Source organism: Balaenoptera musculus, chromosome 12 (assembly GCF_009873245.2).
Source record: "Balaenoptera musculus isolate JJ_BM4_2016_0621 chromosome 12, mBalMus1.pri.v3, whole genome shotgun sequence".
NCBI lineage: Eukaryota > Metazoa > Chordata > Mammalia > Artiodactyla > Balaenopteridae > Balaenoptera > Balaenoptera musculus.
The window spans coordinates 76,991,963-77,136,141 of record NC_045796.1 but is presented as its reverse complement, the minus strand read 5'-3'; the positions used below and the strand labels follow the sequence as shown (position 1 = coordinate 77,136,141).

The 144,179-nt window shown below is 37.3% G+C and overlaps 1 protein-coding gene across 2 annotated transcripts; it reads right to left on the bottom strand.

Annotated features, from left to right (window-relative positions):
• Positions 1-34,630: 34,630 nt before the first annotated feature.
• Positions 34,631-97,306, bottom strand: LCA5 (lebercilin LCA5). 2 transcript variants are annotated; one of them, XR_005022241.1, is made up of 9 exons: positions 97,149-97,306; positions 86,205-86,594; positions 81,105-81,634; positions 43,939-44,076; positions 42,904-43,000; positions 42,051-42,193; positions 39,317-39,449; positions 36,238-37,395; positions 34,631-35,534 (listed from the first exon to the last, which is right to left on the bottom strand). XR_005022241.1 is itself a non-coding variant. In XM_036872228.1 (8 exons), exons 2-8 carry the CDS (start codon positions 86,401-86,403, stop codon positions 36,533-36,535), a joined length of 2,103 nt encoding a protein of 700 aa, XP_036728123.1. In that variant the 5' UTR covers positions 86,404-86,594; positions 97,149-97,306; the 3' UTR covers positions 34,631-36,532. The 2 variants fall into 2 exon arrangements, 1 of the variants encoding a protein (XP_036728123.1); XM_036872228.1 differs by having other exon boundaries at positions 34,631-37,395.
• Positions 97,307-144,179: the final 46,873 nt, after the last annotated feature.

Genomic DNA, 144,179 nt, shown 5'->3' with positions numbered 1-144,179 from the left:
TGTAGGGGCAGGGCTTGGGTTCTGTGCCACAGGAGGGAGGCTTGGAGGGCAGAGGATTAGGCCTGGGAGCTCAACAGGCTCCTTGGTGCCTAAGTGGACAGGGAAAGCACTGGCTGCATTCCCTTCCGTTCCTCTGTGCCTCTCCCCTATCTCCCCCACGGTCTCCCGCGTCACTGCTGGATCCCTAACCATGGGTAGGTCCCACTGGGTGTAGGAACTCCTCCCCTCCCCCAGCCTCCCCTCAGGGGCGCCAGTCCTGTCCCACCTCCACTTCTCCTCCTCCTTCACTCCCCCCCACACCCCACGTCCTACCCGTTTGCTGGGGGTTCCTCCCATCCCCTTAGTTGTCCATGGTCCCCCTCCGGGGCCTGGTGGGTGGTTGTGAGGAGACACGAATTCCACACCCTCCTAGTATGCCATCTTGACTCCACCCCTCTAGGTCTTCTGCTCAATTTTTGATTGGGTTGTTTGTTTTTTTTATATGAGCTGCGTGAGCTGTTTGTAAATTTTGGAGATTAATCCCTTGTTGTTCACATTGTTTGCAAATATTTTCTTCCATTCTGTGGGTTGTCTTTTTGTTTCATTTAAGGTTTCCTTCGCTGTGCAAAAGCTTTTGAGCTTAATTAGGTCCCATTTGTTTATTTTTGTCTTTTTCTAGGAGACGGATTGAAAGCAATATTATGCGATTTATGTCGAAGAGTGTTCTGCCTATATTTTCCTCTAAGAGTTTTATAGTATCTGGTCTTACATTTAGGTCTTTAATCCATTTTGAGTTTATTTTTTTGTATGGTATTAGAGAATGTTCTAACTTCATTCTTTTACATGTAGCTGTCCAGTTTTCCCAGCCCTATTTATTGAAGAGACTGTCTTTTCTCCATTGTATATTCTTGCCTCCTTTGTCATAGATTAATTGACTGTAGGTGCATGGGTTTATATCTGGGCTTTCTATCCTTTTCCATTTATCTGTATTTCTGTTTTTGTGTCAGTACCATAACGTTTTGATTACTGTAGCTTTGTAATATAGTCTGAAGTCAGTTAGGCTGATTCCTCCAGCTCTGTTTTTCTTTCTCAAGATCGCTTTTGCTATTCAGGGTCTTTTGTGTCTCCATACAAATTTAAAATTTTTTTGTTCTAGTTCTGTGAAAAATGTCATTGGTAATTTGAATCTGTAGCCTGCCTTGGGTAGTATAGTCATTTTGACAATATTGATTCTTCCAGTCTGAGAACATCGTATATCTTTCCATCTGTTTGTGTTGTCTTCTATTTCTTTCATCAGCATCTTATAGTTTTTTAGAGTACAGGTTTTTTGCCTCCTTAGGTAGGTTTATACCTAGGTATTTTATTCTTTTTAGTGTGATGGTAAATGGGATCATTTTTTAAATTTCTCCTTCTGATCTTTCATTGTTAGTGTACAGAAATGAAAGGTATTTCTGTGTATTAATTTTGTTTCCTGCAACTTTACCAAATTCATTAATGAGCTCTAGTACTTTTCTGGTCTCTTGTGATTTGATGGCTAACTTTACTGTTGTGTTTGGATTCCTTATTCTTGAGTGTGTGTGTATCTATTGTAGATATTAAGTTTGCAGTTACCATGAGGTTTTGATATAGCAGTCTATATATAAACAAGATTGTTTTAAGTTGCTGGTCTTTTAATTTCAAATGCATTTCCAATATCCTGCATTTGTACTCTCCTCTTCTCATGATTGCTGGTTTTGATATCATATTTTTGTGGATGATTTTCTACCTTTACTGTATGTTTCCCTTTACTGGTGAACTTTTCCATTCATAATTTTCTTGTTTCTAGTTGTGGCCTTTTTTTGCCGCCTAGAGAAGTTCCATTAGCATTTGTTGCAAAGCTGGTCTGGTGGTGCTGAATTCTCATAGTTTTTGCTTGTCTTCTCCTTCTCCTTATTCTTCCAGATACTACCTCTTGCAAATGCTTTTATTGAAGGAATTCTTGCCAGGAGGCTCGGTGTGAACAGTAGGTTAAACACAGAGCTGCTTTGGTAGAGGTGAAGCAGAGATCCCCGCTTACCCTTCCCCCTTCCCACACCCGAGGGATTCTGCACAGACCAGCTTTCAAGGGCCGTGTGGGCAGTGTGTGTGTGTGGGCCTGCGGGCCTGTCTAGAGGTGGGTTGGAGAGGAAAGAGATTCTATTGTTCATAAAAATGTAACATGCTCAACCATACCCACCCCCCTTTTTCTCTTTTCTAAATTACTTGCTTTTGTATTCTGGGCTCCCTAGAACTTGGATTGACTTGTAACTGAGCAAATACTTGTTTAGTTCTTGCTGAACTGCTATCATGATGTGAGGCTTTAGAGAAATATATGAAGCAGTCCTGCCCCCAGAAAGTATATAATCTGATTGGGAAGCCAAGACAGTCACCGTCCTGAGAGTGGTTCCAAATTTACAGGTTTTCATTTCTGATCTCTTGCCTGAATTTTAGCTCTAATACTTTACCTGTCTGTCTGCCTCCTGGACAGTCTCTGCTTGGCTGTCCCACTCTCACCCGAACTCAAAATTTCTAAACCTGGAGCTATGCTCTTTCTCAGAAAACCCAGAAAGTTCACAACACCAACATCAGAGTTGTCTGCTAAAAGAACAAAAGCACTGAGGAGCATCAGGAGGCAGCAGGGAACATCAAAGTGACAAAAGCAACACATATAATTGGGGAGAGTTACCATGAAATATGTGAAGCCCATCATGCATGACAGGGAAGAGGTGTGTCCTGCAGGGAATGTATACCAACATCATCTCGACTAGACTCAGATGTCTTGTAAGACTCTCTCTATATTAATGTGATGGTAGTATTAAAAAACAGGAGTTTTATGTATAAATGACCTTTAATTGCTTGTCAACAACTACCACCACCGTTCAGCCAAAGAAATAGAAATCTGTTCCAAAAATGGAGGGAAGATCTGGCCCTGACGGATTTTCTCAAAGATGGTACTATGTACACAAAACCATATTTACTATAATTTCTGGGTGATGACTGGGATTTTCAAGGGTAATATTGACCTCGTCTGCTTACTTTATTTTTTTAAATTTTTATTGGAGTATAGTTGATTTACAATGTTGTGTTAGTTTCAGGTGTACAGCAAAGTGGATCAGTTATACATATGCATACATCCACTCTTCTTTAGATTATTTTCTGTATAAGCCATTACAGAGTATTGAGTAGAGTTCCCTGTGCTATACAGTAGGTCCTTATTAGTTATCTATTTCATATATAGTATCGTCTGCTTCCTTTAAAATGAAAATCCTCCGTGAATTGTAACTTCATTGTATTTGATTTTGCTATAGAGGACAAACCGAGGCTGCAGGTAGCAGACCACTGCTCGGTGTAAGGGAGAACTCCTAACAAGACAGCTGCCCAAAGGCACACTGGGTGGCTGTGAGAGCAGTGTGCTTTCCTCCCAATTCAGACACAGGCCAGGATGAATTCCTGCATTTGGAGGGAGGCTGAATTGAAAAGCCTCCCAAGTTCCTTACAACTAAACATTTTATGAGTGTGTGAACATGAGTTCCTTTGGAGGTCAGAGAGGTGAGAAACTAAAATTAGAAGGCGTTTTCGCAGAGGGGCCTTCCTGATGGAGGAGGTTCTTGGGGCTTGCTTTGAAGGACTGCAAGGCAGGGAAAAGCGTTATTCTGGGGGCCAGAGGTGTGGAAGAGGCTAGGCAGGGGCAGGGGAATGAAGAGGGTAGCTGATGCTGGCGGAGGAAGAAAGAAATACGTTAGAAAGAGCCCCCTTGAGAGAGAGGACGAGTTGAACTGTGTTTGAGGCAGCGGTGAGCTTAGCAAAAACCTGACAGCTGTTCATACATTATCTGAGAAACCTGACAGTTGCCTAAGGACACGTGAAGTTTGGAGCAGCTCTGAAATGAAAAGAGGTGGGAAAACTGTACGCTGTGTTAAAGCTTCCTCCGTAGAGCTGAAGAACTGGGGTTTTCCTAGACACAAGGGCAGGGCTACCCATCAGAACTCCCAGTAGGTCCAAGGCCAAGTAACTTGCTCTTTTTAGGTGTCTCATCCCTCTGTCTATATTGAGGTGAAAGGGCAGCAAGAAAAATCTGTGAACATCCCACTAAAGTCAGGACATGACATTTTAAGAACTTTATTTAGCCACCGAGGTGAAAAGGAATTTTTAAGAATATGATAAAGATGCTTTGTTCGTGAACAAACAAGTACAGAAATGGTACAAGATCATTTATTACATAACTGAAAGCAATCCTGACATGGAATTGTTTCAAAAGGACCTTTGAATGATTATCCATTCAGTAACTCTACTCTTGTATTTATAATGTAAATCATACAGTAAAACCATTATTGGATAGTTTGCAGTAGCGTGCAGCTTTGAGCGAGGGTGTATCCTCTGGACTATAAATGACCAATCTCTGTTGTCACCCCGTCCCACCTGAGCCCCTAGAGATACGGCTGTGCATGTTATGTAGGTGATCAAAGAAATATCATGATGGTCTTGTCAGAAACTCAAAAGCTGTGATGGTTCTAAGTAGTTTGTATGTCTTTACGTTTTTGGTGTTATTGGGTTACAACTGTGTAACTCTGTATTTTTATTTTATTCCTTTTATCTACACAAAGAAAAGAAACGAATACATTCAGAAAATTGGGAGCGACACAAATAATGTTTCAATCAAATCCACAAAGAGACCTCAAATCTAGAAATATCATTAACCTGGAGCAGGTGAAGTCCCAAACGTTCTACTATGACCATCCAGTTTGTCCAGGTGTGAGGAAAACACTGGTGTGAGCACAGAAGACTAATCACAACACTCATCATTGGGATAATGAGGATCCTTGGTAGAATAAAACATCAGCAAATTATGCTCTCTCTGAGAAATAGACATGAGACTTTTGTAGCTTGGATTCTGGCAATACCCAGTGTTGTTTATATTCCATTACCTTCTGCTATAGAATATTATCTCTCCTTGGATCCTACCAGTTTATGATTAACCTTGATTTCCAATGAGTTTTCCAAGACATTGTAGTTTTTCCTCCTCTCTTTTTAAATGTTCATACAAGTAGGATTTGGATGAGATGAGGGGAAAGGGCCACTCAGGGCAAGGGAAGCAGCCTGAGTAAAGACAGTATATTCAGGTAGGAGGGAAACCAGAGAGGGAGCTGACAGGCTGGGACAGATGATTCCTCCTGGAGGGGGAATAGTTGAAGGTTAAGGAGAAATATTTTGGTGGGCGATCTTATATAGCAATGGACATGCTGGGTTATAGAGCAGTGAGGTGGGGGGCCAAAGAGGGGATGTGGCGGAGGAGAATATGACAACTCATAGGTGGGTCATGATGAGGAACAACGGGGGCAACTGGGTGTCTGCTGAGTGCAGAGCTAGGGAACAGTCCACAAGACCACCCTCATGCAGACAGCGACTTCAAGTTTGGGGGGCCCCAAGGCCAACTTCAGTTTCAATATTTTGCTAGCAAGACTCACAAGACTTACTGAAAGTTGTTATACATGTTAAACCATGGTTACGACGCATTACAGTAAAACAATACAGATGAAAGTGAGCCAAGGGAAGAGATGCATGGGGAAGAGTCCAGGAGAGTTCTAAACTCAAGAACTTGCAACTGGAGTGTGGAAAGCGTTAACATTTCCAGGAACAACGTGAGACAATGAGCACAGAGTATTGCCAACCAGCAAAGCTCACCTAAGCCTTGGTGTCCAGAGTTTTGATGGAAGCTCAGTTACATAGACCTGAATGGCCACCCACATTGCTGACCTCAGTCTCCAGCCCCTCTGGAGGTCTAGCTGGTGCCACGTGACCCAAAGCCTCCACCCTTAATCACATTGTTGGAGTACTGGTGTGGCCCATGGCCCTCAGACACTCTGATCAGACATGACATTCCAAGGGTTCAGAGGTCACCTCCCAGGGACCAAGGGGAAAAGCCAGACCTCCCTTTCGGGTGTGGTTAATTCTTTACTGCACACTGAGGTAACACACTTTTGCTCCTTTTTTTCTTCTCCCTCACATTTCTGTCCCTTCCTTCTTCCTTTCCCTAAATCTTTTTTTTTTCTGAGATATACATTTTAAAGTAATAACTAGAATTATGACTTATAACATTATCCCAGAACATATAAGATTTTTAGAAATTTCACGTAATGTCTGAAACATTTATATTAACATATTTCCATACAAATAACCCTCCCTAAATCTTTTAACGTTCAAAACAATCAGTGTCCCGAACGACGTCTTCTCAGCTGCTGTCAAGTCAGGCTACAGTCATAGTGCCTGGGCTGCAGGAAATGAGAGCAGAGTCAGTGGCGTGTCTTCATCCTCAGCTTGACAAACTCCACGGAGGGCACTGGGCAGATCTCGTGGTGCCAGGTCCCTGGAGAATGTTATCTGCAAGGGTGACTTCTACTAACTTGGGAAATTACAACAAATAGAAATTACCTCCGAGGCCAAGGACTAAAAGTCTGATTTCCATGGTAACATAGAGATCGCCCCTCTCTGCTAGGGATGGAGAATATATGGCCCCAGAAGACTTATTCTGGGGCCATATATTCTCAAACAAAGAGATTTCTTTAAAAAAAATAATTACCCCAAAGAAAGTGACTATGTGATCCAGATCAGGCTGCCTCAAAGCCTTAGGACAGTTCCCTTTAGAGTTCTCCCAGGTGGCTTTTTGTTTTACTTACGATTTCTTTCTTGGTCAACTTGTTTCCTTCATAGAATGCTTAGCCCAGAGAAAGCCTTCTCAGATAATGGGGAGCTTTTTCTTCCTGGAGATGTTGCCATCTTGAATCATAGCTCATCTTCAGGCTTGCTTAATCATCTGTAGAGATTTCTATGAGGGTTGCCTGCCTTAAACATTTTTTAAAAATTATTTGGAAAAAGCAGGTTTGTCTCAGCTTTGGGCTTAGGGCTGCATTATAAGTGCTAAAGGGCTTTATTTGCAAATAAAATGTTTTCCACAAGCACTTGTCTAACCAAATCACAGAGCACAAAAATAAGAGGACTTGAATCGACAAAAACGATCATTATTTGCCAAGGGAAACTCTTTCAAATGTGCTCATACCTACCCACATCTGCTTTTTGATCTTGGGGCCAAAAACCCTCTTGATTTAAGTGTTTTGCTTAGGGTGCACTTACTTCAGAATTGTGATATGAAATAAATAGGGAAAGCAAACAGCATTATTTAAAATAATGCAATTTGTATCTAATGCGGTCATGTGTGGTACTCTAACTTATTATGTGGAACTGTAATTTGAAATACTTCATATCCTATATTTTAAAACTAACCTAGGGTTTTCTCTGACATTTTCAAAAGTCACTATTATATTTTCATATTGTCATTAACATTGATTATGCTACCATTCTAGTGTTCTGCTTTATATATCTTAATTAAATGTTTTATATTGTGTACTTGAACCCTGAGGCAATTCTAACATGAAGGGGACAATTTTATAAATGGAAAAAAGTAAAACCTTACAAAATGATTGGTGTGTTCCCTGCTGCACAGAACATTTAAGAGCCAGAATTCCTGCCTCAAAATGTTTCCAGGCTAAGTAAAATTATAAGGAAAATTAGATGCTTTCAAAATGTCAAGAGTTAGCTCTTTTATTTGGTTTGATTTTTGGTTTGTTTGATATAGTCATGAAACCTTTTCTCCTTAAAGATGAGTCCCTTTTTGCTGAAGAGAAGGTAGTGTAAAGGTTTATTACATGATTATTTGTAATCATTTAAAAATTGGATACAGTGTAAGTGTCCCAAAATAGGGGGCTGGTTGCATGGTTAGGTAACATCCACACCATGTAATAACACATGTTTACTATATGTTAAGAGAGAAAATCAGATCATAATCAGTATACACAGAAGAGTCCTCATTTTATTAAGAAAAAATATGCAGAATATGAATAAATAATATGTGTAAATATGCATGGAAAACCCTGAAAGTCTATTTACACCAGGTTAGTAGTGGTCTCTCTGCATGAACTTGACATGATTTGAAAGATCATAAATCCCTAAATCTTAGACTTGGAGATCATTTAATTCAGTTACTCATTAATTCACCAGATAACTCATTCCATTTACAGACTGATCCAAATATTCGGGAGTTCTCTCTTAAATGGAATTCCTACCTGCCTCCCTGTAGGTTCCACTAGCTGGTGCCCTCTCTGCCCTCGGGAGACGTGTGGGATAAATCCAATTCCTTCTACATCACTGCTCTTCAGCTTGAAAGACTACTCCTCCTTCTTCCTAAATCTTCTTTTCTTCAGTGTAACATCCCTAATTTATTCAATCATTCTTTGTGATTTCCCGACTCCTCCTATGGCCCTGATTCATTTTTCTGGAGGTCATGGAATTGTTGGCATCCCTCTTAAGATGGGTCATCCAGAACAGACCCCCATGTTCAAGTGCGCTCAAGCCAGCCCAAATCCAGTGGACCTTGTTTGCTCCTTTGATCTCTAACCAGTAAAGGCCACAGTTTGTATCAACTTGAAGTCAACGAAAACTTTTCCAGAGATTTTCTATATGAGCGACTGTTAAGGGCCATGTTCCCCAATTTGAATTCATTCTATTAATTCTTTGACTCCAAAGCAGGATCTATATACAACTATAACAAGCTGCAATTCAGCTTCCAGCCTTTCTATTAATCCTTACTAAGCCGTATCTTATTTGTTTTATTCTATATCCAAGTCTATCAAACTCATTTCGAATCTTGATTCTGTCCAGCAATGTGGTACCTCTTTTTCAGTTTTTTGTACTTCCTATATTGATAAGTAAACCATCTCTATCTTTAGTCATCTCTGAAAATCATTTTTAAGGGCAAAGACTAGAAGTCTCTGAAATCCCAAATCTGCTTTTCACACAGGACTTGATGGTACAGTATTTCATTGGACGTCCCCCTCTATTCACGTCCTACAACTCTGGGGTGAGTCAGCAAGCACCCCCGACGAGATGGCATAGGCGGCAGCTGGGGAGGAACGCAGCCCTGAATTTCCTACCACCGGGCACAGTAAAAACGTCTTGTGCTTTTCCCACCACCAGGCACAGGAAAAAGAATATGAAAGCAAAAAGTGGAGACAAAACTAAAGAGAGGGTATTTTCCCGAAAGAAAGGAAACGTAGTAAAAGAACGGAGTCCCTGGTATCAATCAGCGCCTCCATGCCACTGACAAGCTAAGACCCTATAAACAGAGTAACGGGTTGGACCCCTGCCTAGTTTCCCCTGTAAATGCCACCCATGTCTGGCCCATTTATTTGAAATGTGGTCTCCAGAAAAATCTTGGATGGGGGAACCAAGTTCCTGGGAGAATTAGTTAGCTGTGAGTTTCACAGACTTTTGTCTTTACCCTGATTCTGCAGTGTCCCCATGGAGCTCTGGTTCCACACGTCCAAAGTGAGGGAGTTGAATGTGACCTGGTGACATTCACGTCTTCTCCGTTCAATACTTTTGATATGAAGATAAGTTTGATGCACAGTCAAGGGGCAATTTCCAGTTTTTCCTCATTATGCTGTTCAAGGTTATCATTGGAACACAGATTTGATATTTCCAGAGCTTCTCTCTTTTTTAAAAAAATATTATTTTATTGAAGTAGAGTTGATTTACAATGTTGTGTTAATTTCTGCTGTACAGCAAAGTGATTCAGTTATACACACATATCCAGAGCCTCTCTCTTGCTCAGCAGTTCTTTCACGTATCTCAAATAGGCTCCCTGCTTTTTCCACGCCCCTCAGGCACCGCTTCCCACCCCTTCATGCTCCCTCCTTCCTGAGAAAATCGCAGAGGCCTAGCCTGATGGCTAAGGGCAGCTGCGGCAGCCTCTCCGGCCTGGACCTCTCAGGCCTGGACTGCACGCCCCTCAGCTGTGAATTCTGCTCCTTTCTGCCGAGGGACCCAGCCCACCACTGAATTTCTTACAGCCTCAGTTTACTTATATAAAATGGAGATGATAATTCTCCCAGGACCATGGTGAGGCTATGTCAAAGAAAGAGTGTAAACTGTTAAATATATTGTCTGGCACATAGAAAACACACACATAGATGTTAGCAAAAAAAAACAAAAAAAACTTCACATTTCTCTGCATCTTCACCCTATCTGGTCTGAGAGCAAGTAGGACACATATTCTTTTTCTGAGGTTATCACAGTTCCATTTGTATTGATTACTGGCTTAAAACAATAAAGAGGAATTACAGGTTTATGTAAGTGGAGGTCCAGAGAGAGGACAGAATACTGACAGCAACTTCAGGTTAAGCTGAGGGCCCCTCGGGGTGATGAGATGGCTGCAGAAGTTCCAGCACCTCATCGTTTTTCACATTCAGCAGAGAAAGAGAGTTGCTTCCAGAACTTCACTCAGAAGAGCAAAGCAGATTCCTTTTCAAAAGTCTAAAGAAAACTCCTCTTATATCTCACTGGTCTGAATGAGATGAAATGCCTTCCCTAAATCAGTGATAAGTTCATGCTATTTTAGGCTTGAACCCCATACTCTTTCTAGAAGCAGGGTGGAGTCAAATTTCCCCATTGCATATAGGGTTTGGGGTACCCAGGCAGCATTGTCCAATTATACAGTTTCAGGAGGCCTGATCCCTGTGGATTTCTCTTCTGGAACTGTGTTCTCTGCTATCCACATAAAATGCAATGGGAATAGTGCTCTGTGGAGTTACTCAGCTGGAAGCATTGGACTTGGAAAGAGGTACAGTAAGTCCCCTACATACAAACCTTCAAATTGTGAACTTCCAAAGATGTGAACGTGCATTCACATGTCCAATCACGTAAGTTAGTTCACATGTCTGGTGTATATTGTCATGTGCGTGCATCCTCTACAAGTGGTTATGCTTTTGTATCGATCTGCAAGAGGATGACTTCATTGAACTCCTTGCTGTGCAACACGAGGAGCTTACTAATGAAGACCTGATGGAATTGGAGGCACAGAGAAAGGACGAAAAGAGACAGGAGGAAGAAGAAGTAACTGAAGAACTGAAGAGATTCACGATGCAGGAAATGGCAAAGAGATTTTCTGTATTTGAGGAGGCACTGTTAGTTTTTGAGGCACAGGACCCGAACGTAGAACGGTACATGAAGAATGCAGCAGCCGTTCAGAATGCAATCCAGTGCTACCGTGTCATCTGTGAAGAGGAAAAAAAGAGCTACTACCCAGACATCCCTGGATCATTTTTTCAAGAGAGTAGATAGAATTGAATCCAGCAAGGAACCAGAACCTGTGCCATCAACGTCAGGCGTGAGTGAAATTGCAGCCTGCCCTCCGTCTCCTATTGCTGATAATCCTTCAGCTCTACCATCTCCCACCTCCTCTCCCTCCTCCGGTCAGTAACTCTTCTTGCCTGTTCACTCGATGCCAGCCCCTGGATGCCAGCTGCTGTACTGTACTACTGTACTTTTCAAGGTACTGCACTGTAAGATTAAAAATGTTTTCTTTATTTTTGTGTTTGTTTTTTATGTATTATTTGTGTGAAAAGTATTATACACCTATTACAGTATAGTACTATATATCGATTGTGTTAGTTGGGTACCTAGGCTAACTTTGTTGGACTTAAGAATAAATTGGACTTACAAACGCACTCTTGGAATGGAACTCGTTCGTATGTAGGGGACTTCCTGTACTTGAAGTTCAAGGAAGTTACCGCAGAGGTACTAGATATTGGATAGCTCATCACAAAGGTCACTCCACCATGTGCCTTTGAGTCCATCTCTTCCTCCTTTTCCTACAGAACGTTCCCCTGTTAATTTATCCTTTTTCTTGAATTGACATCAGCTCCCTTTTTATTGGGTCACTCGCTTATGCTGATTCTTCTTCATCCAAAACCAAACAAAAATTAAAATTAAATTAAGTTAAAATTAAAAAATCAAAGCTTCCCCAAACCTGCTACTCCACCAAGCTACCTTAGCTTTCCTATCACAGTTGCTGAAAGCACGGTCTGTATTCATTGCCCCGGGTCAATAATCTTGCTTCTGCCTCAACCTCTCCACTGAATCTGCTCTCTCAGAATCATTTCTCTGTAAACTAATCCAAACGTCAGGCCAGTTCCAACTTCTCTGATCACCACATCCTCCTCCTTGAAACTCTCTCCTCCTTTCTATCCATTTCTTTGATCAATATTTATTGTTCACCTGCCACGTGCCAGACACTGGGGTAGATGCTGAGAATGCAAACATTAAAAGAATCCGGTCCTTGTCCTCAAAGAGGCTATAAAGGCAGTTGAAGGACAGCCAATGAAACAACAGGTGAGAGCCAGAGTGGAGGAAACATCTAAATCTACTAGGAATAGGAGAAGCTTCTAAAAAGGCAATTCTTGGACTGTTTTTAAAAAGCTAGGGGTCTGTTGATTGGAAAATGTCAAAGGCACAGGGAGAAACATGGTGCAATCAGGAAACTACAGGTGGCTTGGTATGGTGTGGAGGATGGCAGAGACTGTGGGGCGGGAGGGAGATAAAGTTTGTTCAGGAAGGTAGAAGCCAGGTCGGTCAAGGGTTTGGACAATGTGACATAGATAGTGGGCAGCTGCTGAAGAATTCTGAGCCATTTAATGGCATGGTCCAATTCATATTTTACAAAGATCATTCCAGTGGAGGACAAAATAGGCAGGCCCAGAAGCTGGAGGACCAGTAAGGAGGATGCTAAAGAATTTGGATAAAGATGATGATGTTTCTGAACTACAACTATGGTGGGGGGGGGCGGTGTTAAGGAGGTAGAACAAATTCAAAAGATATTGAGGAAATAAAAATATACAGCATATAATATGGGATAGGAAGGTAGGACCAGTAAGAAATGGTGAAACCAAATGGGAAGAGAAATTCAATAATGTCAAATATAGTAGAGAGGTTAGTCAAGAAAAGAACATAGAATATTCTTGGTTTCCTCGTTACTTCTGTGACCAGTTCTCACTCGTGCTTGGGTTCTTAGCCCTGCCCCTGAGCAGGGGTGCTTCCCAGTGAAAAAGCCAGAGCAGATCTCCTGCATTCTTCCCTTCACAACACCATCTAATCTTATGGCTTTGACAATCACATCTATGTCCTAAGCTCCAGTTCTACTCATCTGAGTCTGAATTGTTTCTCAAATTCCAATGTCAGTTTTCAGTGCTTCCTCAGTGTCTTTTGCTTGGATGTCCATCTCTGCATTCTAACTCAACTGAAATCATCGCCTTTTCTCCAAACATATTCCTTCTCCCCTGTTTCTTAATCTGTTAATGCTGCTGCTCTCCTTTTAGCTAGACAATTTACTGTCACCTTTGCATCCTTTTTAGTTCATTCATTCACTCATCAAATATTATTGAGCGCCTGAGATATCTCTGGAACTCTTCTAAGTGCTGTAGATATAGTGATGACCTAAACAAAGTTCTTGCCCATATAGAGCTTCATTCTAGTAAGGGAATACATATCGTATTAGATAAGTGCAAGAGGGTAAGAGTGACAGAGTGCTTGCTTGCGACATTCAGTAAGTTGGTAAGACCTTTCACCTTAATGTCTTTTGCACTTATCCTCATCCTCTATTCCAACACTGGACCAAAGTTCTGCCTTCAGCATCCCTCAGACAAATGGTAATAGTGTCTCAGTTTAATCCAACTCATTTGAAACAATACGTAGTGAGCCCTTACTACATGCTGGACGCTTGGCTTATTACAGATCCTGAAATGAACTCTAAAAAATTTGCAATTTAGAAAAAGTGATGAAATGACCACCTAAACCACTTAAATACAAAAAATTGATAACATTCCACATGGAAATTCTACCTGACTAGCCAGGGAAATTCACAGGATGGGTAGATCACTTCTGAAGGGGGCTCAGTTGAATTAGGGGTATTCAAAATGCCACTCAAAGAATGGATTGGACTTTTATTGGGTCTGGGGTGCCAGCTGGGGAGGAAAATGCATTCCAAGGGGAAGACACTGGATGAGTAAAGGAAGGAATATGGGAATGCATGAATGTCCAGGTGATAGTGGGTAGTTCCATTTTCTGGGAGCTTCGGTTACTGTTAGAGGAAGCTGAGGCTAGGAAAACAGACTAGTACCATCCTGTAAAGAAGCATAAAGGCTGGTCTGATGAATTTATATTTAAATTATGAAAATCCATCGTTTCTTCTCTTATTTTTATTAGTACATGACCTTTTCATTTGTTAATTTGTTTATTTATAGAACACTTGCAGAATTACTACCCACTACTATCCCAGAATATTGGTAATTTAGTAAAAAATTGCTATACAAGACCCATGTGTTGAAAAAGTATCTTATGATATGAAAGTTAAATGAACTCTGGTAGACGGTGGCATGAATGTATTTGTATCTGAAAAATTATGTTTCTGAGCTTTGAAATATTTTGGGTTTCCCATTATTTCGAAATTAGATAAAGACTAATTTGAAAGCTAGCAGTGAGCTAGCTTCCAAACTTCTATTTTTGCTAACTTCGTAAAATGAAAAAAAAGAAAATTTCTCTCCTGTGGGCTTTATCAAAATTCTATGTATTGGCAAAGGCTATGAAACATGAGAAATTTGAAGAACAAATCTGAGTAGAATATCTCCAGACTTTAATAAATGTCTGAATGAAAATACCATAAATATGGTTTCTTCCAAAAATATGTTAATAATTATCCATTTCTAGAATGAGACATTAGTTTCTAAAGAGGTGCTAATTTGTCTGTCTAAATAAAAGATTGAATTGTTTTAAGTTTTACATCACCTTATAAAAGGAAATTCCCATTTGGAGGATTTTCAAAAACAAATAAACCAGTTGAAGTTTCCAAATATAGAACTATATGTGTTATATTGATGACATCTCCTAACAACCAGCTTTCTGCTTTAGCTTCTGAATTATTCTGTACATGGACAATCTCTTGAAAGTATATATTTGGTAATGAGTATTTATACTAATATTCTCCTATGTGAGTAGATTTGAAACCCAATATGACTTCAAAATTGGCCAAATTTACCAAGGAAACATGAAGGTTTCTATGGTTCCAGAGAATCAATAGTGCCCTCTAAAGGAAATCCATGTGAGGTACGTCCCATATCCAGGTTTAATTCAGCAGTTAATCTGCCAAAATGTTACTCAATTGTAAATCCAAAAATGGATTCAAAATTATAAAAAGAATGCAGGCCAGCCCTCATCATAAGTACCCTAGGTAGCTGCCCACCCCACTTCGGAGCTGTTGGAACAGAAAGACCATTCTGCAGCCCTAGTTGCTTCTTCGTGCTGAGAACTGTTGTCACCACCCTGGTGGAAAGTTCCTGGAAAGGGAAAAGGTGATGGTTTCTAAAGGGAATCCAGGTACCTGTCTTGGGAAAGTGTGTCACGTGTAAGGAAAAATGTGTAGGATAGAGTTTCAAGGAAACCTTGTCAGCTTTTTGCCCTGGGCCAACTCAGAAAACCCGAATATCGGGAAGACAGCCAAATCAGCTGAATTCCAAGAGGACAGACAGTGTGGTCTGGCTGAAACACATGGAAATTAAAAGAAGTGATATGAAACATTTATGGATATGTATCTGTCCATCTAATTTTGTGGTTTAATCTTACATTTTTTCTTCTATCCATCTTGCATGATACACAGAGAAATAGTCACAAATGACTTGATAATGTTACAAGAAATATTCGGCAAAATTTTATATTGTTACTGCTGATTAGGAGCGGGAGAAGCCTTGGAGATTAATATCTGCCTTAGAGGCATAAAAAGTCAATAAGTACAGAGGATGTTAATCCCAAATATAAATTGCTGAAGCAGGTTATTATTGTCATGATGAGATGGCTGAGAATGAAGTTTAAAATATTTCCTTTCTTCTGTTGCCAAAACTACACGTGTAGAGAATTGTTTATATTTTTAAAATTTTCCTTCAGCATTCAGGTCCAGTTTTGTCAGACAATAAATATCATGGTAAGGTTGGCACTCAGCACATACACCTGTAACAGGTGAGACAGCTTACCTGGCACCTCCAAATATAAGACTTCACCTGAGCTTCACATTGACCTTGTAAGGTCAGCAGGTCAACTATTTATTTTTAATTAGTTAATTATTTATTTTTGGCTGTATTGTGTCTTCATTGCTGCGCACGGGCTTTCTCTAGTTGAGGCGAGCGGGGGCTACTCTTTGTTGCGGTGCGTGGGCTTCTCATTGTGGTTGCTTCTCTTGTTGCGGAGCACGGGCTTTAGGCACACGGGCTTCAGTAGTTGTGGCACACGGGCTTAGTTGCTCCACGGCATGTGGGATCTTCCCGGACCAGGGCTCGAACCTGTGTCCCCTGCATTGGCAGGCGGATTCTTAACCACTGCGCCACCAGGGAAGTCCCAGGTCAACTATTATAATAGCAGAGATGGAAAGAAATCTCATGAGCATTTAATTTCCCAAGATCCTTTTTTCTACTTATTGATTAGAATATTAAAACACCTGAAGATAGATTAGGTTAAAGATGAAGGGAAGTTAAAAATCTGCTAAGATGATCCATCAGCCACAGCAAAGCTTTCCGCCACCTTTTGGGACAGTCCAGGTGAAGGGACACATTTCCACAGAGATGGCTGTGGTTAGTAGAGTGAGTACCATCTTAATTAGACGTGACCCCTTCGTCTAAAGGAATCTGAGAATTATGGCAATTAGAGTCATTCTTAGCAGGTTCCTCAAACTACGAGCCAAGCTAAAAGGTGCATCGTCAGAGCAGCAGGTGTGCGAGAGCTGACAGGACATGCTGGCTCACTTATAGCACTACATCTACTCACAAGCCTCCTAGGATGCATTTGAACTTCACAGGCTAGAAGTTAAAAGGGGCTTTAAGTGTTCATTTAGGTTTCCCTTCCAAATGGCTCTTGGAAAAGACAAATCTTGGAAACTATAGATTTCTTTAAATCTCCAGGGCAGGAGGTTACACAAAATCCCTCCTCCTATGACTTATCCTATGACTTTTTAGCTAAGAGGCTATTTTAAAGTAGGTGCCAAAGATGTACTTCTAAGGGTTTATCACCACCACAGCCCGGCACAGTGGCCGGTGGGGCCAGGATCACAGAGCTCCCTGGGTCTGACTGCCCGTCTCAGTGTGGAGTGGGAAGTGGGCAGCCTTCTCCCAGCATGTTTGGAATTCTTTTCTGGAACCAAGGCCCCACTTTGGGAAAAATGGCTCTTGATGGAGTTTCTGCTCACGGGGGTCTCTGGCGATGTGAGCGAGAAAGCTTCTAGCCTGGGAAACACAGAAACAGCCTAGGTACAACCGAGGGTCAGAAGCTGTCTGCCTTCAGTGCCTTGGCCACTGAACAGAAACACTACTTTCTATTTTATGCACTAAACTCTGTATGAGGTCAGAGCCCATGGCTCTGAGAAGGGTGCTGTTAGGTTCGTACTGACTCCGTAACTACTGGGTCTTCTCACTGTCACAGACCAGTTCCTCCTTGTCCTGTGAATTATTATTATCATGCTGCTCTGTGTGGCTGTCATACTTGGACATGGCATGGATAGCAAGTCCAGAAGTTAGGAGGGCAAGGATTATTATCCCCAGCTCGCTGCTAGGAAACCAAGGGTGAAATGAAATGATTGGGCCTGAGGACACGCTGCTGGCTGAGGACACCTGGCCCCACCCTGTAAGCAGTGCTCTTTGCTTTGTATCATTTACCCACCCTCCTTCCCTCCTGTGCCACGTGTCCGTGAGGCAATGTGATAAAAGAACTAACACCGATAGGATGAGATCAAAAGTGAGTCCCCCTTGGTCTCTCTTCTGTAAGATCTTTCTGGAGACAGTATCTTTAAGTGTTCACTGTCTTGGTAAGCATTTGAGGCTGGAAGGGACAGCATTTTCTTGTGGCTTTTAGAGATGATGGAAAGCAATGAGTAAAGGTGCACCTTTAATTTTCTTGTATAGGATGTTCAGGAACACACCACAGGTCTTTCGGCTGTTCAGGAAAACTGGCCCAGATACTAGGATTCTGCCCTGTGTTGGGCCAGGGGGACTAGGTGACAGGGCATGGGCGCTACATCGGTTAGACAGAGGATTGTGACCTGTATGTATGGAAACCTTCTGCCGGAACACTGTAGTTGTACAATCATAGAGTCATTCAGGATGTTTCTTGTGGATAATGGGGCGATTATCGCACATTTTATTTCTATTTTACTGGATTCGAGCATTGCTTTGGCAACTGGAAGAGCAGGAATAGTTTGGGGGACGGTTGTGAAGTGCAGTGAGATAGGATGTGAGGTAAGAAGAGCAGGCAGGAGTCAATGGGCCCTTTACCTAAATGAGCCGTGGTTCAGAATACGCATGGCCAACAGAATTGCTTTCTGAGTCTGCTGATAAAGAGAAAGGAAATAAATCCTGAGGACTATTTCTGAAGGCTTACCCACGACAGGGTCAATCCCTGGAGGCACTGGCCTCCATTAGACTGGCTCATCCCAGGAGTCTAAGATTCTACCAATCAGGAAACCATCATTTTCCTGACCTCCAAAAACTGGAAAGCGAAAAATCACATTTGCCAGACTTGTACGTACCTAGGGTTCTGGATGCAATGAGGTGAAGGCTATCTTCTTTCAGTTTGGGGCACTTTTTTTTTCTGCTGGCAGCCAAGACTGTGGAGACCCTTAAATACACCCTCTAGATTCTGTAGGGCCAACAGGAACTAGACTCCAGGCTCCACTGTCCAGCAATTGTGGTGATGTTGCTTTCCAATAACGGCATTAATTCCCTGAATTGCAGCAGGGATAATGCGTTCTTGAAGTCGGGGGGCCCTGCCTGTGGCGAGGAAGGGGTGCCCTGGGGGATGAGTCAGGCAGGGTTCTGGAAGTCAGTTGTAGGAGCCCAGTCTAGAGCCCAATCCTCCAGTTCTTCTGTTTTCATAAGCACTTCATTCCCAGTGTTAAATCCTTTCTGTTCAAGATCTCTCGAGTGGTTTCTGTCTTATGCTAAACTTGTTCTGATACACAGAGTACCAGGAAAAATAGGAGAGGCCTTCAGTAAACATGGCCCGTTGACATTTTTATTTCAGTAATAAGGAAGGAAAATCTAGGCAAACAAAGAAGTTACTAAGGGGAGGAGATTTGAATTAGAGTAATAGTTCTCTATAATACTAAATAGCAAGAGAATTGGAGTGGTATCAAATTTAGGAAATGATGCACGCTCCACTTAAAGATTCATAATATATAATTGCCTGGTACAGACTCGGAGAAGCTTGCAATAAAGAAGCATGCTTAATTTTGTTTACCCTTGTATTCCCAAAGTCATTCAGAATGACAGTCATTATTTGGGAAATGCTAGTTTACTTCAATTTGAGGTAAAAAACATAGTCTTAATAACTATTCTTAAAGTAGCTTAGTACTTTGTAGTAACTTACTAAGGAAATACTTGAGACACACACACAAAAAAAATCATGATTTGAAAAGTAAAGACAGGATATAGAAGAAAAGTCAGCAAGCAGTAAAACCAATAAAATAGTGAATGTTGAACTAATTGTTAATGTGGCTACTAAACTTAAAATGCATATTAAGCAAAAGTCTTGTAAGGAAAGATAAAGTAAAATGCTAATAATAACTATAAAGTTAAAATCCTCTAATATTTGAACAAAAAACTATGAAGTAGGAAAGGAGGAATGAAGAAAGTATGTTAATTTTTATATTCTACACTGAGAGGGGGGTCAACAGATTTGGATTTGTTCTTGATGCTGATAGGAAAATTTAGGAAATACATACATACATACATATTTAATGCTTAAGTAACAGAAAAGTATTTGGATTAATAGCTTTTAAATAAAGAGAGAGAAAGAAAGAAAACCTAATAGAGAAAAAATATCAAGAAATTCTAGCATTAGATAACAAACATAAAATAAAACCTAGTAGTGACACCTGTAAGTGTAAAAAGCAAAAACACTTACATTGGTTTTTAAAGAAATCCAACTATATGTTCTTTATAAGCAATCTATCAAAACCAAAATCATACAGAAAGCATAAAATAAATCAAGGGATAGACAAAGATATCACGAGAAACGCAAACCAAAAAGAAGTACGGGGTCTTGGTATCAACACCCAAATAAAACTCAAGGTAAAAAAAATTAACTGGAGAAAAAAAGGAGATTTTAATGTTGCTAAAAGTTACACAGTGATGACAAAGGGGAAAGATGCCATTGTCTCCCTCTCTGAAATAGGAGCTCCCCACCTCTCAGAAGTGTTAAGGCCCAAGCCTTCAGAAGTGCTTTCCCCTTTGCTCTCTTATGTCCCTTCCAAGGGATGGCTTATCTGATCAATGAAATCAGAAAAGGATCATGTGTACTCATGGACTCCACTCTTGGCACACCTTCTTAGAGCCATCTACCTAAAAGCACAATGAGTTCCACATGGAAATCTCCCTGGAACATAGAATGAGTCCATTGGCGAGTGGCCTTGGAGAAATCCAGCCCCTCCTCACCGAAGCCACTAGAATGAAGAGTGAAACAGTGTGCTTGCCCTGCAGACACGGCTTCAGGATCTGCTCCCTGCCATGCTCTGCCAACCTCACTATATAGAACCACCCCAACTACATAGAAATTCTGGGGCTACTGCCTTTTCTGTCCTGGCTACCCCGTTAATGACTAAATGAATTCAGTGAGTAGAGGAAAGTCTATTTTGGCTAGAAATCCAAACTAAATCCTCCAATTCAGTTTAGTATGCAATGAAGCTAATATTTTATCCCAATCTGATTTCTGAGTATCTTTACCAATTAGTTTATAAACTAGAAAGGAGAGAGCTGTGGGTAATTACACCCTCCAAACCTCCAAAATGGGGGCCATTAACTTTAATGAAAATATATTAAAGCAATATATAAGAAGAAATTGACAAAACCACATTCTAGAAGGGATACTTAAAACACTCTGTTTCAATCCTTAACTGAACAAAAGGACAAAGACTACGACAGGAGATAGAGAATTTGAACAAATAATAAGAATATGAATACATCAAAATTTGTGCTCTACGAACAGAGAGGATATGCATTCTTCTCATATATTTATGGAAAAATTTACAAAATTTGATCATATACTAGCCCCAGATAGAAACTCAATAAAATTCAAAAAGTGACAGTTCTTCCTGCTATATTCTCTGACTGTAAAAATAAAACTGAAGGCTAACAATACAAGCAACAGTAAAATAAAATTTTAAATGAATTAAAAATATTGAGTAATCCTAACCGTCTGGTCAAAGAGACAATTCAAATCACAGTTTCAGAAAGTTGAAATAAATTACATCAGATGCCGCCTGTGTACCTTACATCCTTCTTGGTTTCACCTCTGATTCCATCTGTATCTGAGACAAATATTTCCACACAGGTTTCAGCCTGTTTTGTGCGGATAACCGTGCCCCTCAAGGGTGGGTCATACTCAGTACTCATGGATTTTCAACCAGGACGTGTGGGGAAGTTAAGGCCTCAACCAATGGGGATGGGAGTCAGTGGAGAAATAGTTCGTCCTTTTGTCCTTTGGGGAGACAATTCTACGACACTTTCAGTACAGTCCTCAGAATGTCCCTATGGGATCAAGGACCACTTTCACGTAATGATCATCAACTCAAATAACACATACACACATTAAATGTCCCTCTTTTCCCTGTTTCACTCTCCCTGGTCTCTCACTTCTGCTCCTGGTATCACTTCCCAAATAAGCTACTTGTACACAAGCTCTTGTCTCAGGCTCGCTTTTCCCTTTCCCAAGAACACAAGGTAGGTCAAGCATGGTCCTAGAAAGCTCATCCTTGGGATGGTATCTGGAACCCAATTCACCAGGCAGATGGCAATAAGAACCCCACTGTGGTAAAATGAACTTCAGGTAACTGCAAGAGGACTGAGAATATCACCACGAAAGGATTGCTGCCTATGAGCACTGAGTATATTTATCTATAGAATTAAGACTAAAGCAAATGCGGAATAGGGTATCAGAACAGAGTGTAAATGTTTTATGTCCTGATAGTACGGAAAGTATTAAACTTGGGAAAGGAAAGGAGAAAGAAATAGGAGCTATTGTAAGAACACTAATTTCTTCATCTGTAGTAGTTTAGAGTTAAAAGATATCATTTAAAGCTGATGACCCAAGAATCAGAAATATAATAATATTTAACAATACAAAAAGAAGATATTATCAGCTAAAATTTGTTGTTAGAGAAAAGGGGACACTGCAGGGTAGGAAATTAATAGATATTGTCCAAAGTAGTAGAAGACTAAGTAAGGGTATTAGGTAGTAGGGAAAAAAACTCACAAACCTTTCTTAATATCAGAAAAAGAAAACACACACACACAGAGGCATATGCATGTACAAAGAAAACAAGCCACATAATGAAAAACATTTTAAAAACTGCTAAAATAGAGTACATAAAATAATACAGTGGAACAAAGATCATCTGAATATCAATAAATGTAAATTTAATTTATATATTGAAAGAAAGATTTTCAAATTAGATCACAAAATAATCCCCAACTCTATGCTTTATATAAGAGGCATATCTAAAACAAAACAATCTAGAAAGGTTCAAAATAAATACTAAGCAAACACTTCCCAAAATAAAAATAGGGTCAGGATCTTAATATCAAAAAAGGTGGAATTCATACCAAAAAGCAGTAAACAATACACACAAAAAAGGACTTTTTTAAACCTAATGGGCACAATCCACAGTGAGTGTATACTTAAGAATCTTTCATGCACCAAATAATGCTGCTGCAAATTTTATAAAGCAAAAATTGCAGAACCTACAAGGAGATTTAGAAACACAGTCTACTAATATCGTTCACCACATTATTAGACCAATCATATAATCCTATCTATTGTTGCCAAAAAAGCATTTGGAAAACAACTGAACAATCATTCTTGATTACAAATACTCAAGTAAAATGGGAAAATATGATTATTTGCTTAACATGATAAATCTATTTCAGTCCGAAAGTCAGCATCATGCTTAAAGGGAAAACAATAGAAGCATTCCTACCAAAAATTATGTGCAAAACGAGTATGACCACTGTCCTATTATATAAAACTGTGCTCGAGGAAGGAGGCAATGCAATCAACCAAGGAAAAGAAATTAGACACATGTGGAATAAAAACAGATAAAACTACTGTTATCAAAGTGATCACAAACCTGGAAAACTCAAAGAGTAGCTTTGACATATACAAATAGTAATCAGATAAAATATATGATATGAAAGTAAAGTTGCTATTTACAATAGCAGCAAAAAGATTAAAAACTTAGGAATGAACTTAACAAGAAATGTGTGAGACATTTACAAAAACAATAACAACAAAACTTTAAAACATACTGAAAGATACAAAAAAATTAAACAAATGGAAACACATACTATATTCTTAGATAAGTCAGCCAACTATTAAAAGCATCAATTTAACACAGTTTTAATAAAAATACCAAAAAGTTAAAAACAACTAGACAAAAATGATTCTAAAGTTTTTAAGGCAAAAAGCAATATATATCAAGCAAAACTCTGAAAAACATGAGGTGAGTAATGGGGTGGAGGGTCTAGTACCACTAGATATTAAAATACATTTTATAGTTTCAAAAGTTAAAACAATGTAATATTGGCAAATGAATAGACAGACAACCAAAGGAACAGAATAGAAATACCAGAAATACATTCAAATACATAAAATAATTTAGTATATGATAAAGGTAGAATTTCAAATCAAAGTTCAAAGACGAACTTTTAACAAATAGTGTCAAAACAATTGGATAGCCATTTTGAAAAAAAATTACGTTGAAACCCTGTCTCACAGTATATACAAGTATTGATATAAATTCTATCGAAAATGAGACTAAAAAATTGTTAGTTGAAAATAGAGGATTCTGTTATAACTCCGTGATTCAAAACAAATGACTGATAAATTTTACATAAAAATGAATCATGCATGGTGAAAAGAAAAAAACACATAAGCAAATCAAAAGACAAGGGATAACTTGGGGGGAAAAGTTTCCAAGTCATATCACGGGTAAAGAGCTAATCTCCCTAATACGTAAATAAATCCTAGAAATAAAGAGTAATAACCTAATAGAAAAATGGAAAGATTATGAACAGTCAGTTCAGAAATGTAAATGGCTCTTAAACACAATCCCATACTTACTAAGGGAAATGCAAATGAAAACCATATTGAGAGATCTTCAGAAAGGCAAAACAGGCACTTACATTGCTGAGTGTGTAAATTGGTTAAAACCATGGAGGGTAATACTGTAGTATCTGTCAAAATAACAAATTATGTATCTTCTGGCCCATCAATTCCACTTCTGGGACTTTGTCCAAATGAAGATATACTTAGATATACATAAAACTGATGTACAAAGTCATTCAATGAAGCAATGTTTGTAATAGCAAAGAGTGGAACAATACAAATGCCCATCAATAGAGGACCAGTAAATTAACTCCGGTTATTCATCTCAATGGAGTACCGTGAAGCTATTTTTTAAAAGTCAGGATGCTTTCTATGTAATAATGTAAAAAGATCATTGTATCAGTTTCTCAGGGTTGCTGTAACAAATCACCACAAACCGGGTCGTTTTAAAACAACAGAAATTTATCCTCTTACTGTTCTGGACATAAGAAGTCTGAAATCAAGGTATTGGCAGGGCCACATTCCCTCTGAAGACCCTAGGAAGGATCTGCTCCATGTCTTTCTCCTAGCTTCTACTGGTTGCAGGCAATCCTTGGTGTTCCTTGACTTGTAGCCATCACTTTAGTATCTGCCTCCATCCTCTTGTGGTGTTGTCCTCTAGATTAGTGTTTGATTGAACAACTGGGGAACTACAGCTAGCCAAGCTGACACATAAAATTAACCATCACAATCACCAAGAAATATATTAAGCGAAAAATAATGCAAGATACACGGTAGTATGTAAAATATGCTACGTTTTATTTACAAAAGGGTAAGAATAAGAATTCATATTGCTTGTATTTGCATAAGTTCTGGAAGGATTCTCGTGGTTATCTGTGTGCATGTGTAACTGGTTAGATTAGGGACAAGGAAAGGAACAAGAATTTACTATAAACCTTTTCATGTGATTTTAATTTTTGAACCATGGAATGCATTACCTAGGCAAAATGTTTAACTTAAAAAAAGAAGATGCAACAGTGAGATCTGTGGTACTGATGTAAGAAAAGGCAGATCATTAGAACAAGATACAAAGTCCAAAAATAGACACACACACACACCCCGTTTAAGTTTTTTTCCTATCCGTATTTTTTATTTCCTCAGTGAAGCTGTTTCTTCTATGGTGCTAGAAAAACAATTAAATGTCCTTAATCCCTCTTGGAAAGTTTAGCAGAGACAAAGGATGATGGATCAAAGCCTTCTGAGAATCAGAGAATTCATCTTCACAGAAATGTTTAAAAACTGATAGCCTCTCCTATTTTTTTTTAAAACATACATTTCTTACCTTGAAGGATTTGAAGGGCGAAAGAAAGGAGAAAGGTCCAGCAACTTCATTATCTGTACAGTTCATGTATTTATGAAACTCAGAATTAAAAGTGAGAACTGATCTTTAGGGAAACTGACACGATCATCTCTGCTATTACCGATGTTTGCATTTGCATCTTTTACATATTTCGTAACCTTGTGCAGACCCATGGCTACAAATTCCAGAGGTGTGTGATTGAGTCCCAGATCAGTATTTCTGGTGTGGCTCTTCCTTCAGTTTGCCGGACATTGTCCATAGGGACAACAAACTCAACATACTTACACTGCAGTCACCCACCCCACCTCCTACCTCACACACCTGGTCTTTTCAGCCCCCATTTCAGTCTGTGTCACTCTCACCTCCTCAGTGACTTGGGGCCTCTTCTCTCTCCCCCCCCTCCTGTATCTAATGGATTACCAAGTGCTGTCAATTCTCTCTTAAAAATAACTCTACAATTCATCCATAGTGTAGTCCTATTGACTCTGTCTCTTGTTATTTCTATTTTTCCAGTTTTATTGAGATATAATTGAAATACAATACTGTATAAGTTTAAGGTGTACAGCAATGATGGATTGACTTACATGCATTGCGACATGATGACCACAATAGGTTTAGTTAATACCCATCATCTGATATAGTTCAATAAGAAGAAAAAACAAAAAAAGGAAATTTTTTTTTCCTTGTGATGAGAACGGTTAGGATTTAATCTTCTAAGAACTGTCGTGTATAACGTACAGCAGTGATAGCTACAGTCATCACGTTGTACGTTATATCCCTCCTACTTACGTTTCTTATAACTGGAAGTTTGTGTTTTTGACCACCTTCCTCCAATCCCCCCCGCTCCACCCTGCCTTCTTCGGTAACCTCATACATCATCTTTTTCTATGAGTTTGTTTGTTCGTTATTAGATTCTATATATAAATGAGATCATATAGTATTTGTCTTTCACTGACTTATTTCACTTAATTTCACCTAGCACAATGCCCTTGAGGTCCATCCATGTTGTTGCAAATGGCAGGATTTCCTTGTTTTTTATGGCTGTTTTATTATATCTGTATATCTACAGATACAGCTATAGATATATCTATATAAATATAGAAATATCTATAGTTATATCTCACAACTTCTTTATCCATTCATCCATCAATGGACACTTAGGTTGTTTCCATGTCTTGGCTATTGTAAATAATGCTGCTATTACATGGGGGTACAGATATCTTTTTGAGTCTGTTCTCATTTCCTTGGGATCTAGTCCCAGAAGTGGAATTACCAGGTCATATGGTAGTCCTATTTTCAATTTTTTGAGGACCTTCCATACTGTTTTCTATAGTGGCTGTACCAGTTTGCAATCCCACCAGCAGTTCACAAGGGTTCCCTTTTCTCCACACCTTCGCCAGCATTTGTCGTCTCTTGTCTTTTTGATGGTGGCCATTCTAACAGGTGTGAGGTGATCTCTTACTGTAGTACTGTTGATTTGTATTTCCCTAATGACTAATGATGTTGAGCATCTTCATGTACCTGTTGGCCTTATGTATATCTTCTCTGGAAAAATGTCTATTCAAGTCTTTTGCCTATTTTTAAATTGCTTTATTTGAATTTTGCTATTGAGTTGTATGAGTTCTTTATATATTTTAGATATTAACCTCTTATCAGATATATGGTTTGCAAATATTTTTTCCCTTTCCATAGGTTGTCTTTTCACTCTGTTGATCTGTTAAGAAATCTGCTCATTGTCTTACGGGGTTTCCCTTGTATGTAACTTCTCACTTCTGCTGCTTTTAAAATTCTTTGTCTTTGACTTTTGACAATTTAGCCATAATGTGTCTCGGTATAGCCTATTAGTGTTCAACCTATTTGGATCCTTTGGAGCTCTTGGATGCAGAGGTCTGTTTCTCACCACAAGCTTGGGAAGTTTTCAGCCATTATTACTTTAGATATACTTTCTGTCCCTTTCTCATTCTCTTCTCCTGCTAGAATTAGCTTCCCTACCCAGGCTCATCAGCTAAGTATCTCTACTAAGGCCACTAATGCTCTTTGTGGTCTTGACTCAAGTCAGCCTGCACCCCAGTTTCACTGGCTGAACAGGTGCTACTGACTTTGCTCTGGGGGCCACCGGTTCTGCCCACTCACCTGCCTGTCAGCTCAAGAGTTGCTGGGCTGTGCAGCTTCCGGATGTTCTTGTCAGCCCTTCCCGTAAGATAGGAGTAGATAAAGACCACACTCTACGGTGGGCGGGGCTGTGACTCAGACTTCTGCCTGGGTGGCACTGGGAGAGCCCACTTCAGGCAACTCCCCAGTTTTTTCTGAACAGGATTTCTGGTAGGGAGGCTGGGGGAGGAGCTAAGACTCAGCTCTTCTGCGGGGCAGGGGCAGACCAGGCTCCAGGGCTGGCAGATCTCCTCATTGGAAGACCCGAATTAGGCAGACTTGCGCCCCACCAAGTTCCCTCGTCACACTGTGCCACCAAATTGGGCTGCAGAAGAGCAAAGCTGCTGGTTGGGTTTACTCTTTGGGCTCTGCAGGCAGGAACTCAGTCTGCCAAGATCGGAGCGCTGCTTGTTGGAAGCCCCGCCTCCCTTTCTCCATCACAATCAGATTCCCAGTGGTTGAGCCCACAGATGCTCCTGTGATCCCCCTGGGGTGAAACCAGAGTAGGGGTTCCCATGAAGTGAACCCCGGTGCCGGCGGTGCTGGGTGTCACCGCTGTGTTCTCTTTTGCCACTGGAGGAGCTGTAGGCACGGTGCTGTGCTGGCCCGGGGAAAGGGCCATGCGGTCAGCGTGTAGCTGTTCCTCTCCCCCTTGAATTCAGTCTGTCTTGGTCTGTGTGGTGCAGGAGGTGCTTCAGCCTCACTCCCGTGTTCTGAGATTCTCTGAGTGATGTCTTATTCTTGCATAGTTGTTAGCTGTTCTTCTTGTGAAAGGGAGTCAAATCAGGAATGACCTATGTCACCATCTTGGTGATGTCATTCTCTCATTATTTCTGATCTGCAATTCCTAAACAGTTTAATCCATTTTCCACATTAGTATAGAAGTTATTGCTCCACAACGAAATTCTTATGTCATCAATAATCCTCTTTTGACTTCTATTAAGTTCCATTTTGTATAATAGAATCTCCATAAACTCTTGTTAAATGAACGAAAAAGTGGACAACCGGATGATAGGCAGTGAGTAGATTTAGGCACAGTTATTTTCAGACTTATTAGCCATAAAACAGTTGTTAGAAGAAATGCCAGCCAGTTAAACCCATTTGCTAGAACTTAACCTCTGAAACAACTGTCCATATCACATCAAACTATTACAGATGAAGTTATTTTTCTTTGTGAGTTTCTTGATTTTATTTCATTAAATCAACCAGAGACAATGATGGCAACTTTATGAAATTTTGGAATTGAAAAGACCAGTAAATAATAATCATAATAATCACAATAGGATTTCTGCAGTACTATAGACACAATGGAGATGTATTTCCTAGTGGTGATTTAAAATTCAGAATTCTTTCAGCTCCAAATCCATATATGTTGTGCAACACAAAGGAACACTCTCCCTCAAAAAAAGTGACTAATTCTCATCCACTAAATTGTTTAAAAACACATTCTTTATAAGTGTACCTGCACACATTTCTGTAAAGCTAAAAGCATCCAGAGATATATAGCGCTCATCTTGCTATAAATTTAAATGTAATCCTGACCTGTATTTTTATGAATTAATAAAAATTTTACTTGGGCAATCTGGGTTTTGCAGTTAATCAAGAGAATTGTACCTTTAAGAGAGTATCCTAGCAACCTCTCAGCAGCTAAGGAAAGACGCAGCTGACAATATACACAGATTTAATTACTCTGCTGGTCTCCATCAAACTTCGCAGTTAATCAAAAAGATACTTAAAAACAGAAACAGAAATTAAGCCACAGCTGAAAATGAGAACTATTGGTAAAAGGGCATAAGGGAAGAATTTTCTTGATTATAAAGAGAACTTTTTACTCTGGAACATGTTTATCAAGAAGCAGAGTAGCAATGAAATTGGTAAAGTTATGATTGCAGTAGGGGTGTCAGAACCAATATATTATTACTCTAAGAGATTGCTAGTTCCAGGGTCAAAATTACATTGGAATAATCATAGCTTTATAGATATTCTCAAACTTGAAACCCCACTACATTTCAAGGCACTCTCTAAATGTACAGTTTCTAGTGGTGATGCATTTTAAGGGAACTAAGCCCTGGAGAAACATGTTTCTCTTGAGCACACATTTGGAAACAGAGCTAATTTCATCACTGCTACGTCCCTTCAACCACCAGTCCAAACTCCCCATAATCACCACCGTTATTTTACATGGCCTGATATTCGGCCCCATCTTTATCTCTTTATATCTATATATGTTTATAACAGATTACACAGAAACAGGTCTGTCTGAGATGAGGTAGGGTTTTTTTTGGGTAATAGATGCATAAATCAAGGAAGCCAGAGAAAGACAGATGGAGACTTTGTACAGCAAACAAAATCCCAACTTGTGAAAACATGGCCTACTTTGTCTAGAAATAAAAACTTCCCCTGGATGTATATAGGCATTCTTGTTTATATACATGTCTTCAGCAGTGCTAAGGAGTGGACATGAGAAATCTGAATACTTAGTTCAAATTTTTCTTTTATTTAACATATTCCCTGTATATAGGCTAATTTCTTTTAGATAATTTTAATATTTCTTAAACCTCAGGCACAGAAAGCTACTTGCCTGGATCATTAAGTACACACACATACAAACATACACACACACACACACACACACACATATCTCAAACTTTGAGAAAGCTGAACTTTTAGATGTAATGTCAAATTTAAACCACATTGATTAGTTTTCCTTCAGGGAGTGCTGGAGGATGTTTGGAAAGTTTTTCTGGAAGCTTGGGGGTGATAGGCTGTGATGGAGGAATGACATATGAACTACCCAATCTTTTTGGTGCTGGTTGTTACAAAGGCGTTTCTCTTTCCTGACTAGTTCAGATCTTCTGATATGTTAGCCACAGAGAGCTAACAGTTAGACCATACCTGGTTATAGCCATAAAGAAGTGGCTTATTTCTAGTCTAGGTGGCACGCAGTGTGAGGGGCAAAGGTGAGTCCAGATGCAGCACCTGCACACTGGAACCCCAAGCCCTCAGTGCTAAGATTCGAATTTGCAAAAAAAGTTGCAGGCAGCCACTTCTGTCTGTGTAGGAGCGTTTCCCCTCACCACCACCTCCTATGGTTAGCTTAGAGCAGTAGTTCTCAAACTTCAGCTGCAGTGCGATCCCCTGGAGGGCCTCTTCAAATACAGGCTGACCCACCCCTGGACTTTCTAATTCCAGAGGTCTGGAGTGGAGCCCGAGAACTAGCATTTCTAACAAGTTCCTCAGGGGACACTGCTGCAGCTCTGGGTGGGTGTGGGGACACACTTTGAGAACTACTGCCTCAAGTGTAAAGCAAATGTGTCTATTTAAATGATGCTATATCTGTTCTTCAAGAGAAAAACTGTGGTTATTGTTCAGAGAAATGCCATTATTTCCTGCTTGGAACCAAGGAGTGCGCATTTATGATAAAGCTCAACTTCGGAGTGATGCGTGCCATTGATTCTGGACCCCGGTGATAATGTTTGAGGTGATAACATGACAGATTTTCCTGGCCTCTGTTCTTTGGTTCTACTGATTCTAGTTTTTACTGAAAATATTTTAAGTAAAGAACAGATATGTGCTGATTAAGTCAAGGAGCTCCTCTGTAAGGGCTTAGGAGAGTAAATAGTTACAGATATCATTGAAATTAGAAGCCAATATTGAAGCGAAATTTAAGATTTGGGGGGAAGTTCTTATAGGAGAACAAAAGGACTTCAATAAACCTTTGTTCCCAGGTGTACCCAGAAATTTTCGGTATCCACGATTGCCTAGGTAGGGTAACTCTTGGGTTCTTTTTATCAGGATAAAAAAAAAAGATCTGAAATCTATGATGTCCTGTTATATATATAGATTGTATGAAAAGTATGCCTAGCCAGGATCAATATCCACTGGGACAGGAATTCTGAAATTTGATATTTAGGTCAGTTACAGAGAGAGAGGCAAGGCAGCTGCTTTCGGCCATGCTATTCAGGGCGATTCTCGCTCCATGGCAGGGAGGTTTCACCCTGAATTTCAATGCCCTGTCTTCAGAACACAGTGTGGGCTCCGGATTTCCATCTATTCCTCCTCCATGGAAACGGCTAGTGAAGCAAAACTATGTGTGTAAAACTGCTTCTCCCACAGGCTGCTTGTTCCCAGAAGCAGCAAAGTGCCTTCTGTGGAAGACTGTAACCTCCGCATGGCTCTGTAAAGACAAGAGCCACTTCAAAGATGGCAGATTACAGGGTAAAATAGCACGTTTAGTTTTTTCAATTCCATATTAACAAGCATCTGTCGTTCAACAAAAGTTTGGGGCGGTTGATACGGAAGTAAAACACTGACGAGGTGATGCTCTCCCTCTGCTGACATGCCACACTGTTTTACTTATTCTCTTCTCTCAAGAATACATCCTTTTATTAACCCTCACGATAACCCCTGTAAGATATGATCTGCCCTACTCCCCATCCGAGGAACCTGAAATTATTTGACCAAGGTTGTAATTAGCAAGTGACAAACTCCCAACCCCAAAGCCTGTGTTCTTTCTACCTTACCCTGGCTACCTATTTCTAATTTTTGTTTTGTGCTGGATTGAGACAGAGTGTCTTCATTTATATACAGATATAGATTTCACAAATGTAGCATTTAGTATGGGAAAATACGTATCTGGATCTCTAAGCCTTTTCTGTGAACTCTGAAGCATAGTTTAAATGTCTTGCCGACTCACCTACCGCTGAAATTGCTCACCTTTAACAACAAAATGAACTTCATAACACAAGCCCATGGTGAAATCCTATCTCATCACAGACATGGCCTGTTCCTAGGAATAAGGCATATGGAGTAAATAGCTAATGCTTATTCCATTAAGAGCCTTGCAATGTTTTTTTCCGTAAGAGCCATTAATTTTTTTAATTAATTGGGAAATACAGTAAATATGATTTTCTTTTTTATGCCCAAAGTGTCTTCATCAGGGAAAAACGCCTCCCCCATTCCACAGAAATACCAATCATTCCATGAAGAGGGCTAAGAGGAGGGAGTCCACGCCTCCCACACACATGCCACCAGCCCTACAGGCGAGCACGCAACGTAAACTAGCCAAGCGGACCTTTACCAGAACTACAGGAAAGATTTTCTCTTTTCGAGGTGGGTGCCAGCTGAAGGGATGCTAGGGCTTGGGGCTGCCCATTGCAATACTGTCAGCCAATGTAGAAGTTATCTGGAAATGATACCCAGCAAATGATACGGTAAGAGGTGGACAGAGTAATAAGCACTGTTTTAACCTCCAGAGCAAACCACATTTTCTTGAGCTTTCCAGATTCAAGCTGAGATTAATTTCCTTGTACTGCGTAAGCTAGTCTCATTTGGGTTTATGTCACTTACCACTTAAAGAGTACTGCTGCAAAACTCTTCCTAAAATATTTTATTTCTTTGGACTTCTTAAATTGAGACTGTTGAATGCAGCCTGTTACCTGTGTAATCTATCATATATTACAACCCGTTAGTCTCAACTGTAAAATGGGAGCAATAGTAAGCGCCTTCTTTAGAAGAAGCTTTGTGAGGATTAAGTGAAAAAAAGCACATACATAAAAACACCAACCGCCACGTATAGAATTCAACAATACTACCTCATTCCCCCTTTTCTCCATTACTTTTCCAAAACATCAACAATTTGAGCATCAAATGGTTCTAAGTTTTTTCATGTATGAACTCATTTACTGTATGCAACTACCACGAGGTAGGTACTATCATTAGCCCCACCTCCTAGAGGGGAGGGGTGGTACAGAGAGGCTTTGAACATATCCAAGGACACACACAGACATGGAGGGGGAGCTGGGCTACGGATTGTCACATGATGCAATCAAAGTCCGGTGTTTTCTGGATTTCATTGTCTTTTTGCTATGAGGCTCTCTACCTCTCCTTATGTCACTAAAACTGTCTTCAGAAAAGCTTTCCAAGACTTAGCTGTTCTACTTACTCTTCTGTAGATTAGGAAACCAGCTCATGAATCATACACAGTGCCGAATAAAGGGACATTCTAAGTGCAGACCTAAGAGGCACAATATATTGAGGAGTACAGTATTTTATGTTAACTTGGAGGTTTAGAAGCTCTTTTTGCTTGTATCTTACTCAAAGTATTATGTCAATGTATTTTGTATACATAGCTATGCTCTATTTTTTCCAAGTAGTCCCTAAAGGAGACTCGTAACAACTGTGATAACAACAGGTGATGTTTACTGAGTGCTTATAATGTATCGCACTCTGCCAAACATTAACCTAAGTATTTAATTTACTCCTCATAGCCACCCTAGGAAGCGTTATAGAAGACCAGAAATTGCTAAGTAGCCCAAGGACACCCAGGGAGTGGATGGAAGGGCAGGGACGCAGCCGAGCTTGCTGTGCTCTGGGTCCACACTGAGGGACAGGCAGGGTCTTACTCTCCTGGCACCTCACACTGTGCCACGCGCCCCCCCAGGGAGCACTCAACAACAGTCAATGAATGAATGTATGACATGCTCTTCTTTGCTCAAAAAACAAAACAAAAAAACACTTCCAAGCGATACGAAAGGGGACTTTAATGTGAAAGGGGCATTTATTGTGTAGAGAGGAAAAAGCTTTAAAAGCGGATCCTTTCTTGACAATTTATGGTAACTTCTTTAATCCTAAAAAATCCACACTGTCACTGTAATACCAATTTCCCATCCCCTTTTCACCAGGCCGACTTGCAGGCTCTACCCAAGTTAACACCCAGCCAGGGACAGAAGTTTAGTATGTCTGAAAGTGAGGTGGGGATGAGGGTCAGAAAACCAGTGAGTCAGCCCTCAAGTGTTTATTTTATGATTCAATCTAGTCTTCCTTACCCCCACCTTTTAATATTATAAGCAATATATGCCATTATGGCAGCTATTAAGGGTGAAAGAATTCATTAAGACTATAATTATCTGATAAGACTAAGCATACTGTCTAAGCCGACTTAGGGCAGATTCATCTACTTCAACTAAAAATACTGAATAGGAAAATAAAAAAGGTGAATAATGAAATAAAAACCCTGCAGGTCCTATTTCCACTATATATTTCCCAAGTGACCTAAGGAAGGTATCATTCAAACAAAGAGTCATAGTGTGTTTTAAATTTTTATTAATAAGAGTTCTGAGTGCAAATAAATTTAACTTGACATTTAGAAAAAAAAAAGTTAGTTATTCACTAAGGTTTGTTCATGAAGAAAAACTTGTTCTCTACAATCTCCCATTTTAATGCTTAACACCATAATGCTTCTAAGTCTATAACTTAATTTTAGGTTTAATTTAATAATTCTGCCTTATTGCTTCTGGTTAAAAAGACTAGAAAACATCAGGTAGAAAAAAGCAAGAGACTAATTAAAATGACCTGAATATAAAACTTTACTAAAGGACTTTTTACAAAAGCCTTTAGAACAAAAAAAACCCTAAAAATTAGAATACTTTTGGCTGAAAAATTAGCAGCTATGAACAAAATTAACATTACATAATATTTTATCAAGAACTGCATTACAATAATATTGTGGTTTACATATATTAGAATGATTTACAATATACTAAATGCTTATTGATATCAGTCATAGAAAACTCTTTATTAAAAAATTTTTAATATAGTTTAGCGCTTTTGAGAGATTCAGTTCCCAGTAAATAACAGGAACACAATTTAGAAGATGCTACGTGGTAACATCTTTTAATTAGAGACCTAACCAGGTCAGTCTTGTCAAATAATTATGAAATTATATTCAATAATAAGCATTTATAAGAACTCAAGATAAAACAGTAGCTCTAGTCCCCTCATCAGTATGTATGCTTGGCATGAGAAATCATACTATGAACAAATATGTAGTAAATGCTTGAAAACAACAGTTCACTTTAGAAAAAGTGCCAATCAACATTTATTTATTCTTCCCCTGATGCACTATTTCCACCACCCTTCATCTGAACTGTGTTTTCTCCTTGGTTGGTGGTGTATTACTGCTGCTTAAAGACCAATCATGCCCAGCATAATCCAAGGTCATCAACTCCTTTGCAGCTGAAGTGAGCTACAAACAGCAAAAGACCAAACAAACACTTTTCAACAGAAAATCAACCACCCTACTCAGCAAGGCAGGAGTCCCATCTCTAAAGCAATTTTAACCAAGGCTGCTTTAAAATTAGCCCTGTAAGTCCAATAGTATCACACTATCGTTGTCTCTTTGGTTTGACAGTAAGTTCAAATCTTAAGAGTACCTATTAAAATTTCCTAGTTACGTTACTCTGGAAACATAATTGAGTTGAAAATCTTGCTATTTTGGGATGAAATTTCTTCTATTCCGTGTATTTGGTATGAACTCTCACATCTAGTCACTGAGATATAAAAAGCGTAGGAGATCGAGAAAACGAATTACTGATTACACTGCACCCAAGCCTCTGGGAGACATGAGAGGGAACTGTCCACGCAAACAGACAAACATCTTCTCAGTTCAACCTAATGTCTTAGCACAGTCGTAGGGAAGTGATTTAACAAGACTCTGTAATTGGGAAATGAGTAGCATTTAACTGTGGTTACGTCCAGAGGAATGGCAAGTCCCCATGTTGTCACGGTTCCACTTAAGAGCACCTCAGCCTTGCCACACTTCCCAACAGAGCCCCTCACTCTTCATTTCCATTCGACAATCAGCGGGAAGACTGTACTTAGCTCAGAGAGGAGAGGGCCAAAAATAAATAAATAAATAAATAGGGATAAAAGAGAAAATGCATACGTACACCAATGGAGTAAAACTCCCCACTGAGCTGATTCGGAGGCAAAACCTATTTGTAAAAAGAAAGTAAGAAAGATGCATCTCTATTTTTGGTTTCAGTCAAAAGAGCATGCTTCATTCTTGGCAAACTAGCTATGCGGTGTGATATGATCTACTTTTTATTTCCGCTGTATTCATACTTTAAAAACTACTGCTTAATAAGGACTTCTTAATATTTATTAAAAAGTCTATGTTTATAATAAATACTGTATTAAAACATTTTAATATTTACAATTGGAAAACATATATACTCTAGTCAGTCATCTCAGTGCTACTTCTTCAATTTCATCTTCTACAGAATCAACTGCTTTTACTGCCGGTTTATTGTTTGCATGTTTTAATTGGTGTCTATTTGGATTAAAACTTCTTCCTTCGCTGAAGAAAAAGTCGTCATCGTCATCGTATTCCCTAGCCCTGCTGCTTTTATCCCCAGGGAGAAAATCTAGAGGGTCAAAGTCTCCATTGGTGGCAGCCAGAGAATTTGGGTCACTGCTTTTAGAGGAAACGCTGCTGCCGCCACTGGCACCAAATAGCTGTTCCATCAGATTAGCTTTCTTCTCTTTTCTTGTGACTAAATCTACACTGTCTTTACTAAATTTCTCTATATTGTTTCTTTGGAAATCCAAAAGGCTACTTTTTTGGCTAACTGGATTTGACTTCCCTAATGTTTTCGCAAATGAAGGCACATAGCTACCAAATGCAAGCTCATCTGGAGAGGCTGGTTTTCTAATATTGCCCGGATTCTGACCATCTCCTTTTGTATTGAAAAGACTGGTATCTTGCAAATGATGCCCATTAAATAATCTCTCTGAGGATTCAAAGAATGTGTGTGTTTTGGGGTTTCTCTCTGGGGAGCGCAGTTTTGATTCCAAATCAGGAAGCAATGGCAGAGAAGGATATTTTGGATTCCGAGAACCTTGGAGTTCTCTGCTGATTTCATTCAGTTTAGCAAGTAGCGTTTCTCTCTTTAGCCTTTCTTCTTCCTCTTCTTCCAATTTATCAGTATTTTGAATTTGGTACGTTTCCATCTGGTATCTTCCAGTTTCCAACACTGGCTTTTCTTCTCTCTCCAACAAAGATGTCTTTTCCTTTTGCTTTTTAGCAAGTTCTTCTCTTTCCCGCTCTGTAGAAAATCAAAGTTTAAAAATGGGATTTTATAGTAGTCAGTATTTTCAAATAAGAAAACTCAACTCTCATATTTTACAAAACAATAGCTTTATCTAATTTCTGTATGATCAGTACAGTGAGGGTGGACACCATAAATTTCATTTTTATAACTTGATATTCAGGGTTTCAAAAAATAATATATACTTAATATATATTTAAGATTCACAATTAATTATAGAAAAGATTTTGTTCTTCAAGTTAGGGGTGAGGAAGAAGGTTCTCTGCCTATTTTTTATACCTAATAGTGTGCTGTACACTGAATGGAGGATGGTGGGATGGGTGGAGCAAAGAATTTTATTTTAAATTTAAAAATAAATTGAACCTTTGGATGTCATACCCTGAGAAGGACACAACATCACTTATGTAGTGTTCTGACAGAAGATGCAATAACCTGAATTTAATTAACAGAAAACTTCAGATAAACCCTAAACAAGAAACATTTTACTAAAAAAATGGGTCGGTGTTCATGAAAAATGTTAATCTCACAAAATATTTTTAAAAGGCTGAGAAGCTGTTTTAGATGAAAGGAGACTGAAGAGATATGAGAACTAAGTGCAATTCATGATCACATCCTAAAGGGAAGAAAATGCTATAAAGGACAATACTGTGTCAACTGATAAAACTGTACTGTGGATGGCAGATTGGAGAAATGTGTTGTATCAAAGTTAGATTTCCTGAAGTTAAACTATACTGGAATGATAAAAGAGAATGTCCTCATTTTGGAGAAATACATATGAAAGTATTTTAGGATATGGGATATGGGCATGAAGTATACAACTTACTCTTAAGTGGTTCTCTGGCTATTATTGCCACTTTGCTATAATTTTGAAAGGATTTCTAAATGAAAAAACTAAAAATATTAAAACATGTAAGAACACTACGCATTTGGTAACCTTAGTAAATGGCACATATTCTCACTGATAATCAGATAATTCCACACAGACTCCAGGAAAAAAAAAAATCAGTCAAAAATGACAAAGAGAAGTGATAGTCTTCTGTTACTTTATTCCTTTTCCTGGTTCCTAGACAGAACTGACCATAATACCTATCTTCTACTCTATAGTTTAACATGTGCAAGCGTCTTCCTTTGTGGTTTAGCCAACAGTGATATAAATGTGGCTTCTATTTCAACTGTTAGATTGTTTTAAATACACACAAAAAAATATACATACTCTAAGCAACAATTAGGTCATGATTTTTTGTTAACTTTAAGGGAAAAACAGTATTTCTCTGTAAGCAACTAATACATAATTAATAAAATACATGCAAAGGATTAGAGTCTGGGATCCTTCTCGCTTATACCTTTAAGACATTTTATCCAAATGGAAATGAATTTATTCCTGAACTTCATTTCCAGTATCTGAAACTATGTGAATTGGTTCACTAAACTTCCACATTAATGGCTGAATATGTTAAAGATTTATTTTATATTTTAAAACCAAAGAAAAATTATAGGAATATATTCAAGGCCTCACAATTCATTGATTTTAATGTTTGGGCTGGTCTACAGACTAGATAGTCTCAAGGTCAAGCCAATGAACAGGGTTGTCTTTCAGTTATCTCTTCATCAAGCTTTAGTTAATACACAAAGAATCTTTTTCCCCTTTCAACTGAATTCTACTTCATCTGAATTTTCTGAAGGTAACTTGTTTCTATCCCCTAATCCCAAATAGCAACTGACTTAGTCTTCATTCTTTTTCTTTCCTTAGTAACTTCATTCAAATGTTTGTGACACTTGATAGACTCCCCCCACCACTGTATCAACCTTTTCTTGTTCTGTATAACCAATTCACTGTTCAGCTGGAAGATATTAGGGGATATTAACCCTTTCTTTTCCAAGGGATGCTGACTTATCACTTGCTTAAACTCTCTCTTACCATCCTCCAGCTTCTCAGCCTCCTGTTTCACAGCATGGAGTCCTTGATCTTTAACAAATTTGTCTTCTCTTTCCACAATTGGGTTTAGAATCCCTGCTTCTTCATGATCATCTCTCTCTTGAGATTCCAGATCCTATTATACATTTTTTTTTAAAATGCAAGTTCACATGCAGGAAAAGGGGGAAAAAGCAATTTATATATCATAGATTTATCACCCATTAAGCACAATCCCAACTGTTAGAAATTAAAGCAAATTTTCCATTTCTAAAGCAGCAAGCTACAAGTTACCACCTTTGAAAGATTTTCAAAAGCACACAAGATTATTTCTTACTTTAGTTAAAAGTTTTAAAGAGGCATTTGGAAAACATATCAGAACCAATATAATGGAAGCAAAGCCAATACCCTACATAAAATTCTGAAGAGACAAGTATCAGAAGTATCCTTACTGGGCTTCCTTGGTGGCACAGTGGTTAAGAATCCACCTGCCAATGCAGGGGACACGGGTTCGAGACCTGGTCTGGGAGGATCTCACATGCCGCGGAGCAACTAGGCCCGTGCGCCACAACTACTGAGCCTGTGCTCTAGAGCCCACGAGCCACAACTACTGAAGCCCACGCACCTAGAGCCCGTGCTCCGCAACAAAAGACACCACAATGAGAAGCCTGCAACCGCAACAAAGAGTAGCCCCCGCTAGCCACAACTAGAGAAAGCCCACACGCAGCAACGAAGACCCAACACAGCCAAAAATAAATAAAATAAATGTTTATTAAAAAAAAAAAGAGGTATCCTTACTTTGCACATTTCACAACAAAATCTGATGAATTCAGTTAACCAATAAAGGCTATTCATCAACTATTAAAGGCCAAGTGATATGGTGTTGAGCTGTAACACCGGCAGTGACAATGGCATAGAATCTTTCAAGTTTATACTATGCCCAAGGTCTCCAATTAATAAATCTTATAATATTTAAATCAAATAAAAATGTAAACTTAAAATTTATTGTTTCTTATGGTCCCTTTCACGCGTGTGTGTAATTTTTCTTAATAAAAGTAAAATTTATTACTAGTGGATTTGTAGAGAATTGTCCCCTAGTATCCATTTTCGATCTGTAGAGAACTGTCCCCTAATATCCATTTTCCCCTTCTTCCTTTTCGGTACAGAATCCCTTAAGTTTCAGCAGAGCACAGGGCTGCCTGACTGGAGACCACATTTGCTAGCCTCCCCTGCAGCTAGACAGGACCAGTGGCATGTGAGTGGAAGTATGTATACAACTTCTGATCACATTTATAAAAACAAAAGCTGCTTGCCCTCCACTTCCTCATTCCTCCTTCTCCCAGGTATGATAAGACAATTGTAACCACACAGATGCGGTTACACACTTTATGACGGAAAAACAATATGACAGAGAATGGCTACCATGGAACAAACGTGTCTACCTATCCCGGTCTACCCACTGACCTTCAGTTTATTACAAGAGAAAGAATCTTATCTCTTGCTTGAGCCACTGTATTCTGGGTCTCTTTCCAATAGCAACAGCCTGTACTTTTACTAACAGAGCTCCCATTTGCTGGGACCCCTTAAAGTGACAGGATTAGTCTTAAGAGCTTTAGAAGCTTCGTGATTAGTTATTACCACAACCCTGAAGGGTAACCCACCCTTGTTTTATAGATTAGGAAACTGAGGCTCCAACAAGTCACACAAGTCACTAAAATGTTAGAACTGTCATTTAATTAAAACGCAGTGCTAACTCCAGGGCTATATCCTCTTCCACTATATCAGGTTGCTGCTGCTGCTTCTGCTGAATCTTATAAAGGGCAAATTTTTTTACCCTTCTAAAATTAAGAATTACTTTGCTATTCCACACTTTACCTTTTCAAAAAGAAAAAAAAAAATTAACATGATCTAGTCTCAAGGATTTGTAAATATAGGAGGAAACACACTTAGCAGATACAGCTAACTTATCTAAATTGTAAAACAAAAACAAAATAAAGGAAACAAAACAAAACAAAACTAGAGTACACACAGGAATCAATTCGGTCCACACACAGGAAGAGATCTCAGGATCCCTGGGATACTTACAAGTAGTATCAAAAATATAGCATTATATGAAATATGCAGGATCCCTCGTATATTGTTTTCCTTAGAGTTTCAACTGTAAACACTAAAGATAAAACCCTATTAGAGAAAAGGACCTTCCAATACTCAACATAAGTCCTTTTAAATGAAGATGCAACACAGACCTCCTGAATTCCACTCTAATTTGAATGATATAAAGTCAGATTCCACTGCAATTACTTTGCTCGACATTCAGCTAAACTATAAAATTCTCTTACACAGGAGGCCAAAAAAATTAAATGTGGTCAAATTCTAACAAATCATTTGAAAGCTACTATAACTTGCTATTAAACATAAACGCCAGAAGGATTTTTAGAGACTATCTGGTAAGAGACATAAATGTAAGAAATTTAGAAAATTTTCTTTTCTTCTTCCTCCAACCTAGAAAGTACAATTGACATTTCTGAAGCATCTGAAAGATGCAGTGTTAACTAAGAGTCAATCCAAAGGAGTTTAGTAAAATGCACATATGTTATCTCTTTCCCTGTAAAAGGCTAGTTGCATATTTATACAGCTATGGCACTAGCTTCATTGCTGAAATTTTAAAATGTTTGATATTGTGCATTTAGGAATAACTTCAAACCTAGAATTTAGTACCTAATCATATTGCTAAACTCACCAAAGAAAGACGTTCAGGTTCTTTCCATTTGTTTTCATAACACATAACTGTTTGTGGTGTTATAGGATATTCCTCCAGCTCGAAGTCTTCACTGGTTTGTACTTCTTTTGTACACTGGTTTGTAAAATCACTCTGGCATGCAGCTACCATGAAAATTATAGAAGAATTTTTCTAATCGTATTGAACAGTACTAAGATATATGGAATTCAACTGGTATATGTTCACCCTCTAAATGAGAAAATGCATGTTTCTCAGCTCCATGACTACTCACTATTACTGTTTTTATTTCTAGGATTTACTGGCAATTTTGTCATTTGAGGACAACTCTGAGGGATGAATCTATTAAACTTTTACAAAGTTTATGTTTTCAACTTTTTGCAAACCAGAGAAGAAGGAAATTACACTTTTGTTTTTTAAAAAAGTAAGAATATGCATAAAAATACCAAAGTATTTATGAGTGAAATGAAATGACAGTTGGGATTTGCTTTAAAATACTCTAGAAAAAAAGTAGAAAAAATAGGTGAAATAAAATTAATAAAATGTATAACTGTTAAAGGTGGTGATACATGAATAAAGGTTTATCATACTATAATTTCCTGTGTAGAGTATGCTTATGATTTTTCATAAAAGTTTAGAAAAATAAGTTATCATAAGAAAAAAAAAATTAATTATGTAAAACATAATTGTAATGACCTCAAGGGAAAAAACTGAGAAAGTGAAAGGATTTCTGGAAAGTACCTATAAGGAAATTTATTTCAATAAAGTTCTTTCCCCTCACCTTCCTTCTACTTCAAAATTAATTTATTTTATTATTAATAACTACAATGGTTTTCAACAATAATAACTACTATACCATTTTTTCTTGATGTAATTTCTTTTTCTTTCTTTGGAGAAGACTTTGGCAGACGATTAGAATATATGTTTTTTATGTCCAGTTCTCTCTCCTTTTCCTGAAAACAAACCCAACACAATTAAGAATGCAGAGTCTCAGTTTAAAATAAAACAAAAATCCTCATCTTTTCAACTGGTATTTTCCTCACCAAATTGGAATATACCTAAGTTCAGCTTCCCTTTGTAACTACCAACTACAGAAAGGAATGTCTTTAGGACATTTAGGTTACGGTAGAGCAATGATTCTCCATTAAAGGTCCAATATGCACTAGCAGTCACGAAAATCAGAATGAGGCAAAATTCATTTTCTACCCACTCCTACACGATACAGTAATGTCTTCAGCTGACTTCCAGGCTTAGCCACACAAAGAATTTAATTAGCATCTCTCAAATGTGGATTCCAAATTAATGTCGAGTTAAAAATTAGACCATTTTTTAAAACACAAGTGTTCTTCACCATTTTGCGGCTATGGCTTTCTCTGAGAATTTGATTAACAAAATGAAAATTCTATGCAAGATAATGCATAAACACTTCATGTTGCACAAAATTTCAACCCATCAATGACCTCTGGATAGAATTAAGAACACCTACTTTAACAGAATTAATTAATTCTAATGCTTCCTCTAAACACTGTGAAAAGGAAGGGCATTATATGGAACAATTTTAAAAATAATCACTCATCGGATTATCTGAGGAAGAACACTGAATTATTCAACCATGCAACACAGAAAAACTCTAGTTCCCATAACTTTCTTGCAGGATTTTATAACTTTTTTCAGTTATATCATTCCTATTAGTGTATCTAATGTCTCATTTTTGGTTATAGAGATTATATTAACAAATATTTTCTTTATAAGTGCCAAAGAAAATATTAGAATTTTGTAAATGATATTGTACCGAAGTTCCAAATATAAATGATAACAGTGTTTTAAAATAGAGTTTTCATCTAATATATAACACAGGGAGAAATGATGCCATTTAAAATCAAATGCTTACCTTTAATTTGTGATATAGTTGTTGTAGCTCCTTTTGAAGAACTTTATTTTCATCATGAGCCTCATATGCCCTTTTCCTTTCAGCAAGCAACTGTCGCTGGAAACTGTTAGTACTTAGCTCAAGGTTTCTTGATAGTTCCTATGATATGTGTATAAATACATTAAAAAATAGTACTTAAAAAATAATTCAACAGTAAAATACTGCACTTAGTGTCAAAATGACATTTTTAGTGGTACTAAACAAGACATACAAATCAGGTTGGGCTTAGTGTTCATAAACGTACAATAAAACGGAACATAGATGTACCAACAATTTAGTAAGATACTTAGCCTATTATTCCTCTCTTCGTTTTCCACAACGATTTGCAGATAAATTCTTAAGCAGTTGCATCAAGAGTACATGGATAGTCATTTAAATTGGGAGCAAAAGACAGCCAAAGGATGTGATGAGAAGCACCGGCGTTTGGGAATCATTGTTTGGGCAAATAGAAACTGAGGCAGCTGTGTAAAATTACACAGCACTATTCAAGGTGCAGAGATCACCATCCCAGTTTTTACTTATGTCAGCTCTAAAGACACACATGATCAAAGTGAAAGGATGGAAGATGTTATTTTAAGCAAACAGAAACCAAAAGAAGGTGGGCATAGTCATACTTAGATAAAATAGACTTCAAGGCAAAAAGGGTAACAAAAGACAAAGAAGGTCATTATCTAATGATAAAGTGGTCAACACATAAAGAAGACAACAATCATAACACATACACTCCTGGGACTTCCCTGGTGGTCCAGTGGGTAAGACTCTGTGCTCCCAATGCAGGGGGCCCTGGTTCGATCCCTGGTCAGGGAACTAGATCCCACATGCATGCCACAGCTAAGAGTCTGCATGCCGCGACTAAGAAGTCCACATGTCACAACCAAGAGTCTGCATGCCACAACTAAGAAGTCCTTATGCCACAAGTAAAAGATTGCACATGCTGCAACTTAAGACCCAGCACAGAAAAAATAATAAATAAATAAATAAATATTTTTAAAAAAACACATACACTCCCAACACCCAAGCACCAAAACATATTAAACAAATACTGATAGATCTTAAGGGAGAAACTGACAATACAATAATAGTAGGGGACTTCAATACCACACTATCAGCAATGGAAAGACTGTCCAGATAGAAAATCAGCAAGGAAATGTTGGAAGCACACTTTAAAACAAATGGACTAACAGACATATATAGAACACTACATCCAACAGCAGCAGAATACACATTCTTCTCAAGTGCACATGGAACAGTCCCCAAGATTGATCATACTGACCACAAAACAAATCTTAGCAAATTTAAGAAGAATAAAATCATACCAACTATCTTTTCTGACCACAATGGCATGAAAATAGAAATCAACAACCAGAGGAAAGTGAAAAGATTTATAAATATGTGGAAATTAAACAACACACTTCTAAACAACCATTAGGTCAAAACAGAAATCAAAAGGGAAATTTAAAAATTATCTCAAAACAAATAAAAATGGAAATACAACATACCACATCTTGTGGGATGCAGTAAAAGCTGAAAGTTTAGAGCCTTAATGCATATATTAAGAAATTAGAAAGATCTCAAATAAACAACCTAACTTTACACTTCAAGAACTCGAACAAGTTAAGCCCAAAGTTAGCAGAAGGAAGGAAATAATAAAGATCAGAGTGGAAATAAATGAAATAGAGATCAGAAAAACAATAGAAAGGATCAATGAAACTAAGAGCTGGTTCTTTGAAAAGATAAAAAAAATTGACAAACCTTTACTTGCACTAAGGAAAAAAGAGAGAATTAGAAGTGAAAGAGGAGACATTACAGCTGAACTACAGAAATGCACTGAATCATAAGCAACTAGTATGAAAGATTATATGCCAAAAAGCTACGTAACCTAGAAGAAATGGATACATTTTTAGAAACACACAACCTACCAAGACTGAATCAGGAAGAAACAGAAAATCTGAACAGACTAATGAGTAATGAGATTGAATCACTAATCAAAAAACTCCCAACATGGAGGAGTAAAGATCAAGATGGTGGAGTACGGGGACGTGGAGCTCACCTCCCCCCATGAACACATCAAAAATACACCTACAGGCGGAACAATTCTCACTGAAAACTAACTGGAAACTGGAAAAAGGACTGTACAACCAAGGCTGTAAGGAAGATACACAGGTAATCACACAGGAATGGAAGAAAAGCGATCGGGTAGGGACCTGTGCTCCTGGGAGGGAACTAAGAGGAAATAAGAAATTGCAAAAGTGGATACCCACCCTGGGGAGTGAGTGGGTCAAGCCACAGACTGGGTGTCCCAGTCCTGGGGTCCGATGTGGAGGAGACAAGCCTCCTGGACTGCTTGGACAGACAGAAAGGCTGGAGAAGCCTGGACTCTACTCATGAGGCGTGAGCACTGGCCTGCCTCTGACGCAGGGTGAAGAGAGGTCTGCTCTAGCAGCTGCCGGATTTCCCACAACCGTGCCACTCTGGGCCCCACTGTACCACACCTCAACACCTCCCTACCCCATAAACACAGAGAAACCATTCAGGCTCCCCTCCCCTGTGGAGCACAGTGGAGGCTGGGAACCGCAATCAGCTGTGAGGAGAAAGGGGGTCTTGCCTCTGAGGAGAGGTCTGGGTGGTTGCTGGGTTTCCCACAACCACCTCACCATGCACCCCAGCCAAAGCCAAGTGAATGCTCTGGCTCTACTCAGTCTGTGCCACTGGATGTGGGACAGCCACGACCAGGGAAAAGACTCTACCATGGGTTGCACCTGAAGGAGCCACAGACACCTACACAAGCAGTGCGTTGAACCTCTGTATGTGAAAGGCCCCACTTGCTTCAGCACTCCCTACTCTGGGGCAAAGGTCTTGGTGCTGGGAGAGAGAAAAACACACACTTAAAGGGAACAGAGGCAGCTTGAGCCTGACACAAAGTGCTTCTGCTTCAGCAACTTGGGATCAGACCCTGCCCCTGACAGAGAGGTGACAGCCACTGAACAGAGAGAAAGTCCCATCTCACACCAGGAGCCAACTCTAGCCCCTCCATCCCCAGTCACACCCCACTACCAAGGTAAGAGCTGCCAGCACAACATCAGGAAAGATGTGACTGGCATCCACATCAAATCCAGCCCTCCCATCAAAGGCACTGGGCATGTGCAGTCTGCATAGGGACACTCCCAAATAAGAACACCCCTTCAAGACCACAAAAGATCACTGCTTCACCTTAGTTCATAGAAGCAGAGAAAAGCAAAATTAAAAGGCAGAGGAACTATTCTCAATTCAAAGAACAAGAAAAAAACCCAGAACAAATAATGAAATGGAAATAAACAACTTAACAGATAAGTAATTCAAAACATTGGTAATAAAAAGCTTAACTGAATTAGGTAAAAGAATTGATCTAAACACTGAACATTTTAACAAGGAATTAGAAACAAAAAATAAAAAAACACCCAATCAGAAATGAAGAACTCAACAGTTGAAATAAAAAACACACTAAAAGGAATGAATAGCAGGTTAAGTAATATGGAAAAATGCATAACTGACCTGGAAGATATAATCATGGAAATCACCAAATCAGAACAGCAGAGAGAAAAACACATTTTATAAAGTGAAAGCAATCTAAGAGATCTCTCCAATAACATTAAGTGTTCCAACATTTGCATTATAGGGGTTCCAGAAGGAGAGAGAGAGAAGGGGGTCAAAAATGGATTTCAAGAAATTATGGTTGAAAACTTCCCAAACCTGAAGGAGGAAACAGATATCCAGATACAGGAAGCAGAGAGGGTTCCAAACAAGATGAACCCAAACAGACCCACACCAAGACATACAATTAAAATGGCAAAAGTTAAAGAGAATTCTAAAGGCAGCAAGAGAAAAACAAAGTGTCATATATAAAGGAATCCCCATAAGGCTATCAGCTGATTTCTCTGCAGAAACTTTGCAGGCCAAAAGGGAGAGGCATGATATATTCAAAATCCTGAAAAGGAAAAACCTGCAACCTATGATACTCTACCCAGCAAGATTATCATTTAGAATAGGAGAGATAAAGAACTTCTCAGACAAGCAAAAACTAAAAGAATTCAGCATACTAAACCTACCCTAAAAGAAATGTTGAAGGGTCTTCTCTAAATTGAAAAGAGGTAAGAATCTGTCGGAAAGGGAAAATCCCAGTAGGAAAGTCAAATACACAGTAAGGATTGAAGATGACTTAAATAATCCAGTATGTAGATTAAAAGACAAAAAAAGTATAAAAGCAACTATAACTAAAATAAACAGTTAAGCGACAAGCAGGAAGATGTAGAATATGATATCAAATACACAAAATGTGGGTTACGGAGGTAAAAAATGTAGATCTTTTAGAATGTGTTTGAATTTAAATGACTACCAGTTTAAAACAAGTAGATATAATTATGAGTCAACATATATGAACCCCATGGTAACCACAACTGGAAAACAAGTAATAAAATGGCAATAAGTATGTACCTACTAATAATTACTTTAAATGTCAATGGACTAAATGCTCAGATCAAAAGACATAAGGTGGCTGACTGGATTTAAAAAAAAAAAAAACAAGACCCTTGAATATGCTGCCTACAAGAGACTCACTTCAGGGGTAAAGACACACACAGTGTGAGCGGATGGAAAAAGATGTTTCATGCAAACAAAAATGACAAAGTGTGGGTAGCAACACTCAGACAAAATCATATCAGACTTTTAAAATAAAGACTACAATGAAAGACAAAGAAGGCCTTATACAGTGATAAAGGGATCAATACAAGAGGGTATTACACTTGTTAACACAAACACACCCAATACAAGAGCACCTAAACATATAATGCAAATACAGACATAAAGGGAGAAATTGACAACAATACAACAATAGTATGAGATGTTAACACTCCACTGACATCAATGGACAGACCATCAAGACAGAAAATCAATAAGGCACAGAGGCCTTAAATGACACAACAGACCACTTAGACTTAATTGATATCTACATGAGACTACATGCAAAAAAAGCAGAATACACATTCATATCAAGCACATATGGAACGTTCCCCAGTACAGATCACATACAAAGTCACAAAACAAGCCTCAACAAATTTAAGAGGACAGAAATAATTTCAAGCATCTTTTCCAACCACAGCAATATAAAACTAGAAAATCAACTATAGAAAGAAAAGTGGATAAAGAACAAACGTGGAGATTAAACAACATATTACTAAAAAAACTATGGTCACTGATGAAATCAAAGAGGAAATAAGAAAATACCTCAAGACAAATGAAAATGAAAACACAACTTTCCAAAATCTATGACATACAGCAAAAGCAATTCTAAGAGGGAAGTTCATAGCGATACAGGACTTCCTCAAGAGCAAGAAAAGTCTCAAACAACCTAACCCACCACCTTAAAGAATTAGAAAAAGAGCAAAGCCCAAAGTCAGGAGAAGGGAAATAATAAAAATCAGAGGAAATAAAGATTTTAAAAAAGTAGAAAAAGATCAATGAAACCAAGAGCTGCTTTTTTTAAAGATAAACAAAATTGATAAATGTTTAGCCAGGCTCACCAAGAGGAAAAGGGAGAGGACCCAAATGAACAAAATAAGAAATGAAAGATGATAAATAACAACCAATACCACAGAGATACAAAAAATCGTAGGAGAACAACTATGAACAGTTATATGCCAACAAACTGGACAATCTAGAGGAAATGGACAAACTTCTAGAAACATACAGCCTGCCAAGACTGAGTCAAGCAGTTTTTTTGTAATAAAAAAAAAACCCCCAGCAAACAAAAGTCCAGGACCAGATGGCTTTATGGGGAAATTCTACCAAGGATTTAAAGAACTTATATCTATCCTTCTCAAACCATTCCAAAAAAACTGAAGAGGAGATAACACTGCCATATTTATTCTACAAGGCCACCATTACCCTGATGCCAAAACCAAAACAAGACACTACAATAAAAAAAGTTACAGACCAATATCTTTGATGAATATAGATGCAAAAATCCTCAGGCAAAGTACTCGCAAACTGAATCCAGCAATATGTAAAAAGGATTATACACCATGATCAAGTTGGATCTATTCCAGGGTCACAAGGATGGTTCAATATTCGAAATCAATCAACGTGAACACCACATTAACAAAAGGAGAGATAAAAATCATATAATCATCTCAAAAGACACACTCGAAAAGCATTAGATAAAATTCTACATGCATTCATGATAATAACTCTCAACATAATAATGGCCATTTATGACAAACCCAGAGCCAGCATACTCAATAGTGTAAAGCTGAAAGCCTTTCCACTAAATTCAGGAAGAAGACAAGGATGCCCACTCACACCACTTCTATTTAACATAGTACTAGAAGTTCTAGCCACAGCAATCAGACAAGAGAAAGAAATAAAAGGCATCCAAATTGGAAGAGAAGAAGTAAAACTGCCACTATTTGCAGATGACATGATACATTACATAGAAAACCCTGAAGTCTCCACCCCAGAACTATTAGAATAAATGAATTCAGCAAAGTTGTAGGATACAATATCCGTATACAAAAATATGTTGCGTTTCTATACACTAATAATAAACTATCAAAAAGAGAAAGTAAAAAAAAATCCTGCTTAAAATTGCATCAAAAATAATAAAATACCTAATAATGAACTTAACCAAAAAGGTGAAAGACCTACACTCTGAAAACTATAAAACACGAATTGAAGATAAAAGAAGAAATGGAAAGATATCCCATACTCTTGGATTGGAATAATTAATATTGTTAAAATGGCCATACTACCCAAAGCAATCTACAGATTTAATGCAATCCATGACATTTTTCACAGAACTAGAACAAGTAATCCTAAAATTCATATGGAACCACGAAAGACCCCAAATTGCCAAAGTAATCTTGAGAAAAAAGAACAAAGCTGGAGGTATTACCCTACAAGATTTCAGATTATATTACAAAGCTACAGTAATCAAAACAGCATGGTACTGGCACAGAAACAGACACATAAATCAATGGAACAGAATAGATAGCCCAGAACTAAACCCATGCACCTATGGTCAATTAATCTATGACAAAGGAGGCAAGAATATAAGGAGAAAAGACAGTCTCTTCAATAAGTTGTGCTGGGAAAACTGGAAAGCTACATGTAAAATAATGAGATTAAGACATTTCCTTACAACATATACAAAAATAAACTCAAATGGATTAAAGATCTAAATGTAAGACCTGAAACCACAAAACTCCTAGAAGAGAACATAGGTGGAAGCCTCTTTTACATAAATCCTAGCAATATTTTTTTGGATCTGTCTCCTACGGTAAAAGAAATAAAAGCAAGAGTAAACAAATGAGACGTAATTAAACTTAAAAGTTTCAAACTTAAATCCCATTCCATAGGTTGTCTTTTCATTTCAACAGAAATGAAACAACCAAAACCAAACAAACAATCCGATCAAAAAATGGGAAGAATACCTGAACAGACATTTTCCTAAAAAAGACATACAGACGGCCAACAGGCACATGAAGAGATGCTCAACATCATTAATTACTGGAGAAATGCAAATCAAAACCAAAATAAGATATTGCCTCACACTTCTCAGAATAGCTATCATCAAAAAGAATACAAATAATAAATGTTGGCAAGGATGTGGAGAAAAGAGAACCCTTGGTGGGAATGTAACTTGGTGCAGCCACTATGGAAACCAGTAATGGAGTTTCCTCAAAAAACTAAAAACAGAACTACCACATGATCCAGCAATTCCACTCCTGGGTATATGTCCATAAACAAAACTAAAACACTAATTTAAAAAGATACATGCACCCAATGTTCATAGCAACACTTTTTACAATAGTCAAGACATGGAAACAACCCAAGTGCCCATCAACAGATGAATGGATAAAGAAGAAGTGGTATGTATGTATGTGTGTGTGTGTGTGTATACATGCACACACATAATGGAATATTCCTGTCATAAAAAAGAATGAAATTCTTCCAACTGCAGCCACATGAATGGACCTAGAGGATATTATGCTCAGTGAAAGAAGTCAGACAAAGAAAGACAAATACTGTATGATACCACTTATATGTGGAATCTAAAAAACAACACAAATGAATGTATATGCAAAACAGAAACAAACTCACAGATCTAGAAAGCAAATTAGTGGTTACCAAAGGGGAAATGGAAGGGGAGAGGGGCAAATTAGGGGTACGGGATTAAGAGATATAACCTACCATGTGTAAAATAGACAACCAACAAGGACATATTATGTAGCATAGAGAATTATAGCCATTATCTTGTAACAACTTTTAATGGAATGTAAACTGTAAAAATACTAACTTACTATCCTGTACACCTGAAACTAATATAATATTGTAAATCAACCATATTTCAATTTTAAAAATTTAAATTAAAAAAAACAAACCAAAAAACCTCCCAACACGGAAAACTCCATGACTACAGAGTTTCATTGGAGAATTCTACCAAACATTTAAAGAATTAACACCAATCCTCCTCAAACTGTTCCAAAATATCGAGGAGAACAGAACATTTCTGAACTCGGAAATTCTAAGAAGCCAGCATTACCTTGATACCAAAATCAGGTAAGGATACTACACAAAAAAAGAGAAAACTATAGACCAATATCCCTCATGAATATAGATGCAAAAATTCTCAACGAAATATTAGCAAACTGAATTCAAGAACACATTAAAAGGATTACACACCATGGCTTAGTGAGATTTATCCCTGGGATGCAAAGATGCAAATACAAAGATGCAAATATATCACATCAATAAAATGAAAACTAAAATTCATGTGATCATCTCAAAAGATGCAGATAAAGTATTTGACAAAATACAATATCCTTTTATGATTAAAATCCTTAACAGATTGGGCATAGAGAGAATGCATCTCAACATAGTAAAAGACATATACAACAAACCCACAGCTAACAATATACTCAGTGGAGAAAAACTGAAAGCATTTCCTTTAAATCAGGAACAAGAGATAAGGATATACACTCTCACCCCTACTATTCAATACAGTACTGGAAGTCCTAGCTAGAGCAATTAGGCAAGACAAAGAAATAAAAGGCTTCCAAATCAAAAAGGAAGAAACAAAACTGTCACTATCTCCTGATAATACAATCATTTATATAGAAGACCCCGAAGAGTCGATCAAAAAACTGTTGGATCTAATTAATGATTTCAGTAAAATGGTAGGATATAAAATCAATATACAGAAGTCAATTGTGTTCCTTTACACTAAAAATGAAGCAACTGAAAAAGAAATAAAGAAAACTATTCCATTCATAATAGCATCAAAAACAATAAAATACTTAGGAATAAATTTAACAAAGGATGTGAAAGATCTGTACAATGAAAACTACAAGATTTTGCTGAAATAAACCAAAGAACACACAAACAAATGGAAAGACATAACATATTCATAGATTAGAAGAATTAATATTGTTAAAATGGCTATACTACCCAAAGCCATCTACAAATTCAATGCAACCCCCATCAAAATACCAAAGACATTCTTCACAGAAATAGAAGAAACAATCCTAAAATTTATGTACAACCACAAAAGAATCCAAATAGGCAAAGCAATCTTGAGAAAAAAGGACAAAGCCAGAGATATCACACTTCCTGATTTCAAACTATACTACAAAGCCAAAGTAATAAAAATGGTATGGTACTGGCACAAAAATAGATACCAAGATCAGTGGAACAGAATAGAGAGTCCAGAATTAAGTCCCAGCATATATGGTCAACTAATATTTGACAAGAGAGACAAGAACACACAATGGGGAAAGGATAGTGTTTTGAACAAATGGTGCTGGGAAAACTGGAAAAAAGAGATGCAGAACAATGAAGCTGGACCTTTATCTTACACTGCTCACAAAAATTAAACTGAAATGGACTAAAGACTTAAATATAAGACCTGATACCATAAAACTCCTACAAGAAAATGCAGAGAAGAAGCTCATTGTTATTAATCTTGGCAATGATTTTTTGCACATGACATCAAAAGCGCAAACAACAAAAGCAAGAAATCAACAAATAGAACTACGTTAAATTCAAAAGCTTCTGAAGAGCAAAAGGAACAATTTACAAGTTGAATAGACAACATACAGGATGAGAGAAAATTTTGGCAAACCATATATCGGATAAGAGGCCAATATCCAAAATATATAAAAAACTCAGTCAACTCACTAACAAAAATACAAACAATCCAATTTTTAAAATGGGCAGAAGAACTAAATAGACATTTTTCTAAAGAAGGCATCAAAATGGCCAACAGGCACATGGAAAGATGATCAATAAGGGAAATACAAATCAAAACCACAGTGAGATATCATCTCACACCTGTTAGAATGGCTCTCAAGAAGGCAAGAGACAACAGGTGCTGGCAAGAATGTGATGAAAAGAGAACCCTTATACACTGTTGGTGGGAACATAAACTGGTCCAACCACTACGGAAAATGATAGGGAGGATCCTCAAAAATTTAAAAATAGACCTACCATACAACCCAACAATTCCACTTCTAGGTATATACCCAAAGGAAATAAAAACAGGATTTTCATGAAATACATGCACTCCAATGTTTATCACAGCATTATTCACAATAACCAAGATGTGGAAACAACCCAAATGTCCATCAGTGGATGAATGGATAAAAAGATGTGAATATATATACACATAACAAAATTTTTTTAGCCATGAAAAAGGAGGATATCCTGCCATTTGTGACAACATGGATGGACCCTGAGCACAATGTAGTAAGCAAGATAACTGAGACAGAGAAAGACAAGTACTGCACAATATCACTTATATGTGGAATCTAAAAAAGTCAAACCTGTAAAAAGAGAGTGTAAAATGATGGTTACCAGGGGATGAGGGCTGGGGGGATAACTGATGGTGTTTAAGGGTACAAACTTGTAACGAGGAGTAAATAAGCCATAGAGGCCTAATACACCATATAATGAATGTAGACAATAATACTGCACTATAATTATGTAACACTGATAAACGTCACTACAATGACAGTCATATTACAATATTTAAGTGTATCAAAGTAACACACTATACACCTTAAATTTATTTAAATTTATTATACAATGTTACATGTCAAATTTATTCAATTAAAAAATTTTCTTTTAAATAACTTAAGTTGTCAAGATACCATTTCTAACATCTGGATGAAAAAATGCCTTTTATTGATATAATTATAAAATTTTACTACAATGTAATAAGTGTTTACTTTAAAATATTATAAAATCACAAAGAATAGAAAATTTTAAAAAGTGACAGTCTATCACTCTGTGATAATCACTGCCACCATTTTGGTGTGTATAATTTGAGACTTTTATACATTTTTCTCAGTAAATAATATCATAAATGCCTTTCTATGTCAATAAACACACTAATACCACAAAAATTTTTAATGAGATAACATTCTGTTTTACAGATTATCAAAATTTATTTAATCATATTCTGCTGCTCAACATTTGAGTACTTCCAATTTTTCCTATGGTGAACATCCTATTACACATAAATTTAAGCTTATTTTTTATCATTTCCTCAGGGTAAATGTTAAGAAATTAAGTTTCTGGGTTGATAGACATTTATACGATTTTAACACTTTTCAAAAGCATTACCAAAATGCCTGCTGGAAAGATTTTAACAGTTTACATTCTCTTCAAAAGTCTAGTAGCCTTTATTTTACTATATTCTTGAAATAACTGGATATTGAAATTTTTAAATCTATTGGACTAGCAAAAAAGGATATTAATATTTTAATTTGTATTTCTTGGATTAATACTGAAGTTAATTTTTATGTTTATTGGCCATCCATAGTCTTTATAAACTTTTTATATAGTGTAATAGGAATTTAAAAGATAATGACACAATGGGGGAAAAAACAATATTGAAAAACAAAACAAAAAGGCTAAGAATTTTCCAGAAAGAAAAATATAAAAAGAAGATATAAAAAGATATAAAAAGAGAGATAGAGCCAGAAAAACCATCACGATAAAGACTGGATCAGGAAAGAATCCAATGGATGTTAAATTTTGATGCGGAATAAGATATATAAATTCCAAGTGGCTCACCACAGACAGCTTATTGGTTTCACTGAAGGGGAAAAAATAGTAATTGTATATATGGTGTACAAATCAAGCAATACATTGGTAAGGTGATCAAAATTAACATCAACAATAAAGGACAGGTGAAGATCATATACCTCTAGCTATGATATCTTAAGAAGGAAACTACATCACCTATTCAGTATTCTAGCCAAGAATACAAAAACCTCAGTCTAATAACAATAAAACATCAGAGAGCTGCAAATTAAGAACATTCTATTAAATGAAAAGGGATGGGGTACCATATTCTTCAAAAATGTGAATGTCATAAAAAAGACAACAAAAGTATGAGGAAATGTTCCAGATTAATGAAGGCTAAAGACATCTAGACAACCAACACACTACTTGACTCTAGATTGGACCTTGTACTAAAGGAGTAAAGTGGCATAAAAGACATTATTAAGTCAATTGAAAAAACTATATTGTGGAGAGATTCGAGAAAATTATTTTACAAATGTAAATTTATATCATAATTATACTGTGTTTATACAAGGGCATATCCCTATTCTTAGGAAATAAAACCAATGTATTTAGGGGTAAAAAGCATGATGTGTGGAACTTTCCCTCAAATAGTTTTTAAAAAATTTACATATGTACATGTATGTGTTCACATATGACAGAGAGCATGTGTACATAAGACAAATGGGGTAACATGTTAACAAAAGGTGAATCTGTGTAAAGAGTATGAGAGTGTTGTTAGAACTACATATATATTTGCAACTCTCTGTAACCTTAAAATTATTCCCATATAAAAAGTTTATTTAAATAAGTGTACCCTTAGATATTTGGAGGCAAAACAGGAAACCGCTATACTTAAAGAAAAAATGTTAAAAGCTACTGGAGTTAAAAAAAAAAAAATCAAGTTCTAAGTGATAATAACTGTCAACCTAGACTCCAAGACCCAGTAAAATTATCATTCAAGAGTGAAGATAAATTATGTACAAAGACTGGAAAATTTTACCACTCAGAAGCCCTCACTGAAAGAATGACCAAAAGATAAGAAAGACAATGAACCCTGAAGGAAAGGTGCAGTAATGAGAAACGGTGATATGCAAGTAACAATGGTGAGCAAAGAAACTAATGGTAAATCTCAAAAGCATGGTTAAAAAATTGAGGAGTTTCAAAATAAGGTAAATTAAAACAGACAATAATAATGTGGAAGATGACATGAGAAGAGACTAGAGAAAGTGTTCTACTGTCCTGAGAGAATTTGAAAAAAATATAGATATTAATTGCTTCAGATTTCCTTAATTCAAGTACACATATCTTAAAAATTCAAGGCTAAACTCTAAAAGAATAGTAGTAGAATCTGTCATTCTGAAATCAATGGAAAGTCAGGGTAAAGGGTTAAGAGGCAGGAACTAAAAAAAAGCAGCAGAAAGAAAAATGGTAATTTTGTTTTTAAAGATAACCCACATAGATCTAACTATCTCAGTAATCCCAACAAACGTAAATAAATAATTTTGTGGAATGAGATATTCTTATGTTGGATTCTTTTTAAAAATGAATTTAGTCAAATATTGTACAAGCACAGAGATAAAACATTAACACACAAAAAGATGAAAGTAAAAGAAAAAATATATTAGGCAAAAAAAAAAAAGTAGTGTAGATTAAATAGGCTTTAAGACAAAAAGCATTATTAGGGAGAGAGAGGAATTTTTATTCAACATTGGAAAAAAAAAAATCACCAGAAAGGCAAAACAACCCTGAACATGTTTTAGTTTCAATTCTGAACCTATAAATAACACAGCTTCCAAACATGCTACGTTTTTTGGCAAGATTTATCAAGAAAAAGAAGAGGTACATATTAACTACATTAGGAATAAAAATGGGGTATGTAACTATAATTTAAATTTAAACATCATAAATACTATGAAAAACCTAATGCCAACAAATACAAAATCTGAGATAAAATGAATAATTTTCCAGAAAAATATAAATTATTAAAACTAAAAATATAAGATCTGAATCAATCTACAAATGAAGTGAATAAGTAGAAAAAATTTAAAAAAACAAAAACAAACTAACAAGCACTAGATCCAGGTTTCAGAAGTGATAATGTACCAGATTTTAAGACAGAGATATTCTCTATCTTTTATAATCTCTGAAAGAGAACAGAAAGAAGAAAAAACTCTCCAAGTCATTCCCTGTGAGAACTTTTATAATCTTGATGCCAAAACTGGATAAGGACAGCTTGAAAAAAATACATCATAGACCATTCTTACATATGCATATTGCTGCAAAAATCCCAAATATTAGCAAAAGGAATTCAGCAATGTACAAAAATTACATCACAAGTAAGAAGCACTTCTCTCAAAAAAACAAAGTGTAAGAGTAGTGTAACAGTAAAAATATATAAATGTAATTTTCCATGTAAATTAAATGAGAAAAAAATACTTGATCACTTTAATAGACGTAAAAAAAAAAGGAATACGAACATTTGACAAAATTCTCCACTATCTGTGATTTAAAACAAAAATCTTAGCAAGCTAGTAATAGAAAAGCTAGTAATTCTTCATCTATAATACATATTATACACATACACAGAAAAGATCAAGAAGGATATACACTAAAATGCTAAAACTGATGATATCTGGGTGTAAGAATGTTTTTATTTTTCTCAAGTTTTTAAAAATGTATACGTGCTACTTATATAAAATAAAAGGACAATTTCTAAAAATACATTTAACTGTAAAAAGTCAAATAGGAAGAAGATATATCAACTTCAGAATAGTTACTTCTGAGGAGGGAGAGTAGAAGAGAGACGTTTTGGAGAAAGTGTACAGGGGGAACTTTAAAGTAACATCTTATTTTTTAAAATATGACCTAAAGCAAAATTAACAAAATATCAAGTAGGTAGATGAATGTTTTAAATATTATTCTCTTTTTTATATGTTCAAAATATTTCATAAGAAAAAAATTAAAAGCGCTTTAAGAAATTAAAGATATGGAATAGAAAAAGAAGAAAAATCTTTGGCTGGAAGGACTATGGGTGTTTTTCCCCTACTTCACTGTAAGTCTAAAAATGTCTTTAACAAACATTTTTATAATACAAAAGAAAAAGTTAACTGATTTTTTTCCAAAAGGAAAGAGCACAGAATTCTAACTCTTTAGAAGAGAGAAATAAAGGTTTACATAATTTAATTTTTGCAAGCAAACCCAAAGGATAACTGAACTTACCTTCACTTATTTTTTATTAATTGAGCAATATATACTTAAATAACAATACTCCATTTGTTAAAACAGGTCTATAAATGTCAGTTGTTTTATTCATTGCTCAGTGTTACTGTAACTCAATTCTGAAGGCTTAGACCCTTGTATAAGCAAGGAACCTATAGCTGTGGTCCCCAACCTTTTTGGTACCAGGGACCGGTTTCATGGAAGACAGTTTTTCCATGGACTGGGTGGGGACGGCTCAGGCGGTGATGTGAGCAATGGAGAGCAATGGCGAGTGGCAGATGAAGCTTCGCTCACTTGCTCGCCTGCCATTCACCTCCTGCTGTGCAGCCCGGTTTCTAACGGGGGGTGGGGGGAACCCCTGCCATATAGGAACAGTTTTTACACTCCTAGTAGGTGGTCATGCAGCCTCTGTACAAATACCTGTGGTGGCAGAAAAGCTCAATAATACAAAGGGTACTGATTTCATTGTCATTGGACAATTCCAAATATTAGGAAGCTCTTGTTTATAAATGAGTGGAAACCTGCCTCCCAGAAATATCCATTAGGTTCCTATTGCCTTCAGGAACATCCAAAAGCATATCTGTTTCCCCTCTTTCACACAACAGCTCTTTAAATACTGAAATAAGTTACATTTTCCCTTAATTTGAATCTTATCCATAATTCCATGCTTCTTCCACTGTTCCTTATATGCCAGTTCTTTGACCCCTTGGTTCTTCTGCTTGCTCTCTACAGGTCAGTTTGTTACCTAAAATTGGGTACCTGTTATCAGATGTGATCCGGCCAGTAAAATAAGTTATTATTACCTTGAGAGCCTGGGCACCACCATACTCAATTAACTTTTTTCTTTCAGTTATCTTTTTAAACAGTTATATGATTATAGTCTCAACTGAAACCTTAGACTTTTTAAAAACCTGAATAACTTTCAAGCCAGGTCTCCCCATATGGTATCCATAAAATGGATGGAAAAAAATTGAGGACTTAACAGTTAACTCGATTAAATTTTATCTTGCTTGTTTTCTGCCAGATTTTGAACCTAAGGAGATCAATTCAATCTCAGTCTTCTCATCCATCAAATTAGCTGTCCCTTCTATTTGTGAACCTGTCCACGAATGCCACTTTATTTTATTGATCTATCCATCCATTCATTCCTTTAAGAGACACTAATTCTAGCCAGATAGTGTATCAAATGTTGCAAATACAAAATCAAATAAGACTCGTTCTTGTCCTTAAGGAGCCCACTCAAATACACTGATAAACATGCTGAAAGGGACAGGGCCTAATATGGCACCCCAAACACGCACCTAGAAATGTTCTCTCCAAGCTGAAAGCTGTATATTTATTTGCACTCTTCGGGTTCAGTTACTGATCCAATTGTAATGCTTTCTAACATTATTTTCAGCCAGTCCACATTTCTCCACTAAATCACAAACATGAAAGATTTACTGTATCTACTGTGTATCAAGATATATTCTATCTACTATATATCAAGACATATCTATTAGAATCCAGTAGACATAGTATATACCTACAGAATATAGATGTATGTAATATATATACTATATAAGTGGTATAGTATAATCTGTAGTATATATTGTATAGTATAGAGTATAGCAAATAGTTTAGAATATGGATGTATACATATACTATATGTAAATAGTAGAATATAATAAAGTATACTTCAATGTACCAATCTAACAATCTCATGGGGAAAAAAGTGAGGATACTTCTAAGTGAGAAATATTTTCCAAAACATACTCAAAAATTTGGTAGAGATTGGCATTAAGTATACTGATTGATAATTTCTAACATCTACTTCCACCTGTCTTTGAAAACACTGGTACTTGTTTTTTGTTACTTTTCTTGCCTTTCTTACTCTTCCTAACTCCACAAAGAATACTGACAAAGATTCTGAAATCACATTCACAGGGTTCTTTAGTCCTCTGAGGTATAATTCATCTAAATCTGGAGACTGAGATTTTTAAATGAGTTACCCATCACTTATTATTTCTTCATCTGCCTTGAGAAGGAAAAGAAGCAAAACGTAGAATCCAAAAGTTATGTTTCCTTTGAGCATTTCAAGTGTTGAGTTTTAGTATAATTACTCTAATGAAACTTATACTGTTTTCTTTTAAAATGTTTGCAAGCCTTTGCTTACTCTGAGTTTTTGTCTTCCAACATTGTTAGATTTTACTCCACAGTATTCACCGCAGTTAGCGCCAAAAATAAAACAGATTTCCGAAGTGTTACCTACTCAACAAACTGCATATAGAAAATTAATATGATATGAGAGATTCTGAAAAAATGATTTGTTTCTTTAACAGCATGTGGATACTGATAAAATAGCCAAAGTTAATTTTAATATCTTAATTCATGCTATCGTTAAAAATTATGAAAAAAACACAAATGCACTATAAGAGGAACATATTATTCAGCTTTTAGATACATGATAAAATCCTAAAGCTTTTACTAAAATGATAATAAAATAATAGAGCAACAGAATGGGAGACAAAAGACTACAGTTCTAGTTCCAGACATGTGGTCCTAATGACCTGTGTGACTCTATGTGACCTAGAACATGGTAAATAACATCTCTCTGTCATAACCTCCTCAACTGTAAAATGCTTGAGTTGGACTAGACTAGAGAGTGCCCCATGAAGGAGTTTCATGGGCTGCCTCAGATTGCTGGGCAAGTGACTTTCTAAAGCTCTCTTTGCAGCCTAACTCACCAATCACCACACAGAATAGTTCAAGTTCACCCTTTGTCTGGTTTTCTATGAAGAACTGCTAAAATTTGAAAAACTGATGGACCAAATCAATAGTTGTAAACTTAAAAAAAAAAAAAAGAAATAGAATGCTTAAAGTCCACTGAGCTCAATTTGAAAACCAATGCACTAAACCATTTCTATAGTCCTTTCAAATTGTAGGATACTAACTGTAATGTACTTATTTTTAAATAGTGTACTTTTCCTTCAGTGTATTTTTTTTCAATTCATATATTAGGTGCCTGGTAAATACCAGGCACTGAGCCAGACTCTTTATGAATTTTATCTCTAACATGGTTCATCACCACCTGAAAGGTTTTACAGACTGAAAACAGAGGTTCAGATAATCTAAGTGGTAAAGAACATCATAAAGCTAACCCGGTATAGAACAAGACTTGGAACCTGGTTTATATAATGTATGTCCATAAAATTCCAAGTTTCATTAGGATTTAACAGCTTAAGAGGTAAGTATTAATTAACAAAATAATTAAAAGATAAATAATTGTTATGTGGCCTTGAATGCTAAGGCCATAATTTCTAACAACTAAGTTACAAAATTCAACAGTTTCCATATTAAAGATGCTTACATAAAAATGCATAAGTTTTAAAATCTTAGGTGATATTAATCACAAGGAAGGCCAATTTGATCCCTAAAAAAATAGAATAATTTACTTTATTACTCCAAGAAAAATAATTATCCAGCAAAATTCTTTAGGACCTTATATTAACAAGTAGTAAAAATGATTTTTAAATGACTTACTGATCCAGAGACTTTAACTTGCAGAAATTTTGCATTAGTATACTTATATATGCATGCAAAGACTTATGTTCACTGCCATGTATATTTAGACTACCCCCAGAACAAGAAACTAATATATACATTAATAAGGGAAAGGGGTTGGGCTTCCCTGGTGGCGCAGTGGTTGAGAAACTGCCTGCTAATGCAGGGGACACGGGTTCGAGCCCTGGTCTGGGAGGATCCCACATGCCGCGGAGCAACTGGGCCCGTGAGCCACAACTACTGAGCCTGCGCGTCTGGAGCCTGTGCTCCGCAACGAGAGAGGCCGCGATAGTGAGAGGCCCGCCCATCGCGATGAAGAGTGGCCCCCGCTTGCCACAACTAGAGAAAGCCCTCGCACAGAAACGAAGACCCAACACAGCCAAAAATATATATAATTAATTAATTAATTAAAAAAAAAAAGTACCTGAACCAGTAAATGATAATGGAGAATTATTTTAAAAAATTAAAAAAATAAGGGAAAGGGTCAACATATTATAATATATATACACAATGGAATAATACAAAACCTTTAAAAAGAATGAGAAGGCGAGAATGACATAACCAAGATGATGATGTAAGTTGTTCCTGACTTGGCTCTGCTTTACAAGAAAAACAACTAACAACTATGCAAGAATAAGACATCACTCAGAGAATCTCAGAACACGGGAGTGAGGCTGAAGCACCTCCTGCACCACACAGACCAAGACAGACTGAATTCAAGGGGGAGAGGAACAGCTACATGCTGACCGCATGGCCCTTTCCCCGGGCCAGCACAGCACCGTGCCTACAGCTCCTCCAGTGGCAAAAGAGAACACAGCGGTGACATCCAGCACCGCCAGCACCGGGGGTCACTTCATGGGAACCCCTACTCTGGTTTCACCCCAGGGGGATCACAGGAGCATCTGTGGGCTCAACCACTGGGAATCTGATTGTGATGGAGAAAGGGGGGAGGGGCTTCCAACAAGCAGCGCTCGGATCTTGGCGGACTGAGTTCCTGCCTGCAGAGCCCAAAGAGTAAACCCAACCAGCAGCTTTGCTCTTCTGCAGCCCAATTTGGTGGCACAGTGTGACGAGGGAACTTGGTGGGGCCAAGTCTGCCCAATTCGGGTCTTCCAATGAGGAGATCTGCCAGCCCTGGAGCCTGGTCTGCCCATGCCCAGCAGAAGAGCTGAGTCTTAGCTCCTCCCCCAGCCTCCCTACCAGAAATCCTGTTCAGAAAAAACTGGGGAGTTGCCTGAAGTGGGCTCTCCCAGTGCCACCCAGGCAGAAGTCTGGGTCACAGCCCCGCCCACCAGAGAGTGTGGCCCCCAGTCCCATCTGGAGGAAGGGCTGACAAGAACACCCAGAAGCTGCACAACCCAGCAGGTGAGTGGGCAGAACCGGTGGCCCCCAGAGCAAAGTCAGTAGCACTGTTCGGCCAGTGAAACTGGGGCACAGGCTGCCTTGTGTCAAGATGACAGAGAGCATTAGTGGCTTTGGGGGTACTTACCTGATGAGCCCGGATTGGGAAACTAACTCACAGCCCCACTTATTGCTGAAGACAGACTTCAGCCCGCCTGACCAGGGAACCTCACCAGAGCACACAGGGGGGCTGCAGAGCCCACCCAACAGCCCTGCTGACAGTGGCACGTGAACAGAGAGCACGGCCCATGGCTTTCCCTGTCTGCAGAGCAAAGCTGATGGCCTCACCTGATTAGAATACTCAGCGCACACTCTTGCCTGATTTGGGTCCCCAAACAATGCGGCACCCAGGCATCCTGTTACCCCACCAGGGCAGGGATGCTAATTCATACTCCCATCCACTGATGAGCATATCTCCCAGTCTGTACTGTCTAGTAAGCCTATCCAGAGAACCCAGGCAATAGTGAGGCCATCCTACAGCCTCACTTGGTCAGGGAACCAAGCCAGCAGTCCTATCCAGCTGCTCTCCACCAGTGGCACACCCCCACCACTCCTGACCTCAGAACTCAAGTAGTTGCCTTAGCCAAAAGTAGACCCTAAAAGCAGGCCCGGCCTGCTCAAGAACGTGACCAGCAGAAACATCCAGAAATCCAAATTGAGCCGACTCATGAAGAACTGTCTCTGCCAAAGCAAACCTGCAAAGTCTGGAAGAAGGCACCACTGGCTCAAATGCACAGATAACCAATGCAAGGAATCAAGGATCACCAAAAAAAAAAAAAAGATCAGGTAAATATGACACCACTGAAGGAAACTATTAAAGCTCTAATAACTGACCCTAAGGAAATGGAGATCTATGAACTGTCAGACTAAGAATTCAGAATAATCTTCTTGAAGTTTAGTGAACTACAAGAACACACAGACAACTAAAAACATTAGGAAATCAATGCATGAACAAGACAAGAAGTTCATCAAAGAAACAGAAACCATAAAAAACAATGAACAAACTGAAATTCTAGAGCTGAACGATACAATAACGGAACTGAAGAATTCAATAGAGAACTTCAAAAGCAGAGTCGACCACGCAGAAGAAGAAATTAGCAACCTGGAATTAGGACATTTGAAATTATCCAGTCAGAGGCGTCAAAAGAAAAGGGAATGAAGGGCTTCCCTGGTGGTGCAGTGGTTGAGAATCCGCCTGCCAATGCAGGGGGCACGGGTTCGAGCCCTGGTCTGGGAAGATCCCACATGCTGTGGAGCAACTGGGCCCGTGAGCCACAACTACTGAGCCAGCGTGTCTGGAGCCTATGGTCTGCAACAAGAGAGGCCGCGATAGTGAGAGGCCCGCGCACCGCGATGAAGAGTGGCCCCTGCTCACCGCAACTAGAGAAAGCCCTCGCACAGAAACGAACACCCAACACAGCCAAAAATAAATAAATAAATTAAAAAAAAAAAAAAGGAAATGAAAACAGTGAAGAAAGCCTATGGGACTTATGGGACAAAATGAAAAGAAACAATATTCAAATTATGGAAATTCCAGAAGGAGAAGAGAATGAGAAAGGGACAGAAAGTATATTTAAAGCAATAATGGCTGAAAACTGCCCAAGCTTGTGGCGAGAAACAGCCCTCTACATCTAAGAGGCCCCAAAGACCCCAGATAGGCTGAACCCTAATAAGGCTAGACTGAGACACATTATAATTATATTGTCAAAAGTCAAAAACAAAGAATTTTATAAACTCAACAACAACAAAAAAAGAGAGACATTACATACAAGGGAAACCCCACTAAAGACTGTTGGCAGATCTCCTAACAGAAACTATTCAGGCTGAAAGAGAATGAAATGACATATTCGAAATATTAAAAGAAAAAAATCCCAACCAAGGATACTATACCTGGCAAAGTTATCCTTCAGAAATGGAGGGAAAAACACTTTCCCAAACAAATGAAAGCTGAGGGAATATATGTATACCTGAATCACTTTGCTGTACAGCAGAAATTAAAACAACATTGTTAAACAATTATACTTTAATAAAATAAATTTTTTAAAAAAAACTGAGGAAATTCATCACCAGTAGACTTGCCTTACAAGAAATGACTACTGAAGTTCTTTGAGTAGAAGTAAAAAGATGCTAATTAATGTCATAAAAACAGAAGGTAGCACTGTAAAACTCACTGGTAATGGTAAATATATAGTCAAATTTGGATTCTGTAATATGGTAATGGTGGTGCATAATTCACTTACAATTCTAGTTTAAAGTTAAGGAAACAAACTCAGTAAAAATAACCATTACTACAATAATCTGTTATTAGTTACACACTATAAAAAACATGTAAACTGTAACATCGATAACCTAAAATGGGAGGTAAGGGAGAAGTGAATGTAAAGTTTAGGAATTTTACTGAAGTCAAGTTGTTACTAGTTTAAAATACAATGTTATAAGTTTAAGAAATTTTATGTAAGCCTAGTGGTAACCACAAGAGAAAACTCTACAGTTATTACCTCAGAGAACATGATAAAGTCAAAGCATAATGATACCTCAAGACATCAAAACACACACAAAAAAAGACAGCAGGATAAGAAACAAGGAACAGTGGATCTACAAAACAACCAGAAAACAGTTAACAAAATGGCAATAGTAAGTCCTAACTTATCAATAATTACTTTAAACATAAACAAGTTAAATTCTCCAATCAAAAGACACAGAATGGCTGAAAAATTAAAAAACAAGATTCAACAATATGCCACCTACAAGAGGCCATTAGCCTTAAAAGACACACATAGACTGAGAGTAAAGGGATGGAAAAAAATATTTCAAGCAAACGGTAATCAAAAACAAAGCAGGGAGAGCTATACTTACATCAGACAAAATAGTCTTTAAACTAAAAATGGTACAAAAAAAAAAAACAAAAAAAACCCACTACATTACAGTTTGCACATTCTAATCACTTTCCAGTATCACAAGAGAGATTTTTACTTATATAATAGTCCTAGAGTATGCAGCTGGTAAAACCAGAGGCTACAATCCAGTATTACTGCTAAGAGACATTTTTTATCCACCAATGTTGTACATGTATGAAAATGGTGTACTGTATACTTTAACACGCCCCATACTTTGTACTGGAGAGTACAATAATGTAAATCCTAAAAGCACCACTATTTTAGCATAATAGAACAAAGTCCAAAGAGCTCCTATATAGACTACTCCAGATAACTTCACTTCTTTGATACTTGTAGCTTATTGTAATTTTTTAAAAATAAATTCAAGGTCATTATCATTGTAAAAAAAAAAAAAGACGAAGAAGGTCGTAATATAATGAAAAAGGGTCAATACACCAAAAAGATATATCAGTTGTAAATATTTATGCACCCAACATCAGAGCACCTAAGCAAAAGGAGAAATAAACATCAATATAATAATAGTTAGGGACTTTAATAACGCACTCTCAACAACAGATAGATCATCCAGACAGAAAATCAGTAAGAAGACCACAGATTTGAACAGTACTATAGACCAAATGGACCTACCAGACATACACAGAACATTCTATCTGACAACAGGAGAATACACATTCTCCTCAAGCACACATGGAAGACCACATGCTAGGGCAGACCACATGCTAGGCCACAAAACAAGTCTTAGCAAATTCAATAAGACTGAAATCATACCAAGTATCTTCTCTGACAATGGTATGAAATCAGAAATCAATACCAAGAAGAAAACTGGGAAATTCACAAAACATGAAAATTAAATAACATTCTCCTGAACAACTAATGGATCAAAGAAAAACTAAAGAGGAAATTTAAAAGTATCAAGACAAACAAAAATGGAAACACACCATACCAAAACTTATGGGATGCCCCAAAAGCAGTTCTAAAATAGAAGTTCAGAGCAATAAATGCTGACATTAAGAAGCAAGGAAGACCTCAATAAACAACATAACTCCATGGCTAAAATAACTAGAAAAAGAAAAAACTGAGCCCAAAGTTAGCAGAAGAAAGGAAATAATAAAGATTAGAGCAGAAATAAATGAAGTAGAGAACAGGAAAACAATAGAAAAGATTAACCAAACTAAGAGTTGGTTCTTTGAAAAGATAAAATTGATAAACCTTTAGCTAGACTAACCAAGGAAAAGAGGCTCCAAATCAACAAAACTGTATGAAAAAAGGAGACATTACAACTGATATCACAGACATACAAAGACTCCTAGGAGGCTACTATGAACAACTACATACCAACAAACTGGACAACCTAGAAAATGTACCAATTCTTAGAAACATACAAACTACCAAGCCTGCTAGTTCTATTTTTAGAGAAACCTCCATACTGTTTTCCACAGTGGCTGCCCCAATTTACACTCCCACCAACAGTGTATGAGTATTCCCTTTTCTCCACATCCTTGCCAACACTTGTTATTTGTGTTATTTTTGACGACAGCCATTCTGACAGGTGTGAGGTGATATCTCATTGTGGTTTCAATTTGCATTTCTCTAATGATTAGTGATGTGAGCATCTTTTCATGTGCCTGTTGGCCATCTGCATTTTTTCTTCAGAAAAATGTCTATTCAGTTCTTCTGCTCATTTTTTAATCAGGTTGTTTGTTTTTTTTCATGTTGAGTTCTGTGAGCTGTTTCCACAGATTGGATATTAACTAACCCCTTATTGGTCATACCATTTGCAAAAACTTTCTCCCATTCAGTATGCTGTCTTTTCATTTTGTAGATGGTTTCCTTTGCTGTGCAAAAGCTTTAAACTTATTTAGGTCCCATTTGTTTATTTTTGCTTTTATTTCCTTTGCTTTAGAAGACAGATCCAAAAAAAATACTGCTACGAGTTGTCAAAGAATGTTCTGCCTGTGTTTTCCTCTAAGAGTTTTATAGTATCCAGTCTTACATTTAGGACTTTAATCCATTTTGAGTTTTTTTAATCAATATATAGTGTTAGAGAATGTTCTAATTTCATACTTTTACATGGAGCTGTTCAGTTTTCCAAGCATCACTTATTGAAGAGACTGTCTTTTCTCCATTGTATATTTTGCCTCCTTTGTCACAGATTAATTGACCATAGTTTGTAGGTTTATTTCTGGGCTCTCTATTCTGTCCCATTGATCTATGTGTCTGTTTTCGTGCCAGTACCATACTGTTTTGATTACTGTAGCTTTGTAGTATAGTCAAGTCTAAACTACCATATGACTACCATATGACCCAGCAATTCCACTCCTGGGTATATATCAAAAAAAAAAAAAACACTAATTCAAAAAGATACATGCACCCCAATGTTCATAGCAGTATTTACAACTGCCAAGATGTGGAAGCAACCTAAGTGTCCATCAAGAGATGAATATATATATACCACATCTTCTTCACACACACACACACACACACACACACACACAAAATGGAATACTACTCAGACATAAAAAAGAATGAAATTTTGCCATTTGCAGCAACATGGATAGACTTTGAGGGCATTATGATAAGTAAAGTAAGTCAGACAAAGACAAATACTGTATGGTATCACTTATATGTGGGATCTAAAAAATACAACAAACTAGTGAATATAACAAAAAAAAAGCAGATTCACAGATATAGAGAACAAACTAGTGGTTACCAGTGGGGAGAGGGAAGGGAGAGGGGCATTATGAGGGTAGGGAATTAACAGATACAACCTATTAGGAATAAAATAAGCTACAAGGATATATTGTACTACATGGGGAATATAGCCAATATTTTATAATAACTATAAATGGAGGAAAACCTTTAAAAATTTTGAATCACTATATTGTACACCTGTAACTTATACTGTACAGCAACTATACTTCAATTATAAAAAACAAAAACAAAAACAAACTACCAAGACTGATTCAAGAAGAAACAAGTCTGAATAGACCGATTACTAGTAAGGAGATTGAATCAGTAACCAAACTTCCAATGAAGAAAAGCACATGACCCAGATGGCTTCACCAGTGAAGTTTGCCAAGCATCAAACTCTTCCAAAAAATCAAAGCAGAGGGAACACTCCCAAGCTCATTTTACAAGGCCAGCATCACCCTAATACTAAAGACAGAAAAGAACAGTACCAGAAAATAAAACTACAGATCAATATCCCTGGTGAACACAGATGCAAAAGTTCTCAATAAAATACTAGCAGACCAAAATCAGCCCCATATTAAAAGGAACATTCACCATGATTAGGTGAGATTTATAGCTGGGATGCAAAGATGGTTCAATACATGCAAATCAATAAATGTGATATACCACATTAATAGAAGGAAAGAAAAAAATCATATGTTCATCTCAATAGATGCAAAAAAAGAAGCTGAGGAAATTCAACATTTGTTCTTGATAAAAACTCTTAACAAATTAGAAGAATTATTTCTCAACATAATAAAGGCCATATATGACAAGCCCACTACTAACATGATACTCAATGGTGAAAGCTTGAAACTTTTTCTCTAAGATCAGGAATAAGACAAGGATGCCCACTCTCGCCACTCCTATTCAATACAGTACTGGAAGTCCTCGCCAGAGCAATCAGGCAAGAAAAAAATAAAAGGCATCCAAATTAGAAAGGAAGAAGTAAAACTGTCTCTATTTGCTGATGACATGATTTTATATACAGAAAATCCTAAAGACTTCAGCCAAAAAACTGTTAGATCTAATCATTGAATTCAGCAAAGTTACAGGATACAAAATTAACATACAAAAAATCAGTAGCATTTCTATACACTAACAAATTAGCTGAAAAAGAAAGAAAATAATCCCATTTACAATAGCATCAAAACAATAAAATACTTAGGAATAAACTTAACCAAAGAAGTGAAACATCTCTTCTCCGAAAGCTACAAGATACTGATAAAGAAATCAAAGAAGATATAAGTAAATGGAAAGGTATCCAGTGTTCATGGATTGGACGAATTAATATGTTAAAATTGTCCACACTTACCCAAAGCCATCTACTGATTCAATGCAATGCCTATCAAGATTCCAGTGGCATTTTTTTTTTTACAGCAGAAAAAAAATCCTAAAATTTATAATGAATGGCAAAAGACCCCAAAGAGCCAAAGCAATCTTCAAGAAGAAGAAAAAGCAGGAGGCATCACACACATCCTGACTTCCTGCTAATACTATAAAGCTATAGTAATTAAAACAGTACAGTAGTGACATAAAAACAAAGAGATCAATGGAACAGTATTGACAGCCCAGAAGTAAACCCAAGCATACACAGTCAAAACTAATTATTTGACAAGGGAGTCAAGAATACTCAGTGGAGAAAAGACAGTCTCTCCACTAAATGGTGCTGAGATAATTGGATATTCACATATAAAAGAAAGAAACGAGACCCCTATATTACACCACTCACAAAAATTAACTTGAAATGGATTAAAGACTTAAATGTAAGACCTGAAACCATGAAACCCATAGAAGAAAACACTGAAAATAAGCTCCTTAATATGGGTCTTGGCAATAATTCTTTGGATATGACACCTAAAGCACAGCAACAAAGTAAAAAATAAACAAGTGACACTACATCAAACTAAAAAGCTTCTGCACAGCAAAGGAAACAACCAAGTGAAAAGACAACCTACGGAATGGGAAAAAATATATGCAATAAGAGAATAATATCCAAAATATATAAAGAACTCATTCAACTCAACAGCAAAAAACACAAATAATCCAATTTAAAAAATCGGCAAAAGACATTAATACACTTTTTTCCAAAGAAGATATATGAAAGGCAAACAGGTACATGAAAAGATGCTCAACATCACTAGTCATTGGAGAAATGCAAATCAAAACTGCAACGAGTTACCACCTCACACCTGTTAGAATGACCATCATCAAAAATTGAGACAACAAATGTTAGTGAGGATGTGGAGAAAAGGGAACCCCTGTGCACTGTTAGTAGGACTGTAAACTGGTACAGCCGCTATGGGATACAGTATTGAGGATACTCAAAAAATTAAAAATAGAGCTACTGGGGGCTTCCCTGGTGGTGTAGTGGTTGAGAATCTGCCTGCCAATGCAGGGGACACGGGTTCGAGCCCTGGTCTGGGAAGATCCCACATGCCACGGAGCAACTAGGCCCGTGAGCCACAACTACTGAGCCTGCGCGTCTGGAGCCTGTGCTCCACAACAAGAGAGGCTGTGATAGTGAGAGGCCCACGCACCACGATGAAGAGTGGCCCCCGCTTGCCGCAACTAGAGAAAGCCCTCGCACAGAAACAAAGACCCAACACAGCCAAAAATAAATAAATAATTAATTGAAAAAAAAAAATAGAGCTACTATATGATACAGCAATTCCATTTCTAGGAACATATCCTAAGGAAATGAAAACACTAACTCAAAAAGATATCTGCACCCCACGTTCATAGCAGCATATATTTACAATACCCAAGACACAAAAACAACCTAAGTATCCACTGATGTCCATTATTCATCAATGGATAAAGAAGTTGTGGGGTGTGTGTGTATAAATGATCTTTAAAAAAAAAAAAAAAAAACTCATAGAAAAAGAGATCAGATTTGTGGTTACCAGAAGTGGAGGTGGGGTGGGGGGCAGTGGCGGAATTGGATGAAGGCAGTCAAAAGGTACAAACTTCCAGTTAAAAAGTAAGTAAACACTAGGCATATGATGCACGTTAGGATGATGACCATAGGTAACACTGCTGTAGAACACACATGAAAGTTGTTTAAGAGAGAAAATCCAAAGGGTACTCATTACCAAAAACAAAACAAACAAACAAAAACCCTTTTTTTCTTTTTTTGCTTTTTATTGTATCTATGAGATGATGGAGGCTAACTAAACTTGTTGCAGTAATCATTTCACAACATACGTAAGTCAAACTATTTTGCTGTACACATTAAACATATACAGTAATATGTCAATTATATCTCAATAAAACCTGAAAAATAAAAAATAAAAATGAGGCAGATTTAATATATGTGTATGTGAGTGTACACACATATATATTACACATACATCCACAATGATATGTAAAGAGCACCAAAATATACTTTCAGCGAAAAAAACACATATTAAGCAATGTGTATGGTACACTTTCATTTGTAGTTAGAGAGTAAAAAAAGGGACATACATATACATGTATGAACTTGTGCATGTAAAGACGATTTCTTAACAGTGATTTCTTCTTGGGAAGAGGCCTACAAAGGATAGCATAGAGGGATACTGATGTTTCACTGTATACCTCTCTGTATTATTTGAATTTTTAGGCCCTTTTTTTTAAGTACTTCTATTACTTTTTCGATAGAAGGTTTTTAGTTTAAATATGAACACAAAATTGCTGTAATAATTGTTCTATCTAAATGGGTAGTTTCTAAGGACCCTACCAAATTTATTCTCTGCAATGGTTTTACACTTTACCCTTCAATCATAGATCTCATAATTTCATTGTAAATCTTCTTCCATCAAAAATGATAAAAATTTTGTAAATAATAAAATCTAGCCAATTAAGGATCTCAGTGAATGCTATTTCACAATCAGTTCCTTTTTTCAACATTAGAAATCTTTCATTTCTCCAACTTCAATAATAAACCTAATAAGGACTTAATTTTTTTAATAAATATGGTTTACCATGCTAAAAATACTTTTGACACATGAAAGGTTTAAAAACATGATTTAGACTCTGATTCAGATTTCAGAACTGAGAGGGGCCTCAGAATCGTTTAATTCTGCAAACAAAGCAACCAAAATCTGGGCATTAAGAGGGCTTACACAATGTCAGAATAGGGCAAAAACCGAGCTGAGCTCCTGGTTTGACCTCCATTACTCTGTCCTAATTAGCATTTTTTTTTTTTAAGAGATAAAGCAGGTAGGTGAGGCAAAGGCAGGCCTTCTGGATTTGGGTTTCTGGAGGGTGAAAGGGCAGAAAAACATTCAGAGCAGAGACCTAGCCACGAGAGTAAGGTATGGCAGGGAAAGATTCAGAAAAAGGAATCTACCTGGCCAACACTACACAGCTCAATTCTCACTCTGAATAAACTAGGAAGGGTAAGGGAAGACAAAGCTGAATCAATTCTTACTTTTGAAAATGATTTACAGTGGAGGACAATATTATTTTTTTTATCGACAAGAAACAAATACCTACTTGAGGGCAGCTCTAGGGCCAAGGGAATTTGAATGCCAATCTCTTACAAGAAAAACTATCAAAAGAAAAAGAAGTCTATGCAAACTTCCTTTTAGAGCTCTATGATATTCAGGCTACCCAAATCATTCCCCAAAATCTTCAGAAATTTCTAAAAAGGGAGAGAAAGCCTTGTTAACAGTTTCATTATACTTTTCTGACAAGGTAATTCACTCTGTGCCAATTTAATGTTAAAATAGAGTTGGATTTTCTAATGTATTAAATGTGTGCCCTACGGCTTACTGGAGTATTTTAATAATTGTGTGCATGCTATTACATTTATGATCTTTTCATAAAACTTAGTAGATAACTTCCCATTTAGTAATTAAGGATTCTTACGATAGTTAGCAATTCATGATATTTACTTTATGACACACTGTTGATCATATCTCTGACTAATCTGCTACTGCATCCTGAGATCAGGAACGCAACCCCAGCTGTAAGGCTTTCTTATGACGGACAGGACAGAATTGGTGCCTTTACCTTCAGCCCCTATTGGAGGACAGTTCCAGGCCCAGTAAACAATGGTGCAGTTTGGCAGTCATTAATAGAAACTGCAAACTGGGGGAATCGCTAATGAAGTTGCTAACAAAGAACCACTGATATTCAATCAGTGATTCTCGAAGAGTGGTGCAGGGACCCCTAAAGGTCTCTGAGACACTTTCAGGAGTTTGCAAGGTCAGAACTACTTTATAATACAATATTATTTGCTATTTTCACTCACTGTCATGAGTGTACAATGGAGCTTTCCAAAGGCTATATAACATGTGATATTATATAACGAAACATGTCAATATTTGGAAAGTGTGCCTAATGCAATGAACGAACATTTTCCAAATAACGAACATTTTCCAGATGACTAATCCATGATATTACAAAATCATTCATGGGTAAAACATTCATTCAAAGGAGAAGACCAACGGATTTTAAGGCGACAGAGTACAAAAAGTTCTTTGATATGGTTTTAGATTCCACATTGCAACAAACCTTTGAGAACACCACTTACTAAGTTTTGATGTAGTATCAAAGAATATCCAGTTATCTGAAAAGCTTTTAAATATTCCTCCATTTTCTAACTCCTGTAGACATCTGTGTGAGGCTGAATTTTATTTTATTTATCAACCGTAACAACATATTGCAACAGATTGAATGCAGAAGCAGCTATGAGGACCCAGCTGTCCTCTATTAAGTATGACACTGAAGAAATTTGCAAATATATATCAATAAAATGATGCCACTCTTGTCCCAATTTTGGATTTAGAAAATAGATATTTTTCATTAAAAGATTTCATGATACCATTTAGTGAGTTGTTTATTATTTATTTTAAATAAATTAAGAAATATTTTTGAATGTTCTCAATTTTAATTTCTAATATGGTAAATATCAATAGGTATAGCCATATAAACAAAAGCTCCTGTGGTAATGGTGGGGGGGATCTGCAATAATTTTTAAGAGTATAAAAGGGTCTTCAGACCAAAAAATTTGAGAATTGCTGCATTATATAACTAACAATATTTTACTGCTGCAAATGTTAGCACTTTAACAGTTTTTTGCAGCTTTTTTACAATTTGTTGCAGTTTTATTTAAATATTAATATATATAGCTATTAATATTAAAATAAACATATTTAACTGGGGCTGCTACTTTGATAGGACCCTACTCAATAAACTTATTGAAGTAAAAGCCAAAATGAAGGTATAAAGCCAACGCTAAATAAAGAAATAAACATGTAGTCTGATTTAGCTGTCTGTACCTTTGTACAGAGCTCAACAAATTTAACCCTATCAAGCAGCTCTTCATTCCTGGTATATGGCCCAGGATCCGGCAGACCACGTGGCACAAGGCTGGTGAAAAACAACTGCAATGGGTGATTGTCCCTACTCATATTTTAAAAGGTTGTTTGTCTAACCATGTGTCCACTTCTAAACCACTGTACTCTTAATTACTCAGACTATGCATTCTGTCACTTCCATCAACTAACAAAATAAACTTGTATCCAACTTACACAGGGTGCAGAGAGAAGTATTTCACAGCTCAACTATTTAGAGGTAACCTTGAAGAATGCTTTTTTTTTCCCTCCCGTAGGAGGAAAATGTAACACAAGGGGAATAAGAATTGTGGCCTGAAATCCTTTCTGGGATAAGGCAATCTATAAACAAATAAACAAAGTTGCCTGTCACAAACTCCAGCTTAAGGACATATTCTTAAAATAAAAAGCTACACCACGCAAAAACAAAAAACACCATACAGATAGTCGTCCTTAGTAAAGAATAGCACAAAACTTAAAGACAGCACTACTAGGATTTTACTGCCATTTCAAGGGACACTCGGCACTTTCTCAGGTTTTAGTTAATTTGCAAAATGAAACACCACAATTGAGCTCCTAGATTCCTCCCTTACCCTTAAAGTCAGTGGTACCCAGTTTGAAGAAAAAAGATTAACTTAGTGTTAAATAAAATTTGAAAAACTGAATGAGGCATGAAAACAAAAGCTAAATTTCACACTAAATTAAGACACTCAATAGTAAATATTTCGAATTCTGGATTGATTACTGAGATTATGAAAGATAATTTTCTTTCAAAAAGAAAACTTTAGTAAGTATGAAAACTTTAGGAAGTATGAAAAGGTAAGCTAAAAAGTAGAGAATAATTACCCTCAGGTGGGTTACAGAGGCTCCTCCATTCAGAAGAGAGCTAGTTTGATATGACAGCTGACTTGAGATTGATTTGAAAGTAGGTTCATAATAACATATTAAATGTTGATTCCAATATAATTTCAATCACAACAGAAATGAAGCAGTTTAGATCTCCCAAACAAACTTTGAGGCTTGGAGCTAATAAACTCAACATTCCTGAAACTTGAGAGTAAACTTGTAAAGCTAAGCCATTCCTTTATGTGCGTCAAATAGTCATAACCCCTTGTGAAAATGATTTTTGCAATAAAAATGAGCTTTGAAATTTGAAAATAAAAGTTCAAAAGTAATTTTCTCATCCAGAAAGAACTGAGACTATTTACAGTTGCTCCAAACAAAATGAAATATTTAGGTATAAATCTAACAAAACCTGTTTAAATCTGAATCCCGAAAATTAAAAAATGATGATGAAAGAAATCAAAGATGACCTAAGTAAATGGAGAAATATGCTGTGTTCAAGAATAGGAAGATTCAACATAATACGGATGTCAATTCTCCACAAATTGATCCATGTTTAATGCAATTCTTATCAAAATCTCAGGAAGGTGTTGGTAGACAGAGACAAGTTTATTCTAAAGTTCATTTGGAAAGGCAGAGGACCTAGAGTAGCTAAAATAGGTAAAATTTTAAAAACAAAGCATAACATGAGATGAATCCCTCTACCATAATCATATATATACGGTTTACTATGTAGCCTGTAATGAGGAGAGTGTGGTATCGGCAGAGGGATAGACACATACATCAGTAGAATAAAGAATCCAGAAATAGACCCACAAAAATATGCCCAACTGATTTTTGACAAAGGTGCCAGATTCAGTGGAGGAAGAATAGCCTTTTCAACAAATGGTACTAGAGCAACTGGGCACTAAAAGGTGGGAAAAAAAAAATGAACCTCGACCTAAACCTCACAACTTATACAAAAATTAACTCAAAATGAATCATGGACTTTAAAATAAAACATAAAACCATACAGCTTTTGGATAAAAATATAGTAGAAAATCTTTGGAGCTACAGACAAAGGGTGTCAGGGATAGCAAAGAATTCTTAACTTGACACTAAAAAGCACAATCCATGAAAGAAAAATCTGATAAACTGGACCACATCAAAATTTAAAACCTTTCTTCTGAAAGACCCTGTGAAGAGGATGAAAAGACAAGCTACAAACTGGGAGAAAATATTTGCAAACCACGTATCTGACAAAGAACCTGTATTTAGTACATATATAAAGAACTATCAAAAATCAACAGTAAAAGCACAAACAATCCAATTAGAAATACAGGCAAAAAACAAACAAAATGAATAGGATCTTCTGATGGCAAATAAGCATATAAAAAGATGTTCAACATCATTAGCCATTAGGAATAATGCAAGTTAAAACCAAGATATAGTGCTAAAAACCTGTCAGAATGGCTAAAATTTTAAAAAGTGATAACACCAAATGCTGGCAAGGATGTGGAGAAAGTGGATCACTTATACATTGCTGGTAAAAATGTAAAATGGTACTGCTGCTCTACAAAAGAGAATGGCGGTTTCTTACAAAACATGTGCTTATCGTACAATCCATCAAGTATACTTTCATGCCTATATCCCAGAGAAATGAAAATTTATGTTCACACAAAAATCTGCACATGAATGGTCATAACAGCTTTATTAGGTAATAGCTAAAAACTGGAAACAATCCAAATGCCCTTCAACAGGATATACCATAACACTCTGTTGTATATCCATGCCATGGAATACTACTTGGGAATAAAAAAAGGAACAAGCTATTGATATATGCAACAACTTGGATGGAGCTCAAGGGAAAAAATGAAATCTGCCAACCACAAGAGGTTAAATACTGTATGATTCCAGTATTTATATTACATTCTTAAAATGATGACATTATAGAAATGGTGAACAGATCAGTGGATGCCACAGATCAGAGAGCTGGGGAAGGCAGGAAGGTAACTGTGCCTATAAGTTGGTAACACAAGTTCCCTGTGATGGAACTGTTCTGCATCTTGACCACGGTGATGGTCACACGAATCCACACATGTGACAAAATTGCATAGAACTAAATACACACACACACACACACACACACAAGTCCAGGTAAAACTGGTGAAATCTGAATAAGGGTGATGAGTTGTATCAATGTATTACTACCAATTTCCTAATTGCAATATTATATTCTAGTTATGCTATATGTTACCACTGGGGAAACTGGATGAAGGGTATATGCGATCTCTCTACATAATGTTGTTAAAACTTCATGTCAACCTACAATTAACCGAAAATAAAAAGTTTTTTAAAATTTCTTAACTCCAGTAAGAAAAAAAAGAATTGAGGACACTATACAGTTAACAAGTATTTCAAGGACTTATCATCACAGATGACTGATTTTCATGCTCTCAAGTGGGTAACCACGTAATTCAACTCCCATCTACAACTCAGAATCCACAGACTTATTCCATTTTTCCTCTCTTCCTTCTTTCTCTTCCCTCCTCTACCACTCCATCAGCCCCCTTCATAACTGGCTATAAGAGAGAACTGCAGTACGTGTGTATTTGTGTGTGTGCGCGCGCGTGCGCACTGCAACTCCGTGTTCTCTCTAGTTTTATACAAACACACACAGAGGTGTGGGTTGTTTTCAACCATACTTATTAATTAGCATTCTGTGCTCTTGGTTCCTAATTTTAAAATCCATTATGTGGAACATTTTATACTTCCCTTTAAAAATAATTAAAATGTCAGCTATTTGTTTATGACGATAGTTGCTTCCATCCCTACCCCCACCCCACTACATAAGTAAATGGTCCTTAAAAAAAAGTTTTCATATGTTGCTCTGCAGTTTGAGTTGATCACTGGTGGAACCTATACAATAAGATATCTTCTGTGCACTGAAACAGAAGTTAGTGATTGCTGATTTTGGAGAATAAGCTAGGCACTTTTTCTGGTCACTGATATACACTCTATTTAATAAGCCACTGTCTCTGGGCATGGCACTGGTAGAGTGAGCCTGGCATATTATACAGACTAAGAAGTACTATTATCATACCATGTACTAAAAACATCTAATTAATACACTGCAGAAAGCTAGTTTATCTATAGTTCTGACTTGCCCTTGCTCAGAGAGCTCTCACAGTAGGCATTATTCTCACACTTTTTCCCTACCTTTGCTTTCCAAACTACTTTGTCAATTCTAAGTAATTCTAAGCCCTGACTCAGGGCTTCTGTTTTATACACACACACACCCCCACACCCACATATATAGAGAGAGAGCACAACATTTCAGTGGATGTTTAATTCTGTGGATCTTAGTCACTTGGGGAAAATATACTATTTGATTTGAGATATATATATGTGTGTGTGTGTGTGTGTGTGTGTGTGTGTGTGTGTGTGTGTGTGTGTGTGTGTGTGTGTGTGTGTGTGTGTGTGTATCTCACAGATAGCATCTAATACAAGTTCTCCATATAACAATCATGGGGTAGTACGTTTTTCCTCTCTAATTATAAGAAAAAAATATTTTTATAAGACCTGCTGTATTCTCAGACTATTAACTCAACATCATTCCACCCACCTCTCACATCAGTTTTTATTTGGAGGAGTAGAGGCACACCCTGTCCCAAAATATATCTTTCATAAATGTTCAAAGAAATAAAAACAGAAAGTATTATTCATGTGGCATTTCTTACACAATGGCCCCAAAATGTCAGTTTTATACACTATAGCTCTTATAGTATCATTTTCAATTTTAAAGAAACAATCACATAATCAAATAGTGTATTTCCCCCAAATGGCTAAGATCCATGGAATTAAATATCCATTAACATGTGGCCCATTAATATATACAATATTTTACATCTTGCTCTTAAAGATAAAATCTTAAGTTTTTCCTAATCTCTTACTCAGAAAGATAATACCAAAAAAATAGTTTTCATTTCCAAGCAATGCGGAACTGCAGTAAGCAGTCTTAAAAGAGGACATTAAACGCCCAATGAAGACTAACACAAAACAGCACACTTAGAAACTGTAGAAATTTTACCTTAATTCTTCTCTCGGTGTCATCTAATTTTAACTCTGCTGAAACGAGTTTCTTTGCTAAATCATCTCGTTCAGGTAGGTGTCTAGCTTCAGAGATCTTTTTCAGTTTCTGTAAAGAAAATTTTGTCCTAAATAGTTCACCTTCTGTATCTTTCACCCTTTTCTCAGTTGCCCGTTCTTTCTCTTGAGATTTTCTTAAGCGTTCTTTGAGTGCTGTAATCTCATTGTTATGACGAGCAATAAGTTGTGAGATTTCATTTTCTGTATCTTCAAACTTATTCAGGGCTTTCTCCTGCCTATACTGAAGCCTTTTCAAAGCCTTATTTTCTTTTAGCAGCTCAGCTAACTTGACCTGGAGTTCAGTTACTTCATTCTGCAATTCATTGATTTTTAGCAGTCTTGCAGAAAGAACCCGTTTTGTAACAAGATCAGTATCTTTCCGAAGTGGCTCCCTATTGAGGCTCTGGGAGCGAAATCCCACTCGGACTCCCCTTCTGTTTGGTGGACCCTTAGGGCTTGGTTTCCTAGGGACTAAAAAAGAAACAGTAATAATGTAAAGTGAAAGCCGTACCAGATGTAGTATTATTTACTCATCCTAACACAAGTGGATCCACAATGTTCTTTAGTTATTTTGTTTCCTTAAAAAATGATTTTACAAAATTTAATTAAATATCAGGTTTTACTTAGAGCTCTTAATATAATGGTTTTATTAAGAAAGGTTTGAAATCTTTTAAGAAAGTTCAAGAATTATATTCTGATCCAGCAAAATAATATCCCCAGAGTTTATAGGGGATTATTTTACCATTTTTAACTTTACAGATAAGATAGCCAGCCAGCATTCAAACATAGGCACCATCAGCACCAGCATGGTGCCTAATAAACACTGGACAAAATACTGCGATATCCAAGTCATTTGTGCCAAGATATTTGGGATCATTATTTAAAATGTGGAAATGTATGGTTGTTTTTTTTTTAATTAGTTAGAAATCTTTATTTGGGGAAAGAGGATGACAACATGACAGCAAGAAGATTTGGGACTCAGATTTACCACTTAATAAATCCTTGAGCAATTCAACTTAAACCTTTTCCAGGTCTATTTTCCCTACCCACAGAATGAGGATACTAACTCATTTGTTGTTGTGAGGATTAACTGAAGTTTGCAGGTCAAACAGAAAAGTTCTCCACAAACATTCTCTGTCAGTGACAAAAACTTAATCCCAGGTACCAGTGATTGGAAACAGAACACACTTGAGCAGTACAGATGTGATTCTAAATGCTTTCTCAGAGGCTTTCTTTTGTGTGATGTTCGAATCAAAAACATCTGGCATTATTTAAGAACAAGATAAAAAACTCCACCCTAAAAAATACAAGCATGTGAAATCTTTAAAGTTAATTAATACACATTAATCACAATATTTCACAAAAATTTGGAATGTTATTATTTTTTTTACTAAAAGTTCATTGAACTTATTAAGCCTCAATATACAGAGCACCTGCCCTTTAAAAGAGGCATCTGGAAGTCTGCCACAGTTGAGAATAACGAACTTTAATCTCCAAGGTGACTGCATTTTTTCAAGAAGGAAATGCATTCCAGAGGGAAAAAAAAAATGAAGAAAAACTAGAAAATCCAATGTTTCCCTACCCATTTTACCAGCCATGGACACCCTGATTTCATTATGTAAACAAGTAAAGGGTAAGAGTAATATTTACAATTTAACACTACAAAATTTCATTAAAGAGATGGAAGTTTTATAGAAGGTATTTTGAATGTGTAACTGATTTGGGATTCCAGCTCTATAAATGCTTGAATATATGAAAGGAAGTGGTAGTAAAAAGAAATGAGGGAAAACCTACTTGTAACTTTGAAACTATGCTATCCAATATAGTGGTCACTAGCCACATGTGCCTACTGAGAAACTTGAAATGTGGGTGGTCCAAACTGAGATACCCCGTAAGTGTGAAATACATACCAGATTTCAAACACTTAGTTTAAAAAACAAAGGAATGCAGAATATTCCACACACTATGTTTTATATTAACTATACTTAGAAATGATAATATTTTGGATATGTTGGGTTAACTAAAATATATTATTAAAATTAATCCCACCTGCTTTTCTTTTTAAATGTGGCAGTAAAAAATTGCATGTGTGGCTTCCATTTGTGACTTGCATTATATTTCCATTGGAGAGATTGCTCCAGTTTTAAATTGGGAGCGCCCATCATTTCAATTCTCTTTCTTTCCCAACATACTGAATTAACAGAGTTTTAGTATCTATATGCTATTATAGAATATGTACTCAGCTCCTGGAGTGACAGAAACTTTATACATAAAAATGACTGTACATAAGGATGAATGTTAATCATTCCAAATCTCTGATTTTTATGTATAAAATTATATTGTTCAGCAAACAAGACTTCATACAAATGGAAACTTAATTTGAAAAGTTAAAGCCTAGATATTATATGAATCAGGATAAAAATTTTCCACTAATATTTTATTCAACAATTTAGCCAGACAGAAAGGGCTTCCACAACCAACTTTTGACATCCTGAAAACCTGAACATTGATTTTTAGCATATTCTATTAGTACATCTACAAAGTACACTTAACCAGAACTCAAAAATATTTCTCAGCGTTCATCTACCTCTTTCATTTTTAAAACTATCAAGATGAAATACAGGGCTAATAAGAGTCAGAAACAAGATGACTTATTGTTGTGTATATCATTCTTCATCTCCCCCTTGTTAAGTCACCACCAAAAAGAGGGTGGGCAAATAACTGTTTTCCTTCCGTCAGGTGTTAAAATTACGGTATGACTCATTTAAAAAACATGTAACAGGGACTTCCCTGGTGGCACACTGGTTAAGAATCTGCCTGCCAATGCGGGGGACATGGGTTTGAGCCCTGGCCCAGGAAGATCCCACATGCCGTGGAGCAACTAAGCCTGTGCGCCACAACTACTGAGCCTGTGCTCAAGGGCCCGCGAGCCACACTACTGAGCCTGCATGCCACAACTACTGAAGCCCGCACGCCTAGAGCCCGTACTCCACAACAAGAGAAGCCACCACAATGAGAAGCCCGTGCACCGCAACGAAGAGTAGCCCCTGCTCGCCGCAACTAGAGAAAGCCCGTGCACAGCAACGAAGACCCAGTGCAGCCAAAAGAAATAAATTAAAAAAAAAAAAAAAAAAGTAACAAAGATAAACTATGCATCTACCAAAAACTCAGTGTTTATATTACTGATAAAACAAGAAATAGAATAAGTATGTAATATGTAATACACAAAGATGTATAACCTAATTATTAAATTTTATTATCATATAACTTCTGATAGAGCACAAATTTTACTTTTAAAATAAAACATGCTGAAAATTTAAAAGGAGGAAGGAAGAACATGTTATCAAACATGAAATTCCACAAATTCAAGTGTTCAAGATGCTTTTTTAATCACATTTGTTCTTTCCTTAATTTAGTCTACACACTGATGATTGTGACTTAAACCAAAAGGAATTAAGTTAGTGTTTAAGGAAAGTTATCAGTTTGGTTATGTTGTTTGATCTAAGGTAGACAAATTACCACAGATTTTAATTCAAAAGATAATGCAAAGCAGAAAACAGTACAAGTCAGATTGAAGACAATAACTGAAATTTTTCTGGGTGATATTAGAACTGTTTCTCATAGCTTTTTCTCAATTATCTTCTTAAATAAGATAAGGCGTAAGAAGTTCTGACTCCTTAATTGGGTAGCCTCCTAAACTGCTTCTGGGTAATGAGTGAAAAATTAAAGTATTCTTGCCCGTAATTCCCGAGGTATGTAAATGATTTCTTGGGAATAAATAGTCATTTTCTAAGGTTCAACCCTAAGGTCTGTTTGTTCTTAATTATATAGCAAAAGTTTAATATCAGATCATGCTCTCAACCACAAAATCAAAACAAGAAAACTGCATTGAGACAGATTTGGAGGAAGAGACTAAGAAACCTGCAGCACTGTACTTGCAGGAAAAACAGAAGAAGAAAATGCACCCAAATTGTTAAAAGTATCAACATCCCTGGGAAGCTAGATTAGTGATCCATGAAAGGGCTGCTTTCAAAAGGAACATACATTCTTTGCAGATTTTAAAAAAGCAAATGTTACTTTTCAAAGTAAAAATCTGTAAAGGCAAATTTAATCAAACTCCTGATTAAAACTTTTCAATAGCTAACTATTCTCCTGTACAGAAACAGTCAGTATCTTAACACAAGATGCCAGGTGTTTCATTGCTTTGCCCCTGTTTTCCTTTTCATCTCCCAAACTTACCACTCCCTGCCTTGCAATCTTACCATTCTAAGCTACTGCTGTTATATTGTGCTGTATTTATTAACGTATATTATAAAACCTCATTTACCTTAGCTTACTTTTCTATGATATAGTCCTTACATATTTTGTTACTAAGTACATCAGGGTTTTCTTGACCAGGATTTATTAAGATGAAGAAGCGATTTCTAGAACATTATCTAGTCAAATATATATTAATAACTAGTTCCAGACTAGTAACATTTTAATAAGAAAAATTATTTCTAATGATTTATGTTGTTTCCATTATAACACAGCTTAATAGAAAACAGACTGGTGGACCCAAGTCCCAAATTCCAATTGTAGGCTAAATTTGAACTTTTGTAGTAAGTAGGGAAAGTAATTTTACTCAATCTAGAAAAATGCCCCTTAACCACTTTATATCAATGCTTTTCACTACTTTTTGAAATTGAAGATAAAGGAAGGTCCACATGTTTTGTGATTTTTTTTTTTTTTTTTTTTGCCTTTACAGTACCTCACAAACTCCAAGATAATCATTTATTTAGGAACAAGAGAATACAAAATGAGAAGCCTCAGTTATGGTTCTTTCTTTGGTATACCGTATGACTTTAAATATAACAAAGGATAATACACAGTACCATAAGCAACATTTATAAAAATATATCCTATTCTAAATGTAAATCATCCCATTTCCATGCACATATCCATATACATATTAAATAGAAGAGTTTCATTCATACATGTTTTCCTTAAGCATTCACAATGAATATTCTAGATCTACTGGACTTTTTTAAAGGATGCTTACCTTGATGATGCACTTGGCTGTCTGAAATTTGTTTTTTAGGATTTTTTCCCTTAATACTTGCAGGTGAGGAGGGATGGACCAGTGATGACCGGCCAGAAGACTGTGGTGTAGCTCCAAAATCAGATGAACAGTAAGAGTAACAGTGTCTGCCTGCCTTACTTTCTTTACCAGTATCTGGACTTCTTTCTCTTTCCCCCATGGCTTTGAAAAATGGCCTCTATTCACATAATTTCACAGATTCTTTTCTTCAGAAAAATCCATGGCAAGCCTGAAGAGCATTTTTTAGAGTCTTCAGATCCCGGGGATAATATTCATGTATGTGCAATTTGTTTTCTCTCTGTATCTGTAGTCCACAATTCACAGGAGGGACCAGAAAATACACTTTTTCCCCTACAATTAAGGAAGGGGGAAGGAAACTCAACATATTTCATGAAATAGATTTCTACAGTTAATTACAATGAAACATACTAAAAGCAAAATAATATACTGCTTATAATTTTTAAAAGAGGCTGTAATTTAATTCATCTATATTTTCAAACAGTTATTTACAGTATTTGGAGAAAAGACAAACTGTCATAGCATAGATAGAGAACATGTAAAGTACCTGACATATACTTGCTTCTGAATAAATGTTAACTGCATTTGACTCCCTTGAATCAAGATTTAAAATAAACACAAGTGCTGATTTTTAATAGGTGAATTATGATCAAATCACCAATTTCTTTTTCTTTTTTTAATTTTTTTTTTTGGGTGGGGTGTGGGGGGATGGTGGTAAAGGACAAGACTAACAAAACCAAAGAAAAATATCTAAAATTGCATAAAAATGTAAAACTGAAGTATGTAAAAAAATTAATCAAATTAAAGCACTTGATGAAAAAACATTTGCAACATGACAGAAAAATGGTTACCACCCTTAACAATAAATACCTCATATCATGCCATAAGAAAAATATGAAGTCAAAAGATAAATGGGCAAATACATGTTAAGACCCACAGCAAGCAATACAAACTATAGGCACATAATAACATTCAACCTCAGATACCATTTTTAAACCTATCAAATTATCACAGATTTCTCAACACTCAATGCTTCCAGAATGGCCATCAAGAAAATACTGGGAAAAAAGTTGGCAAAATATATTAAAACTTTAATTATGCTTTTAACCTTTGATCTGATAATTCCATTCCCGGATACCAAGAAAATTACCCTAAAAATAGGGGGAAAGATTATGCACAAATGTTTAATGCAGTACAATTAAAAAACAAAAAACAAAACCAAAAAAGGAAGCAACCTAATCTAACCACTGCAAAATAACTAACAAAATTAAGAAAAGTATTGAAAAAAATCAGTATAGCATAGCATCATGCAACTGTTAGAAACGTTTACAGAAAGTTTGTGTTAACAAGGAAGATGCTTATACTATTACAGTAAAAAGAAAAATTCAAACTGGTGTATACAACATGATCTCAACTACACACAGTCATTGAAAAATACTGAAAACACTGAGTATTCTTTTTAACTGAACTCAGGAACTGAAAAAAAACTGCAAACCAAGGTATACATAATATACCAAAATAATGTCTGAAATTGGATTACTTTTATAATTATAATTGTTCTTAATATTTACAAGAAATGAAAAGCCCATTGATGAAATTAGTGTTAAAAGTATATACTAGTAATAAATGAAAATGACACATGCACAAGGCAGCACTACTACTATTCATGCAGCACTTTTGTAGTGGCAAAGCACTAAAACAATTAAAATGACCATCAATAGGAAACTGGCTGCATACACTGTAAACCTCCACACAATGAAGTACAGTACTACGAAGCTATTAAAGGAATGCGGATTACCTCTGTATATTCTCTGCAGTCTGAAGTGATCTCCAGAATATATTAAGAAAAGGAAGAGGGAGAAAAGCATGTATAGTATGCTACCATTTAACGAAGAAAGAGGGTTATAAATTTATATACACAACTTTTTATACTTTTAAAAAGTAGAAGAAAAAATTAAATACTTAATGAAAAAACAATGGGTTCTCTAGAGCAGGGCTGTCCAACAGAACATTCAGCAAGAATGGAAATGTTCTAAAATCTGTTCAGTATGATAGCTACCCACATGTAGCTACTGAACACCTGCAATGTGGCAAGTGGGAATGAAGAACTAATTTTTAATTATGCTGAATTTTAATTCACTTAAATGTTAAAAGCCACATGCACTGGTGGTTAGCTGACTGGACAGTATAGCTGTAGAGGAAAGTGGGAAGCAGAGTTCAGGGACAGGGATACGAGTTAGACTTCTTTATCTATAACTTTTGTAGACTCAACTTTGGAAATAATAATTTTTAGAAATTAGATTTTTAAAAAGCATTTCCTATGAATCAAAAGAAAATGAAACAAATAAATGTAATTATATATACAGTTGGTGGCAAAACCACACAGATTAACCAGTTCTAATGACTTTAAAACACAATCCCTAGTGAGATATATCCTACTGACAAAAAAGGCACAAAATTTTTCTAAAAACTGCTTTCAATAATCACATTGTTGGCATTGTTATTCTCAGGCTACTACATGTGCACTGTGAGATAAAGCAAACAAGTAATTACATTGGTTCGGTTAGGTATTAGAATTTTCTAAAACAAACAAGTATAAGCCAATACGAGTTTTAAAATTCTGGAGCCCAAAATGTGAATTTGGAGTATCAGTATGAACTTATAATGGATTTTACATTTTAAAAAAAAAAAAAAACAGTGTTTCCTAGCTCTGTCCACTGAAAAACCCTAGAAGCAAGAAACAAACTAATAGCAACAAACATTCCCAGCACTCAAATGTAGTGTCTAAATACCATTTCCCTTAAAAGAAACTAGTAGAACTCCTTGTAAAATGTCTTATTCCACATCTAAGAGAGGAAACATACAAGATGAACCTAAGAATCTAGAAATTTGGTCATACTAGAGAGCAAGAGAGCTGTGAGGCACTCCTGATGGAGCATCAGAAGGGCTCGGGAGCGCACGCCAAGAAGCTCCAACTAGCCAACAATGGGACAATTGCATCATCAATAAGAATTATATCAGCAAAGGACTAAGACACATCAAATATGTTTAAATTCATGAGGTCATATGTTATTTTAAAAAAACTAATTAGTCACCTCTGAAAGACACTAGGCAACCAACTCATTCATCTGAAATTGATACCTAAAGAGAAAAAAATCAAACAGGTATCCTGCCTATACTCTTACGAGCTGTATCTTAAAATAACAAAACAGTAGATAAGGGGAAGTATTGGGTTGGCCAAAAAGTTTGTTTCTTTACAGAACTATTCTAGCTAATAAATTAAAAAGGGAATATCAGAATGACAGAATTAGAATATTGCCACTTGGTAGCTACTAATGAAATAATGAAAGTAGACAGTGCTCACTAATGGCTGCTAACGCTACAGAAAAGAAATAATCAGACACTGTGTGCCTTCCAGATAGGACACAAGGATACCTCTGAAGTAATCTGCTCCTCCTACAAGAAAAATAAACTCTGATTCTGGTCAAACTTCTAGACTGACATGACAATTTATAGAAAATACAGGGGACAGAGATACAAGGAAGCAATTACCGAAATCCACACTGTGGCAAATCCTACAGGACAAACTGGCTTCTTTAACGCATAAATTGCAAGCAGGAAAAGAAGAGATGGCAAGAGGGTTTCTATATTTTTTTAAAGTCTTAAGGAAAACAAACAATTGCAATCTACGAGCCTTGTTTCAATCTTGATTCAAACAAATTATATAAAAGAAAATTATAAGATAATTGAGAAAATTTAAACACTGACTGGATATTTAATGACATTAAGGAATTGCTATTGCTTTAGGTGAGATCATGATATTGTGGTTACTTTTTTTAAAGAGTCCTTATATTTCAGAGATAGATGTTGAGATATTTATAGGTAAAATTAAATAATGTCTGGGGTTTGCTTCAAAATAATCCAGGGGGAAGGAGGTAAAAGTAGAGATTAAATAAGACTGGCCATGAGTTAATAAAACTATGTAAAAACTGTGGAGACTTGCAGCTTCAGTATTCTACCTCTTCTTTCATATTGTTTGAAATTTTCCTTAACAAAAAAGATTTTTTAAAAATCAAGCAAACAAACTTAGAACTTTGTTTTACTTCCTGGTAGATTATTAGTGCCTGGCAATCTCAGTCTCTGTTACAACTAGCTATCTGATCTGAAATCAGCAACAAGTACTAATATTAAAAAATATATACATCAGTCTGAATCTTTCACTTTGCAATCATGACAGAAAATGTTTACACATTTAAAAAACTGTCTAGGAAAAAAGGATGATGGATTAAAGCAATTAAGTGGCTCCATCACTTATTAGCTGTGCAAACCTGGAGAAGCCACCTAACTTCTCAATCTAAATCTAAATCTCAATTTTCTCATCTGTAAAGTGGAAACAATAATGGTAACTACCTTAAAGAATTGTTGTGACAATTAAATGGGATAATTCAATAACTATCACACAATAAGCACCTGGTAAATATCAATAATTATATATTACAATTCAAACATACAAGATGCTCAGTAAATTCTGATTAATACTCTTTGTCAAAGACTTTCAGTTTTAACAGTATAATTAAAAGTTGACTATATGATATGGATGAAGATTATTTCTGTTCATATGCACATAGCAGCAGTAGCTCCCTGTGACCTACCCCATGTTAAGTCAGGGGTCCCACCTAACTTTTTCTTGCAAAGGGTAAGAATCCACAAAAACATTACCTGCCATTCATCTCATATACACCAACACTAGCCCTCTCCCCAACCTCTGCCCCAAATATATACATATTTAAAAAAAAAAAAAAAAAGGAAATATCCATTGCCCCATTATCCAAATCCTGTTTCCTCGGACAACTATTTTAACGTCTTATACTTTTTTGCTTATACTATTTTTTTATTGAAGTATAGTTGATTTATAATATTGTGTTAGTTTCAGATGTACAGCACAGTGATTCAATTACGTGTGTGTATCTATCTATCTATCTATATATATACATTCCTTTTCAGATTCTTTTCCCTTATAGGTTATTACAAAAATTGAGTATGGTTTCCTGTGCTATACAGTAGGTCCTTGTTGCTAATCTATTTTATATATAGTAGTGTGCTTATGCTATTTCTTGAATTAGCAATTTTAGACTATGAAAGACGAGGATTTAACTCACACCTCATTTTAAAAGGCTGCAACATGCAACTACATGTTGGTTATGCAGAGTTTTTTTCTCTAGAATTCCTAATTGTCCTTTTTTCTTGAGAGGAAAAAAACATCTCTCTTATCACATCACTGATATCTATCAGTTTCTTGGTCATTCTATCTATAGCCTGAAATCCATTATTCTTCCTCTTAAAGACATTTTTCTTGGAGACCAGCAATTTCCTATTCTAACGTAAACCAATTACTTTCTACCCGCTGCACCACTGTCACTCTGGAATTACTTTTACTGTACTTCTGAGTTAATCTACCATTTCTAGTGGCCCATGCCATCGTCTTTATTAGTTTTCATTGTATTTTACTGCTCCATATCCTCAAGTAACTTCTTCAGAAACGGTTATCTGAGGTAAAAGTTCTGAGTCTTTGCATGCCTGAGAATGTCTTTATTTTGCCTCATACTTGATAGTTTTCATAGGTTCCAAATTCTAAGTCACTCTCTCTCAGAACTTTGGAGACACTGCTCCACTGTCTTCTAAACCCTCAGAGCTGCTTATGAGATGTGACAGTCATCCTTTTACTCAACATATACTTTTCTTGAGCTCTCACTATGCAACAGTAATGAAAAAACAACAACGAAAAATCCCTGCCCTTATGGCGTTCACACTCTAGTTATGTTCATCTGATTCTCACTCTTTATAGGTAATCTTTTTTTTTTTTTTTAACTCCCTAGGAACTTTTAGGATTTTCCCTCTTGCTATACTGAAACGTCACAATGATGTACGTAGGTGTGGTTCTTTTTTCACTGTGTTGCCCTTTTCTTCCCCTCTTCCTTTTAATCTGGAAACTTGTGTCTTTAAGCACGAGAAATGTTCTTAGGTTTCTTTTTTGATAATTGACTCTTCCTTTACTCTTTCTGAAACTTCTACCGGTGAAATAACAGACTTGCTCTCTTTGTCTTTTTGGACTACTTTCAAAGACATTTACTCAATTTATCTTCTAAATCATCCAGGATTTTTTTTTTTTAATTTGTGCAAACATTTTAATTTCCAAGAACTCTTTCTTGTTCTGACTTTTTGAAATAATTATTCTGTTCTTGCTTTAATGAGGCAATACATTCTCTTTTCCCTGAGAACACTAAACAGACATCTTGTTTGTTTTAAGGTCTCCTCTGATCCAGAAATTATCTTTGTTTCACGTAGTTACAGTTTTTCAGTTTGTTCATCTCAGGTTTTTTTATACACTGCTGATTTTATTTCTTTGAAGATAAGTTTTGGTCACCCACTGATATTTAGGAAAGAAGAAAAAGAAAGAATGAATGGAAACCATGTACATGTGAGCGGGGCCTCCTGACAGGCACACGTTGCTTTAGGGTGAACAGCAAAGAATCAGCCATTATGCTGGTGACTCCCTAAAAGTTAGCAATGAGGAGGGATTATCTCCAAACACAAATGTCCACCATGGCAACGCTACTTCTTCTGTAGTGTCATCTTTGTTTTTATTTCCAGAAGAAATTACTTCTGTGTTTTTTGATGGGAAAGGGAGTGAGGGGTGAAGGGCAGAGAGTATTACACTGACAGTCGCTGTGCATGAGCTTGGGTGGGAAAGGAGGCACAACTATTCCATTTATAGTTTTTTAATTATTCTTCCTCCCCATTTTCAATTTTCCTTTCTGACTTTTTAAATCCCAAGATACTCTGAGACTCTGTTGGATATATCAGAATATTTCTTTGCTGCAGTTCCCTCTTGAATATACTGGGACATAGTTGTCTCTGTTCTAATCTGTTCCATCCATCATTTCTTTCATGTTTCAGACATGTGTTGTAATCTCTCATCTACTGAGAGTAGTCTATCATTCTTACAATGTTATAGGTTTATTCTTTTTTTCTTTAATATGATTTTAATGTTGTCTCCAAGTAGAAGAAGAGACAAATACATATGGTCAGATCTACATCTTTAACAGCAAATATAAGTCATCTTTAGGCTAACTATTTATAACAATTATTCTCGACCTTTCAAGACAACTTGATATAAGCAATCACTTTTCCAAAGTTCATGAAACTACTATTCAATTCATACACTTATTCAGTCAACAAAAATTACTGATGATATAGATGCCATTTTAGACAATGAGGAAACTAAGATGAGCAAAAATACACTATGAGTTCTTTTAGGGAAGCGTCTGGCTCTTCCATCAAAGAGAGACGATTAAGAAAAAACAGTCACAATAAATTATGTATGTATCCTTTATATATTCCCTGAAAATATTACATGCTAATTACATGAGAACACTTTAAAAGTGATAAATTCAAGAACAGCCCCCCAGGACATATATGTGGAGAAAACCATAATTCAAAAAGATACAGGCACCCCAATGTTCACTGCAGCACTATTTACAACAGCCAGGACATGGAAGCAACCTAAATGTCCATCAATAGAGCAATGGATAAAGAAGATGTGGTACATATATACAATGGAATATTACTCAGCCATAAAAAGAAGGAAATAATGCCATTTGCAGCAACATGGATGGACCTAGAGATTATCATACTAAGTGAAATAAGTCAGACAAAGACAAGTATCATATGATATCACTTATATGTGGAATCTAAAAAAAAAATGATACAAATGAACTTATTTACAAAACAGAAACAGACTCACAGGCTTCGAAAATAAACTTACGGTTACCAAAGGGGAAACGCTGTGTGGGGGAAGGATAAATTAGGAGTTTGGGATTAACACATACACACTACTATATATAAAACAGATAATCAACAAGGACCTAGTGTACAGCACAGGGAACTCTACTCACTATTCTGTAATAACCTATGTGGGAAAAGAACCTGAAAAAGAATGGATATATGTATGACTGAATCACTTTGCTGTACACCTGAAACTAACACTACATTGTAAATCAACTATACTCCAATGTAAGATAAAAAATTACATTTAAAAAAAAGAAGAATAGCCCCAGGAACGCTAGAGAATATTTTGTTACCTTTGCCAAACTTCTCATTACTTAGGATCTATGCTGAAATAAGGTAGGTATTTCTAAACTATGTATCCCATATTATGTTACAAACCTTCATGACAACAAACAAGCATTCCTTAGAAAATACAGCAACCCAAATATCTAAGCCTTCCTAGAAAATGGAAATTTAGACACTTGTGAAAATTTTCTTTTATAAAATTAGTCCTTAGTCCTTGTAAGAACACTGTTGCCTGGCTGTCAGTGGCTGCCAGAAAAACAGTTCAAACAAGCAAACAGGAAAACAAAAGTTAAAAAGTTAAAGAAAAAAGAAAATGCATGAAATATTAGACCAAAATATGAAAGGAAGAAATGGATAAAGATGAGGTAAGACAACTATTAGAATAATAACTAATAATTTTTTTATGAAGTACAAACAAAAACAAATGAACTACTATAGTTTAATAAGATTACATAACAATTTAGCACTGGAAGGAACCCTGGGAAATCACTCCTTTCTTTGCATAGATTAAGGAAACTAAGACCCAGAAAAACAAAGTGACTTACCCAAGATCACAATTTATCTAAGGTCACAGACCTAAGTTAGTAAAACTGGAAATGGACTACACATTTTCTGACTCTTGGTTCAGGGACCTATTCAATATTTCAACACCAACCATCGATGAGAACTACCTCATCTTTAAAGCCACCTCCACGTGCATCTATTCCATAGTGTGGCGCTCCCCCTACTAAAACTGAAGCAGCATTTCTGCTCCTTTTTAGAGCTAAACTGTTCACCTGTCTTCTTTCCCACTCCTCTCCATCTCAAGGACTGTGCTCCTGCAATTCTGCCCTCTCTACAGGATCATTCCGATCAGCAAAGAGGTTCTAGTAAAGCTGTTGCTTGACTCCGCGTCCTACTGCATCTACAACCCAATTTCTCCACTCCAATTTTCCAGTAAAAGTTTTCGAAGAGTAATTTATAATCTAGAATGTCATCTCTACCTCCTTTCCAACAATGTTTTTCTGAATCCACACTAGTCAGGTTTTCATCCCGACCATTCCACTGAAATAGCTTTTATCAAAAGAGACAATGACATTCAACCTGGTGAAATCCAAGAACCAATTTTCTGTCCGCTTCATCCCTGACCCCACAGCAGCATTGGACAAGACTGACCAGTTCCTCCTGACTACAACACTCTCTTTTCTTACTTAACTTCCATAGCCACCTGCCTTTCTGGTTTTCTCATTACCTCATTGGCTGTCTCTTCCCAGTTTTCTTTGTTGAATCTGCCTCCTCTTCCTGACCTCTAAAGGTTGGAGTACACAAGGCACCACATAGTTGGCCCTCTTTTCTTTTATCTATACTCTCTCCTGAGGTGATCTCACCTAGACTTCATTTACCCTGCCTTTCGGATTCATATATTCATCTTCCTATCTGACAACTCCAGCTGGGTATCTAAACATCATTTCAACCTTACATGCCAGTACAAAATCATGATCTATCCCCTTTCTACTCCTACCCACTCTCTCCTATTTTTCTGATCACATTAAATGGCATTTCCATCTACTAAATTATCCATTTCACAAATCTAAGGATCACCCCGGATTCCTTCTTACTCTCACATCCCACAACCAAACCATCTGTAAAACCAGGCTGTTTTACCTCCAAAATATATTCCAAATTTGATGATTTCTTACCATCCCCACTGCTACTGCCCTGGTCCAAGCCACCATCTTTTCTCACTTGAACTTCTACAACAGCCTCCTAACTGATATCCTGCTTTCATTTTTGTTGCCCCAGTTAGAGAAAGCTGTTGAAACTTGACACAGAGATCAGACAGCATTACTCTCCTGCTTAATACCCAATTTGTTACTAATTGATGTTTGTAGTTTGTCCGAGGCCACAAAGTGAATGAGAGGGGTTTAAACTCAGGTGAAAATCAATGAGAGGGGTTTAAGCTCAGGTGGAAGTCAGTGAGAGGGGGTTAAGCTCAGGTGGAAGTCAATGAGGGAGTTAAGCTCAGGTGGAAGTCAGTGAGAGGGGATTAAGCTCAGGTGAACTGGACCCGCGCTCTTCGCCACTGTTAAACACTGCCCCGTGGTCCTGCCGACTTAAAACACCAAGTATCTGAGCACCCACTCCGATTCACCGATGCCAAAGCGGCACTTTTTTTTTTTTTTGCCAACTCTCCCCTCCTCTCATCCCATCTCTGAAGGATGTGTAAAAATTTCACAGCCTGCACCAAAAAGCCTTTCCACTCTAATCACAGTCTTAACTTCCTATTAATTCCAGGGCTACCAAGAGCCTCACAGCCTCCTTCCCCTTCTTGCCCCGTCCCTCCTTTCCCATCTTCAGTGTCTACAGGCCTCTAGGGCTTTCTAATAACTCCGAACCCCTTCTCTAGATCCTCCTGCAAGGCGCTCCCTTCCTTCTCTTCCTGATCCCCCAAAGCAACCCCTCCCGAACTCGTTCTCATCCTAACTTCCCAATCCCCCAACTTTCGGTCAACCTCCCCTCGTCCCAACCCCCTCCCAGCCGCTGGGCTCCAGATTTGTTTTCCTAGGACTTTTCTTCTCCCCGCGTCCCCCAATCCTCCTCCATCCCTAATCCTTTAACAACTCCACTCGCACGCCCCCATCTGCTCGCCGGGTCCCGCACAGCCCGGCCTCACCTCGCACCCTCAAGTCCCCCCTACCTCCACGCCCAGCCCAAAGCCCACCTCCAAACCGCTCCCGCCCCTCCTCAACGCCGACGCGGCGCCCGCCTCCTTACCTTCTGTCCGCGGGGCCTCGGCGTCTGGCCGCCAAAGAGGGGGTGCCAGACTCGGCTGCGGGGTGGGAGCTCAGGGGGCCGGAGTGCGGGAAGTTTGAAGACTGGGCTAAAATAGGGGCGGGGACGTCAGCTCCCGGGTTGCAGCTGCGCGGCGACCTCGGCTCCAGGGTAACGGAGGGGGAGGCCCAGACTGCACTGCGGGACGCCCGCAGCCAATGATAGGCCCGCCCCCGACCTCCCATTGGCTTCTGTTGTTAGAGGGCTCTTTCTATTGGCTTCAGTGGAACCGGAAGGCGGAACGATTAGTACGAGAGTAGGCGGCCATTGGTTGACCGCTCTGGCTGTAGAGGCTACGGAGAGTGGCGAAATCGTGCACGCCGAAGCTCGGAGAAGCGCGCCCGGCCCTTTAAGCTGCGCGAAGCCAGGGGCGGCTGCAGAGGGTCTAGGGCACTGGGTGGTGGGAGGTGAAGGGCGAGGGCGGAGAGGAAACGGTTTACCTGAAGTGAATTGCAGAAATCAGCGACTGCGTAATTGAAAACATTGAAAATTGTCTCGAATCGTTTTTGGAAATCGCTTGGTTTTAAATTAGAAATTAGAAACAAATAGCTAGTCGTTTCTCTGTCTTAGCACTGAAATTGCTGATTTTCAGGAGGATGTGGAGTAAGTGTACTGATGCTCCTGCCTCGAAGACCTGGCTTTAGTGAAGCACGAAAGCGCCCTGAATTTGGCTTAAAAGCGATTGTTAGGTTTTGGAAGGGGTTTGAGGCGGAATGACATTTGTGGCGCACGTCAGTAACCTACTGAGAGCTGCTTTAAGGCATATTTTCCCTTCAAAAATAATTGACAGTGTATTAAACGGCATTAATTTGGGGAGGCAGGGAAGGTAAAAAGAAAATCCTCTCTGCGATGAAGTTTCTTTCAAGCCTTCCTGAGCCTTCTGATTATCAAGATGGTTTAACACCATACTCCGCTGTTCTCGCCATTGTTAATTTCTCTAGCACCTTCATTCTGCAGAGAATCTAATTCTTGAAGGCAAAGGCGTTCTAATCAATCTTCTGACCATGAATTACGGCAATTCCGTTTCTTGCTTGACCTTGTTTTCGACTTGCACTGTTTCAAACCTTTCATTTTACCCTGTCAATATATTTTACTTCAAGTTAAAGATTAACCCACCTAAACAATACCATAATTAAATACAATCGTCTCTATGCGCAATAATCGGTAGAAGACAGTAATCATCTGTTAGTAAAAAAATTAAGGTGAGTAATACCAGAAACTGCACGGAAATAGCTTTTCATTAATTTGTTTAAATATGCTAATACTCTTCGTTGAACTACTTCACTGGTTATTACTCCGTTAAAGTTAATACTATGTAGCTCAGTAAACGCACTGATGGATTACTTTTAAAGGAAGTTGCTATAAAGAGTCAAAAAACATCCTGTGACTGGATTAAAAAACAAAAACAAAAAGAGTCTCTCCCCAAATAGTCAAACTGGGGTTTGCTAGCACTCAAGGAGAGCTGAGAATGAAACAATATTTATTCAGCAGTAACAATGTGCTAGTCAGTGTAATATTCTGGCTTCATTCAGGTTCTAGACTGGTATTGTTATTCATCGTTCTACCTGAGGAAACAGATTCTGAAAGGTTAAAGGATCTACCACTAGATACTAAAGTAGTAAGTGGTGGGGTCAGGATTCAAGCCAAGGTCAGCTAAATTCCAGGTTTCAAATTTAAGGCCTTTAACCTGTGTTTCACCTACAGGTTAATAGAGTTGCTGGCAAGCAAGAAAGAATTTAAAAGTTCAGGAGTCTCCACAAAATTGTCTAATTGTATGTAACACATTTTCAAGATCTTTACAATGTACAGTTTTATTCACTCTATCATATTTGGAATAACAGTGACTATCAATTTATTGGACCTAGGAAAAAGACCAAAATAATTTATAAACCTACAGAAGTTAAGAATCAGTTTATTGAACTAATTTTTAAAAAGGTTATCCCAAAATAGGAGATAATTTCAAATGTTTTTGTGATTTTACATGGTTTTGATATTTTGATAGGGCTGGAATTTCTTAAGATTATACCATTTGCCATTTCATTTCACTATATACTACATAGAATTCTGCTTTTCAAAAAAAAAAAAAGGGAAACAAAGCCAACAAAATTACATCTTTACATTTCTGCCACTTGAAATTATAAGCAACAGGAACCAGACTTATTATTTTTAAAGATTATGTTTATGAAAAAATTTATGTTAATAATTATTAAGCACTTTGGAGTTTTATTTTTAATATTTTTGGGCTTATATTGTTATTGCAATATCTCCAGATTTAACTGAATGTTAACTTCTTGCAGGACTCTGATTGCCTTGTTTAATACAATGTGGCAATGATACAGATGATATAAATTAAAATCTTCCTAGAGATGCTTACCAGTAGACTTATTCCCATTTTGCATATGGGGAAACTTAAGTGTTTGAACAATTTGTTAGAAGCTTCATAAAATTAATAGACTAGTAAGTAGACTTTCCAACTGTAGACAATCTAGAAATTACAATGAGTATAATTTAAAATGGGCATACTAGAAATAATCACAGCTTAGAAAGTACACCAGCATATAATTATTCTTAGCTAAAGTTCAGTTGTCCATTTAATACAATTCTTTTTTTTTTTTTTTTTTTTTAAAGTGAGATGGTTGGAGAGTCTAGCCACATCTCTTTTTTTAAAATTTATTTATTTATTTATTTATTTATTTATGTATGGCTGTGTTGGGTCTTCGTTTCTGTGCGAGGGCTTTCTCCAGTTGCGGCAAGCGGGGGCCACTCTTCATCGCGGTGCGCGGGCCTCTTCACTGTCGCGGCCTCTCTTGTTGCGGAGCACAGGCTCCAGACGCGCAGGCTCAGTAATTGTGGCTCACGAGCCCAGCTGCTCCGCGGCATGTGGGATCCTCCCAGACCAGGGCTCGAACCCGTGTCCCCTGCACCGGCAGGCAGATTCTCAACCACTGCGCCACCAGGGAAGCCCCCTAATACAATTCTTTTAAAAAAGAATATATATATATAAAGTTATATATGTTCTTATATATTTTACCTTTTGTGGTAAGTAATACAAAATTCAAAAATTCTAAATCTAACTTTTTGGTGTCCATATTGCTAGAAAATTTTAAATTTATTTATAAATTCCAGGTAAATAGTGGGTTGTCAATACATAATATTAACTTTTAAACATTATCTAATACACCAGATGTTTAAAAAAAATGGAATGGCTTAAGAAAACTTGAGTAGTGTATAAAGAACAGTAAAACTGGGGACACAGAAAGTAGTCTGCTCTTATAAAAACAAATTTAGTCTAATTGATTTTTGTTATTATTTGCCTTTGCAGTACAGAAAGCTGATACTCTTTGACTATTACTTTCTTTAAAGGATAAATCTTATTTGATCACTTGATGAAATTTACAAGTTAATTATTTTGTTAGTGGAGAAAAATAAAGCTATTGAGATGTTTACTAGTATTTTTCTTTCATAATTGGTGAGTAAATCATTAATAGTTTCTCAATTTCTTAAGAGTTTATTTGAATTTGGGGGGCTTCTGCTTTTGTTTTGCATAGAAAGAACTAAATCAAAAGCTGGTTTAAGCTAGTTTTTAATACATGTTTTCATATTTTGTTACTCCACAATTACATCTTTAAGTAAATTGACCTACAGATCAAATGCTGTCTCCAACGCAGCAGGACTAACATTGAAGGAAAATGTAATTCTATTTGTATTCACATTGTTAGATTTGAAAGGGAGAATGTTAGTATAGTTTTCTTAGTAGATAATTGCCTGTTCTCAACTGAAAATAATCCACAGGAGATTCTATTAAAATCAGTGACTGTCCTTTTAATTGACAATAAATATCCTAGGTAAAGAAAAAAGTGTTTTTACTACTTTGGAGTTCTAGCTATTTCTCCAGTGAAAACAGGAAAATGGCATAGCAGAACTGCAATGGGAAATTTCTGAGGTAGAAACCTTCGTTCATTCATTAAATACATACTGAGTACTTGGGGAATACAGAGATGAAAAATGAAGTCCTTGTCTTCCAGCTGCCTGCTGTCTAATGAACAAGAAAGATAAGTTTTTCTGATTGCAGGTCATCTATGTAATAAGGGCAATTATAAAGATATACCTAAGGTGCTAAGGGGACTTGAAGAAGGGACTCTTAACTCAGCCTGGTGGCCCAGATATGATTCCCAGAGGAAATAACTCTTGAATTAGAGCTTATGTCATATAAAGCTAACCAGAAATGGGAAGATAAAAAAGGTAGAAATAAATCAGTATATACCCAGGCAGGGCAGTGTATGCCCAGAGGCAGGGCAAATCGTTTAGTAAACATCATGGGGGAGGGCATGGGGAAAGGTAGAGCATACACTTAGAAAGGGAGTAGCCCCTTCTCCATTGTATGGATGGATAGGAGGCAAAGGCTAGAGGTGTATAAATGCTTCTTTAAGCTTGTATTTAATCCCAAACACCATAGGTAGTGACTGATGAATTTCTGGACTGATATGGTTTGATCTGCACTTTAGAAAGATTATCCCAGTGGCATCATTCAGGGTGAGACTAGAAGCAGAAAGGTCAGCTAAGACCTTTAAAACTTCAGGAAGGGGCTAGTAACATAGGCAAGAAATGAGCAGGGCCTGAATCAACTAATATTGATCAAGGGAGCAATATTGACCAGTATCAAGTGAGCATCTTCTATTCCTGGCCCTGGGCATCCAGTTTTACATACTCACTTTAATCCTTGCTGCAACCCAATTTAATCCTTACTACGACTCTGATATAGTATTATTTTTGTTGTTTGTTTGTTACAAATGAAGCCTGGGACTGAAAGAGGCTAAGTGCTTTGCCCAGGGTTACAGTTAGGAAATAGCGGAGTAGGGGTTTAAATCCCTGTCTGACTCTAGGACCCGGGCTTTCAACCACCTGTTTTTGTGGTTTATTAATGAATCATCAAATCAGTTTACGGTTTATAACCACATTTTTTTAATGGATATAGAGGAGAACAGAAAATACCAGAGTATATTGTGTACAGGAAGGATAAGTATAATTTTATGAAACTTCTGTTTCAGTGATTTTTATATATCTATAATGTGGTATTACTATGGCTCAAAGTAAAAAGAAAGAAAGTTTGAAAATGACTGTACTATGTTATACTGCAGTTGTAGTAGGGAGAGAAAGAAAATGGGTGTGTACTACCTATGTTATAAGTTTGGGTGACTGATTGTATGTGGGAGGGTGATGGGGAAGAAGAATCCCAGGTTGACCCCAAATTCCTGGAGAAGATGCCTGGTACCCTTCACCAAAGACGGTGAGTACAGAAGGGCAAGTGTGAGATAAAGGACAGTAATAAGTGGTTTGGGGACCATGTTTGAGATATCTTTGGGACATCCAGGTGAAAATGCAGACAGCATTTCTTAGGAAGTTAAACATACATTTATAACATGACCCAGTAATTTCATGCCAAGGTATTTACACTAGAGATATAAAAAAAAAAATTCAAAAAATACTTAATCAATAGTGTTTATAGCAGCTTTATTCATATTAGGCAAAACAGGAAACAACCCAAATATCCATTAACATGAGAATAAAATTTTTAAATCCAGTATTATCCTTACAATGTAATGCTGGTCATCAACAGAATTAACTACTGGTCAACACGGATGAATTTCAAAGGCATGATGTTGAGCAGAAGTCAGACACAAAAGCATATATTCTGTATATTTCCATTAATAATCAGTTAAAAAACAGGCAAAGTTCATCTTAACTGGTGAAAATCAGAACAGTAGACTATGGGGGTGGGGTAGGGACGGACTGGAAAGGAGTGAAAGAGTGATGTGAATATACTATATCTTGACTGAGGAGGTAGTTAAAAGAGTGTTTCCTTTATCAAAACTCATCAAAATTTATAATTAAGGTAGGTGTTTTTCACTGTATGTGAACTTTACCTCAATTTTTAAAAATGGCTTAGTAAAAAACAAAGAACAGATTGTTTTATGTGACAGAAAAATCTAGAAGTAAACCCAGCTCCAAATATGGTTGGATCCAAGTGCTCAATGGTATTGATATTAAAATTTTGTTTTCTCTTTGTCTCTTGCATGTACTTTTTTATGTGTAGGTTTTATGTCAGGCAGGCTTTCCCTGCCAAGTTTGACCACCAAAGCGCCAAACTTACATTCTATTCATCTAAGACCCCATAGGAAAAAGAACACCTCTTTTCTGATTGGTCCAGCAGAAATCCTGGTATTAACTCTGCTCGTACCTGAACATGAACTAATTACTGTGGCCAAGTGGCTCCTTGGGGTGGGGAGGTGGAAAGGGTATGATCAAGTCACCTGTATTTTTATGTTCACCCAGAAGAGCTGAGAGAGGTGCTTCTCCAAAGGAAAACTGGAATGCCGTTACTAGAAGAAGGAATACGGGACAAAACCAATAGATGTCCCCAAAAGTGATAATAATTTTATTCAAATAGGTTCAGATGGTCTGGTGTTTTTTAAAGTTCTTTTTAGAAAAGCACATGTAATTCTAAGTTCCCCAGTCTGTAAATACAGATCAGATCAGCCAAATTTTGTTGTCCTTTGACCCCTTCTGATTTATAGCTGACCCTCCACTGTCAAAAGACTTCCCCACCAGTAATTTATGGGACTTCCCAGAGAGTGTCTCCTACTTACAAACACCATTACTTTCAATGGTAATCCTTCTTAGGAAAGACAATAGGACCACTGCCCTATCATGGTTAGTCTATCCCCGTTCTCTCCAGAACCCGGCAGTTTCCACTGGTGGCTGTTACTGATTCACTAAATACCACCACTATGTCAGTGCCAAAGTTGAACTGGAATAGTGCCCGTTATATGCCTATTGCTTCTCAGTTCCTAGCCTGCCTTTCTGTATTCTACTATGTGATGCTGGGACTAGGACTTGGCTAACTGCATTTCCCAGACTCCCTTGTGAGTTGGCTCACTGTCAGGTTCTGGTAGCAGAAGGCATTGGGGAAAGTTTAGAAGGCAGGTGGTGAGGAGAGAGACGTTCCTTCTTCATGTTCCTGTTCCTATCCGTATTGCTTCAGCAGTAGAAGCAGTTGGCTCTAGTCTGACATGTCTTTTGCTGCTCCTAGGACTAGATACCTAGAGCTCTCTCCTCTGGGTGTAGATACCAGACCTGTGGGGCCTGTTCTCTGAGTCCCTAGGTTCTAGTGACCCCACCTCTCTTTGTTTATTCCTTTAATCCATACAGGTAATTGCTTTTTGCAGTTACAAATATCTGGGTTATCTTGGTGATCCCTTTGTGATCTTTCAGCCTTTCAACACCTGTGTACCAGTTCCCTGTATTAAATACTCTCATTTATTTATATTATTTATTTATTTATTGCCGCACAGCACGGCTTGAGGGATCTTAGTTCCCCGACCAGGGATTGAACCCACGCCCTCGGCAGTGAGAACGTGAAGTCCTAACCACTGGACTGCCAGGGAATTCCCAAATACCCTCTATTTAAACCTAGTGCAGTTTCTATTTTCCCAACAGCATCCTGACCTAGTGTTCTAGAGCCAAGCTTTGGAGGTGAAAGTGATATGCCCCCTTCCTTATGTGTCACTCTCTGTTACATGGATCCCAGTTAACTGTTTCTTGCTGTTATAGACTGAATGTTTGTGTCTCCCTGAAAATTCATATGTTGAAATCTAATCCCCAACGTGATGGTATTAGGAAATGGGGCCTTTAGGAGGTGATCAGGTCATGAGGGTGGAGCCCTCACCAATGGGATTAGTGCTCTTATAAGAAGAGGCCAGAAAGCTAGGACTCTGCCATGTGAGGATACAACGAGACAGCTACCTGCAAACCAGGAAGTGGGTTCTCACCAGACACCAGATCTGCTGCCATCTTGATCTTGACTTCTTAGCTTCCAGAACTGTGAGAAATAAATTAATATTGTTTAAGCCACCCAGTCTATGGTACAGTATTTTTGTTATAGCAGCCCACACTGACTAAGACACTCATTTTGCCCAGATGTTTTACATAATTTAGTGAAACAGGGCTTTCATTTCTCTTGCCTTATCATACAAACACAGTAGGGAGTTGGACTGGCATGGATTTGAGTGCTGTAATCAGACACTACCTTCTCTGACAGCTCTTGATCAAGGTAGCTGTACTTTATCCTTTTCCCCTTAGAAAAGTTCTTTCCCAGGAGGATTCTGAGGTCTATGGCTCAAGCTGAGATCCTCACAGCATGTAAGTATAGCATCTACTATTTATACGGCTCAGTACTGAGGCTGAGTTAACAGACTCAGTGCACACACAGAATATAAATGAGAAGACTGAGTGAATGTGCTCATTATTATGTTTGTAGCCTACACTATTACTTTACCTCCCCCTGCCCCACCCTCCAAAAACATATAAACAATAACAAAGAAAACACTCCACAAAACTTTCCAAGGAGCAACTAACACAATGGGTGACCCAACAAGCATTAAAATGCCTTGGAGTAGGATCTTAGATTTGTGTAGCATTTTGCATAGCACTTTCACAAAGATTACCTCATTTGATTTTAAAACAATCCTGAGAAATAGAAAGGGCAGATACTTTCCACTTTCAATAGATGAGGAAACTGACCCCAAGGTTAAGTCAGATTTGTCTAATAGACCCATAATGTGAGCCACATGTTTAATTTTAAACTGTCTAGTACTCATGCTAAAATAACTTTTAGAAAATGGAATTATTTTTACAATATATCTAATTTAACATAATATATCCAAAGTATTATCATTTTCAACATGCAATCGATATTTTAAAATTATCAATGAGATATTTCACATTTTTTTCTACTAAGACTTTGACACTTAAGTGTCTATTTTACAGTTACAACACATCTCAGACCAGCCACACTTCAAGTACTCAACAGTGGGTTGTGGCTACCCTATTGGGCAATATAGGGTTAGACTATTTACCCACAGGCATGTAATAGGAAGGTAGTCAGCTTCTGAAAAGGGAAATAATAGTCTGAAAACTTAAAGACCTGAATTTTAGACATGACTCAGCCTCTTACTGGTTGTGGGATAGAGGACAAGGAATTCTTCTTCTTTAAAACAAAGCAAATGGCATTAATCATTTGTCTTTACTTCGTTCCCAGTCTTCCTCTTTCCCCCATACACACATCGGAACCCTTTCCTCAAGGGAAATCTTGAATGGAAGGCCAATATTTAAAACATAAGATGTGCTTCTCTGTTGAAGGAGGAATGCCAATGGGGAGGGAGGGGTACAAGTGGCTCACAACCTGTTTAGCATACACACGTGTTTGTGCATACACACGCACACACACACAGAGCATCTTCTGAGGGGACTTGGATGAACCCCTTGGAGGAAATCACCTCTAAGTTCTTCTCATTTTAAAGTCCACGATTCCATGGGTACAACTCCAGTCAGGTATGGTTGACTCTTTCAGCCACTGTTTAGTTTAAGACTTAACCAAGAAAAAGAAAGTATTATTGTGAGTACAGTACAATCCACAGACATCATTATATTTGTGTTTGACTGACATTTTTAGTTTCACAGAATCGTCAATTTTCATAAATGGAAGGGGGTCTTTAAGATCAATTATTCAAGTGGCTTTCTGATTTTTTTCCTGTAGTAATAGAGGCTTCTTTTCAAACAGTAGTTTACACAGAAATCTAAAATATACTCTATGACAAAAAGGAACACTTCTACGCTGTTGATGGGAATGTAAATTGGTATAGCCACTATGGAAAACAGTATGGAGGTTCCTTATAAAACTAAAAATAGAGTTATCATATGATCCAGCAATCCCACTCCTGGGCATATATCCAGAGAAAACTATAATTTGAAAAGATACATGCACCCCAATGTTCATGGCAGTACTATTTACAATAGCCAAGACATGGAAACAACCCAAGTGTCCACTGACAGATGAATGATTAAAGAAGATGTGGTACATATATACAATGTGCTCAGCCATAAAAAAGAATGAAATAATGCCATCTGCAGCAACATGGATGGACCTAGAGATTATCATACTAAATGAAGTAAGCCAGACAAAGACAAATATCATATGATACCATTTATATGTGGAATCTAAAAAAAAAAAAATACAAATGAGCTTATTTACAAAACAGAAAGAGACCCACAAACATAGAAAATAAACTTATGGTTACCAAAAGGGAAGGGGGGGTGGATAAATTAGGAGGATGGGATTTACATATATACACTACTATACATATAATAGATAATCAACAAGGACCTACTCTATAGCACAGGGAACACTACTCAATGTTATGTAATAATCTATAAGGGGAAAGAATCTGAAAAAGAATATATATATGTATAACTGAATCAGCATGCTGTATACCTGAAATTAACATGACATGGTAAATCAACTATACTTCAATTTTAAATAAAGGAAAATATATATATATATATATACTCTATGATAGAGTCAGGATAGCCGTGCAAAGGGAAAGTGCACGTGAGGATCTCCCAAACCCCTCCCAGAAGCAGGCCCCCAAGAATCCTCTCTCAAATCACCAGGGCAAACCAACACAGAATTTTTTTTTTTTTTTTTTTTTTTTTTTTTTTTATTCACACACACACACACTGTATTTTATTTTTACAAGACATAAATAGACTGACACCAAGCATTGTACATGGATGACCACAACAAAAGCAACAATGATTGCAATTACCAAACATGAAACACACTCATACTATGTCATAATATTGACATTCAGTCCAGTAATCCTCCACTGTAACAGCTCCTTTACTTTGCAGTGAAAATTGATTTGTATATTCTTTGCCTCTGAGTCCTTGTGGGATTTTTTTTTTTTTTTTTAATTCAGACAGAAAGTCACAAAAATTATACTCATCCTCATCAGTTCACTCAGTCCCATGTAATTAATTTTTTTTTCATCTTGATCTTTTGTTAGCACTTTTATGAGTTCATCAGTTTTTCATTAGAGTTCTGAAAATGCTTATTCATTCAGTTCAGCAGTACAGTCAGTTACCAGAAACCTGTACTTGTCAGAGTCTTTTCCATGAATTTCTTGAAGATGAAACCCTTTTATAGGAACATATTTGCAAAATCATCAGAGTACACCCAGGACTGTCTGTAAATGACAAAAGACTTAAAAATGACCACGGTTAAAGATTTGATGAAAGTTCATAATAATGCAGTTGACAAGAAAATTAGTTATTTCTGAGATATACATTTTAAAGTAATAACTAGGATTATTACTTATAACATTATACCAGAACATATAAGATTTTTAGAAATTTCATGTAATGTCTGAAACATTTATATTAACATATTTCCATACATATTTCCATACAAATACAAATATAAGATTTTTAGAAATTTCATGTAATGTCTGAAACATTTATATTAACATATTTCCATACAAATACAAATATAAGATTTTTAGAAATTTCATGTAATGTCTGAAACATTTATATTAACATATTTCCATACAAATAACCCAATGAAAGTTTAGTATTAGTTGTTTTGTTTGTTTTTTTTATACTGCAGGTTCTTATTAGGCATCAGTTTCATACACATCAGTGTATACATGTCAATCCCAATTGCCCAATCCAGCACACCACCATCCCCACCTCACCGCAGTTTTCCCCCCTTGCCAACACAGAATTTTAACAACCAAAGTTTAAGTCCAGTTCCAACCCCTTCATCCCATGAGGAAACTGAGGTCTTGTGAGGTGCTTGGAATCCCAGGGCAAGCTGGTGTCAGAGCTGCCACAGAAACCAATCAATGACCTGCGAGAGCTCGCTGGTACTGGCTCCCAAGAGCCACCTGTTAACATTTTCAGAAAGTTTCTAAGCCAGCTGACATCACGACAGTAGCTGGAAATCAGGCATGGTGAAAATATTTAAACCACAGAAATCAGCAAACGCTACAAATCAGGGCTTTCCCCAGAGAACCGGTTGTTATACCTTGACCAGCACACCTCCCAACCCAGAGTTTCCAAGTCCAGGTCTTTATACGCTAGGCAGCAACCTGAGAATAAGACGCACTCATTGTCGCTTTATAGGAAACAAAATTTTAAGTTAATAAAAAATTTAAAATAGTAAAAATTGTGTCTGTTCATGAAGAAGAACTTAATACCTAGCAATTTGTCTCAATATTTACCACTTTCTATTGTCCTGTGGGTACTGGTCCCATTGAGTCTTTTCAGCTGTTATTTGGAGATTTCAGCTACTTTGGGGATTGAGGTTTTTTTGTTTTTTGTTTTTTTGTTTTGACAGAGCCGCGTGGCATGCGGGATCTTACTTCCCGGACCAGGGATCAAACCCGAGCCTCTGTGGGGTCTTAACCACTGGCCAGGCAAGTGAAAGCTTTAGAACATTAGTTAAAATTAAAGTCTAAAAATAAAATAAGGAGAACAAATGAAGCTATCAAAATTGCCGTTTGAGTAGCGAATGATCTGATATACCTCCTCTCAGTCTCCCTCTGGTTCTATTTCTGGCTAAGAAGGTATTTAAAGGTCAGTGTAAACAACCGCTGGTCTCCAAGCTTCTCAGCTGGCCTCATGCCTCCACCTATTTAATCCTCCCAACCGAACTTCTGATTTATCATTTTAACAATAACCCTTTCCCTCTGCCTCTTCCTCCCCTCCCTTCGTGGCTTTTCTTTCAGTCCTTTGTGGCTCCGCTCTCCTCCCTGGCCTGTTTGGACATGCTTGTGATGTCAGATGCCTGCACTTGAGCTGTCCTTTTGTATCCATGGCGATGGAAGAAAAATAAGCTGCTTTGCGGTGATTTGAACTTTAATCCGTTCAAATGATGCATGCTTTATTACTCAGGTGATTTTTTTCCCCCAATACTTTTGGAACACTGAAATCTTGAATTATTAAAGAAGAATTAACATGCTTTCTCTTTTCTTTCTTTCCTTTTTTTTTTTTTTTTTAACCTTCTTTGCCTCGGTAAATTCGAATAATCTTTTTGATCTCAGCAACTGCAATTTTTTCTTGATAATTAAATCAATAGGAAAATAATTTCAAAAATATGATTCCAAAGGAAAAGGAATTATAAAAGATATTTAAAGTTTCTTCTCACTACATGTATATAAGGAACTTATATTAGGCTAAGTAAAGTTTGGAGAGCCTACATAACACTAGGGAAAACATGAGCAAACTGTAAAACATTTACAAAGTAGTACTGCCCAAAATGTTGGCCTCTTAATACTAGTGGCACATGAAATCACTTCAGTGGTCTACAGGTATAGTCTTACATAACTGGCTTCCAATCTTTCTGAATTAAGGAAACAGAAAATCTCAGCCTGGTGGCAGTTTTTAGCACTTTGCTAATACTTGCTGATCATTTTTTTAAAAACAGCAAATGTTGGCGAGGATGTGGAGAAAAGGGAACCCTCGTACAATGTTGGTAGGAATGTAAATTGGTGCAGCCACTGTGGAAAACAGTATGGAGGTTTCTCAAAAAACTAAAAACAGAACTACCTTATGAGCCAGCAATTCCACTCCTGGGTATATATCCAAAGAAAACAAAAACACTAATTTGAAAAGATACATGCACCCCAATGTTCACAGCAGCATTATTTGCAATTGCCAAGATAAGGAAGCAACCTAAGTGTTCATCAACAAATGAATGGATAAAGAAGATATGGTATGTATATACAACGGAATTCCCCTCACCCATAAAACAGAATGAAAGTTTGCCATTTGCAGCAACATGGATGGACTTGGAGGGCATTATGTTAAGAGAAATAAGTCAGACAGAGAAAGACAAAAACTATATGATATCACTTATATGTGGAATCTAAAAATATAAACTAGTGAATATAAGAAAAAGGAAACAAGACTCACAGATATAGGGAACAGACTAGTGGTTTCCAGTTGGGAGAGGGAAGGGGGGTGGGGCAAGATAGGGGTAGGGGAGTAAGAGGTACAAACTATTAGGTATAAAATAAGCTATAGGGATATATTGTACAACACAAGGAATATAGCCAATATTTTATAACAACTATAAATGGAGTATAACCTTTAAAAATCGTAAGTCACTATATTGTATACCTGTAGCATATAATACTGTACACCAACTATACTTCAATTAAAAAAAAAGAAAAAAAGAACAGAAAACAAAAAAAAAATCTGGCACTCAATGATCAGTGTAACCAGAGGTGAGTAAGCCTTGGGAAAAACATTAATATCATATGAAATATCCAGAATAGGCAAGCTCAGAGAGACAGATAGTGGAACCTAGGTAGCCAGCAGCAAAAGGGCAGGGAGGGAATGGGAGTTACTGTCTAATGGATACAGAATTTTTGTTTAAGACGATGAAAACCTTCTGGAAATAGACAATGGTGATGGTTATACATTTGAATTTACTTAGTGCCACTGAACTGTACACTTCAAATGGTAAAGTTTATATATATTTATGTGTATTTTGCTACAATTTTTAAAAATATTGCAATTCATGGCTGTTCTTATCCTTGGTGAAAGAAGTTTTAGTGAACCGGCATGGGCAGAAGCTAGTGATAGGTCACGATCTAGCATTAGAGTTTAGGGAAGCTGACGTGCACAGGATGCCCTTCCTGAAAATTCAGAGGCAAAGCAGGACACCCAGGGCAAGTCCAGGCTGTGGATGAGCAGCAGTAACAATGCAATTCACCATACTGGATCCCGAGATAAGAACGAGGGACCCGGCTGTGAAAGCTCAGGTGAGAAATCAGACAGCAGGGAGCAAGATCCCACTTGTCCTGTTTGGCATCCTGGAACTCTACTTCTTCTTGTCAAAGGCATAGTGGCCAGTTGCCTGCCCTTAGTGACAGGACAAGAGTGGGGTTAAGGTCATGGTATCTGGACCAGGTAGAAGGTTAGGGAGAACAGGGTAGCCATTTCATAAGCTTTGGTCCAGTCTATAACACCAACATTAATAACTGGGAACAGATGCCAGGCAGAGTCTGACACTAGGACAATACCTAAGACATTTAAGAAAACTGCAAGAGTTGGATGAATTGAGAAGACCTTTTTTTCAGATAATACAAATAGTGGGATAAAAGTTATTAAACTTGAAAGTGTCTCTAGTCTTCCCCTTACCCACTTCCTGCTTAGTGAAATGTTGCATGGGATTTTTTCCTGTTAGTCCAGAATTGTGGCTACTGCCCAAAGCTGAGATCATTCTCTAAAGAGCCATAAGTAATTAGGACTCAAAACCTTTTACCAGGGCTTATTAAAAAGTATAGAAGCAATCTTACCATTACCAACCACCACCCTAGGAAACTCCTTTCTTTGCCTTCATCTCACCAAAGGAAAGGCCTTTGGGCCTTTGGGCCTCACCTAAGGGGTGAGGGGAACAAATCCAGGAGAACGATTCACGGGTAACTTGAAGAAGAGGAGACTAGCATCTCGCTCCCTGACTGACGCCTGCTAAGTTGCAGCCCCTTTGTAACTTTGTGCTGCCATTGGAATAAGGCATTTGAGATGGCTTTGGGAGTGTCTTCCATTGTTTATGGGGCATGCATAGAGACTAATGTCCATTTCTAGTCTAGAAATGTCTGAAGCTGAGAGTAGAAAAACCACTCCCAATAAGGCTTGAAGATACAGTATGCCTAGAAGGTGAAGGCTCCTGCCCCCAATCAGTTGGCCATGATTTTAAAGGACATGGCAGGGACACCCGAAGTCTCATTATTCCAGGGAAGGAGTGGAGAGTTAAAGGAGAAGCAGAAGAGCATGGAGCTGCCCCAGAGGCAGATGTGTGGTAGATGCACAACCCAGAGAAGCTGGGAGGGCAAACAGCTGGGCGACCTGAAGGAAGTCTAGTTTGCCCTTCTCTTCCCCACAGCAACAGAGGGGACCTGGGGAAAGCTGAGCATTGCCCCAAGGGACCCACACTTCACCTGTCTGGAGACCGTCTCATCCTCTGAGGCATTGGCATCGGACAAGAACACGACGAACCAGAGAGAGACAAGTGATGCCTCCCCACCTGTAACCCGTGGGCCACTCACAAAAGGAGGTGGATGCTGACCGCCTCCATTGTCCAGAGCCAGCTGTACTGCCTCCCCTACTTCTGTTGTGTTCAGAGTTCCAGCTTCCACTGTACGAGGGAAGGAAAAGAAATTGAATCAGAAATGAGACTGAAGGTTTAAAACTAGACTATACTTCAAAACCTGAAAGTAACCACAGTGTTATGGAATCTGTCCAAGATGTTAATCCGGAATTGAAGAGAGCACAGTTGAAAGCAGTGATACTGTTGTATTTTTGAATATTGAGACAGCTTAATTAACATACAGAATCAAACTCTGTACACAATTTTATATGTGATTTTTTTCACTTATAACAATTTTCTCATCATCTTAAAAAAATCTTCACACGCTCAAAACAACTTTATAAATATTATTTATAATAGCTGCATATTTCCATTTTACAGATATGTCACAAGTTTTTAACCATTACTCTGTTGCAGGACATAGATGTTGCTTTCAAATTTGAAGAATTGAATTATAATATTTATTTGTTCTTTTAATGTGATTATTTTTATCATTATTAAATATCCACTGACTACCTAGTAATTCATTAGAACAGTTTGGGGTATCGGTAAGCCAGCCAGGAGTTTCGATGATGTGTTTACTAAGCTGGCAGCATTGAACATTTTATCCTTCTAGTGTTTGCCAATTGTGTGGAGCTGATGGCTGCAGTCCTACAGGATATAACATGTCTCTGCCTTTTAGAATACAAGCACCACAAGGGTGGGTGTTTGTCACTGTTTCATCCTCTGTCGTATGCCTGGTACCTTGAACAGGGCCCAATAAGTACTTAAGTACAGGGCGCTAAATAAGTACTTAAAAATAAATTAATGTAGTTTTAAGTAGGAATGGGACATAATTACTCCTCAATTTCCCTTCAGTTTTTGCAGGGTGCATTTATGGGAACCACACAGGAGGTAGTTAGGATAAGAATGGATCTAAGAGAAGAAAATGGGAGGAGGCAGAGCCACTAGCAGAAGACAGAGAGGAAGGGGAAGAGGGAGCTTTGGGTCCTGGCATCTGAATAAATATTGACATGATCCTACGTGATGTGATCTTGTTTGTATTAAGAGCTAAATTAAGTTAATTCAATTAGTAAGATATTAGGCTTATCATAATATGGCTGAAACCACCCAATGCCATACAGGGGAAGTTATTCCTAGTGTTGCCAAGTAGTGGACTGAACATACATATCGAACCCCCTGCTCCCTAAAGTCCCAGGGAAATAACAGAAGACCCATCACATAGATTTTTTAAAAACATTTTTGAAGATTAAAAACATAATATATGTCCACGGGATGGAGGTAGCTAGCAGCTGACCAGAAGTTTGCAGAAGTCCTAGAAGACAGAAACTAATTAGGATCAGACTGAAGGGGCAAAGAGAGGAGTGAAAAACTACAGTCCAGAAGTTCATAGGTAAGAGGAGTCCTTTCTAAAGGAGGCCCAGAGAAATTCCAAGTTCAGAGGCAACACTGGCAAAAGTCAGTTCAGGATGGATGGGGATATTATCAGTGTAACTAATTAAAGAAGTACTGAGAGGACTTCCCTGGTGGCGCAGTGGTTAAGAATCCGCCTGCCAATGCAGGGGACATGGGTTCGATCCCTGGTCCGGGAAGATCCCACATGCCGTGGAGCAACTAAGCCCATGCGCCACAACTACTGAGCCTGCGCTCTAGAGCTCGTGAACCACAACTACTGAACCCCTAGAGCCCGTGCTCTGCCGCAAGAGAAGCCACTGCAATGAGAAGCCCATGCACCGCAACGAAGAGTAGCCCCCGCTCACTGCAACTAGAGAAAGCCCGCACGCAGCAACGAAGACCCAATGCAGCCAAAAATAAAAATAAATAAATAAATAAATTTAAAAATAAATAAATAAATAAGAAGTACTGAGACTGTTGGGTCCTCCCCACTCCCTTTTCCCTCTCTTTCCCCTGGGTTTATATTTCCAAACTCAACCTATAAACACAGCATCAAGATCTCCTTAAAGCCACGAGACAATATAAACATTATAAATGTCAACAATTTTAAAAATTTAACAAAACTCAGGAAGGACAAAGGCAGAGTATCTGTAGGTGTTCTAATTTCCTCATCTTTCATGACAAGTTGATGAATACTACCTAAAATTAATAAGTCAAGAAATACAAGTGATGCTGTACACCTGGAACTAACACAACATTGTAAATCAACTATACTTCAATCAAAAAAAATTAAAAATTAAAAAAAAAATTTTAAATAAAAAAAATAAATAAAAGAAATAGAAGTGAAATGTATTATTTGAGGTTAAGGAGTAACCACCACAAACAAACAAACATCCCTTACAAACAGTGAGTAGACTACTGATGAAAATGATTATCCCCGGGAAGTGACACTTGGCATAGGAGGTGGGGGGAGTGGCAAGAAGAAGAAGTTTGTATAATTTACAACGTTTGTATAATTTAAAAGGTTTTCTAAGTTTTTATATTGCTTTAATAAAAACAAATGTTTAAATGCTTGGTAAGAGGAAAACAGAAAAAATACACTAAAATGTTAATAGTGGTTGTTTTTGAATGATAAGAATTATGGACAATTTTGGATTTTCTACAATTCTACATTTTCCAAGCTTCCTATCTCTATTCCTTCTGTCATAGAGAAAAAATCATTATTAGGAAAATGTCATGCCTACCGTATAGCCCAGGGAACTATACTCAATATTTTATAATAACCTACAAGGAAAAAGAATCTGAAAAAGAATAGAGCTATATATACGTATAACTGAATCACTTTGTTGCACACCTGAAACTAATACAACTCTGTAAATCAACTATACTTCAATAAAAAATAAAATTAAAATTAAAAAAGCTTTTTAAATAAAAATTTTAATTAAAAATAAATTTTAAAAAATTTTTAAAGAAAAAAATAGGCTCTCAAAACACACAAAGTAATGACCATGGGTTTGCTGTAAAGTATTATACAAGCAGATAAAGAATTTAAAATAACATGTATCTGAAGGGAGGAGGCCAAGAGGGAAGGCTGGACTTTGCAACTACTGGTAGCAGGAAGAGGCAAACACTGGACCTGAAGAGAGGAGGCTGGCACTGGTTTCAGAAAGGAATGATTTCTGCACGTAATAGGAGGACGTAAAATGATTTCTGCACGTACACAAAATGGAGGGTTTGACCAGCCATGGGTTTACTGAGCCACTCATGGACTTTCCCCCACTGAGATCCTCTGCTTCTCTAGATTTTTCTGTAGGATGAGACATGCATATCCATTTTCCTCCCTTATTTAAAACAACCAAGAGAAAAACCTGACCACTGCAGAGACCACCAATGAGACCCTCCCCATTAGGACATACTCTTCCTGGAGCTGCTGCTTCCTGCTTTTGCACTGGTGGTCCTGTCTCACACAAACCGGACATGATCTTACAGAGTTAGCTCCACGACCACCTGACGGCTGTTCCTACAAGCGGTCAAGTCAAGACCATGCAGGCTAAGGTCTTCTATGGGGATGGTCACCACGTATGGTGTGGTTAGTGCAGAATATTATCAGAAAGTAACTGATTACCATAGTGGGTGCCTTTTCTAGCAGTCTCCATGCTGGCACAACTATCAGTGCCTCCAGCAAACCTGTCTTACAGGGACTTCAATATCATGACCATGGCGTCTATCTCTAAGCCTTTCTTTTAATACTTTTTCTGCCAATGTCCCAGAAGAGCATATTCTTTCAGGCAATATCCAGCAAAGATTTTCTACAAAAGTCAGTAGTCAAAGATGCAGTGTTAATTGAACATCAAAAGGGAAGCATGCCAGCCTACTACAGAGAAAGAGGCCCTTTAGAAATATCTATCATTTCAAGGCACCCTGATGAAGGCCAATTGAGAATATTTTTGCAATGTTTCAAAATTTGAAGGACTGTTACGTTTTTCCCCCATTGCCAAGACTTTATTTATTTTTAATTTTTTTATTAAGGTATAGTTGATGTACAACATTATATAAGCTTCAGGTGTACAACATAGTGATTCACAATTTTTAAAGGTTTTACTCCATTCATAGTTTATAAAATAATGGGGACTGTTACTTTTTTGAAGGACTTTTTTACTGATCCTCTGGTGTGCTTTTTTCATTGCAGGCTATAAAGAGATTTCGAATTATGTGCAAGTTCTTAGGAGTTACAAAGCCTCACCCCTCAAATTCTTTGCTATATAATGGAGCAGTGGAAGCTATTGAAATATTAAGGGAGTCATGGCTACCTTCTCAGTGGTTTATCTAAATGTCAGCTGGGATTCTTTCGGCCAAGATCTTGCTTCTCAAAGTGGAGTCCACAAACAAGCAGTGTCAGTATCTATGCACATCACTTAGAATCTCAGGCCCCACCCCAGAGCTACAGAATAAAAACCTTCATCCAGGTGATTTGTACGCACAGTAAAGTTTGAAAAGTACTGGTTTAGGAGAATCCAAGGCTGCTTTGGGAATGTTCTCAGCTGTCAAAACAGAGGATCTACATCTATGAATTTTACGACTAACTTCTGAGCATGCTCTAATGGTTATTTGATATTTAAAATAGGTTACACGATTCTCATAATGATTGCAGTATTTCAGATTGCAGTTACTCTAAGCATGAGATGCTATGCCAAAAGGTTTGCAATCAACCCCTCATTGCCTTGGTGATTCAGACTCTTTTAATTGTGTTGCACTAGACCAGAGAGACTCCCATCTCCCAAAGAGTATTCAGTTTGGGTATGGAAGCCACTTCTCAGTCACTGCTGGAATTTTCCTTTGAGAAGCATTTATAGAGTCTACACAACCGAGTGAAGAAAGAAAAGATGGAGTTCATAACTGATGCAAGTCAAGCAACAAAGTTCTAGTTTTACTATCTAATCTGCCATGGCCTCTGAGTTCATACCTGCCCATCCCAATGTCACTCTGATCAAAATTACAGAATGTTGAGTAAGATGGTGTTTGTATGTTTTCTTACACGTGGAAATATTTTGCAAGACTGGATTCCAATGAATCTCTTCAAAATCACAACAAAACCTCAGTTTTAGACAAGATACACACATGTTCAGAAGAACTGAGTGCAAAAGAAAAAGGTTACCATCTAAATAAAGATAATCCATACTTGTGGCCCAGTGAAAAGAAGGGACCCAAAAATTCAGTGTATGTTTTGGTTTGTTTGGTTTCTTTTTTTTTTTTTTTTTTACCACGTGGACAAGCATGCAAACATGATATATCAAAAATAAGAAGGGTGACTTTTGCAGCCATGATGGACGGAAACCATCAGAATTCCAAAGATCCTGGATGACTTAATCTTGTAACACTGAGCCATTTTCCTTCCTCTTCCATTAAGTATCTTTGATAATGAACAGGTTTCTGAGAAAATTATAAGGTCTGGTCCCATTTTTTAAGGACTCTTCTTCATTCTGAAGAAATGCTACAGTTATTGTTCAGAAGCTATTATGTACCATCCATTTCTTTTTTTTTTTTTAAATGGATTTATTTATTTATTTTATTTTTGGCTGCGTTAGGTCTTCGTTGCTGCACGTGCGGGCTTTCTCTAGTTGCGGTGAGCGGGGGCTACTCTTCGTTGCGGTGCGCGGCCTTCTCATTGTGGTGGCTTCTCTTGTTGTAGAGCACAGGCTCTAGGCACGTGGGCTTCACTAGTTGTGGCTCGTGGGCTTAGTCGCTCCACTGCATGTGGTATCTTCCCAGACCAGGGCTCGAACCCATGTCCCCTGCTTTGGCAGGCAGATTCTTAACCACTGCACCACCAGGGAACTCCCTCATCCATTTCTTAATGGTCATTTTAAATTATGTGGTCAATTGAGCTGTGTTGAGCTCATGAGTATAATTTTCAATGGCCTTTGAAGAGGCAAATGACCTGTCTTTCCCTCTTATTTTTCCTGTTGTGACCATAGTAGGTATATTAATACTATGTCATTATGATAGCTGTCTAATGTATAACAAAAAATTAAATAGGAGTTTCTGGAAGTGTCTAGAAGCTTTTTGTATATAAGAAATTCCAGGGGTGGGAGAGAGACAAAATTTTTAAATCACGAAGTTTGTGCTAAGGACATAATATGTGCAAAAATATTAATAGAGCCTTTCTAATCTTCTTTTGACAAGTTCTACTGGCAGTCATTTGAGTCATTCTTGTTTCTGGAGTATTCTTTGAAATTCAATAGAGGATTTATTAAGGAGTCTGCAACAGGGAATAAAGAATGCTGACTTGAAATCTGTAAGTCAAATGTACTTTCCTCTCAATCCTAAAATTCAGTCCATCAGAGTATAAGTCAAAAATATAAAATGGAATAACTTTCCTACTGCAGAGTGGTGTGGTTAATAGCACAGACTTTGAGGTCAGAGGTCAGAGAGACTTGGCTCTGTCACTCAGAAGCTGCAAACTGGGGCAAGTTACTCAATTGCTCTAAGTTTTAGCTTCCTTACTTGTAAAATGGAAACCAAAATGTCCACTTCCTCAGACTTTTTTGAAAATTAAATAACATAATTGTTTAGTAAACCCCAAGTAAACCTCAGTGAACATAGGTATTATTATAAGGTACCTGGCAATATCTAGTTGGACAATGAAAGAGATAGATATTATTATATAGATAAATATTGTTATTACAGATATTGTTATCAGATATCTACCAATATCTGGCTAGATAATGTAGAAGACAAGATAGTTCATTCACAATAGTTACATTTCATGACCTACATAAAGAAAAAGCTAAAAATATACCATGTCCCTGGAAAGGAAAACTGAATAATTTAAAGGTGTCAAATCATCCCAAATTGATTTATAGGCTCACTGATAGTCCAAAACCATTTAAAAATTTTTTTCAAAAGAATCTTAAAATATATTTAGATGAATAAACATGCAAAGTAAGTTTAAAAATGAAAAATAATAATTATGAGAAGAAATATAACATGTTCAAACATTAAAATGTTAGAGTGCTACCACAATTTTTATAATAGTACTAACACAAATTAAAATATATGATAAGGAAAACTTCTCAAATCAAAAACAAGAAAGAATTATTCATTAAATGACTCTAGGGAAAGTCACGGGCTTAGAGATCACTATTTATAACCCATACCTTATACTATTTCATTAAATGCATACCAAATGAATTTACGAATTAAATGTAAAATTCAAAATATAAAAAGCAAGCATAAAATGAAATATCAGATTTCTGCAAGGAGGAAGCTTTCTAAAATTAAAAATAGTGAAAGAAGTCTCCAGTAAACATATAAACAAAAGATATGAATAGACAGTTGCCCAAAGAGAAATTAATGCATGTTAGAAATATAGAAAAGTCTGACGTCATTAGAAGGCTTTAAAATTTTTTCAGAATGAAATGATTAAATCCAAGAGATTCCATTTTCTCTCCACTTATTTCTTATTTCAAGAATAAAAATACTGAATGCTGGTAAGGAGGTATTAAAACAGGCACTCTCAGACTCTCTGGTAGTATAAACTGGTTTAAACCATTTTGTTAGTAGTACATCAAAAATCTTAAAATGACTGTATCTCCCAACCCAATAATTCCACTTTTAGAATTATTCTCCTTGAAGAAATTCCCGTATACAAAACTTATAATGTGCAAATGTACAATAATCACAAAAGTATTTAAAAAAGAAAATTGAAGATACCATAAATAGTAATGTGATTAAATATCATGGTATATGATTAAACTTTGGAAACATTAAAAATGTAAAATTTACAATGAGGAGAGGAAATAATATGATAATTTTTAAAAAGAAAGAAACTTCAATACAAAAGCATAATAAATGTGCAAAAATATTAACTCTGTTTTTGGATGATGGAACTACTGGAATTTTTTGTGTTTGTTTTTTAAATATATGTTCTGATTTGTCTATTACGAACATGTTTAACTTCTGTGATTAGAAAAAGATAAAGTACTTTTGAAAACTCAGAAAGTAACATATTTGTTTTTATAACAATTCATGCTTTTCTGCCTATGTGAGAAATATATAAAATAACAATTGCCAATTTATATTTCTACCCGGACCACATGCATAATTATAGACTCCTAGGTGTCCAAGTAGAATGCTATTATATACATTGCAATAAACTTGGATTAAAAAACATGATTTGTTTGTTTTAATCAGCAGATATAAAAGAGTACCTGCAATTTATATTTATAATATTTTATAGATAACTTCAAAATTAAATCATGATAAATAAGATGATTGGGAAAAGAAGATACACAGAATTATAATGTGAGTCACATTTTAATTTTTATTAAAATTGATATCTATTTAATTTTTTTCCTTTTTAGTTCATGATCATTTTAGTGGTTCGTGACACGAAAAGTTAAAATTGATGACTATGGAGAAGATGTTGAGTTTTCCAAATTATTATTAAAATATAAAAGGTTTAAAATTCTTATTGAGCAACAAAAAGCATCCAGCAAAGATTTTCAAAAACATCTGTAAAATGGAAAAAAAAAAATGTGGGGAGCTATTTAACAGAGAAATGAGAGAACTGGAGCTATTCCACTGGGAATGTTCCCAGATTGTAGCAAACATTACCAGGCAGTAACCTTCTGAGGGTAATTATGTTTGGAATATTTACATTTGGACTAAATGAGCACTGGAGGAAAATGCATTGTAATTAGTAGTGGATAAGCTTGCTAGGACACAACTTGCTTCAGCCAGCAAACATTAGATATCCAGAGAATACTTTTTTAAGTCAATTTTAATATTTTACAAGACAATTATTCATTTATGTGTCCCATTTGGCATGCAAAACTTTTTCCAGAATGCTTCCAGGAGAAAAGTTACCCTGATTGTGGGGAGTTTGGAATTAATCAGGCTGGAATGGACAAATGATTATGTATATTACAGTTTATTATTTTGAATTTCACTGATTTAAGACATGATCATTCAAGTCTGACTGGGCTCTTGTTTTCCTTGGAATCATCAAGGGAGAAAATGTTTACAAGGCAAATGAGTATCATAGATGAGAATCTCCTAAACAAGAAAACTAATTTTAAACACCAGCGCACTGACTTGCTATGAGGGTCAAATGAGTTTCACTCAAATGAGCCACACCTGCGAGGAAGGAGACAGCACAGCCCTGAGGAATGAACAGCAGATGAGAGGATGTGTGTGGAGTCTGCTGCTTTAACTCCTGCAGACAGCTCAGCTCTGGACATGGGTGGACTGGAGAATCAGCGTGGTTGGAACACAGGTCATCTACACACAGAAGGGTCCACCACTGTCAAATAGGCAATGGTTGAGGGTGTTGCAAATATAAGGATAGCACTATATCCTGGTGTCAAGACCAGCCTTCCATGGTTGCATAAATGCATAATATAAATGTGAATTTTAGAACCCTTTTTGAAGGGAGGAAGCAATTTATTTGAGGGTACCTACATCACAGAATCTGTTAACTACATATAGTCATATATTCACTTTAAAAAATGAAAAAGGAACTCTCCTACACTGTTGGTGAGAATGTAAATCGATGCAGCCACTATGGAGAACAGTATGGAGGGAGGTTCCTTAAAAAAACTAAAAATAGAGTTACCATAGATCCAGCAATCCCACTTCAGGGCATATATCTGAAGAAAACTCTAATTCAAAAAGATACATGCACCCCAATGTTCATTGCAGCACTATTTACAATAGCCAGGACATGGAAGCAACCTAAATGTCCATCGACGATTGAATGTGGTATATATACACAATGGAATATTAGCCATAAAAAAGAATGAAATAATGCCATTTGCAGCAACATGGATGGACCTAGAGATTATCATACTAAGTGAAGTAAGTCAGACAGAGAAAGATAAATATCACATGATATCACTTATATGTGGAATCTAAAAAAATGATACAAATGAACTTATTTACAAAACAGAAATGGCTCACAGACATAGAAAACACACTTATGGTTACCAAAGGGGAAAGGGTGGGGAGGAAGGATAAATTAGGAGTTTGGGATTAACAGATACACACTACCATATATAAAATAGATAAACAACAAGGTGTTATTGTATTGCACAGGGAACTATATTTAATACCTTGTAATAACCTATAATGGAAAAGAAGCTAAAAAAGAATTGAGATATCAGGACTTCCCTGGTGGCACAGTGGTTAGGAATCTGCCTGCCAATGCAGCGGACATGGGTTCAGTCCCTGGTCTGGGAAGATCCCACATGCCGTGGAGCAACTAAGCCTGCACACCACAACTACTGAAGCCCGGGTGCCCTAGAGCTCATATGCCGCAGCTACTGAGCCCACGCACCACAACTACCGCAGCCTGCGCGCTCCAGGGCCCACACGTCACAACTACTGAGCCCACGTGCTGCAACTACTGAAGCCCACGAGCCTAGAGCCCATGCTCCGCAACAGGAGAAGCCACCACAATGAGAAGCCCGCGCACCACAATGAAGAGTAGCCCCCACTCACCACAACTAGAGAAAGCCTGCACACAGCAACAAAGACCCAACAGAGCCAAATAAATAAACAAACAAATAAATAAAGACGTGGAATAAATTAATATCGATTTTAAAAAAATAAATAAATAAAAATAAAAAATAGAGATTATATATATGTATAACTGAATAACTTTGCTGTACACCCAGAACTAACACAACATTGTAAAGCAACTATATTTCAATAAAAATAAAAAATTAAAAAATTAAAACTCTACATACGTTCTCTGTGAAATAAGAAATATCCCTAATTGACCTTCTGACCAATGGTGAGATGGCTATTGCTCAGCAAAATATTCTGATAACAAACTGAGGTGACTTTATAAGATACATTCTTGGCACTTGGGGTGTTTTTTTTGTTTGTTTTTTGTTTGTTTGTTTTTTTAAATTATTAGCACCTTTTAATTATTATTTATTTATTTTTTTGGCTGTGTTGGGTCTTCGTTTCTGTGTGAGGGCTTTCTCTAGTTGCGGCAAGCGGGGGCCACTCTTCATCGCGGTGCGCGGGCCTCTCACTATCGCGGCCTCTCTTGTCGCGGAGCACAGGATCCAGACGCGCAGGCTCAGCAGTTGTGGCTCACGGGCCCAGCTGCTCCACGGCATGTGGGATCTTCCCAGACCAGGGCTCGAACCCGTGTCCCCTGCATCAGCAGGCAGATTCTCAACCACTGCGCCACCAGGGAAGCCCGGGGTGTTTTTTTAATTTAACTCTTTATTATGAAAATGTTCAAACAGACGGAAAAATAGAGAGACTAGTATAATGAGTCTCCATGTATCTATCACCAAGTGAAAACAATGATCAATATTTTGGTGTCATGGACTTTGATTAGAATTACCACTGCAGGGTGTGTCTCTTTCACCTTATTATCTGGAATACCAAGCATAGTCATGACACATATATAAATGAGTGACTTCATGAACAAATTTTAAACTAAAAGGAAGTAAAAGGGAAATTCCCTGGCAGGCCAGTGGTTAGGACTTTGAGCTTTCACAGCTGTGGGCCTGGGTTCAATCCCTGGTTGGGGAACTAAGATCCCTCAAGCCATGCGGTGTGGCCAAAAAAAATTAAAAAATAAAAGGATTTAGTTCAGAAAATTGTAACAGGAAAAAAGGGCTAAACCACTACTGGAAGAATATTGCACTCTAGCAGACCAATTTGATACAAGAACTGGAGAGATGAAAGTGTGAAATAGAGTAAATCACAATCCAACCATATACCCACCAAAAAAAAAAAAAAAAGAAAAGTAGGCTGATCCACTTTCCAGGGCCCAGAAGGAAAGAAGAAAAGAAATAAGTCAACATGTACCAACTTTCCTAAGAATAACAGAGAACCTGTTTTGGATCTGTAGAAGAAGGGCAAATCAGGAATGAGGGTTGGGATTGGTACAGTAACGGAGTACTGCAAGTGCAAAAAGGAAGCAAACAGGATGAAAGAATCAGAAGTAGGTAGGGATGACTCAGATAAATGGGAGAAGATGGACACTTTTAAGGAAAAGAAACAGGAAGAGTTCTGTCAAGTGAAAGGGCCCTGGAAGCAAAACAACAAGTATAGTGAGTGCCAAGACCTTGTTCTCTCATGTCATTCCCTACAGAAAGGAAGGAAGCAGGGCTTCTAAGAGGAATGACTGATTCCAGGGCTGGCATGCTTTCATACTGAATCATATAGGTGTAGTCTATTCCCCTTGTTTCACAGACTAGTAAATGTGCACCCAGGGAAGTTATGTAACTTTTTAAAAGTCATAGAGTTGTTCAGAGGCAAAAATCAAAATTAAAATCCACATCTCCTGATTACAAGAAAGTTGCCTTTGCACTATGCCATATTATTTATGTGTGTATGTTTATATTTATAATATTGATATTTATTTTATTTAGTTAATATTTTATTTTATGTTTTATGTTCATATATTTTATATTTACACTATTATATTTATTTATTTAAAAAACACATTTAAAAATGAATACTATAATCTCAATACAAGCTCCTTGAGAGCAGGGTAATTCACCTCTAATACACTAAGATTAATCTCCCCACACCTTTGCCACAAAAAATATATTAATAATTTTGCAAGACTCTAGATGTAACAGCTTAGTAACTCACTGATTTTCAAATGTATGACATTCTTCTTCTGAAAACTGTCATATCAGATAGGTCACGAGGGAGCCAAGATATAACGTTGGGTTACAACTGCTCTGAGCAATTTTCATCATCTAGATCACAGAGGTAAAATGCTGAAAAACAGACACCTTGGCAGTGGCATAAAACAGATCTAGTAGCAAAATCTTCTAGCCCCTGCAGTTAAATGTGAAATGCATCTAAACACAGATGTTTCTTTCAATTTCAGAACATCAGAATACGGAGAGTTACGTAATGTCACTTAAGCATAGAACAGGGTACATAACAAAACAGGTCAACTACTATCACTGGCTAAACCATTTTCTGCATAAAACCGACCATCACCAATAAACTTTACTTAGTCATTGGCTCCCGTTCTACTCAGCTGTGTAAAATCCATCATAGGCTACAGAGTCCATTTTTTCAAGGGTTTCCACTGGTGTGCTTTACTGGTTTCATATACTGCCCACCACCATCGCCACTCCCAATCTGACTTGTCTTGAATGGAAATAATATTAATCATTCATTTATTATTTGCCTGTGAGTTGAAATTTTATCATATTTAGAAAGTGATGACAATAGAAGTCTGAAAGGCAAGGTGTGTCAACTCTAAAAATTGCATTTTCTTACTGTTCTCTTCATGATTTTTAAGACTTCTTCTATCAGCATAGGCAAATGGGTTGGAATTCAAATTTGACATTTAAAAATATAATCTAAGTTCTATTTCAAAGCTTGACACATGCAAGGTTGAATGGTGGCAATATGAAGAAAGGGCAACATCACGTATTTTCAGAGTAGGTTATGATGTTTACTCCTCCATGGCTTTCAATATAATGCTCCCTCTTTTTGCAATGAATTTCCCTCCTACCTCTCTATCTGTAAAATCCTGTGCATCCAAAACCAAGCTCAGGCATCACCATCTGTCACAGGTCGTTGACAAAATTTCTCTCCTTACACCTGATGATCACCTCCCACACTGACTTTTGGCTTGGCCAAGTAACTTGCTTGACCAATGAGAATAACAAATGTGACACAAGCAAAGATTTGAAAAGGGTTGTGAATTGAAACTTACTTTCTCTTGCTCTTGTGGGTACACAGCAACGATGTCAAGAAGCCTCGGCTTCCCTGCTACATGTTGGAGACGTGTAACCCAATTGTCCCTGTGGCTCCTGCCATCCACCACACACGTGAGTGAGGCCGTTCACAAACAACCAGACCCCAGTGACACACCAGCTGAACGTAATCACATGAGTGAGTCCAGGTGAGACCATCCAGATACGTCCAGCCAAAATCGCTGGTCTACAGATTTGTGAGCTAGTAACCGATGATCCTTTTCAGGGACTATGTTTTGGAGTGATTCATAATAAGCAAAAATGAGCTGATACGGTGAGGTGGGGATGGTGGTGTGCTGAATTGGGCGATTGGGATTGACATGTATACACTGATGTGTATAAAATTGATGCCTAATAAGAACCTGCAGTATAAAAAAACAAACAAAACAACTAATACTAAACTTTCATTGGGTTATTTGTATGGAAATATGTTAATATAAATGTTTCAGACATTAAAAAAAAAAAAAAATGAGCTGATAGAAAAATTTGTTCCTATAAGTGAGGTGTTGCTATAACAAATATCTAAAATGTGTGACAGCGGCTTTAGGGGTAGGCAGCCAGTGGAAGCTGGAAAAGCTGTGGACCAAGGCTGTTAGCAAAGACTGGAATAGTAGCAAGAAAGCCATTAGCAAAGGCTAGAAAGAATGCTGAACCAACTATTAGTGAAGACTGGAACAAGAATAAGTAAACTGCTGCAGCAGGCTGAAAAAATAGTGACCCATTAGTATAGTAGTCCAACAATTCACAGCTGTCACCTGTGGTACTTTGGAAGATAGCAAATATACCTAATCAACTTGTGGAGCTTTTATGGAGATGTCCAGGCAGTGCCAACTGGTTTCTGCTAGCTGTCTATTAGAAGGTACTGTAAGTCTGGAAGAGAGTGGATATATGTATATGTGTGGCTGATTCACTTTGCTGTACAGCAGAAACTAACACAACATTGTAAATCCAACGTATATACTCCAATATAAAATTAATTTTAAAAAAAACTACTGTTAAGAGAGAGATGAGCTAAAGAAGGAACTGCTCAGTTTGTAAATAGAATTTAGAAGACAATGACCTTCATGCGCAGCAGGAGAAACTTTAAGTAAAAGTGCATTATATTTTATTCAATTTAAAAATTTTTTATTCAATATTAATTTGTACTTCCCATGAGTTTGCAAATTCTTTTACTAATTCTGCCATGATGCTTTATTAGAAAAAGCGAATCTCTGAGGTTACGGACGAGGTCATGGAAGCTATTTACCCAATTACACAGCACATAGCAAAGGCAGGATTTGATCTCCAGCTACCTGGATTCAAAATTAGTACTCTTTCCTTCTTCCCTGTTTCCCTAATTCTATCAATCAAGAGAGCCTTCCAATTTATGAGTTATTTAACTTAAAATAAAATGTATCCTATTTTTTTTCGTTTATAGTGATTCTCAAAAAATACACAAGAGTTTCACAGAACTGAATCTTTTTAATATTCAAGATGGGTGATAGAATGATACATTATGTATGAAGGGCTGGAATATGCTTTTTTAATTATAATAGAGCGGAAATTACTACGGTGCCCTGATAGCTTGTGCTGTTGAAGGTGGACTCTCTTTGATATCTGACCCGTAATGCTCCCCTGGTATATCTCCTGCTGTTTCTGGCTTAGCTTCTTCCTCTTTTTCTGGATAAGCTTTTTCTCTGTTTTTTTTTTATTTGGAAAATTCCCATTTAGATTAATGAAATGGAATTTTTCCTGGCAGGAGAACAAGGAAGAAATGGATGTTCAACAACAGGAGAATATAATATTAAACCTACTTAGAACGGGAGGAATACATTCAGTTAAGATGATTGTTCCCTTTTTTTTCCCCTCCGCACAGAGAACTCTATTCTTGGAACAATTTATATGTTATTTTCCCTGGAATCAGGGAACACATAATAAATTTCTTTAAGTCTTTTATTCTTTGAATTTGCTCATAATCTCTGTTCTCCTGGGATTTGGAAATGAGAAAATTCTCCATCTTTTAAAAACATGAATACAATAATAATTAAGCCTCCTACAATGACCTTTATGTGTGGCAGAAGACACTTCAAGAATATAAAACTGCACTGTATTTTATTTAATTTTTAGAATTTTATAATTCAACATTAGTGTGTACTTTCCTTGAGTTTGCAAATTATGTCTTTTACTACTTTTGCCATGATGTTTGATTTCAAAATTAATGCTCATCAAATGCAGTTGTTTTTGTCATGTATCAAATATCTTAAATATTGTAGAAGAAAGAGAATTAGAGCACAACTCATAGTTTATCATATTATTTGGTATCGTTATAATGCACGGTTTCTCACTAGAGGCACTATTTAGTAGCATTTTGGCCAGAAAGATAATTCCCTGTGTGAGATTGTTCTGAGCATTGCATTAGTTTATCACGTCTGGTCCCAACACACTAAATGGCTACAGGACCCCAGAGTCACTGCGATAAGCAAAAATGCCCACACACATTTACAATTACCCTTTGGGGGTGTCGTATTGTCCCTGAGGAGATTCATTGATACAGTGCAGATCTGAGACATCCCCAACTCTCTCTTTTTCCTCTCTACATCTCTCCCAATGAATTATAGGAGTCCCTAGGGGGCATCTCACTTGTGCTCATGGAATAGACCTGTCCTCTCCTACATGGCAGCAGCTAACTTCCTTCCTCCTGCTTCAACTTTCTGCAGTGATGTCCATCTCATCATTGCTGGTGCTTTTTCCTGCGACAGCTCTTTCCAGATACACACTGGTACCACTGGCTTCTCAGAACCTGTCTGTTTCCTCCACATTCTGACAGTTAGCTGTGAACTAAAATATCACCTGCCATATCAGTAAACAAAGGATGTTGCAGCCACCAAGCCATCACATTACAGCCGCCCTGACGGTGAGCCCTGAGGGAAAACTCAGGGTGGAGGCAGAATGCCCCCCCATCTAGCAGTCAGCTGCTGCAGCCACCCCGACGGTGCACCCTGAGGACACTCAGGATGAGAAAGCACAGGATACTGGCGGCAGACAGTTGAGGTGCATATCAAAGGAATGATTTCAGTGAGCCCAGACTCTTGCATCTTCCCATATATAGAAAAGTGCTAAATTCCTTAACTTGAGATGTCTGGTTTTCTTTCATTAATAGGAAGCTTTTAACGTTCCAACTACCTGGTCTTTTGTTGCAAAAACTCTGATGTATCCTGGCTCCCCCTTGCCTCTTCAGAGCAGTTTCTCAGCGTTATCTGAGATGCTGTGTCCCGGGCTTCAAGTCCTCAGAGTGTCCACCGAATAAAACATAACTCTCAACTTTTACGTTGTGCATTATTTTTCAGTCGACCTAATATTAAGTGAGATGAACGGTATGCTTTGCTAAGTTTCGGGGGAAGGAGGTTGGAGCTGAGAGCTCTAGCCTTTCATCCCAGAACCTGTATGTAACACTCTCCTGCCTTAGAATGAGTTACTTCCCAAGAGCATCTCAGCCCCTACCGGATTCTGGATTCCATGAGAGCAGGGGGTTCTGAGGAACAATACCTGGCTTATTGCCAGTGTCAAATATTTAGAGCTTGGATTTATCTTGAATTCGTGTATTAAAGTTCCTGAGTTAAGCAGCAGCCTCTGCTAGGCCTCTAGATATACTCAAAAGTGTCCCATCCAAACAGAGCCCTATTTAAATTCCCAGACTGAGACACTCCTCTATAATTTTAGCTTTTAAAAACTTAGTTGAAATCTTAACTGTGTGCTCATCTTATGCTTCCAAGTGCTTATATTTTTCTGTTTTCCCAAACTCAGTATGTCCAGAACAGAAGTATTATCTTTCCCGTCAACCTGCTATAAAGTCTTTCCAACTTCTTAAAATTTGTGGAGGAGGGGAGAGGAATCAGTAGTATAATCATACTTCATGAAAAACTTTGAGGTAATCTTTGACTCTTCCCTTTCTTATTTTTATTAGATACTAATTATTATGTTAGTAATTCCTTTTTAGTGACCTAATATGTCACTAATTTCAATAATCCCTTTATAAATTAAAAAAAATTTTTTTTAATTAATTTATTTATTTTTGGCTGCATTGGGTCTTCGTTGCTGCGCGTGGGCTTTCTCTAGTTGCTGGGAGTAGGGGCTACTCTTTGTTGCAGTGTGTGGGCTTCTCAATGGGTGGCTTCTCTTGTTGTGGAGCACAGGCTCTAGGTGCGTGGGCTTCAGTAGTTGTGGCACATGGGCTCAGTAGTTGTGGCGCACGGGCTTAGTTGCTCCGCGGCATGTGGGATCTTCCCAGACCAGGGCTCGAACCCATGTCCCCTGCATTGGCAGGCAGATTCTTAACCACTCTGCCACCACGGAAGTCCCCTCCTTTATTAATATTTTCTTAATTCTCCAATTACATTCTTTCCACATTGCCATGACACTTTTTTTCAGAACTTTATTGCCTTGAACTGGATTAATCAACTACCTTGTGACTCAGTTTCTCCTTGATTTATTCTGCCCTCTACCCTATCAAGTGAATTTTCCATCGGACCATATACAGCTCTGTACCTACTTGGTCAACTATTCCTTGATGTCACTCATTTTACAAATATTTATTGGACGCCTATTATGTACCAGACCTTGCTCTTCCTTTCCTTATTAAAAAAAAAATCCTACTTATTTAATATGAAATTTATCCTGATTACTTTAATCTACATAACTCTTTTCTCTGAACTCTTATTCCACAATAGCTCATAGTCAGAAGTACAAAGCTCGGAATTTTATTAATAACCAATTGTTTTCACAATAAATTATAAATCCTTGGAAGACATAAATCATATTTTACTCCATTTACATATTTTTATATTATCTGGAACAGGGCTAGGTACATTACAATTGATTATGAATAAATACTTGTTCACAATTTTTATTGAAAGCTTAGATTCTCCCCAAAATGAGCTAGCTGGTATAGAACATATAAAATCTCCATTCATTGATCTTGGCTGGTTTCCTATAGGCTGTGATGTTTCATGTTTTTAAACAAAATAAAGTCTTGCTAATTAAATTTTTTAGGATGGATGTTACTGGGTTAACTCATTCCTTAATCTCTTAGCACTCCTTTAAAATGATTTAACACTTATTTGTGCAGTGTTTAACACTTATTTAAGTATTTAACACTTATTTTCATCCTATGTTATAGAAAAATTATAATTAATGAAAGTACACCTGCAGAAAAAGTTTATTAAATTGCTTTTGTGAAATGTGATAAGTGAATTGAAAATTTTTTTTTAAATTTTTTTATATCTACTTTATTTATTTATTTATTTATTTATTTTTGGCTGTGTTGGGTCTTCGGTTCGTGCGAGGGCTTTCTCTAGTTGCAGCAAGTGGGGGCCACTCTTCATCGCGGTGCGGTGACCGCTCTTCATCGCGGTGCGCGGGCCTTTCACTATCGCGGCCCCTCCCGTTGCGGAGCACAGGCTCCAGACGCGCAGGCTCAGTAGTTGTGGCTCACGGACCCAGTTGCTCCGCGGCATGTGGGATCTTCCCAGACCAGGGCTCGAACCCGTGTCCCCTGCATTAGCAGGCAGATTCTCGACCACTGCGCCACCAGGGAAGCTCGTGAATTGAAATTTTACACAAAAGAGCAAAAGAATGAGAATAGCCAAGGAGAAAAAAGAATAGCCAATACACTACTGAAGAAAAAATGTGCACACATGGATGAAGAGAATTTACCTACTAGATTTCGAGGCTTATTTAAAGTTTCACAAGTGTGTTAGTGGTGCAGAGATACACAAATATACCAATGCAACAAAAATAGGAACCAAACCTCAGAGACAGACCTTCACATATGTATGTGAAAGAAGTCAGAGCTGCAATTTTAGAGCAATGTGGAAGGAATGGACGACTTAATAAATAATGCATGGAGAGTTTGCTCTCTATATGGACCCGCGTCATAACCAAAAAATAAATTCCTGATGATTAAATACACATAAATTTCTAAACTTTCTGAAGAAAATATAGATTATCTTTGCAAACTTGTGTCACAAAAGGGACTTCTTAAGACCAAAAAAGGCACCATCCATAAAGTAAAAGAGACAAATACAAGTCTCTTAAAATAAGAACTTCTGTTTATTGGAAGACACCAATTTTAAAATGTAAAAAGACAAGATGTAAACCAGGGTAATATATTTCCAACACATTTTAGTTAGAACAAAGTGTTAGAATCATATACATCTATAAAACGTCAGTAAAAAAAAAAAAGCCATGCAAACTAATAGAAAAATGGACAAAAAACATGGGTACCCATTTCATAGAAGCGGAGAAGCCAATATTAAGTAAACATACAAAACGATGTCCAACTTCACTTGTAATCAGGAAAAGCCTGAAATATCATTTTGCACCCAAAATACTGGCCACAATTTTAAAGCCTGACAGACCAATGTGCTGGTGAAACAGAAATTCTTAAATACTGCTCATGAGAGAGTAAATGCGTCCAACCTCCTCTGAGAACAATTTGACATTATCTAGTAAAGGTGAAGATGTACCCACCTAATAGCTAGCAATTCCAACTCTAGATAAATACCCTAGACTAGAGAAACTCTCATACATATGCAACAGTACACAGGGACTAAAATATTCATTGCAGTACTGGTTTTAATAGTGAAAACTGGAACCAACTCAAAAGATCGTTGACAGGAGACTGGATAAATAAGTTGTGGTAGATACATGAGGTGGAATACTTAATTTATAGCAGTGAAAACAAATGGACTAGAGTTTCATGCAGCCAGATGAATGAAACAAAGCTGATGAAAAAGAAAGTGACAGAAGAATGCATAGACTGCAGTTCCATGTTCCATAGAAACACATACAAAACCCCACAAACGTATTATTTAGTGATACATAAGTTTTTTGGAACTACAAAGAAAAATAAAGAAATAACAACCCATAATTCCAGATAATGGTTACCCAGGGAGCCAGGAGTGGAGTAAGTTGGAAGGCTGGTGATGTTTGGTAATGCTAGGATCAAAAATATGTTACGGTTTTCATTCTTAAACCGCGTGGTGGGTAGAGGTGTGTTTATTTTCTTTTTCTTATTTATACTGTGCCTATGTATATTATATATTCTTTACATATATGAAATAATTAAATGAATTTGTTGTTACCATATGTAATAGGCGTTTAGCTAACTAACTATGCTCCTGGTTTACATCCTGATTCTAAAGTGGGTTTGTTTGCCTAAATTGTCTGGATATGTACCTGCAGCGGTCACGTTAAGCACAATTTCTGCTTTGTGTGCATGGTTCCAATAACTGAACGTAAAGAGGACTCGCTCTGTCTTACTTCCTCGAGAATTCACATCCAAACTCTACAGAGTAAGACTACCCATGGGAACAAGCAGAAAGTCGGGGTGGTTGTGATGAAACTGGGGACTGGGATTATTTCTATTCATTCTGTATATCAATAATTTGGGAGATTTCCACTTTGCTCTATGCTGAGTGGTAATGGTCTACATGCCTACAATTTCAAAATAACATTTTCAAAAATAATGCCCTTCTTTTTTACAACTCTCCCCACACTCCGTATCTGCAGGAACATATGGTAGTTGCCAGAAAAAGCCAAGTGAATATCTGAAACATTAATGCGCCCTGCTGCTATGATCACAAGAATAAAGAAAGCTGGGAATCCAGCAATCTCCTCACACAACCACTGCCGCCTGCCAGCTCTCATAGCAAATAAGAACCATCACTTCGGGGAAGGATGGTTGCACGGTGACTAAGCAGACAGATGGCAGGTGTGAGTCAAAACACTCTGGGGTGCTAGCTCAAAGCATTCTGCATTACTCACTGCTGGAGAAAGAGAGAAGCAAAAAACCATCGCCCAGTGGACGAGGAGTAAAGTGCTAAAAATCCAACCAATAGACACAAATACAAAAGGTAGAGGAGACAGCCAAGGTTTTACGTGTTGGAACTTCTTACCAAATTCTTCAGTCCTGCCCTTTGATCTTTCTCTGCCTTCATCTGATTTAAGCCTCTCCCACCTTCCTGGCTGGTGTCCCCTGTGAGGCACAAAGAGATTATTGTTTCTCCGCTTCACTGCCCTGCCTGGGCTGGGACCACCTGTTAGAGAGGTTAGACTGCTGCATTCCTGGAGGGCACTGTCCCAAGGCCACAGGAACGATGGTACACATCCTCGCCTGGTCAGCACCCCCCATGACCATCAGAGCCTTAGCTTTCTGTTCCTGGCGTCGGGAGGGACCAAACCTAATTTGTCTGTGCTGGATGCTCAGAAGAAAACAAAGATTCAACCACCCTCTCTAATTTGCATAACTGTTTTCCCTATTGCCGTCCCAAAGATTAGCTTTCACGAATATGAATGTAATTACAGAAAAGGGCCCTAGGTGGAGCCTCGGTGCTGGTGGCCACAAATGCAAGAGCAAATGAAAAAGAACATACATCAAAGTCCTCTAAAAATGCCACAAAGAATGACAGCATTTTATCCCCAGACTTGTGTGTTGCTGATATTGTGCTTCCGGTATAGGAAAAAGATGAATATAGAAAAATATATGTCTCGCTTAAGAATAACTCTCAAAAGAGTGTGTTCCCTGATAAAGAATGAAAGCACATTATTCTGGGGTTAGCAGATGTAAGCTATCATATATAGGATGGATAAACAAGGTCCTACTGTAGAGCACAGGGAGCTATATTCAATATCTGGTGATAAACCGTAATGGAAAAGAATATGAAAAAGAGTGTATGTATGTGTAACTGAATCACTTTGCTGTACAGTAGAAATTAACACAACACTGTAAATAAACTATACTTCAATTTAAAGAACAAAAACAAAAACAAGCACATTAATGCCGCTGTGGGTATTCTGTCTCTGAAGGGGTTTCTACGAGGCAGTGTTTGGGCGGGAGGGACTGAGCCTAACCTCTTAGCATGCTCTCTTCACCATTTCTCCTTGCTCCTTAGAGGGACACCACCACTAATTTATTTTGAGAGTAAAAAATCTCACATTATAAGAGAAATAATCAGAATTATTTTTAACGACTTTAATAGGTTACAAACGGAAACCGCAAGACGTCAAAATTACCTTTTTCTGTATTTTTTTTTTAATCTTTGTCACCATCGCCAAAGAATCCAGACAGACTTATTTGATTTTGAAACCTTATTTTACTCTGAGGAATCTATATAGCACTTAGACAGAAAAACGTATTTGTATTTGTTATCACATGTAGAGATTATTCATGCAAAAGTGAGATTTGGACAATTTTGCCAGCCAATGACAAATAAGTGGTGGAAAAGTGGTAAAGTGAGAACGCCTGCCTATATGAAGGATTTCTGCATTCTGGGTAGAATTCTTTGGGTCTGCAGTTGGAATTCAGGACATACATACTGATCCTCTCTTTATTTAAAAATCTTGATATTTTGCTCATCATGATACGTTTTGCCTTAATTTTTTAAAATACTTTAAAATATTGTAAATATTTGTGTAAAATTTTGATTTATTAAATATATTAAAATTCTTAAAAATATCTTGATAACCGAGTTTTTTGGTGCTTCTTAAATTTTGCAGTTGAGGTGTTGACTTTACTCACCTCATCCTGGTCCTGGACCTGATCTACAGACAATTATTATTTTCACAAACTTCTAATTGAAACTTAGCATTTCCTTTTTCTTTTCTTTTTTTCAGCATTTTCTTTAACTATAAACTTAGGCAACAAACTATAAGAGTATAAGTATTATCTGTGACTTTGAGGCCAGTAGAAATTATAGATGACTTCATGTGACATTGTGATTGTTGCAAATATCACCAAATATCATTTATGTTCATCACTACTTTCAAATTATGATAGTTATATCTGCAGTATATCTTGTTATTCAATGCCTTAATAAGCACACATTAATATACTACAAAATTTTTAAAATAATTTATAACTATTTTAATATAATTGTTTTCTTTTATAATCTTATGTAATTATTTTATTCATTTAAATGCGCTATTCTGAAAAGGGATCCACAACTTTACCAGACTGTCAAAGGATGCGAAGTACAAGATAGTTTAAAACCCCATATAGGATAGCTACCTAGCTGGCTAATAATCTCTTGGTCAAGTTATCTCTCAGCTGGGACTACTCATTAATTCAGGTAACCTATAACTCACATATACATACATTCATACTCACATAAAGTATACAGATAGATAGATAAAGAAAGAGAGAGAGAGAGAGAGATTATATATACAGAGAGATAGATAGATAAATAAGAAGTTTTTTGAAATCATTCATGCTAAAATAAACCAGATCAGTTTAATTACGTAGACATACTCTAAATGGTATAAGAACACTTAGTATGCTAAAAGTTCAAGTTCCTAGGTCTTACTTGAACTCAAATCTCTTGGGGTCTTGGGCCTAGAATCAAACTTTTATGTGAGCTTTCTTGAGTTTCTGTATCAGATGGCTGTTGTCCTAAATGTGCCTCAAACTCCAATCCTTAAAGGTTACTACGAGAGGTCGTTAAGACTTCCAAACCATTTAGAAAAGAGTATTTTTAAAACTTTCTGTATTTAGTACTGCTTCCCTTCCATTCCACTTTTCTCTCTCCCTCCATCCTTCAATTCCTTGTTTCCTTACTTTTAGAGAAACTGGCTTTTAAAAAATTATCAAATATTCTAAATAATTTAAAGGGAGAATTTCATAACAAAATCTGTATGTGTACGCACCATCCAACTTAAGAAATTAAACACTGAAAATAAAGTTTAAATTCTGTCATTAACCTTTCTAATCATATGCCACTCCCTCACCTTCAAGAAGTAATTAATGGGCTTCCCTGGTGGCGAAGTGGTTGAGAATCTGCCTGCCAATGTAGGGGACCCGGGTTCGAGCCCTGGTCTGGGAAGATCCCGCATGCCGCGGAGCAACTAGGCCCGTGAGCCACAACTACTGAGCCTGCGCGTCTGGAGCCTGTGCTCCCAACAAGAGAGGCCGCGACAGTGAGAGGCCCGCGCACCGCAATGAAGAGTGGCCCCCGCTCACTGCAACTAGAGAAAGCCCTAGCACAGAAACGAAGACCCAACACAGCCAAAAATAAATAAATAAATAAATAAATAAATAAAAGGTAAATGACTTTATTTAAAAAAAAAAAAAGAAGTAATATTCAGAACTTGGTGTTTATTATTCACATACATATGTTTAAAATTATACTACATATGTACGTATCATTAAATAAGACATAATATGCTGAATGCTTTTACATTTGTATACTTGGTACATATTGCATGTGTCATCTTCAATTTGCTATTTTCTCAGCATTATGTTTGTGAGATTTATTCATAATGATATAAGTAGCTCTATTCATTCTTTTTTTCAAAAAAATAAACATTTTATTTTGAAATAATTTTAGACTTACAGAAGAGTTAGAGGGTAAAGAGACCACCCATACATCACCTCCTCAACTTTTCCCAGTGAACATCTCACACAACAATGGTACTCTGTCCAAATGAAGAAATTAGCATTCATACATTACAAATAACTAAACTACAGACTTTATTTAGATATGACCAGTTTTTCCACTAATATCCTTTTTCTGTTCCAGATTCTAATCTGAAATACCATATTGCATTTAGTATTCACTCTTCTTTTTCTACTGTATGATTATACTAAAATTTATTTCTCCATTCTTATATTTATAGACGATTAAGTTGTTTCCATTTTTTTATTAATACACCTGATGATATCTTTGTGTACATGTATGATGTCCTTGTGCACATACATGTAACATGTATTCTTCAAAGCAGTTACACCAACATATATCTCACAAATAAGTGAAAGTTCCCACTGCTCCAAATTCTTTCTAACGTTTGGTATCTTCAGCCTACATTGTTAACAATTTTATGGGTATAAGATAGCATCCATTTTTATTTAAATTTACATTTCCTTTACTACTAGGGAGACTGAGTATTTTTCTTGTGTTTCCTATTTTGTGAAGTGCTTGTTCATATCCACTGCTATTTGATTTTTTGGTACTGGTTTATAGATATTTATATTCACACACACATACTCTACAGCTCATGAAACTGAAAAGTATAATTTACTAAAACTGACTCATATATAACCATATAAGAAATAATCTCTAAACATTAAGGAAACTGAAATGGTAATTTAAAATTTTTCCCAGAAAAAAATGCCAAGCCCCATAAAATTTACAGGTGAATTCTATCATATGATCCCAACTTTACACAAACTCTTCTGCTCATGAACATAGCTGTAAAATCTTGGCAAAGTGTTGATGAACTGAATCTAGGTGAGTATTAGATTTATAATATATTATGACCCCAAATCACCTGAAGATGATTAAGTTTGGGGGCTATATGATAAAATTTAAAGTGAGTGGTATCGGTAAAGCTACATAAATAGATCAATGGAACAAAATATACACATTTGAAACACACACATTTAGAGAAACTTGATTTATGGTATAGTAGGCATTGCAGGTAAGTGAGTAAAAGAGAGTCTAAGATAATTATCTTAGCCTGGATGCTTGGAAACCAGAGCCTAGGGAAAAGCTTAAGGGCTTTTACTTTACCGGGAGATCTAATCCTAGGGCAGCAAAAAGTGATTAAAAAAAAAAGCTGGCGGGGGATGAGGGGGGAAGCAGTGAGGCTGTGAAGGAGGGGAAACGAATATATTTCTGAGCCATCCACAGCTTCACATAAACACATGGTTGTTTGCTCACTGCTCAGTCATGCTGGACATTTTAAGACAGGTTGTTCAGATCATCATGGATGGTTCACAGTAGCCTATCAGTGGGAAGACTGGGGAGAGAATTGATCTGCTGGTTCTCTCTTGTCTTCTATTCCTCACTGGTCAAAGTCTGTCTCTGAAACCATGAACCCCAGCACAATTCCAGGCAGTATCACTTGATCTCCTTGGGCCACCTCTAGAACACTCACGCCAAGATCTCATACCTTGTAGTGTTGGATTTTGTCCAGAATGGGCAGTGGCAGGAGGAGCCAGAGACTCTATGGGTCCATTTGGTTTGGGCCCGTGTTGGGCTGCACCCTGCAGGCCTGCAAGCCCTGTACTTGCCCAGCCTCAAGACCGAAGAAAGAGCCCAGAGTCAGCAACAGAAACATTAATGGTTTAATGGATGGGAGATCTTACATGTCTAAAGCAAGGTCCTGGAGCAACACCCCACCGTGTGCAGCAGACGGCAGGCAGGACATGGCAGTAGTCTTTGCTATGGGGTGGGGGGGCAGGGGTGTGTACAGGGGGAATTGACATCAGGTTGGCTCATCTATTACCAAGGAAACCAGCCGAGGAGCTTGCCCTTCACCATCCCTTTGATAAGTTATCATGGTGGAGATGTTCTGATCTTTGATCAGAACAATCACTAGCTGGGCCAGGGGCAATGTATTAAGAGGGAAGGTCAGTCATGTGAGCAGGGTATGGGTGAAGCAGGGACTGGTCCAGTAGGGGATGTACAGAGAGCAAGAGAACAGCCATCTTGAGTGGCCTGACCATACAGCCCGGGTTCCAGATCTACTGATGTTCCCACAGCAACAGACATGATGGGGCAATGCTGGAGCTGCCACTCTCCATGGGTAAGGTCAAGACAGCTGCAGTGCTGGTAGATGAGGCATTAGCAACAGCAGTCAAGGAGCTCCCCACGCACCATCAGCGGAGGACCCTGGGCAAGGTGAGGGTGAGTGAATCGGAGGAGCTCCACGTATTGGCCCAAAACAATTGGACGTCTACATGGGAAAATATGACATCTGATCCTACCTCACACCTAAAAAAAAAAAAACAATTCTAGGTAGAGTCAAGATCTAACTGTCAATAGAAGACAATCCAATGGGGAAAGAGCAGTCTTTTCAAGAAACAGTGCTGGGACAACTGGGTATCCACAAGCAAAACAATGAATTTGGAGCCCTACCTTATGCCATACACAAAATTTAATTCAAAATGGATCAATCTAAATGTGAGTGCTAAAACTATAAAACTTTTAGAAGAAAGCATAAACATAAATCTTTATGACCTTGAACAAGTCAATAGTTTCTTAGCTATGATATTAAAAGCTCAAGCAACAATAGAAAAAAATGATAAATTGGACATCATCAAAATTTAAAACTTTGTGCTTCAAAGGACACCGCAAGACAGTGGAAAGACAGCCCACTAAATGGTAGAAAATTTTTGCTAATTCTATATTTGATAAGAGACTTTTATGTAGAATATATAACAAACTCTTACTACTCAATAATAAAAAGACAGTTAACCCATTTTAAAAATAGGCAAAGGCTCTGAATAGACATTTCTCTAAAGAAGATATATATATATATATTGCATGTATAATACAAATGTCCTATAACCACATGAAAAGATGCTCAACGTCACTAGCTATCAGGAAATGCAAATCAAATCAAACTGAGATACCACGTCACATCCAGTAGGATGAATATAATCAAAAGACAGATAATAAATTGATGAAGATATAGGCAAACTGGTGAGAATGTAAAATGGTAATGGCAGCCCCCATGGTAAAACAGTCTGGCAGTTCCTCAAAAGGTTAAACATAGAGTGACCATATGACCCAGTAACTCCACTCCTAAGTGTATACCCAAGAAAAATGGAAATATGTATCCACACAAAAATTTGTACATGAATATTTAAAAGTATAAACAGCCCATATGGTGTATTTCTATATAACATTAACTGATGAATGGATAAATAAAATGTTGTATATCCATACAATGGAATATTATTTGACAATAAAAAGGAATGAAGTGCTAATACTGATACATGCTACAATATGGATGAACCTTAAAAACATTACGCTAGTGGAAGAAGCCGGTTTATATGATTCCATTTATAGGAACTGTCCAGTGTAGGCAAATCTATAGAAACACAAAGTTACCAGGGTTTAGGGTCTTGGGAGGAAATGAAAAATGACTGCTAAGGGGTACAGGGTTTCTTTTAGGGGTGATGAAAATATTCTAAAATTGCTTGTGGTAATGGTTGCATAACTCTGTGAATAAATCAGAAAGTACTGAATTGTACACTTTACATGAGTGAACTGTAAGTTGTGTGAATTACATCCCAAGGAAGTAGTTATAAAAAATTTAAAAGTGCTCAACCTCATTCAGTATCAGATAGATGCAAATTAAAACCACAATGATATTTTATTGCAAACAAGTGGGGAAAATTCAAATATTGGAAAGTGCCAAGTGTTAGCACAATCACAGAACAATGAGACTCTCATCCATGGCTTACAGGATGCAAATTAGAAGCACCACTTTGGAAAAAACTTCGGCAGTAGCTTGTTACATATCCTATGACCTAGCAAATCCCCTCTCTTGCATATAAACACCAGGAGACCTATGCAATAATGTTTATAGCAGCTTCTACCACAACAGCAAATGACTGGTACGACCCAAATGTACACCCACTGGGGAATGGATTCAACTGGCTGGGACAAGGCAGATACCTTACCAATCGTCCCATGGGAACTGCCCACAGTAGTAGAGGGGACATTCTGTAAATGGAAATTGGGTGCTATTAGGAAAGGAGAATGGCCAAAAGCAACCATCACCACCACCATGAAACAAATACCCTCTACACACCAGGGTGCCTTTTCTTCAATTGGTTCAGAACCCACAGGTAACATGGGTATGATTACCTAACTCCCTCAAACTCTTAAAAAGCAATGCACCCTATTATTAGCGCAGCATGAGCCCGGAATCATAGAAAGAATTAATGAGGGTAGATAAAATGGGGGCTTTGTTGACTGTTTTCGAAGGTTCAAGATGGGACTCTGTGGGGTGAAGGCCCCTCTCTCTCTTGCTATGCATAGAGAAGAAGACAAAGCAGGCAGAAGGCAGCTCTCTCTCTACTTGTCCTCTGGCTACACTGCCGTGTCCCGGAGAATCAGGAACAGGAACAGAGGAGGCCACTGGTCCTTCCACTCTTGAGCTGGTTCAAAACCTGCATTACCTACATTAACCACCCACCCCCCCCAGGCGAGGGAGAAAACCACACTGGCCCATTCCTATCTCCTCTGGCACAGAAGTCGATGCTGTCTGTCTTCTTACCGCTGAGAAAAGTACTTCCTTCTTTCACCTGAAGTGGGTTCCCAGCTTCTCTTGCCACTGATCATTTGTTTTCTAAGTGTGATATCTTCCCGGTTGTCCTTTCTATTAATAGATCCTCAACTTGTCCCACCATCTTCCCAGGTGACACGGGTGTCACTGATTTGCTCCATCATCACAACTTCCTCTGAAAGCATCTCAGGAGTCCAAAGGACCCACGCCTCCCCTCCACCAGATGTAAACAGATCTCAGGGTCAGTTGAAGGTTTTCACGCCCTGAATCTGCAGACTGGGATCATCTGGCAACACTGTTCACCTAAGGTGGTAAAACCCATGAATTGTGACTTTTAGGCAGGTTTTTCTTGCTTAAAAAGAGGTGGCAGGGAACCCAATAAGCCACAGAGAGAAGGAGTTTTAAGTGGGTCTGCAAGAAAAAAAATTATATGTATGTGTGTGTGTGTATATACATATATATATATATGTCTTGTAGTAAAGTCATGCTTCAGCAAGTCAAGTGGATTTTACACTTTAAAAATTCAACTATCTCACAGATAAATGTCATCCGTTGTTGATGAAATATTTACTTATTCTCACTCAATACTCTGTGCCAGCTATGTCACAGGCCTGTAAAAAGGCCTTTTCAATTTTCTACAAATACATTCAAAGTTTCTTTGGTCACCGTTCACATCAATATTTAGCGCTAACCATTCATACTACACAGCGTTCTCTCTGTGAGATTCCTGAAAAATCATTTTACTATGAAGGACCCTATCTGTATTTATTTATTTATTTATTTATTTATTATATGGTACTTGCTTTCAAGAAGATTTTTGAGGTGGCTTAAAACATAACACATAAAAATAAGGCAAGTACAATAGTAAAAGAAATTAAAAGCCATGCAAAAGAAAGGAAACAAATATACACAAAAGGAAGCAAATACAGCTACACTGATTGAGCACTAACTTGAGCTTTCTAGCAGCTAACGTAAAAAGGGAAACAGAAACCACACTGACACTTGAATTAGAAAGACCGGTTTGGTTTCGTTTTACAACCAAATCTAAAGGGAGTTTATCCAAAAGGAAACATTCATTAACTTATTTGAAAAGTATTTATTTAATACTTACAATAAGTCAAATCCTGCAGAAGATAATGGGAATACAATTTTAAACATTTCAAAATGGTCTCTTCTCTCATAGAATTTAGAGTCTATTGGGAGAGACAGACAATAAACAAGTAATCAAATAAATAAAAATAAATCACAATTGAAGACATGTACAGGGAACTGAGAATAGCC

Coding starts and splice junctions, on each gene's coding strand:
- LCA5 (XM_036872228.1), bottom strand. CDS start 86,403: ATGGGGGAAAGAGAAAGAAGTCCAGATACTGGTAAAGAAAGTAAGGCA. Junction 81,635..86,204: donor CAGCCAAGTGCATCATCAAG/GTAAGCATCCTT, acceptor TTTCTTTTTTAG/TCCCTAGGAAACCAAGCCCT. Junction 42,194..42,903: donor AATTACATCAAGAAAAAATG/GTATAGTAGTTA, acceptor TTTTCATGGTAG/CTGCATGCCAGAGTGATTTT.